Here is a 112,190-nt window from a genome sequence, read left to right as displayed (position 1 = left end):
TGGTTAGTAAATCGACTCTAAGGACCCACTAACCCCGAGTTCTGCCCCGTTCCGGCTTCGATCTGGGATTATGCTCAGTGTGCTCAGGCTCCGCAGACAGGGCTGCTCTCTGACCCTCAGCCGGCAAAAGGTCCGGGTGAAACCAGCAGTGCCACGTGCGGCATTTGGTGAGCGGGAGTGCGTCCATCAGCAGCTCCCACAACCAGATGTTAACTGAAGAGAGTCGTGACTCAGGTGCCCACAGTGAGCGGCAGTCTGACCTCAGCCCCCCGCTTGGCTCTCCCTGGCCAGAGGTTCCCGTGCCCATCACCCAGGCCCCAAGTGGGTCTGGGATCCTTCGGCTGCGCTGGACCTGAGCAGTTGGGGTGGCGCTGCAAACTGCTAACTCTTCTCCCCAACCCCAAACTCGGACAAACCACGCCTGCTCACTTGAGACTCGTGTCCCCAGTCTTACAGAGACAGGAGGGCCTATGAGATCATTCCGGCACCAGCATCCCCCTACACACACTGAGGAAGCTACTGACAATTCTCAGCTGCCATAGCAGCTCCTCCTCCAAGCACATGTCCCCACCCGAGCAGAGGTGGTGCTCCTAGAAAGGACACAGTGCAGGGGACACCACATCCCTGTGCTGGGCCTGGGAAAACCGCAGAGACTCATGCCTATATGGGGAAGCGGAAGGAGGCAAAGACAGAAAGAATCTCCTTGGTTTGAAACCGGAAGAAACCTCTCAGCTGTGTCCACATTTTCCTTTTCCACCTTGCCCTGTTGTGCCCATGCCCAGAACCAGCCTCCACCTCGGGTAGCCCTCAGGCCTCCACAAGGTCACCGAGAAGCCCCTCTGGTCTTCCCCTTGCCCCCAGCACCCTCTGCTTGTGGTGGGGGCAGAGTTACCGTGATTGGTGGGGGGAGATAATCCCACCTGCTGGCCCAGGCTTTTCAGGAGTGGGGCTGGCCAGAGCAGTGCCCATATGGCAAATGCCTCCTTGAGAGGACGAGCCTCTGGGCACTCGGGGTGTAGCCACGGGACCAGCCTCCTTCCACCCTGCTGCATCCGCAGCAACAGATGGTCTTGTCCCAGCCTTATGAGCAGCATTCCTTCCAGAAACCCTGGGAAGGTAAATTTTCAAGAGTTGAAAATGCACATCCTATTGAAATTACTTCCACAATGACCAACAAAACATACATCTATAATGCAAAAATCCCCCAAACAAAACAGTCAAGGACCAGTGTAGAACCGAGTGGAGATCACGCGAACGTGCACACACCGATCATGGCTCTTAACAAGCTACAGGCAGTGTGCAGGCCGGAGAGCACAAAGCACCTGCAGAGGTGAGGGGGCCACAGGGGCTCAGGTGGGCTGGAGCCCCGCTAGGCTGTGAAGGTCAATACGCACTTGTTACCCACGTGGGGTACTCCAGGACACTCCCTGAAAAGTCAGATCTTCCCATCGACGAACTTGTGTCATGGGGCTAAAATGTTTTGCTTGTTCTCCGTCATCATACTTTGTAAGTGACAGATGTGTGAGGACTTTTAGAGAAACTCCCCAGCATTGAGACTGATTTCAAAGTTGGAAGAATGTGCTGGGTCCTTCTGTCAGCATTGGTAGCTGCCTGTGGCCCCACCAGGGAGGTAGCCAGGGGTGAGGCCTGACCACCCGGGGGGCTACCCAGAGTTTCCTTTCTGCTTCCCCAGGACGGAAAGGAGCCAGGAGGACCCCCAATGCGTGACATTTCCATGGTCTGGAAGCAGGAGTAAGGACTGGGGTCACAGACCTGGCCCTTCCTCACCCGGGGCCCAGCCCTGCTGGAGGGCCATGTGGGGTCAGACCAGAGAACTCTCTGTAAAGGTGAAGGCCTGGGTGGGCCTGTGTGGACAAAACACAGTTTGCATTCCTGCGCAGAAGGGCCTAGCCCTCTGGCCCAGGAGACCGTGCCAAGACGAAGTCCCCAAGACCCAGGCGGGGTAGGGGGGCGCAGGCTTTCCAGGGCCCACTGGCCTGAGCAGGCAGTTGGCCATGGCTCTGCCTATTAGCTGAGCAAATAGGGAGTTTCTCAGGAGGATGGGGTGATGCCCCAGCCCTGGAGAGGGGCGAGGACGGGGCATATGAAGCCCTCAGAGCCAGGTTCTGGGAAGCCTGTCTGGTCCCAGGAGCATCCACTGAGACCTACTCCACCATGAAGCTCACGGCCACCTTCCTGGTGCTCTGCATGACCCTGCTCAGCCACTCCAGTGAGTTCTCTTGGGCCTTGGCTCCCGGCCCCTCGCCTTGGGGCCCTGGTAGTGGCTCTGCTCCTCCCCCAGCCCCCATTCCAGCCAGTCCTGACCCTGCTGCCTCCACATCTTGGGCATCAGGCTCCTTGTGCTGTCCCTCCAGTCGCCCAGGGGGACTAGGGCACTCCTCTGCTTACTGCTTCCTAGAGCTCCCTGTCCCTCTAGGCAGAAGTCCTGCTCCTTCCTGGGGCCTTCCAGGCCCTCTGGGGTCCATCTGGGGTCCCCCTGAGCCCTCGGCCTCCTCTCACATCCCAGCCTGGGTTTCTCTTCTTCATCCACCAACACCAGGCTCTCTAGCCTCGGGCTAGCACAAGCGCTGGCCCTGGTCTGGGAACATCCATCTGCTCTCTGCCTCATCCTTCAAGGCACAGCCCAGGTGTCACCTCCTCCGGGAAGCCTGCCCCAGCCCTACTCAGAGCTCACCTCTCCTCCCTCCACCCTCAGGCCGCCTGTGTCCCTCTATCTAGCTGGCTCCTTGCTGGGCCATGGCTCACTGCTTACGTGGCCACCTCTCCCAACCAGCTGGGCCTCCCAGAGCCAGGCCTTCCCTAACTCAGCACAGGGCAGCAGTCAGTGAGGGAGGGAGTGCTGGGCACCTCCAGGAGGAGACGGGCCCTCAGCAGGTCTCCTGGGAGCCCCCAGGGCCACGTGGGCAATTCCTCTCTTCCTGTGTTTGCAGCTGCTGCTCTCTTCGTGGACTCAACAGCCAGGCCTGCAGCCCCAGCTGTGGCTGCCCTTGCCCCTGCCTCGGAGGAAGGGGCTGGGGCTGTGGCCAACCCCTTTCTCAACGTGTTCAACCCCCTAAAGTCCATTCTGGCCAGCCTGGGAATCCCCGTAGAGCAGCTCGTGGAGGGCTCCAGGAAGTGTGTTACCGAGCTGGGCCCAGAGGCTGTGGAGGCCGTGAAGGCTCTGCTGGTAATGTGGGCACCCTCCCTTCGCGGACGGCCCTCCACAGCCAGCCTCTTGCAGAGGGGACATACTCAAGCTTGGCTTCTCCTTTTCAGGGGGCCCTGACCCTCTTTGGCTGCACTGAGGTTGGAGTACCCCTGCCTGGGGACAAGATGCTGGAGCCCTGGCCCCCTGACCATCCCTGCCCTTCCCCTATTCTCTCAATAAAAACAGACAAGAGCAGCTTTCGGGTTGATGTCTTCCTGCCTTGACGCCAATCCCTGTTCCTCCCCCTGCTGTGAGCATAGTGCTGACGAAGACGGGCCTCAGCTGAGATGGTCCCTACACCTCAGGGAGGCCATGCACCCCAGATTGTGTGTGTGTGTGAGAGAGAGAGAGAGAATACTGACATTTGCTAGGTGGCATAGAGCCAGCAATTAAAGGTGATGAGATGGGGCAAGTACACTTGTAATTGTTTATGAACCTTGGGAATTGTCTAATTTTTAAAAATTGGTGAGAACTCTCCAAACAAGCAAAGCCATTTGTTGCTCATACATATTTGAAAGTTTTTGTTTTCTACCCCCAACTCAGATCTCTTCCCTGGAGTGGGCAGGATTGAGGGCCACAGGAGACCTATGCCATGTTTGCTATCCCGCTGGTTTCACTGAAATGCCCTAGAGGCTGTGATTCCTTCTCTTCTGTACCCGCCACTTCTGGACAGATCCCTGGTGTCAGCAGGTGGTGCCCAGAGCCTAGATACTGACGTCCATCCCAGGGGAAACTCCCCAGTCGACCCCTCTGTTATCAATAAGTTACAACCCAATGGAAAGGGCTCTCCCTGCCTTGCCTATTAACATACCGTGGACAAAGGGAATCCATTTTCATCTATTTTGTATTAAAACATGGGTCTGGCCTTTTTTTGTTCCTATTTTGACAAGAATATTCAGGGATTTAAGTTTTTTTTGGCCATTTTGACAAGTTCACAGTCAAACTAGAACAGGAAGGAGGCCACCTGGATCCAGATTAAATTTAAATCTCTTATCATCACACTGTCCCCAAGATTCTCAAGGGTTCTGAATCTTTGTGTAAAGCTCTGGTCTGAACAAAAATGAACCAGTAATGAGATGAGTCATTACGCATCTCTGGTGAAGAAGGCCATGCGTACACGACCTGACCTGACCCGACCCGACCCCCGGCCAATCGCTCCCAACATTACATGTCCAGGCTCTTGGCAGCTTCTCTGGTTACAGTTCCTGAGTCAATGCACTGATGGAAATGTCCCAGGGAATCGCTGGGAGAACACTGTGTGCTATAAGAGCTTGTGGGAACTGCCGGTGGGCTTGGGGGCTACACCCTATCCTGAGGTGGCCCTACTACCTTCCACCTGTGGAGTCTCCCCAGGAAAACACTGGAGGGGAGGGAGACCACAAGTGTCATTTGCAGCCCCCAGGCTGACTGCCATGGCTGCTTCCTTCCTCCTGTAGATTCCTGAGAAAACAGACCAACCACAATCCATAAGAGGGCATATGGGGGACAGAAAGCTAGATTTCTTTAAATGTATCTTAACAATTTGACTTCGTAACCATGTAAATATTTTACGTAATTTTAAAAGACCAAATAAATCTTTTTAAAAGTAATTTCTAGGGGCTGGCCCGGTGGCGCAAGCGGTTAGGTGCGTGCGCTCCGCTGCGGCGGCCCGGGGTTCGCTGGTTCGGATCCCGGGCGCGCACCCAAGTACTGCTTGGTAAGCCATGCTGTGGCGGCGTCCCATGTAAAGTGGAGGAAGATGGGCACCGATGTTAGCCCAGGGCCGTCTTCCTCAGCAAAAAAAAAAGAGGAGGATTGGCGGATGTTAGCTCAGGGCTGATCTCCTCACAAAAAAAAAAAAAAAAAAAAAAAAGTAATTTCTAAAAATTGAAATAAAAAAAAAATAGCTAACTTTGTTTCCAGTGGTGGTATAGTCACCAGGGAGTAACTATTCCAAGTAAAATGAAAATATAGTAATTTAACTCTACGTCCTGGGGGCGGGGTGGGTACACCCCAAGGACAAGAACTGTAAAGACAATCAAACTTTTCCTGTTGGTGGCATTGCTATACTGAGGCCATTCTCTGCATATTTTGTGATAAGTCAAATGAGTAATTATGTCAGTGTTATTGAAACCTGAGATTTCTGGCAAAGTTGAAAGGAGATGCTGATATAAGATCATTCAAGTCAGATAAAAACCTTACAGCTCGGATTCAAACTGCAAGTATAGTTGCCTGATGTATTTTTATTTTTAGGGGAAAAAATCTCTTATCTCTGTTCCCTGAAAGGACCTAGAAACCGACAAACCCGGGAGCAACGAGAATCATCACATCCAGATTGCGGTCTCTCGATACCATTCCCACAAAAGGAACCAGGAATCTTTGGAGAAATGGCCCATTCCAGGTCTGGAGCAGGAAATGTAAAAGATGAACCTGGAACATCTTTTCATACCAGAATGGAAGGAGGCTACCAAAGACTATCAGGATTGTGCCAAAAATACACAGGGGCCAGTTTGAATAAAGATCCCATTGGCCAAAGATGGGGCAATTTGAACATCACAAATGGTCATGAGTGGAATGGATGAAACTCATCAAATATATTTTAATCTGCATGTTTTGATACAGGGACAAAAACAGTCTATGGTAACCTTTGGAGGACGCAAGGAATTCAGTTCATTATTTTGAAAACTGATAAATATTTATTAAAAGAATGCTTATCACTTTGAAATATATACTGAAATATTTACAGATGAAATGTTATGATGTCTGGATGAAATGTCTGGACTTTGCTTCGAAATAACCCAGGGTGCACATAACACATGTGCTAGCTGAAACAAGACTGGCCATGGAATGGTATTTGAAGCTTGGTGTTGGGTGAACCAGGTTCATTCGATTGTTCTCTGCACCCCAGGATATGTTGCAAACAATTCAAAATACAAAGTTAAAAAAAATAAAAAGATTAAAAGACAACTGAGAGAATATATACACCACACATAACTGATAAAGGGTAAGTATCCTGAATATGTAAAGAATGATGAATCATTCGGAAAAGGACAAAATCCTCAATACGCATAAAATCATAAGAGGAACCTGAAATAGCAAAAAAAAAAAAAAAAGCCTTTTATTAATAAGGGAAATGTAAATTGAAACCACAATGAAATATCATTACACCTCCCAAACTGACAAAAATTCAAAGTCGGACAAAAAAAAGACTTGGCAAAGTTGTGGAACAATGAAAAAAATCTCAAAAACTGCTGGTGGGAGAGTGCACAGGAACAAACACTTTGGACAGAGTTAAGCATGTCTAGTAAAATCAACCATGTGCGTGCCCTACCACCTAGCAATTCCAGCCCTCAAGTCTATACTCCAGAGAAGCTCTCGCAGCCTGGCTCCTACCAGAATGTTCAGAGCAGAATGGTTTGTAAGGATGGGGGAAGAAGGAAGAAAACGAGAAACAACTCAAAGATACTTGCAGAGAAAAAAATACATATTTTGGAACATTCATACACTGAAATATCACACTATAGTGAAAATAAATTAACTGCAGTTATTACAACTGCATTCATTAACATGAATGTATCACAAAAACATATCGACCAAAGAATTCAAGTCTCAGAAGAAATCACACAAAATTATTTCATTTATGTATGTTTTTTTGAGATAATTCATATACTACAAAATTCACCTTTAAAGTAAATTCAGAGGTTTTAAGAATTTTTGATGTTGTGCAACCATCACCACTATCTAATTTCAGAACATTTTTATCACCCCAAAAAGAAACCCCATACCCATTAAAAGTCACTCTTTTTTGGAGAATCTCTCTTCAAATTCTTTACCCATTTTTTAATTGGGTTATTTATCTTTTCATTGATGAGTTGTACGAGTTCTTTATATATTCTGGAGACTAGACTCATCAGATATATGATTTGCAAATATTTTCTCCCATTCTATGGGTTGTCATTTTACTTTTTCACACTTTGCAGCACAGAAGTTTTTAATTTTGATGAAGTCCAATTAATCTACTCTTTTCTTCGGTTGCTTATGCTTTAAGGTGTCTTGTATCAGAAACTATTGCCCAATCTAAGGTCATGAAGGTTTATACCTGTTTTTTCCTGAGGGTTTTTATAGTCTTAGCTCTTACATTTAGATTTTTATTCATTTTGAGTTAGTTTTTGTAGATGATGGTAGGTACAGGTCTGTCTTCATTCTTTTGCTTGTGGATATTCAGTTGTCCAGCACCATTTGTTGCAGGAAATATCCCTTCCCCTATTGAGATGTCTTGGCACCTTTGTTACAAATCAATTGACCATAACTGCAAGGGTTATTTCTGAGCTCTCAATTCAGTTCCATTGATCTCTGTGCTATCCCTATGTCCACATACCACGCTGTCTTGATAATCATAGCTTTCTAATAGGTTTTCGAAATCAGGAAGTTTGAGTCCTCCAACTTTGTTCTTCAAGATTGTTTGCCTAGTGGGGGTCCCTTGGATTTCCATATGAACTTTAAGGCCAGCTTGTCAATTTCTGCAAGCAGCAAAACCCGCTGGGGTTCCGATAGGGATTGTATTGGATCTGTAGAGCAATTTGGGGACAATTGCCATCTTAACAGTATCGTTTCAATCCATGAACATGAAACGTCTTTCCATTTATTTAGGTATTCTTTCAATGTTTTATAATTTTCAGTGTACAAGCCTGGCATTTCTCTCACTAAATTTATTGCTAAGTATTTTATTCTATTTAATGTTATTGTAAATGAAATTTTCTTAATTTTGCTTTTGGTTTCTTCATTACTAATTAATAGAAATACAATTGATCTTGTATCCTGTAACCTTGCTGAAGTTTATCAGTTCTAATAAGTTTTTTGGTGTGTGGATTGCTTAGGATTTTCTATGTACATGTTCATGTCATCCGCAAATATAGTCTTAGTTCTTCCTCTCCAATCTGCATACCTTTTATTTCATTTCCTTGCCTAATTTCCCTGGCTAGAACTTCCAGTGCGATGTTGAATAGAAGTGGCAAGAGTGGACATCTTGTCTTTTTTCTGATCTTAAAGGAAAAACCTTTGGTCTTTCACCAGTAAGTACATTAGCTGTGGGTTCTTTGTAAATGCCCTTTACCAGGTTGACAAAGTTCTCTTCCATTCCTAGTTTGGTGTTTTTGTTGTTTTTGTTATTTTTAAATGAAGGGTTGTAGAATTTTGTCGAATGCCTTTTCTTTGTCTAATGAAATGATGCTGTGGTTTTGTCCTTTATACTACTGCTACAGTGTATTACATCAAGTGGGGATATTAAGCCAACCTTGCCTCCTGGGATAAATCCTACCTGGTCAAGGTGTATAGTCCTTTTTTCCATATTGCTGGATTGTTTTGCTAGCATTTTCTTGAGGATTTTTGCATCTCTGTTCACAGGTAATAATAGTGTGTAGTTTTCTTTCCTGCGATATCTTTGTCTGGTTTTAACATCAGGGTAATATTGGCCTCAGAGAATGAGTTATCAAGTGTTGCCTCTTCTAATTTTTGGGAGAGTTTGTGAAGTATTGATATTTATTCTTCTTAAGTATTTGGTAGAATTCACCAGCAAAGCCATCTGGACCTGGGCTTTTCCTTCCATATAGTTTTTCATTTCTAATGCAATCTCTTTACTTGCTATAAATTTATTCAGATTTTCTATTTCTTCTTGGGTCAGTTTTGGTAGTTCATGTCTTTCTAGGAATTTCTATTTCATCTATGTAATATATTTTTTTAAATTTTTATTTATTTTTCCCCCAAAGCCCCAGGAGATAGTTGTATGTCATAGCTGCACATCCTTCTAGTTGCCGTATGTGGGACACGGCCTCAGCATGGCCGGAGAAGCAGTACATCGGTGCGCGCTCAAGATCCGAACCCAGGCCACCAGTAGCAGAGCTCGCGCACTTAACCGCTAAGCCACGGGGCTGGCCCCATCTATGTAATCTAATTCATTAGCATACAATTTATCCATACTAGTCCTTTTTATTTTGTAAGGTTGGTAGTAATGCCCCCCTTTCATTCCTGATTTTAGTAATGAGTGTTCTTTTTTTCTGTTCTGTATAGTTAAAGGCTCATCAATTCTGCTGATCCTTCCAAATAATCAACTTTTGGTTGTGTTGATTTCTCTAGTTTTTCTATTCTCTATTTCATTATTTTCTGCTCTAATCCTTATTATTTCCCTTTTTCTGCTTGCTTTGGATTTACCTTGCTCCTTATTTTTCAAGTGTCTTAAAGTGGAAGGTTAGGTTATGGATTTGAGATCTTTTTAAATGTAGGTATTTATAGCTATAAATTTCCTTTTAGCACTGCTTTCACTATATCCCACAAATTTTGGTATGTTGTGTCTTCACTTATTTCAAAGTACTTTCTAATTTCTCTTTTGATTTTTTAACCCAATGGTTATTTAGGTGTATACAGTATAACTTCCATATATTTCCAAATTCTCTTTCTAGTTTCATTTCATTATGATTGGACAATGTACTTTATACAATTTCAACTCTCTTCAACTTGAGGCTTGTTTTATGGCATAACTTATGGTCTATTGGAGAATGTTCCATGTGCACTTCAGAAGAATGTGTATTCTTATGTTGTTAGGTGGAGTGTTCTATACATGTCTGTTAGGTTTAGTTGGTTATATTATTGTTCAAGTCTATTTCCTTGTTGATCTTCTGCGTAGTTGTTCTAGCCACTGAGTGGGGTACTGAAGTATTCTACTATTGTTGAATTGTCTATTTCTCCCTTCCATTCTGTCAGTTTTTGCTTCATGTAGTTTGGAGTTGCTTATAATTGTTTAGTATTGCTTGTCCTTATAAAATATCCCTCTTTATTTCTAGTAACATTGTTTGTTTCCAAGTCTAGTTTGTCTCTTAGCATAGCCACTCAGACTTTCTTAGTTTCTGTTTACATGACACCTTCCTCCATCCTTTCTTTCAACCTATTTGTATCTTTGATCTAAAGTGTGTCTCCTTTAGACAACATATAGTTGGATTGTGTTTATTTTTATCCAGTCTAATCTCTGTCTTTTGATTGGGTTGCTTAATCCACTCACATTTATTATTATTATTGGATTTATGTCTGCCATTTTACTTTTTTTAAATGTCATGTCTTTTTTGTTCTTCTATTCCTCCTTTACTACTTTATTTTTACATTAATAATTTCTAGTGTAACATTTTAATTTAATGATTTTTGCACTCAGTTTCAAAAGTATAATTGAAAAAGTAGATTCAAATACCCAAATTATTCCAAATATACTTAAGTTTTCCCATAACTGAATCAAATCCTCAAAAATCATTAAAAACTTTTTGGATCTACATCAACAAAATTGATTTTTTTCTTTCACCTTTCATCTAAAAAGATGAATCTATTTAACTTGGTAGTAAAAGCTTGTTAATTTCCAAGTTAAGAACTTTTCTATCCAAGTACCAATTCTTGTGTCAACTCTAAATTAACATCAAATTCGGAGGTATCTGCATAATTTGAAAAGCAACTATAAACTTATCAACACCAACAGTGTTCTTCAAAATTTTCTTGTAGTTTTTGCAGCCAATTTACAAAACGCTGATGACTGTTAAAAACTCATAAACGTTAGAAAATGTGCAAAAATCAGTATTCATGATTTATATTATGAAGTTTCAACATAAATTTTTGTACTTGTCTATGAAGGTCATAAATAACCTTTTCCTTTCCTTGGAGCTTCAAATTTGGTTCATCCATATGCAGTGTGCTATCAGGGAGAAAATGTATATCACACTGACACGTTTTGCTTTTTGATTACTGAATATTTGGTAAGCATTCCTTTTGCTGCAAGATAATCTTAAATTGGAATTAACAGAACAGTAAACCATTGTTAAAACTCCTTCAGGGGGCCCGCCTGGTGGCACAGTGGTTAAGTTTGCACATTCCACTTCCTTGGCCTGGGGTTCACTGCTCAGATCCTGGGTGCAGACCTACTCACTGCTCATAAAGCCATGCTGTGGTGGCGTCCCACACAGAAAAACTAGAAGGACCTACAACTAGGATATACAACTATGTACTGGGGCTTTGGGAAGAAAAAAAGAAAAAAAAAAGAAGAGGAAGATTGGCAACAGATGTTAGCTCAAGCCAATCTTCCTAAAGAAAAAAAAAAAAAAACTCCTTCATAATTCAACCAATGAGCACTAGTAAAGAAGGCAAGATCATTAAATTGTCTTCTATTTTTATTCCTCTGAGCAGTTTCCACAAACTGGTGATGTTTCATTGATTTGAACCAAATATACTGAACAATTATAACAACTGTGACACTTTTCAAAGAGTCTGTTTCAGAAAACTGAGTGCAACTATTTTCAATAAGCATCATAAGGTGAAACAAAACAATAAGGGAAATCTAGGCTCATTTAATAATTCCAAGAAATCCAGATTTTTGACCTAACATTGCTGGTAGTGACAGACACTACCTTTTCCATATCTAGGAGAGGTTCTTTGGCAGATGTAAAAGACGCAAAAATATCTATGCCACAAATATTTTTTTTAGGCTGAGAATTCACATTTCTTTATAAATTTGTTAGACCTTTAAGATGAAGCACACAAAGTATTAACTGGGCAATGTCTTTTATATCACATAACTCATTTAAAGCTAACAAGTACTTTCAATTGTTCAAATTTTAAATCAGCTGATCCTTAGTGTTAGAAAGGTCTTGTATAGATAACTGATTTTTTAGCTTAACTAAAGATATTTCATTTTCTAAAACATTTTTAGTTTTTTCCTCATAATTTTCTAACAAAATTTCCATAGTACAAATAAATTTTTTTTTTTTTTACCACATCTCCATTAGTTTTTTTTTCTGTGCAAGACTACAAGCCCTTATGGCTGGCCAAACATGTTCATATCCTATTATCAATTGTTAAAAAACTTTGTTGAACATTTAATTCTGATTTCAGGTGATTAATTTCATCTATTTTTTTTTTAAACAATTTATGACCAGTTTTTATTATTTTTTTTGTGAGGAGACCAGCCCTGAGCTAACATCCATGCCAATCCTCCTCTTTTTGCTGAGGAAGACTGGCCCTGGGTTAACACCCATGCCCATCTTCCTCCACTTTATATGGGACGCCGCCACAGCATGGCTTGCCAAGCAGTGCGTCGGTGCACGCCCGGGATCTGAACCCAGGCCCCCAGCATTGGAGCGCCCACACTTAACCGCTTGCGCCACCGGCCAGCCCCACATCTATTCTTTTTTGATTGTTGAGAGGAAACATTAAGTTCAATTATTATTTGAAGAAAATGTATCAATACTGTTCACTTTAGTACTTTCAATTTTATTTTTTACACAACAGGTTTTTTCTTTTGCTCTGGTGCAGCAAACTGCAACTGTCATTCATCATGAAATTCATGATATACCTTCCAGCCTTTTCTGTTCCAGTTGTGCAACTAGCTCAGTTCTGTACCAGTAGAACTGATTTAAAATTTAATCATTTGCCCATACTTATTTTTTAAACTAGAAAAATTATATTAAAATGAACGTCTCATTTAATTACTGATTATGATTTACATAGGTACAGTAACTCATGCTGTTTGCACAAAATATTCAACTAACACACTATGTTACTTTGGTTAGTAAAACATTGCTGGAATGAAATCAATTCTTTGACATCAACTGATGATGTGTTTATGTGTAATATAAACAAACAATACACTGGTTCCATATCTTATACAACACAATAGATAAAGGGAAATGTCCTATCAAAATAATAAAGTTTCATTTAACAGAAAAACATTCGACAGTTCTGGTCACACTAGCCATACATATTTCAAGTGCTCAAAAGCCACACATGGCTAAGGCTACCACATTGAACAACATAAGCCTAATTCTTTGCATGAGGGGAATTTAACTGGGTTTAGAATTCTGGATTCCTTTGTTTTGTTGCTCTACTGAAGTTATCTTCTAATGCCTAATCTTACCTAGAGACCTCTAGCAGGCAGTCTTTTTACATATAAGGCATTTTCAAGAACATAAAAAAGCCTAAAGCAAAGAGGCTAAAAGAATCAAATTAGCATCACATGCTATCTTTTATTTTCTGGAATTACTTAACTATTTAGTAAGGGCACACCTGATCTCTTTTGCAGACTAAAATCTGAATAAAATATAATGGGAAATGAAGTAAAATGCAGCTTGAGAAACAAAATTCTTTGACTAACTGATTTTGTCAGGTCAGTAAAGGAAAAACCAAGGCCTTGGTGGTGAAGACATAAGAGATGTTGAGTTGAGGTTTGCCTAATGAAACAATGAGTGACTGAGCAAAACTCACTTACCTGTCTTTTCACAAGTCAGGCAGGAATCAAGATTCTTACTGATTCTATCTCTTAAACATTTCCAATTCCCCTTTCTCTCTACTCTTACTGCCCTGCAAGCCATCCTCAGCTTATCATCTGTCAACTGGATCATGCCAGAAGCCAGCTAAGTAGTCTTTTGTGTGTGTGCGTGAGGAAGATCAGCCTTGAGCTAACACCTGCCAATCCTCCTGTTTTTGCTGAGGAAGACTGGTCCTGGGTTAACATCCATGCCCATCTTTCTCCACTTTATATGGGACGCCGCTACAGCAAGGCTTGACAAGCAGTGCGCCGGTGTGTGCTGAACCCCGGGCCGCTGCCGCAGAGCGTGCGCACTTAACTGCTACGCCACTGGGCCAGCCCCCAGCTAACTACTCTTACACTTGTAATTCATCCTCCATAGTGCTGCTAGAGCGCCCTTTCTAAAACACAAATCTGGTAACACTACTCCCATTTAAAGCCCTGTATGGCGCTTTACTACCACCTACAGGGTGAAGTTCAAACCTTAACATATGGTTCAAGGCTCAAAACGCACTGCCCATAGCATCCCAGCCACTCCTACTGCACTGCCCACTGAAAGACCCACATCATGGTGGAAATCCATCCCATCCATACTTCCCCAACTAACGCTCAATATGTTGAGTACCCACCCTCACAACTACTTCACTGCCCTGAGAATCAGCCACCTGCATCAGTATGAATATTAAAAGGAAAGCAAGTCTTGCATTTTGCAGATTTCTTCTACCTGGCTTTGGTCATACCATCATTCCTTTTCAAAGTTTTCATGGACCAGGTTTTCAAGAATTACATAAAGTTCAGAAACAAGTAGTATTAGCAAGACTGCTACGAAGGGGAGATAGTGAAATCACTAGGGCTGTAGGGTTGGTGGTCACAAGCCATTGACTAATGAAGCAGTCGTGTTGAGTCAGCATTTCCGGACCCCACACCTCAGACTCACTCCGTTGCTAGTAAGGCTGAAAAGTATCTGGCAGTAAAAGCTCAAGACCTCGTCCCAACACTGGTCTAGTAAGCAGAGTTACTCGTGACAGGCCCAAAATAATTTAATAGCTTTTGAGTAGATTAGAGTGATTTGAAGTTTGCAATTCAAAGAAAATGAGAAAATTGACATCTCCTTATTCACTTGATTTAAAATGTTAACGTTGTTAAAGAAACTGTAGAAACTGGTCTTCAAGCCGCTTTGTAATCTTGCAGTTTTCCCAATTCCTAGCTATAGACTAGATGGCTGGATTCATTTGGGGAACAATCTACTTAGAACATTTTGTGTTTTATTACTTGGAGGAAATTAACTTATAGAAATATTTCTCAAATTCTTATAAAATTCTAGTAAAAACTATCTTCTATAAGATTCTTCTAATATATAACCTGTATATTAAAATTGTCTTTATAGTATCTGTGAATACTTATTTTAAAATCAATTTAAATTTGAATATCTAAATAATACTCCAAAAACTGAATTCTCAGTATATATAACATTGTTACCTAAAACTTAAAAACTTTATTCCAAATATATTTCAGTTCATCTCTCCTTAGTTACTTGTTCCTCTAAAGAACATTAACTAGAATTTATAAAGTAACATGAGCATACTTCATTAACTTTTTTACTTGTTTTTTGACAATTATGAGGAACAAGACTTCTGTTAAAGAGAGATGTAAAATTATATATTAAGGATTAGGTAGAAAAACGCCTACTTTAAAAACTGGACATCTTAGCAAACATTCATTTCATTTGTCTTCTGATTTTAAATGATTTTTTTCAAGCATCTACATAAAAATTTACATTTATTTGTTATAGAAGTAGTTTCTAAAAAGAGAATAGACAATGTTCTTAAGAGTTGGGAAGTCATATTTTTAAAGTATACATATACAACAAAATATGTATGTAACAAGTCAAACATTTAATGAATTGGTATAATCCCACCAACACGATGTTTGCTATTGTATTTAAAAGCATTTATTTAAAATACGTCAACCTCCTTCCAAAAGATTGGAAGACAGACGAGCTCAATTCTTATATTACGAGGTATATGGTAACAACAATAAAAATCCTAAATGCAAAAGGACCATCAGATGCTTAAATATAAAATTGGACTTAGGCAAAGATATGAGTGTTATACAGAATAACACAGCCAATAAGGAAATTCTTAAGTTCACACCATCTCTCCAATATCATGGCCCCATTCATCTCTTCCCTTTCAGAGGGTTAGTTATAACCCTGTCCCAGATGACTCACAATTTTAACTACGTGGTCTGATTAACATTTATTTTTCTCAAACCTCAGTACTACAGCTATACAAATTACACTGTTAAAATATTTGAAACAGATATTGAATTTATTGGTTGGCTATGAGTAGGAAAATACATCGGTAAAGAAAAGAGACCCTGTATATAAATATAATACTAGCTAGTTACAATTTGACCAAGAAGGTTCCACTGAAAATAACAGTAAAAGCCCTTGTTACCACCAGTCCATGGGTACATAGTCAGTCTCCCATACCCTTATCAAAGAGCTGCCCAGGCAAATGCGACATTCTTTGAGCTTAGTGCAGATAATGTGCTGGGTTTTGATACACGAATGGTAAACAAAAGTTAGTCCAGTGCATTACACAATATAACGTACTGTGAATAAGACTAGATATTCTATTTTAGACACGACTTCATCACACCGGTTATTAAAATTTATGTAACCAAAAGGAAGAGCAAAGTGAACATCTTAACATACTGTTTACAAGTAGGGGAGAAACACTTGCTAAAAGTGTTCTTGGAATCATCTGTAGCATTTCTACTGGATATTCTGACTGGTTCATTAAAGGAACAAACTGCTGTAATTGTTTTGCCTGGGTTGGCTTTTGTCCTGATATGACATGACTCCAAAATCTTAAAAGTCACTATGGAAACGAATCCCATGAGTTTAAATAGTAAAAAACGCAATACTAAAACTGGAATTTATTATTGAAAACCTGAACCTTAGAAGAGCTTTGAAATTTTAATTTCAATATTTAGAAGTGCATTCCACCCAATTTAATAATGTCCTTAGGTTTCAAAGTGCTAACTCAAGTTTTCCTGGCTGTAACCAAATCAAATAAAAATAAAAACAAGTTTCTTGGAGATGTTCCTTGTCTATCTTCTAGGGCTATTAAAGTTGCAATCAACATTTTATTTCTAGAACTTTAGTTTAAATTATGCCATAAATTAATTTTGATGAGCATTATTTAAATTCTCAAAGTATAAATAATTACCACTAATATGGTAAATGGTACTTCAAGAGATTTACAACAAGGATTGAGTGCCTCCAAATTTCTAATCATTAAAAGAGAAAACATACCCCAAATCTTCTGTAAAACATCCATAAGATGGATTTGTCCAGCAAGAACACTGAAATTACATTATGGCAACACCACATTAAATATATTTGTTACAGAATTTTTGAAAAAAATCTATGCTGTGAAAACATACTAGATTTTATTGCATTTTAGGGAGTATGGATTATTGGAAATTATTCAGGACACACAGAAAACAGTTAAAACACAAAATCTTGCTTAACAAAAGTATCATAGTCATTTTGGGGTGACCATTTATTCCCTACAGGCCCAGAATATTTCTTTCTCTTTTGAAGGTTACAGTTGTAAATCTACACTCTTGGTTCAATTTATCACTATCTCAATAAGGTAGAGAAGCTGCTCAAACTGACCCACAAAACACAGTATGCCTAGAAGAGGCAAGAACAAATATTTTCAAGACATAACAGGCCATTATATCTCATTATGTTGCCCCCAAATTCAAATATATTGTAGACAACATCAATACAGATGAAAACATTTTGTGTAAAGCTCAAACCTTTAGCATCTAACAAGCGCACTCTAGTTCCAGCATCTATGAAAAGAATACACCCTCCATTCATAAACATACAATGAGTAAGTGCTTCTCCCCTCCCCTTCCATAAAGCTCTCAGACCTGTTCTGACATAATGCAGATCACAGGAAAAGCGGCTTCCTTCATCTCCTCAGTCCAACCAGCTCCAGCTCACCCTCGCTAGAAATTGTCATGATGCACATTACCAACACAGTGTTTAGGAAAAATGAGTAAACGCACCTTTTATTCACACTTTACAAAAAAAAAAAAACCCCAAAACCCCATAAAAAGTTATGCATTGGTTCTACATCAGTAATACCAGCTTTCCAATGTACTGATTATCAATGGATGTGTTTGGTGTCAGCACAACTTAAACAAAAGCAAAAAATAAAAAAAAACCCATCACAACAAAATCTTAAAAAAACCTCAAAGGAAAAACCAGGTCCCAGACAAAGATTCAAGATCAAAACCTGGAGAATTTTTTCTGAAAGAAAAGAAAAAAAAAATCATTTATTTAAACAGTATGTAATTTTATTTTCTCTTAAAAACAGATTAAGCACATTTACGTGCTAAACATTTTTCATAAAATTTTAAGTCATTATCCAAAATGACTCATTCTCTGTATAAAAATTGTTAACATTCAACAATTTTTGTTTAATGCTCACATGGTATCCTTTTGCTCCCCTGCCTGCAGTTGAAACAAAAGCAGTTAGACCAAGTCCCCTCTGAAGTCATTTGATTTTTGAGAGAAGAATAAATGAATGAGAACAGAATATACATGAGTTAACTTTGCAAAGTTAAAGCTGGCTTTAATCTCTAATCTACTAATGGCACTATGGGCAAAATACAGGGTGCAATATAACTTTATCTTGGTTGACATATTAAAAGGACTCAGTCACTTTAAAAATGATCTGAAGAATTGTCTTGGGGACCTGTTTTGAAAATACATCTCATTTATACTGCTTCATAAAAGGAAAATTACTTTCATTTTTAAACAAAAGGAATGATTTTTAAAAACATGGACATTAAGGAATACATGGAAAACAACAAGAATTCACATGATAGTAGTATTCTGGGTGACGAACAGCACTGTGCAATGACACCAAGAAGCAGTGCTTGGGTCTGGTGAGCAAAGACCCAGGGACCACCCTCTGAACATGTTCCAAAATGTGATATTCAATGCTTCACAATGGAAAAAAAGTCACAATTCATTCAAAAGCATTTTCATAAAATTCTCACAAATGTAAAACAGTATTTAAAAATATAAAAGAGGATGCACAGATTTTCTCTGCATGCACAGGCAGTGCTTGGTGAGAACAAATTTAGGCAGGCACAGTGGAGATAGGACAAGAAGTGTCTCAAAAAGGAGTTAAGAAGCTGTACCTAAGCAGCTGTAATTTTTCAACTTAAAAAAGTTAAAGATTTTAAAAATATCAGAATGTACATATATCAACCACTACATTCAGTCCATAAATGCCTACAGATCATTCACTGCTCACCTTATCTCTCCTGGTAGATAGTTTTCATAACAACCCAGGAATTCATAGATAAGTTGTCTCTGGTCCAAGAAAAAACAGATTTAGAGAGCAATGTTCTCAACTTAAAAATAAAGTAGTACAAAAGGGCTAACAAAACCCTAACAGTGCAAATCATCAGCAGAGAAAGTCTGTTGCAACTTCTTTTACAAGCTGGCCTTTATAACACACGAAACAGGTAAAAAAACCTTAGCCTTAGTTTATAATACAGTCATTTGCAAATCTGATTTTTTTTAGTACAAAATTTCATAAATCAGGTCTTCTGTGGATTATATACAATCATAAAGGCTAAATTCAAATTATTTATTTTATAAACAAGTCTGAAAAAGGAGGGAGTAAAGTATGGAAGAACGGTCTCTGGATGTTATTACTGGCCTCAAAAAAGTAGTGCTATGGATTTCTGTGCAAAGAGAATATGCTGTTCAAACATTTTCCTATGTCAAGGCATGAAAATATTATATTGAATAGAAGAAACGGGAAAATTACTTGTAACAAATTAAAGATAGGTGCAAAGACACCAATCCCTGTCTAACAGTATATAAAGCATACTGGGCTCAGAATTTGTCTGTTGCTAGCACCTGGCTTTCATACTATATCCTTATCAAATAATCAGATTGAAAACTCAAATCATCATTAAGGAAAAAAAAAAACCCTAGTGGCCATACCTCACTCTCCTATATTCAGATTTTTTATGACTTTACAAATAAAATTGAGGTCGTCCTCTGAAGACACTTGACTACCTCCTGCCAGGAAGGTGAATGCCATTAACTTGGGGCAGGAAAGGCAGTAAGAGCTCCAGTTGTGCAAAAAGTGAGAAGTGATCAGAGGGGATGAGTGGGTGTGGGCAGCCGCTGATATTATTCTCAACTAGCCAATGGTGGTCCAGAGGTCCCAGGATGCCTAAAGTGTTCAGCTGAGGTTTAGAATAGAAGATGTAGTCAATTATACCCTGAAAAACAGAAAGGAAAAAAAAAGACAAGGCCCCACATAAGATGACGCTGAAATGCTGAGAGCTTTCAAGACCCTTACAGTCATGTCTGGTAAACAAAGAAACTTATTAGCGTGAGGAAGAGGCAGTACTACATAAACCAAATGTCAAATCTAGCAGAATGAAGAAAGTTAAGCAATGCTAACCATTCATTCTTCCTCCTAGCTGGATCTTCTCAGAATCTTTAAAGAGACCTAAAATATTCCTCATGAAATGGCCCCTGCTTCTCTCTCCTAATCTAATTTGTACCACTTTCCCCCTTGCTCACTACCCCGTTGCCATACTAGCCCTTTTTTTTGGGGGGGGGGGGGGTGCAATGAAGTAGGGTACATTCCTCGCAGGTGCCAAGCTCTTTCCTGCCCCAGGGCCTGTCCCCTCTGCCTGGAACACTTTCTTCTACCTGTCATTTGGTTAATACCTTCTCAACCTTCAAGTTCACTTTCCAAAGACCTTCCTGAATCCTGTCCTCACCCATGTAATATCTCCTACCACCTCCAATTCTCTTCCTTTGCTCATGTGCAGCTCAAGGTTTAACTACATACTCATCTGGGTAGGCAAGACCCGTTTCTCCCACCAGACCCTGAGCTCCATGAGGGGCTCTGCCCTGCATGTCCTCAGCAGCACACAGGCACAGCCTTTGGCACACAGCTAAGGATCTCTTGATTTGCCCCTCTCCTCCCTGTAACTTCAGCCTCTCTAAATGCTCTAGGCCAAAAGTATTTAAGCACATTCAAGTGTCATCTTCCATCTCCGTATCAGCAATAGGAACAAGAGAAAAAAAAACCCCTGATCTCTCCCACCTTTTGGTTATCACTCTCACCTCTCCTTCAATCAATCTGCTTGAAATAAGAATCTACAAGTTGGTTTTTACTACCTCATTGCTCAGTTATTCTTCAACTCACTGCACTCTAGTCTCTCTGCCCAGCTCTCCAGTGAAACATCTCTCACCATCATGTTTCTGAAACTTAACACTCATTCCTCTTCCCTAGAAAGGCCTTCTTTCCTTGGCAGTTAAGCTCCTACACTGTCCTGGCTTTTCTTCTCTCTCTGGTTCTTCTTCTGTCGTTTACAAGTTAGTTTTGCCCAGAGTCTACTCCAGCCTTTTCAACTCTACACACTCACCTGTTCCCAGGGTTAAATCATTACCTACAGTACTATGGATCCTCCAAAGTCAAATAAAAAACTGTCATAGCTTTCAGTAGTTTCTCAAAGGAGTGTAAATAGCTCTCGTCTCCAAAATTAAGAACCAATTAACACCAGTATTTACACTCTAATAGACAAGCTAACTTGAAGGATCATTTTTCCAGCAGGTCAGAAATGGAAAACCCAGGACTTAAAGAGAACAGAAATGCAAAAGGTGGCTAAAAAGGACAGTTGAACACAAGCCCTAAATAACCACTATATTAAAAAGGAGGAGAATCACTAAGGAAAGGCTCCAGCTTGCAGGCCATTAATTGTATAAGAAGGCATGTAAACATATTTTAGAAATCTGAAAATGGCTAATAATGAACTACATTTTGACACTCAAGGAGTACAGTTTCAGTTAAACTATAATATGAGAGATGGAACACCTCACCCCAACTGACACCAAATTAATAGCAGGGTACCGCATATCCAGCTGTTAGTAACGAGCCTATAAGAAACACAATTGCCCCAAAAAAGGTGCCAGTTAACTCAGGGTTTACTATCATTACTTCATCTGACTTCTTACCCTAGAAATGAATCTAACAGGTATCTATAAAGTAGGGATAGGACACTAATCCCAAGGAATTCTACATAAGAGTAAGAAAAGAATATTGCTGTCAACTAATTTAAGATGGTTTAAAATTCCATTCTGAACACATATTCACATTTTAAAGACATGGCGAGGTTACAAGATTCTCTAAAAAATGGAAGTTGTAAAAGTTTATGTCTCCGAGCTCACCTTGAAGTCAAATGTGTAGTTTGTGTAAGGCATCAAGCCACTCTCGTAGGCACTCTTTAACTTGAAACCATGAGTGATCCTGCCATTGGTTGTCCCGTTTTTCCCATTACAGCTGAAGTTTGTGAGACTTTCATTATATCTCAGTTCCTTAAAGTCTTTATGGTTTGTTTCTACTCCACCAGTGCTCAAATATTCTACAACACCTATAATAAAAATAAATGTACTTTTCTCATTGTCAAGTATAATATACAGTGTACAAAACATAACTAAAAAAGAAAATTCAATAGCAAATAGTTTTAAACCAAAAATATTCTCACTTTCTAAAATGTTTCACTGGTTTTTTTACATTTGCCAAAACTTGTCTAAATCCGTTTTTACATGGTTTTAATCATAGTATACTGAAAATTTTACTCTTTGCTTTATTGTATCACATGAACTTATGTCTCCTCAATTATCTTTTTTTAACAGTTGCATAATACAACTAGGCCAGGTGTATAGTACTTGTTAAACTAGTTCCTTAATTTTATAAAATTCACATTGTTTCTACTTTTTAAAAACAACACCATCATCAACATCTTAGTACGGAGGTCTCTGCTTATGTTAAATTATTTACTTGGTATAAAATCCCAAGATTAGGATTCATTGTGCCATTATATATATATTGCCAACCATGGAAGAGAATGTCACTAGTTAGTTACAGAGCAACTTCACTATCCCTGGACACTATTTTCCCAATTTCCTAAGCGTAAGATGGGCTCTGCAAACATTTATTTTAATTTGCATTTAATTAGTTAGCAAGGTTGGACATTTTCCCAGGTGTTTGCTATTAAAATACTATATTTTTCAACACTGAAATGGGTCTTAAGATTTTATTTTTTGACAAGTCTTTCTTTGCCCCTCAGATACTTTGTAGCTAAACAGAGGGTACAAAGCATGTAGAGAAACTGCCCGAGAATAATCCTCAACTGCTTCAGTAGCAGAAACCCCTAGACAGTTTTGATGAGATGGATTAAACAATTATGGATCACAGATACCTTCACCTTCCCTGAAAATGAATTTTAACATAGTTTCTATCTTTTTAATGGCTCTCATTATCGTGATGGCGGTGATGTGCTACTGAATTTAACCACTCCAAATGTGTGTGTGTTCATGCATGTATGCAAGTCCAAGGAAAAGTATTCTTGTCTATGTGAGAGAGTATAAACAAGGCGCTGAAATACAAAAAAGAAGAAATACTTAGTTTGATATTATAAGGCTATTGTTTATTCACTGTACTATCTATGGAAAAGTATTCAAGAATAAGGCTTTCTCTATTCTACTTTGTGATAAAAATCAAGATCCCTGTTCTTTTTTTGTTAAAATCACTTGCCTGATCTGTGTAAATAAAGACTCTCAATTTCCACCTGAGGTCTATTTTTCTAATCATGCCCACCAAAATTTGCGATCCTATAACATGAGGTCAAATTTAAACTGGATTGAATTACTACATGCTGGAATCCCAAAGAAGCTGTCTTAATAATCTTTTCAGAGTCTGGATTATACATAATCTGAGAGTAATGAAATATAATTATATGTTCTTTAACAAGTTATTTCAAGTTATCACCTATGTGTTTATTGAGAATGATTAACGTCCTTCCTCCCGAGGTTTCCATAATAGCCTTTCATTTTCAAAACGGTCCCGTTAGTCCACACAAAAAAGTCTTTAAACCTGATTCACAGATGCCACTACAAACTGAATTTTTGTTCTGACTAACCTGGAATTATCAGAAACAACACATTACAAAAATATTTTAAGTCAAAAAGCATCCTATATAAAAGAACATTCTTTTCTTACCAGAGTCTGGCAAAGAATTAAGATCTGCACACAACACCAGTGGAATAGTTCCAAATTCTCCCAATACACCGGACTGGAGGCTTCGTGAGGCTTTATCAATAATATTCTTCACTTCTGAGAGGAACATCATTGTTTGAACCAACTTCACATCAGAGTATTCAGGGTCCCAATGCATATGAGCATTAGCCACGAGAATAAGTTGTTTTTCTGGTCCAAGATGTGGCTTTCCAGCTATATTAGATAAAAAGAAAACAAACAAACAGACAAAACCCGCCCATCAGCCCATATACTCTTACAGGTCTGAAAGCAAGTAATATCTCAGAGTCTCAGAAATAAAGAAGGGCCCTGAGATTTACCTAACAATCTCCCCCCTGATGACTGAATCTACCCTGCAACAAACTTGAGAACCAGACCCCTAAACTTCTGAGTGAGTACTTCCAGCATCCACTCCTGGAATAAAGACAGCCCATTCTATTTGGGGCAGCTTGATGTTCAAATAATTCTGTCTCCTTGAAACTTCTGGTCTTAGTTCAGATGTCCTAAATTGAGTCTCACAAAATTACATCTACACTCTTTTCCTTAGATATATTTAAGAGAGTCACTAAGTTCCATATTTCATTTTTTTTCCTTCAGGTTAAATAATCCCAGTTCCAACTGTTCCTCAAGTGACAGAAGTTTCAGTTCTCAGCATGATGGTCTCTCTAAACATACTTTTAATTTGAAATAAGTGGTCCACTTCTGCAAAACTCAAGACCTTTAAAATAATGATTACAAGTAGGTCAGGAAGAGAAGTTAGCTTACAGAATATCCTTGCTGCCAAGAAATTATAGAAGTATATGGAGTTCTTCTCTCTAAGCAATTATTTTAACTATTATTTACTTCAACATTTCTTTTATGTGAAAAACCCCTGGGAGCAAAAAAACTTCTTTTCTTTAGCTTTATGCCTTTCAAGGTTTGAAACGCTTTCTGCGCAATGCTTTCTCATCTCAAGCTTTGTGGTAGAGAAAAAGGGATGTGACATTTTAGAAAAGACTTAAGTTCTCACTGAGTTTCTTCAGGTGTTAGACAAGACTATTAATACATAACAAATTTTCTGTTTTCTGTTAAATTTTGGGGGTCACTTTTACAGGAAGTGAAAAGGTCACTCACATGACATTTCAATCAATTCCCTTCGAAGTTCTAGCAGTACTGCAACTCCAATGTTATCTTTTGTCATGACTCTGTTCAGCATAGCTTCAGACCCTTCTGAATTTGCCATCGCTAGCTGATTAAATTCAACAGTGTGTTTCTGAACCAAAGTAAATCTAAAACAAAAACAAAAACACACACACAGAGAATTGGGAATATCAAGATATTAGCTTTGTGGGAAATGCAGTTTTCCCAAACTTCCTTAACAGATATGATGGCATGTAAATCACATTATGGAAAATCCTCCACACTTAACACAAAGCTTCCCATACTCACTTAAAGTTGTTCTCAGTCTTTTACTGATACAAATAACACCATGAAATACTTTTACAACTTAAGATTATGCAGTCATCTTCTATTTAGGTTTCATGTTGGAATATTCCATCTTGTAATTTTTAAATAATTCTTTTCCAAAGGGTTTAAGAATCCCTCTACCATCCTAGAAGGAATGTTAATTACAAGGTGTTTCAATCAACGATTGGAGTTAAACCCTAGTAAACACCTGAAGAAACAGCAGCACTTTCAACGTGTCTCCAAAGCAAGATTATTCCTGATGATTCAAAACAAAACAAAACCCTCTAAGTCAATAGTATTGTTTTTTTGAGTAATAATACAAGGTCTCAATCTCTTATTTGGTAATAATTTCCATACCCTTGGGCCCCACCCTGCAAATATAGAGAAAATTTTCTTTTTTTAAAATAAGATGACTTACTTTTCTGTCTTGAAGAATATTGCACAGCCATCAACATGTTTTCTCTCTTGTTCTGACATTGTCCTAGCTCTAGATTTAGGACTAAAGAATCCATTATAGCCACGTTCTTTCAGTTCTACCAGAAAAAAACTGTAATACTGTTCTGTTTCAACCTCCTGAAAAATTGTAAACAGCAAAGTTATTTCATAAGACAAAAATCAGTCCTTTGCATTACTTGTATATGTACAGTTTGAGAGCTTAAAATAATTTCAAATGACTCATCTAGAGAATAAAGAATGTAACACCTTTCCAATGTAATTTATCTGAAACCAACTGGAACACTTACTTGTCATTTTACAGGTACCAGGTGACAAGGTCAATTCTTTGTTGTTTAGGAGTAAAGAATGACAAGACACACACACCTCTATGCATGTATATTTCCTTATATTTTAGAACTGATATGGAAAAAGAATCAGAGAGACAGAAGGAACTTCACAGATCATAATTTTAGGCCAAGGAGAGACAGGGACTTGCTCAAGGTCATATAAGTTACTACGTGAACTGGACTAAGAACCCAAAGTTACCATGTACCAGGTTCAGTGCTCTTTCCACTATGCCCTAATTATTCTATTATCACTGGTGGTAAAGCAAAATTATACCTTGACAATGCCACCCAATTCAAAAATAGTGTGCAGGGGCATTAGGGAGGGAAAGATGAATATTTAGGTGTCATAGCAAATGCTTAAAACCCAGCTTAACCCATTTGCTTAATTTAGCAGCACAGTGCTGCAAAATAAAGCAGGCAGTGAATGCTCTCAGGATTCACTAAAAACAGTCAATATTTTAAATGTTAAAAAGCCAAATATTTTAAAGCTGAGACTTCAAATGTGTCAGTGTAACGCACTCCCAGGTCACTCCTTGCTTTATCGATGTTGGGGGCATTTGTGCAATTTAAACAAATACTCTTCTGATGACTTACCTGAAGACTTATGATATCAGCATTGCAGCTCAAGATTTCTTGAATAATGGCCTTTTTCCTGTACTCCCAATTTAGTGCCCATGATGGACAATAGCCGTATAACTGCCGGGTGGCATATTTATCACAAAGAACATTATAGCACATGACAGAAAACAAGGCTGTAGGAAAGACAACTTTACTTATTCACACATGTGGCAGAAAAAAAAACATAATTAATATCAATAGTTTCCACTTAAATGTTGAGTCTGACTTCATTCATTCAATATATATTCATTAAAAAGCTACTATAGGCCAGACATAGTAGATATAAATAAAGTCAAATAATGAAGGAAAGACAGATTCGTGAGCAAATTATAACACAAAGTGTTATCTGCTACAGAGGTATGCACAGAAGGTTTGGAAGCTAAAAGACTATGATCTTGAGCCCTTCAGCCTCCAAGACCAAGGCTCATCACCCCTATGCTCCCTCCACCATTTCGCCACAACGTACGATGTGGAAACTTGACAGGTAGTTTTCTTAATAGGCATGTCTAGTTTTCTTCTATAGAGCAACTATTATTAATTCACGTGAAAGGAAAGGAAGGAGTATTAGACCAAATTCTGTTACACACACCACAGAAGTTCCCAAACTATTTTCATAAAACTTAGTTAAAAAGAGATCAGAGGTAATTAGTTCAATTTCTTTCTCAAGTAAGTGTTTTGGCTGTCTTACAATTTTGTAGAAATCAAATACACCTGGAACATACGAAGGTTTGGAAACTTCTAATATAGAGATTTTGGTGTACTTATTATAACTGAATTTGACCAATACCTTATAGCAGGTTTCTCAACAGTGGCACTATTGACAGTGTGGGTAGGTAAATTCCTTGTTGCGGGGGGCTGTGCTGTGCATGGTAGGATGCTTAGCAGCATCTCTGATCTCTAGCCACAAGATGCCAGTAGTACTTCCCCCAGTTGTGACAATCAAAAAATATCTCCAGACATTGCCGAATGTTCCCTGGGGGATAAAATTGCCTCTGGTTGAGAAGCACTGCTTTATAGAATATTTTCTATAGCATGCTATAGAAGCCAGGTGGGCAAGAATTAAGTCTTTATTATTATCTCCCAAACCAAATCAACCTTAAGCATTCTACTGTAACACTGCCCATAATCTAAAGTATGCCCCAATACTGTTAGCTTTGTAAAGACCAAGTAAAAATCAGAGTTAAAAAATAAGGCTACCAACCAGTTGGCCTTGTTCTGTCTGGTTCTCGTAACATAATCCAAGATCTTGGAGGTGGTTGTTCTGTTGAAACTAGTTAAATATAAAACACAAAATTAAGCAATATTCTTACATGTCTTTCTAAAAAAATGGTTGAAACAAATGAGCACTTACTTCTTTTTGCAGTACCTGCCAAATTATCAAGCAAATAGTTCAGTAGCCTTCTTGTTCCATCTGGTTCCAGATAGAGGTTCAATATATCCTGGGTAAGTGGATTTCCTGGAAATATTTTTAAAATAGACAAAATAAAACTAAGATAAACACTAAAACATTTCAAAATTGGAAAATATACCAAAATTATCAGATCATCTGTAAAAACGTGAAGTTATTAGTAATATACCAAACTAGAAAAAATATTATTTCTTCAGTTTTTGATGCGAAGAGTAAAAATGACTTATACCATGTTCTATAGAGGTATCCAAAATATCATTAGTAATGGACTCGTGTCATTCTGGAAGATATCTAATACTGCTCTGTATTTGACCCTGCCTCATCAACACTTTCATAACATAATGATCAAAAGCAGGTGAAATTGGACTGGGGAGAGTGCGAAGAAAGATGAGATAAGGGAAAACTGACAGCCAATATAATGAAACAGAGAATCAAAACGTTAAGAATGCAACTAAGCTAACAAGAAAACGTCCTAATGACAAACGTACTCTAGCACTTAGATTTTTAAAAATTCTACCGAATAAAGTAACAAAATGGGGCAGATCTGGTTTAAGATCAAGTGACTAAGGAAAGGGAAACCTCAAGGCCCTGAGCCATCTGTAAATTCAGTAACTGTGTCATAAGTGCCCAAAATGGAAGCAAATCAATGATTTACATGTATTTATAAGAATCTCAAGTCCTCTCAGCAGGATTTCTTATGTACATATGAGAAATAACAGTACAGTGCACTGTTTCGAATGGCAAAGTTCCTGTCCTTGCCACACAAGTGGCGTACATTGTTCTGGATGCCACACCACCACTTTAAGAAAAACGAAGAAATTCTATAGACTGAACAAGGCAGCTAAAATGATGAAACAGCTTGACCATCCCAATTAAACAAGAAAAAGAAAAGACATGGAATATAAGAATGATCACAGCCCAGAGAAAGAAGTGTTTTTTTCCTATTCTTTTGTGAAAAACTAGACTCAAATGGCAGAATGAGGACCAAGGGATAGGATCTAATTGGAAAGCCAGCTCAGAATAGAAGAGGCTGGTAAACATTAGAACTATTTAGGACGAAATGCCCTGCCCTGTGAGGTAGTAGTGTATACTTCATAAAAGCTAGATTGTGTGGATGCGAAGAATATCTAAGTTAGTTGACCCTTAAGATCTCTTTAATTTTAAGATCTAGGATTCTAAGAATTAGAAAGGTAAAAATGTGCTCCTAATGTGCAAAGCATGTCTCTGCAGGAAGGGAAGTTACAACAGTATCATTCCCTCACACGTGTATAGTTTTTTATAGCTACCAAAGCCCTGACATTTTCATTTAGTCACAATCCTACAAGACAGGTACAGTCATAACCTGAAAGTTACCAGGACCCTTTGTTAAGGACATCTTGAGAAAATGAAACCAAGTAAAAACTTCTCAGTACCATGTAAGCAGCCCATTCTAACTAGACCTACACTAAGGCTGTCTTTTTACTACTTTCTAGTGCAAAAAATATTTAGAGGCTAGCGCTGACTACTTATAACTACATGATCCTCCCTTCTAAGATCTTTCTTTATAAATTAAAAACCATCCCAAAACACAAACATCTAATTATCACTCTCTAATAAATGCAGCTAAGGCCAAATGGTATATTTCCCTCAATGTCTGCTTGCTTTTTGGAATTCCTTTAAACTTAAAATTAATCTGCTCTTCATTGCCTGGGAAAATAATATACGTAAGGTAAAGTTAACAAGAAGAACAACAATACAATTCTGGAATTAAAACATGATATTGAGTCCTCAGAAGTAAGAAACAAAAGTGAATGAGAGAAATCGCTACTGGAAAGATGAAGTAGACATACTTTTCTCTATCCCTCCTGCTAAGTACAACTAAAATTCCTGTAAATTATGTGCAAACAAACATAACACTCTGGAATGTGGTGAGAAGGCAAAATGGCACCTGAGGAACAAGACAGTGGTCAATTTCTCAGGTTTACTTTTTTTTTTTGGTTTCTGTTTGTATTTTTTGGTGAGGAAGACTGTCCCTGAGCTAACACGTGTGCCCATCTTCCTCTATTTTGTATGTGGGTCACTGCCACAGCATGGCTTGATGACTAGTGTAGGTCTGTGCCTGGGATCCAAACCCACAAACCCTGGACAACTGAAGGGAGTGCGTGAACTTAACTATGGCACCAGGCTGGCGCCTCTTGGGTTTACTTTTTGCCTCACATACCCCAGACATGGAGCTGAAGAAGCCAGCAACATGGAAACACCAACGGGTACAGAAAGGAAAATTGTCCCTATTTGTAAATGACATAATTTTCTATATACAAAATTCCAAATAAACCTACAAAAACACCAAAAAGCAATTCCTAGAACTAGAAGTGAGTTCAACAAAGTAGAAGGATACAGGATAAAAATACAAAAATCCATTGTATTTCTATATACTACAAATGAAAACATGGACAGCAAAATTTAAAATACAGTATCATTTACAATCACCCCCCCCCCCAAAAAATAAAGAACAACCAAACATTCAAAGAAGATCTAATACCTATCCTTCTCAAACTCTTTCAAAAAATTGAAGAGGAGGGGAAGCTTCCTAACTCATTCTACGAAGCCAACATTACCCTAATACCAAAACCAGACGAGGACAACACAAAAAAAGAAAATTACAGACCAATATCACTGATGAACATCGATGCAAAAATCCTCAACAAAATACTAGCAAATCGCATACAACAATACATTAAAAAGATCATACACCATGATCAAGTGGGATTTATTCCAGGGATGCAGGGATGGTTCAACATCTGCAAATCAATCAACGTGATACACCACATTAACAAAATGAAGAATAAAAATCACATGATCATCTCAATCGATGCAGAGAAAGCATTTGACAAGATACAGCATCCATTTATGATAAAGACTCTAAATAAAATGGGTATAAAAGGAAAGTACCTCAACATAATAAAGGCCATATATGACAAACCCACAGCTAATATCATCCTCAATGGTGAAAAACTGAAAGCTATCCCTCTAAGAACAGGAACCAGACAAGGATGCCCACTTTTGCCACTCCCATTTAACATAGTATTGGAAGTCCTAGCAAGAGCAATCAGGCAAGAAGAAATAAAAGGGATCCAAATTGGAAAGGAAGAAGTGAAACTGTCACTATTTGCAGATGACATGATTTTATATACAGAAAACCCTGAAGAATCCACCAAAAAACTTTCAGAAGTAATAAATGAATATGGTAAAGCAGAATCCATAAAAGGAAAAATTGATAAACTGGACTTCATCAAAATCAAAAATTTTTTGCTACATAACAGACCCTGTGTGATATTCTGATTTATAATAAGAAATATCTATTTGGTCTTCACCCACTGTTCCTGGCATGGAGCTCCTAAAACCCTTTGAATTTCCTAAGTGAGGAGAATGATAAAGGGGTCTCTTGTTATGTTAATACGGTGACTTTTGGACCCCACTCATGGATTGGGGCTGGCTGCCAGGAGAACCAGTCATGTGACTAGAAGTGTGGAACTTTCAGTCCAACACCCATGAGGGGAGAGAGGCTGGATGGTGAATCAATCACCAATGGCCAATGATTTAATCAACTGTGCCTACGTAATGAGAATTCCATCAAAACTCAAAAGGACAGGGTTCAGAGAGCCTCTGGGTTGAACATACGGAGATCTGGTGAGAGTGAGAGTGAGAGTGGAGAGGCCTGGAGGGGGCATGGAAGCTAGGCATCCTTTTCCCATTCCTTGCCCTATGCATCTCTTCCATCTGGCTGTTCCTGAGTTAAGGGGTCGTGGGAACCTCCAATCTGTAGCCAGTGGGTCAAAAGCAAAGGTGACAACCTGGGCTTCTGATTGGCATCTGAAGTTGGGGGCAGGGAGCAGTCTTGTAGAACTGAGCCCTTTACCTGTGGAACCTGATGCTATCTCAGGGTAGGTAGTGTCAGAATTGAGTTGGATTGTAGGACATCCAGCTGGTGTCCTAGAATTGCTTGTTGTGGGGGGAACCCCTCCACACACACACACATGTTCAGATTAAATGTTAGAATCCTTTCACTCTGTTAAGTGGATGAAAAGACAAGCTACATATTGGAAGAAAACATTTGCAAATCACATATTTGACAAAGGCCTAGATCTAGAATATATAAAGAACCCCCAAAACTCAACAGTAAAAAAGCAAAGAATCCAATTAGACAGAACACGGGCAGAGATATTTCACAGATGATGATATACAGATGACAAGCAAATGCAAAGATGTTCAATATCCTCAGTCATCAGGGAAATGCAAATTAAAACCACAATGAGATTTCACTACACATCTATCAGAAAGGCTAAAATAAAAATAGTGACAACACCAAATGCTGGTGAAGACGCAGAGAAACTACATCACTCATTTACTACTGGTGCAAATGTAAAATAGTACAGCCACTCTGGAAAATAGTTTGGTAGTTTTTTAAAAAACTAAACATGAAACTAACATATGACCCAGCAATTGCACTCCTGGAAATTTATCCTAGAGAAATGAAGACTCACATTCACACCATAACCTGTACACAGAATGTTCACAGCAGCTTCATCCATAATAGCCAAATATTGGAAACCACCCAGATGTCCTTCAACAGGTGAATGGTTAAACAAACCAGGATACATCCATACCATGGAACACTACTTATCAATATAAAGGAACAAAAACACAAACAACATGGGTGAATCTCCAAGGAATTAACCTGAGTGAAAAAAATCAATCTCAAAAGGTTACATACGGCATGACTCTATTTATATAATATTGTTGAAATAACAAAATTACAGAAATGGAGAACAGATCAGTGGTTGTCAGAAGTTAAGGAGTGAGCTGGGGCAAGAAGAAAATGGGTGTGGCTACAAAAGGGCAACATAGGGGACCCCTGGCGATGAAACTGTTCTGTATCTTGACTGTACCAACGTCAAGATCCTGGTTGTGACACCGTACTAGTTCTGAAAAGTACATTGTGGAAAACTGGGTCAAGGGCACAGGAATTGTTCTGCATTATTTCTTACAGGTTCATGTGAATCTCGAAGTATCTCAAAATAAAAAATGAAAAAGGTGAATGTGCATCTCACCTGTCACTGTAGAACAATTTTAAAGAACATGGAAGAATGTGAAAAAAAAGTGAAGCATGCTAGCCCTGCAAAATCAGCTTTAAAGAAAATGATATGAAGGAATTCATGAGGCAGAAATACTTAGGCTCTCTATGAATGGATGATGAAGCAAACAGAGATGATTTCTGAACCAAGTGATACATTTTCTCTCTTCCAAATAATTAACAGGTGCCATGAGAAATCGATAGAAATTTTCAGAGAGCAAGGATGATGTAACTGCTTTAAGAAGTAGCTGGTACAACATTAAAGTGTAAGTTGCAAAGCTCACGGAAATAACAGGATTTGTCCAAAAAAGGTGAAATCAGTGAAAAGACCACTGTTAACAAACAGCTGTGTAACAATGTCCGACAGGGTATCTGAGATAAACAAACATCTCTCTGAAACTATACTGACAAGGAAGAAACATAAAAGCGTAGATGTCAAACAGTAAAGGATCTTTCTGAAATGGAAGAGTAAAGGATAATCGAAAATGAAAGTGCCATAAAAACTGCCCTACCCCTCCCAAGTGTTTATGTTCAGAGGCTTTTATGCACATTAAATCAGTGTGAAACTGTGACCGATGAGACTAACTTCAAATAAAGTTTGGGACTCATTAGAGAAATGAAAACAGACTAAGGTTTGTAAAATATATACTGTAAGATTACAAAACCTTGAACCAGAAGGACAAAACAGCCAGCCTCTGGGATGAGGAAGGGACTAGAAAAGGAACAAAGAGGGTCTTAACATTCTGTAATGTTCTATTTCTTTTGCATTAAAAAACCGACACAAAAGTGACAAAATATTGTTAATTCTGATGGTCAGTATATGAATACACTTTGCTACATTTTATATTTTTCTGTTTTTCAAATTCAAAAACAGTAAAAAGCGTCCGCAGCATGCATTTCCCTGACCTCTATTTTAAGAAGCATCAGCAAATCCAGCCCACACAGAAAAAACTTTCCAAAGAACCCTTTATAAAGCTGATGTTTGCTGAACATGGTTTTACATACTCTTGTAAACGCCTTATATTTTTCCATTAAACTTGTTTTTGTGAACAATACCGTTACTTTTATGATATGAAATGGATTTATAGGAGTCAAACCTCATTTTATACCTGTAATTTTAAGAAATAAGAGTGCAATTCTTAAAGACTTCGTTTCGTGACTTTTTTTAGGAATCAGTTATAGAGTAAGCTGGATACATCTACAAGACTGGTGAAGAATCACTTAATGTGATAAAAAAATTTATAAGTATTGACGTAATATTAAAATGTGACTTTAATCTTGCTAGTTTAAAAAACATATTTCCAGGGCTGGCCCGGTGGCGCAAGCGGTTAAGTGCGCCTGGTCTGCTGCAGAGGCCCGGGGTTCACCGGTTCGGATCCTGGGCGTGCACCAACACACCGCTTGTCAAGCCATGCTGTGGTGGCGTCCCATATAAAGTAGAGGAAGATGGGCATGGATGTTAGCCCAGGGCCAATCTTCCTCAGCAAAAAAAGAGGATTGGCAGATGTTAGTTCAGGGCCAATCTTCCTCATAAAAAAAAAACACATATTTCCCGATAGTTCTTACTGGATTAATTATGCCCCCAAATTCTAACATATTAATGAAGTCCTCATAAGTCAAGTTTTTAAAAAAAGCTCAAATACTGATCTTTATTAGCAGGTCCAAAGGGATCAAAATTTTCTACTCATTGTTTCCTGCACTTTGAGAGAGTCTCCATTTTCTGAGATTTGAACATAGGAAAAAAAGCTGTTTACAGCATGATGAAATAAATAAAGTCTGACCTCAGATATGTATCACCAGAACATAGAGATGACTGAAAACAAAGGCTAGAAAAGCAAGGCTGGGCTAGGAGCAAAAAAGAAAACAAAGACAAGTAGACAGTCTACAGGTGGACAAGAGTAAAAACTATGGGATGTGGCTAAGAAACTGATGAAGTTCTGGGAAGAGTGAGCCTGCAAATCCCCTGGCAAAAGGACTCTCTCCTATGGCCTCTTAAGACTCCAAGACATACATACAAACCATAAGAAGCACAAATATGAGAAGTCATACCTTTCAGGCCTAAAGTCTGCAACTGAAACAGTTTTCCCAGCTCAAAGGGTAGAACTCGTAACAGGTTGTTATTTAAATGGAGTTCCCTGTTGATGTAAAAATTCCAGGAAGTCAGAAGACATATTAACCTTTAACTAACAGCTAAAATCAACAATATAATTTCTGGGAATATAAGCTCCTAAGAATGACAAAATTTTATATTATGTTCCAATGTCTAGTACTTCTCAATGTCTAGTGCTTCTCAAACCATATGTGGTAAGAAACAAAACACAACAAAAAAAACCCAAATTGCCACAGACCAATACATTTGTAAAATACAGAAAAAAAATGAATTCTAGAAAAATGAAATGAGAAAAAAAAAAAGACCAACAAAACATAAGCCCTAATTTTTTAAGAGTATTAGATTAAACAGTTACAAAATCACTCTCACATGCTGTGCATCTCACTGTGCAGGCTGGTGACAGAGTTTGCAAACTGACATAGTCCACAGACCACCCTCAGAGCAGCACTGGTCTAGCACACGTGCAGGCTACTACACGTTTAAGAAAGTGGAATGATAAAACAACCTAACGTGTGGATTGTTAAAACAGAATTAAAATAATCAGGTAGTACCAATACAAAATAGCTTATGATAGCTACACAATTGTTTATGATTAATACTTCTCCTAATTTACTAAAGTTTCACTTTAGAAATAATGGCAGCTATATTAACTACTAATGATTATTTTAATTATTTGTTTTGTACAGATAACCATAATATAAATATCAAAGGAATCTTCAGTAGGAAAAAAACCCGAAGACCCAACATTAAGATACTGGCAATTTCCTACAATAAGTTTTATATATCAATTTTTACATGTGAATGACAACTATTTTTATAATCCTTGGTTCTTGGAATTTAAATGAACCTTGGTTACTACTGAATAAATCAGAGGTTGGTGAGGCCGTAAACCGAACAAGAAAAACTAGTTCTCAACAATTCGTTCCTGTTTATTTCCACATATATCACATGGGAAAAGAGGTTCTTTAAGTAAATTTGGTTTAGGGGATTAAAAATGGTCATAGCATATACTCAATAATTAAACCTAAAAAAATGTCATAAGGCTGAACTGGCAGCAAGAGAGGTAAAGAAACTCTCACAAGGTCCTTATTCCTTTACACTATGCAGCAAATGGTAGAAGGCAGCAGAAAAGCCAGTGGAATCACAGAAAAAAGGCAGATAATATGAAATGGGGCAAGATCTTCCATTGGGATTAACATAACGGCTGGAAATTGGCTTTATTTTCAACTTGGGTGGAACTCATCTACCCTATAAAACAGAGGTAAATAAAAGAAATAGCAATTATCATTTATTAAATACCGTATGTGCCAGGCAGGTTGCTAGTAGTTTTTTACTCATTATCTCAAATATCTCTATCTCAGCCTTGGCCAGCTAAGTATTACAGCAACTTTACAGATGAGGAAACACTCAGTGAGGTTAAGAAGCTTGCCCAAAACCACACAACTTGTAAATGGCAAAGTCAGGATTCCAATCTGAACTCTGTCTGACTCTACAACTTATCCACCTCCTATACTCCACAATATAGTCCTCCAAATTCAATAACTAATTCTAGCTTCTTTCAAGTCCAAGCTTTATTACTATCATGCATACAAGCCCTGGGATGGCCAAAAAGGTTGCATTAATTGGCAATGGCTTCCTGGACTCTGTGTTTGGGGTGGTATGGTGCCCCAGAATTTACTGGGGAAAGGCACCACAACTGTCACAACTATCTGTCATCGGTGAATGTAGCTGTGGGATAATACAAGTGTCCTCTATTTGTTTACCCCCTCTTTGTCCAAAAATCTTGGTTCAAGAATAAAATATATTACACGAAACAGTAATAAAACAAATTTTAGGCAATGGATCTATTTGATTTATTATTTGACATTCAATTTTTCCAGAAAAATTGACACAAAAGATATAGTTATGTTTACTTTTGTTCAAATACCATTAAATCAATGGTGTTGTTTCTTAATAAAATGAAGGCTCATTTTGTTTTATTGGGTATATAGTTATGTACTAAGTTGAATCTGCATACCTGAGTGATACCATGTTTCCGAGTTCCGCCGGTAAACTCCGGATTTTGTTAGAGGACAGGTCCAGATACACCAGATTGTGAAGTTTGGCAATGTCTGAAGGAATGCGGGACAGGGAATTGTCACTCAGATGCAAAGCTGTCAAGTGAGTTAGTGACCACAAAGATGAGCTTAAGCTTCTTACTTTTCCTGTAAGAAAAAACAAAGGGCAAGGATTATATAGTGTTTGCTACAATTTGGTCCCTGGATCAAATTATTACTCATTCCAACCTCTAAATGTTATTTATCATACAAAAAATTGTAAGGAAGGGGTTAACAGGAGACCTTACCTATTCTAGAATAATTCACTGCTACTATTAAGTTATAAAATCTCCACTTAGCAGACTTAAAAAAATCCATATAAGGCAATCTATCAATATTTAGATTGCATCGTTGTTTAAGAGCACAGTAGTTAAGACTTTACCATTTAAACTGGCCTCAGCTATGACATGAAAGAAAAAGTATGAATAACTTATAGTAATGATGAATCCAATATTTCAACACGATTGATTTGGATTTACACACACACACACACACACAAAAAAAACCAAGAAAATATCTAATCCAGTATCTCAGATGCTGTTTATATCTATACTCCAGAAAACAAGAATTTTGCCTAAAAACAAAAGGTAAACAAGATATTCTAAGCTTAGCAAACTTTCAAGACCAGAGTACCCAAGTGATAATTGCATCAAGAATTGTGTAACTAAACAAAAGCTGTACTGTATAATTACAAGTAAAAATACTTGCCCAGAAACATTTCAGATATTAAGTCATAACTACATAATCAAACAGTAGTAGACACAGGATTCTGTGACTGAGAACAGAATAATTTCTTTCAATGCAATGTTAAATCCGTACTTTGGCACTTCTTTTTGTTTTGTTTTGTTTTGTTTTGTTTTTTGTGATGAATATGGGCCCTGAGCTAACATCTGTGCCCATCTTCTTCTATTTTGTATGTGGGATGCCACCACAGCATGGCTTGACGAGCGGTGCCTTGGTCCACACCCGGGATTCAAACCTGCGAACCCCAGGCCACCGAAGTTGAGCAGGGGAACTTAACCACTATGCTACTGGCCCAGTCCTTGGCACTTCTTGATAAGATGCCAATCATTTCTATAACCCATCCAAGAACTTTCCCCATAATCTCTTTAATGGTCCAGGATCTAGTCTGAGAGAGAATGAGATAAACAGATGTAATGAAAATATACCAGTCTCTGAGAACTGACTTTGTATTGGCTGAAAAAGCAATCTTGAGACCTCTACCTCTAATCAAGATGCAGTGATGGGGACCAAATTTACTATCCCAGCTGAACAACTACAAAACAAGACAATATACATGAATCAACAAATTTCAGAGATCAGACACCAACCAGTGCTCACTCTCGTGAGTGATCCCTGAAAGATGGGACACAAACAAGGCAGGCCCTACAACTGTCTCAGCTTACTTCCTGGACAGCAGCATGGCGGGGTGTGCTGCTGCCAGGGGAAGCACAGTGATCCCCCCAGTTCAGGAAACAGAGCAAAGGTGCAGGTAAGCCAAGATGACTAAAATTTACAAAGGCAGAGTACCACAGAGGAGAGAGATGAAAAGACAGAGAGGTCTGGCAGATCTGAAGAAGGGTCCCCTCAAGTTTTCAACTGAGAATTGATCAGCATATGCATGCGAGAAATTGCCTGAGCCAGAGGAAAAAAGCACCCAAAAGGAGTAGAAGCAACAATCCCCAGATTCACACAGAACCAAGGCTAGCTGGTGTTCCCAGCTGCCAGAGGGAAAAATCTTGTAACTCACAGAGCACTGGCCTTAGTAGTGATGCAAAATCTGACCTGGACTAAAGGCTGCTCTGGTCTCACCTAAGAAAGTTTAAGAGCAAGCCTCGAAAGAATCAAACTGTTTCCAAGAAACTTAACTGTATCTCAAAACAAAGCTCAATACTAGTTATAGGAATGCAAAACATGTATTGCCGAACAAGGTAAAATTCACAATATCTGGCACGTGATAAAATATTAACCAGGCATGCAAAGAAACAAGAAAATAACATCCATAATGAAGAGAAAAATCAATCAAAACCAGTCCAGAAGAGATTATCATAAAATTTGTAGACATTAAAAGTTATCTATAACTGTATCCCATATGGTCAGAAACTAAAAGATTAAACATGTTAAGTAGAGATACAAGATAGCATAGATACCCAAACTGAACTTCTGAAGTTGAACACCATGTTTAAAATGAAGCTATAGTAATCTTCCAACTACCCAAAATGAACAGAGAGAAAACATACTGAAAAAAAAATTACATCAGTGAACTCTTGGACAACTTTAAAAAGCCTAATATATATGTAATTGGAGTTCCCAAAATAGGGATGGGTTGGGGACAGAAAAAAATACCTTAAGAAATAAAGGCAAGAGACAACTGGATATCCACATGCAAAAGATGAAGTTGGACCCTTACCTCACACCATATACAAAAATTAACGCAAAAACTCTTGGAAGAAAAGATAGGCATAAATCTTCATGACCTAGGATTAGGCAATGGTTTCTTATATATGACACTAATAGCACAAGCAATGAAAGAAATATTAGATAAACTGTACTTCATCAAAATTAAAACCTTTAGTGTCTCAAAGGACACCATCAATAAAGTGAAAAGACAGAAACTATTAGCAAATCATAAATCAGATGAGACATTTGTAGCCAGAATATATAAAGAACTCTTAAAACTCAGTAAGAAAAAGACAAATAATCCAATTTAAAAATGAGCAAAGATTTTCTCCAAAGAAGATATCCAAATGGCCAACAAGCACATGAAAAGATGCTCAATATCACCAGCCATCAGGCAAATGCAAATCAAAACCACAATCACATACTACTTCGTACCCACTAGGATGACTATAACCAAAAAGATAGATAAGAAAAGTATTGGCAAGGAGTGAAGAAACTAGAACCCTCATATGCTGCTGGTGGAAATGTAAAGTGATGCAGCCACTTCAGATAATAGTATGACAATTCCTCGAAAAGGCTAAAGAGTTACCACATGAGCCAGCAATTCACTCCTAGATACATAATGCTATTGTATACTTCACAAACTACAGTATGGTGTAAACATAACTTATATATGCACTAGGAAACCAAAAAATTCGTGTGACTCTCTTTATTGCAACATTCGCTTTATTGTGATGGTCTGGTCTTTATTGCAATATTCACTTTGTTGTGGTGGTCTGGAACCAAACCCACAATATCTGAGGTATGGCTGTATATACCCAAAAGAAATGAAAACACGTCTACACAAAAACTTATACACGAATGTTCCTAGCAGAATTATTCTTAATGGTCAAGAAGTGGAAACGATCCAAATGTCCAACAACTGATTAATGGGTAAATAAAATGTGGTACGTTCATACACTAGAAGATCATATGAAGTACTGATACATGCTACAACATAGATGAACCTTAAAAACATTCTGGTAAATGAAAGAAGCTGGTGACCACATATTATATGATTCCATTTATAAGAAATGTCCAGAATAGTCAAAAATCCACTGAGACAGAAAGAAGAGTAATTGTTAACAAGGGCAAGCTGATTAAGAGAAAATGGGGAATGACTGCTAATGTGTAGAAGGTTTCTTTTGGGGACAATGAAAATGTTCTCAAATTGATTGTGGCAATAGGTGCAAACTCTATGAATACACAAAAACCACTGAATGTGCAATTTAAGTGGGTGAATTGTGTGAATTATATCTCAAGCTGTTACTAAAAAAAAAAAAAAAAGAGGCAGAAAATTTTCCACATTTGATGAAAACTATAAACCCACAGACACAAAACACTCAGTGAACCCCAAGCACACGAAAACTTCATGAAGAACAAAAAAGAAAACTACAAGAAGGCACATCTTAATCAAATGGTTTAAAACATGTGATGAAGAGAAAATCTTAAAAGTGGTCAGAGGAAAGATACTACATTTCACACAGAGAAACAGATAAAATGTCTGCAGACTTAGCTGTAAACAATGCGAGAGAGAAGACAGTGGTGCAAAATCTTTAACGCACTGAAAGAAAGTACTGTCAACCTAGCAACTCAGCAAAAATATCTTTCAAAAATGAACGCAAGTTACAAGATGAAAAGAGCTATGGAGATGGATGGTAGTGATGGCTGTGCAACATTATGAATACATTTGATAAAAACCTTTCCACAGGGGCCGGCCCAGTGGTGTAAGCGGTTAAGTGCATGCACTCCACTTCGGTGGCCCAGGGTTTGCAGGTTTGGATCCTGGGCGCGCACCGATGCACCGCTTGTCAAGCCATGCTGTGGCGGTGTCCCATATAAAGTGGAGGAAGATGGGCACGGATGTTGTTAGCTCAGGGCCAATCTTCCTCAGTAGAAGGAAAAAAAAGAGGAGGATTGGCATCAGATGTTAGCTCAGGGCTGGTCTTCCTCACCAAAAAAAAAAAAAAAAAAAAAAAAAAACCTTCCTACAAAGAAAATTCTAGAACCAGATGGGTTCACTGGTGAATACTACCAAACATTTAAGGAAGAACTAATATCAATTCTATACAAATTCATCCAGAAAACTGAAGACAAGAAGATACTTTCCCAACCCATTCTACAAAGCCAACGTCACCCCAATACCAAAACAAGACAAAACTGGTACAAGAAAACTACAAATCAACATCCCTCATGAACATAAACACAAAATTTAAACAAATCAAATCCAACAATATCTTAAAAGGATAATGACTAAGTAAGATTTATGCCAGGAAAGTCAAGGCTTGTTGAATATTCAAAATAAAAAAATCATTCAAAAAATTTTTTCTGAGAAAAGAACATCTATAGATGCAGAAAAAAAGCATTTGACAAAAATCAACATCCATTCCTGATTTAAAACAAACAAAGAAAAAAAAAACCTTTCAGTAAGCTAAGAATAGGAGAGAACTTCCTCAGTCTTGATAAAGGGCATCTACAAAAAGCTTAGTGGTAAAGGAACAAATGCTTTCTTCCTAACATCAGAAACAAAGCAAGAATGTCCACTCTCACCACTCCCATTCAACATTATACTGGAGGTTCTAACTAGTGCAATAAGATAAGAAAAAATAAAAACTGGAAAGGTAAAAATAAAGCTATCTTTATTTGCAAATGGCACAATTATCTATGGTAAAAATCCTATGGAATCCACAAAAATGCTACTAAGTGAGTTTAGCAAGGTTACAGGATAAAAGATCAATATACAAAAGTATCTGTTTTATTTCTATATACTAGCAATGAACAATCAGAAATTAAAATTTGAAAATGATAACATTTACAAGAGTATCAAAATTATGAAATATTCAGGGGCAAATGTGACAAAAAAATGTGCAAGACCTCTGTACTAAAAACTACAAAACAACGCTGAAAGAAATTAAAGAAGTCCTGAAGAGATACATAGTGTTCACAGATCAGAAGATTCAATATTAAGATGTTAGATCTCCCCAAATTGGTTTACAGTCAATACAATCCCAGTCAAAACGCCACCAAGTTTGAGGGGCCAGCCTGGTGGTGTATCGGTTAGGTGCACGCGCTCCGCTTTGGTGGCCCAGGGTTCGTAGGTTCAGATCCTGGGCGCACAGTGACGCACCACTTATCAAGCCATGCTGTGGCAGCATCACATTTAAAGTAGAGGAAGATGGGCACGGATGTTAGCCCAGGGCCAATCTTCCTCAGCAAAAAAAGAGGAGGACTGGCATCGGTTGTTAGCCTAGGGCTAATCTTCCTCACCAAAAAAAAAAAAAATTCTAGCAAGTTTGAAACCAGCAAGCTGGTTCTAAAATTCATATGACAATTAAAGGACTCAGAAAAGTCAAAACAACTTTGAAGAACAACAAAGCTGGAAGACTAACGCTACCTGATCTCAGGACTTATTTATCATATAAAGAACTCTCAAAACTCAACAATAAGGGGCCAGCCCAGGGTTCGCAGGTTCGGATCCCGGGCATGACCCCACATACAAAATAGAGGAAGATGGGCAAGGGTATTACCCCAGGGCTAATCTTCCTTGGCAAAAAGAGGAGGATTGGCAACAGACGTTAGCTCAGGGCTAATCTTCCTCACCTAAAAAAAAACCAAACAGGGCCGGCCCCGTGACTTAGCGGTTAAGTGCACGCGCTCCGCTGCTGGCAGCCCGGGTTTGGATCCCGGGCGTGCACCGTTTCTCCGGCCATGCTGGGGCCGCGTCCCACATACAGCAACTGGAAGGATGTGCAGCTATGACATACAACTATCTACTGGGGCTTTGGGGGGAAAAAATAAATAAATAAAATCTTAAAAAAAAAAAAAAACCAAACAAATAAAAAACAAAAAACTCGCTAACAAGAAAACAACCCAATTTTCAAAACAGGTAAAAGATCTAAACAGATACTTCACCAAAGATACACAGATGGCAAATAATCATATGAAAAGACGCTCAACATTGGCAGTTATTAAGAAAATTTAAATTAAAACCATCATGAGATACCACTGCACACCCAGAAGAATGGCTCAAATTAAAAAGACTTGCCCTGCCAAGTGTTGGTGAGGGTATGGATCAAACACATCTAGTAGGCATGTAAAATGAGACAACCTCTTTGCAAAACAGTTTGTCAGTTTTTTAACAAGTTAAACATACACCTACTATATGACCAATTCCATTTTTAGGTGTTTGCCCAAGAGAAGTAAAAGCTATGTCCACACAAAGACTTGTACATAAATGCTCATGGCAACTTTATTTGTAATAGCCAAATACTGGAAACCATTCAAATATGTTCATCAACAAATGAATGGATAAACAAATGCTGGCATATCCAAATAATGGAATGACAGTAATAAAAAGAATGAACTATTGAAAACCAACGACATGGATCAATTTCAAAACAAATAAAGATAGAAAAGAAAAAAAAAAGTATGTACTGTATGATTTCATTTATATAAAAATTCTACAAAAGGTAAACTAATCTATGGTTATAGAAAGCAGCAGAAGAATGGTTGCCTAGGAATGGAGGAGGGGATGAAGAAATGAGGGAGGCAGGGAAGGGAATTAAGGGAACGCGGGGCATGTTCATTCTTGAATGTGGTGATGGTTTCAAAGATGTACACACAGGTCAAAATATATCACATTATTTATAAATTTGCCGATTATTACATGTCAATTAAACATCAATAAAGCTGTCTAATAAAATCTATCTTGATCTAAGAAGGTGTTTTTCCTTACTGTGTAATAATCAGAGTAGAATCTGCAGCACAGACTATTTGTAAAACAAATTTCATTTACTTAATTTTCACTTCACAAAACTGAAACACACAGCTAATATTCAATATGAATAAAGCACCTAAACTATAACAAACTATTCACTGAGTGCCTACCACATTTTGCATGTGTTTCACCCCTCTACACTCAAGATACTACTTAAGAAGAAAAGGTAAAAGGGCTTGAAAAATGCATTTTTATACTTCAACTTAATAGGAAGGATACAAAATTCTCACACAAGAAGGTAGCCAGAAAGGAAACCAGAAAGTCTGTGAAGGGAAGAAAAAAAATCAAGTATAAGGAGCTATGTATAAATAAATCAAACATACAGGGGTTGGCAGGAGAATGGAAGGGAGGATTCAGATCTCTACCACACACCAAAAAGAAAAATTCTGGAATAAATTTCTAAACACCAAAACCAGAAGAGTAACGGAAGAGAGTATTTCTAAGCATACTCAAATACTAGAATCCAAAAATGAAAATACTGTCAGGCTTGAAAATTCATTAAAATTTAAAACCGCTACATGGTGGAGATGCCAACATGCATGGCAACCAAAGAGATAAGATCCATTAATTCAGTCAACTATCAGTGACAAGTACGCTGGTGTGGGGACAGAATGGTAAATAAGACCAAGTTCCTATCCTCAGGATTTTTTTATGTGAGCTCTGCAATGAAAAAGCAAAACAATCAACAACAGGAAAATGAACAACAGATAATCACTCAAGGACAAAAAGGGTCATAAAAAATGTTCATTTCAGTAATGAAAGAAATGCAAATTTAAACAAAATATTTCATTTCTACCTACACAAATAGCAAAATAAGAAGACTATTATCCAGGATTGACAAGGCTAAGGGAGAAAGAGACACACTCATTCATTATGGGAAAGATACAACTATATTTTGAAACCAACTCTGTAACAGCTACTAAAATTTTAAATTTGAATATCTTTTGTCCTATCACAATTCCACAATTAGTGATTTATCCTACGAAAATACTGTTCAAGTATGCCAAGATATATATTGTTGGTAGCAGAGAAAAATTAGAAATAACATAAATGATCATTAATAGGACATACTTAAATTACAGTTCATTCATACAATGATATTCTGTCACCATTAAAGAGAATGCAGTAGAGTTATATACACTGATATGGAAAGATGTTCACAATGAAGGAAATAGAAAAAAAGCAAATTTCAAAATATTACAGTACTCCGTTTTTACAAAAAAATAAAAATTAGTTTAAAAGATCAACAGTTACAGAAGTGAAAGAATGTAACAAACTGTGGAGAAAGATAAATCTCTACTGGTGGAACTATGCAATCCAAGAAATTAAGGTTCCTAATTTTCTGGGAGAGGTCAATGAACAAAAAGGAGTCACCTTTTGAGATTCTGATGTCTACTTCTCCATAAAATTGTACATACTCATAAGCACCATCAAAATTTGCATTCAATTTTAAGCAGTTTAGTGACTTGAGAAAGGCCGGAATTATCCTGGCCTAGGTTAGGAGCCCTGTTTGATAAGCAATTTCATTCTAAAGCACCCAGAATCCTTTATTGCTCAACACCAGGAGCCAGAAGGAATCTAATAGTGTTCCCTGAAATGACAGGGGTGATTAGCAAACACTGAAGGGACTTGGTGTCATTAGCATATCTACAAAGAAATCAAAAGAGCTACCTCCGAATTTGCAGATTTCGGGAAAACAAGGAACAAATCTTGACTGAATCTCTAAAATTCTGACATTTTAGAGGAAACAAATTACAGTTCATCTTCATTGTTCCCGGATTCCGTATTTGCAAATTCGCCTACACTCTCAAATTTATTTGTAACCCCAAAATCAATTCTCGCAGCACTTTCACAGTCATTCACAAACATGCACAGAGTAGCAAAAAACTGTAGTTGTCCAAAGCAGTTCCCACTTCCCAAGGCGACACTGTCCTCTTATTCCACCTCTCCATGTAAACACGTCTTTTTCACTATGTAGTACAACATTATTTTTTTGCATTTTTGTGTTTTTTGTGGGTGATTTTTATGCTTAAATGGCCCCCAAGAATAGTGCTAAATGCAAGGCTGTGATGTGCCTTATAGAGAAAATCTGTACATTAGACAAGCTTCCTTCAGACATGAGTTAAGAGGAAGAAAAGAGGCCAGATTAAATTACATAAAGGGCACTAAAGAGAACATTTAGCAGATTAAATACAACAATAATGCTTAATTTAAAAATAGTAAGGTTGATGGGTAAGGAAACATACTCAGCACACCAAAGCATGTGAGCTAACAAATGGAAGTTTCAGTCCATAAAGGAAAGCACAACTGCTAAGGTGCACACCAGTGAACTTTCCTGGGTAGTAATTCACGTCCCAACAGCAAAGGAAGGATGCAGCGTCTTCAAATTAAACAGATCTAATTTAAGTAAAGAAGATTAGACCTGAAGGTAAAAAGCCTAGAACCTGAGACTGGAAAGACTAAGACAAGTATTCGTAAAAATGCAAAAGGAGAGAGAAAGGCGAAAATAAAACGACCACTTCAGTGTGATGTAGAAGAAAAGAATGATGCACTCAAGTCAGGGGACTTACGTTTTAGCCTGTGCTCTACCATTTAATAACTGTTTCACCTTAGGAAAAGGAAATGTTAACTGCAAAGCTGAGACACTAAAGTTTAAACTAGTTACACCTCTTTACATGTTTCTAAAAAAAAAGTTACACATTTTTTAAATGAACATGCTTATTACACAATTTAGCACTGTTTACAAATACCAAAATTCTATCACTCAGTATAATTTCATAACATCACATTCATGTTAATATAAAAAATAAATAGGAATCAAAATGGATTGAACTATATATGCTTTAACAGAAGACAAAAATGATGGAACTACAGACCTTCGAACTCTTTCTTTTTTTGCTGTAACAGATTTTCTAAAACCCCTCTAAGCTAAAAAAAAATTCTAAAAAACATTAAAGGTTAGAGTCTTTATAGTTTTAACTATGTTAAACTTTTAAGCATGTTCACTTTTAAAACTGTGTCAAACTTTTAAGCATGTTGATTCCCTACAATGAAAGAGATCATTTTATACTTGCTCCCATCCACTCATTACATTACTTTTTCACTATCAAAAGTTTATATTATCTCCAAGGAAGATAAACAAATGGCCAATAAACAATGCAAAGATGCTCAATTTCATGAACCGTCAGGGAAATGTAAAGCAAAACCACAATGAAATGCTTCTTCACACCAAGATGGCTACATCAAAACGACAGATAATAACAAGTGTTGGCAAGGAGTGGAGAAATTCGAACCTCATAAACAGCTAGTTAGAATGTAAAATGATGCAGCACTTTGGTGAATAGTCTGGCAGTTACTCAAAAGGTTAAGCATTTACCATACGACCCAGTAATTCCACTCCTAAGCAGATACCTGAAAGAAATGAAAACGTCCCCATAAAAACTTGTACACAAATGTTTATAGCAGCATTATTCTTTAGAGCCAAAAAGTAGGAACAATCTGCGATACTGTGATTTATAACAAGAAATATATATTTGGTCTTCATCTCTGTTTCCAGCACAGAGCTCCTAAAACCCTTGGAATTTCCTAAGTAATTAGAGCAGTAAAGACGTCTTTCCTTATTCATAAGATGCCCCTTTCCACCACACCAGAGTTTACACATGAGCTGACTTTTGGGGTTGGGGGCTGGTTGCCAGAAAAACCAATCAGGCCTGCAGGGTTGGAACTTCCAATTCCCCCATCCCCTGACCTCCAGGGAGAGGAGAGGGGCTGGAGGTTGAATCAATCGCCACAATATCATCAATCACACCTGATGAAGCCTCCTCAAGAATCTCTGAACTACAGGGTTCTGAGAGCTTCCAAGCTGATGAACAGGTGGAGATGTGGGGAGGGTGAGGGGTCTGGAAAGAACATGGCAGCTTCTCACCTCTTCCCACACCATGCCCTATGCATTTCTTCCATTTGGCTAGTCCTGAATTTTTATAATAAACTGGTAATCTAGTAAGTAAACTGTTTTCCTGAGTTCTGTGACTGGATCTAGCAAATTAATCAATTAACCTCCAATTTATAGCCCATCAGTCAGAAGCACAGATAATAACCTGGACTTGTGACCATCGTCTGAAGTTGGGGGAGCAGTTTTGTGAGATCTGACACTATCTCCAGGTAGACACTGTCGGAATTGAGTTAAATCACAGGACACCCAGCTGGTGTCACAGAATTGCTTAATGTGTAGAAAACCCACATGTGTGGTGTCAGAAGTGAAGTACAGTTGTAGTAGAGTATTGAGAGTAGAAGAGACACACAGGAGTGTGTTTTTCCACAGCACAATCCAAAAGTCAATCAACCAGTGAATGAATAAACAAAATGTGATACCCATGGGGCCGGCCCGGTGGCGTAGCGGTTAAGTGCACATGCTCCACTGCTGGCAGCCAGGTTCGGATCCCAAGCGCGCACAGACCCACCACCTGTCAGGCCATGCTGTGGCAGCGTCCCACACAAAGTGGAGGAAGATCAGCCAGATGTTAGCCCAGGGCCAGTCTTCCTCAGCAAGAGAGGAGGACTGGCAAATGTTAGCCTAGGGCTGATCTTCCTCACACACAAAAAAAGTGATTACCCATACAATGAAATATTATTCAGCCATTAAAAGGAATGAAGCACTGACACATGCTACAACATGGATGAACCTTAAAAACATTATGCTAAGTAAAAGAAGGCAGTCACAAAGACCACATATTATATGATTCCATGTATATGAAATGTTCAGAACAGGCAAATCTATAGATGCAGAAAGTAAATTACTGGTTACCTAGTGCTAGGGGGTTGGGAGGAAATGGGGAGCTACTGCTAATGAGTACAGGGTTTCTTTCAGGGTGATACAAATGTTTTAAAAGCGATTGTGGTAATTTGTGAATACAATTAAACTCACTGAATTGTACACTTTAATGGGTGAATTATATAGTATGTTAATTATATCTCAAAGCTTATATAAAAAGTTTATAGCATAAGAGAATAAAATTAACATACAGAAAATAATTTGCATATATACAATAATCAGAGGAAAGAATACAAGATACGATTCTATTTATAATAAAAACCAGAGAGGTAAAACACCTAGGAATAAATCTAATAGGAAGTATATTAGACTTAAGGACACAAAAAGGAACAAATGGAAAGACATGTCATAAATCATCCTACTTTATAAAATAACATGACCATGACAAAAATGTCAGGACTAGTTAAGTTGATTCTGAATTTCATTAGTTAAAAAATATATATACCCTTTGACCTAGAGATATATTAGCAGAGACATAAACAATCTACAAGGTTATTCAGTACAGCACTGTCACTGACTGACCATCAATACACTACCACTTAAATAAATTACACGTGATAGAAATATTATGGAGCTTAAAAAGTATAGGAGACCTATCTATATACTTATTTAGAAATCTCTCCAAAATACAACGTTACATGAAAAAAAAGCATGGTGCAGAAATAAGTATATAATGTACCATCTTTTGAATTAAAAATAAAGTGTGGGATAAGAATCTATATTTGTATTTGTATATGCATAGAGGCACTCCAGAGGGATGCAAAAGAAAATAATAACCCTGTGTGTAAATGTATACATCACGTGTGCATGCTGGGAGGTGTAATGGGGGGATGAAAGAGAGACTTCCACTGTGTACTTTTTTATATTCTCCTGTGTCCCTTCTTCCTGAGATGTCCTTAACTCCCCTCCCCCTTGGCTAATATCATTAACTCAGTAGTCAGCTATTCTAGGATGCTCTCCCTGATCCCACTAGGCTGGTTAAGATAGTCTTAAAGAAAAGATAACAGTTCAAGCTTTCTGCCCTGTATTTATCATGGTTTTATAATTACCTTCTTGTGGGAGTCTCCTCCTACAGCCTGCAAGATTCCTGAAATCTTATGTCCCATTACCTACCACATCAGAAGTTTCAGAATAAATGAATGAATGAGTGACATGTAGGTGATTTCCAATGAGTAAGTGACGGCCTTAGAACTATCAGTCAGTACCTGCTGCCTCCATTTGGGTTTCCCTCCTCTCTGTTTACCTGTCCCCACTCTGATAAAGCAGACGCCAGGGTTATCCAGAGGATGGGCAGCTACAAAAACTGATAACATGATGAAAACTACTTGATTCTGGCGTTACACTTATCATGAGTATCAAAAAGAGCTAAATATAAAATTCTCTTAAAAAAATCAGAGGACTCTGATGCAGAACTTGTGACATGGTCTATCATATCACTCTCAATGGAAAAACAGTAAATCTCTATAGAGCTTACTTTCACACTGAACTCAAGACATCAAAATGTTGGAAAATGTCACAAAGTAGAAAAGGGTAATGTGCGGCCTATAGCCAGGGCACCTGGTTCAAAGATCATTTAACGACTACCAAGGAGTCCAGACACAAGCCCCTATTTCCCGGAAGGTCCCTGAGTGTGCCTCTGGTTAGAATATTTCTCCCTACCCTACACTGCCACCTCAAGGGCCTGGAACAAGTAGTTGTTCTGGGCTACAGACGTACTTCAAAAGCAGGCAACCACAGTGCTGCCCCCACACAATGGAAAAACAACAAGAGAAACCAGAGTTGTTTGGTATCTGCAGATTCTTTAGGCAGAATTTTAAAATTTGTAAACACCTGGACTTTAGCTTCCTGTAACAACAGAGTAATTTGTTACTGACCAATCATCCCACTGGGGGAAAGAAAAACTGGATAAAAATGGGGGGGGGACACCCCACAAAAATGAGTTTGAAAGCACCGGAGAACTACAAAGGCAGCAAAGACATGAGAGACAAAGAACTGGGAAAGAAGGGAAGCAAAGAGAGGTAGTAAGCAGGGCATGTCCCACCACATTCCCTCTGGGAGAATGTGTGGAATCAGAGGCAGCAGAGGCAGCAGAGGCAGGCAGATGAGGTGAAAGCTGGGCTGAGAGGCTGAGGGGCTGAGGGGCTGAGCACAACTTCCAGCCCTCTTACACAGCTGGGAAGACAAAACGGGAATTCACGAACCACCAAGGAAGAAAACTCTGTTAAACCACCAGGATTCCAGTTGGGATCTACAAACAGAATAGGGGCGATCCTGTAGTAAGCCAGCCTCACAACCACTGAACACCAGGCTCAAATGAGACGAATCCCTGATTAGATTAAGCTCGCCCTCTCTCACAATTGCCTGGCAAACACAAAAGCAAATTCACTCCTAAGGAAGAGAACACCATTCAGATGATCAAATTACTCTATCATTTCATATATAATTTCCAGTATTTAATAAAAATTATCAGACCAAATGATTGAAATCCAGAACAGGAAGAGAAACAACAGAACAGAACCCCCTAGGAGATTCAGATATTGGAGTTATCAGACACAAACTTTTAAAAAACTATGACAGACTTATACTTTCAGGAAGATAGAGTAACATGGACTGGATTTACCGTCCGACCTAAAACCACTAAAAAAACCAGATAAATATATGAAAAAATTGAGTTTCAGACATTGGACACCAGAGAGCACAAAGACAGTGATCATTAATAAATGAGAAACAAACAAGGTGAACCCTTAAGACTGTTCCAGCTTACCGCCTGGACAGTGTCCAGAGAGTCGTGCAGGGAGACAGAACCCAGGTGGAGTCTGGCAATCTACGTAAGCTGAAGAGATGAAGCTGGGAGTCCAGAGATGCCAAGGTGGCTAGAGTTCACAGGGCAGAGTGCCAGGAGAGAGCTACACAAATAGAAAGCTCTGGAGATTTGAAGAGGACTCCCCCACACCCCCCACACCGCCCCTTATGTCTTCAGCTGAGTACAATTAGCAAATGCATATATGGAACAACCGCAGGCTGGGGGTAGGGGAATGAAGACAAACTCACAAGAGTGGAGGGAATACTCCTTGGGATTACACAGGGCCAGGAATAGCTTGTGTTCTACTCATCACACCACAGCAGAAAATCTCGTAACTCACAGAACTCAGAAAAGTATGACTTAAAAGCAAGCCTTGAGAGAATCAAACTGTCTCCAAATAATTTAACTGTATCCCAGAACAAAGCTCAAGAGTAGTTATAGAAATACAAAAATATCCAGCACCCAAAAACATAAAATTCACAACGTAATGCATTCAATAAAAATTAACAAGCATGCAAAAAGATAGAGAGAGAGAGAGAAAAGTGGGGGGTGGGGAGTGGGGAGGAATCAAAACCAACCTAGAAATGAAAAACATAGAATTAGCAAATAAGGACATTAAACATTATTATAACTGTATTACATATGCTCAAAAAGGTAGAGGCAAAATGTTAAGTAAAGGCATGGAAGATATAAAGAACACTCATATTTAACTTCTAGTTATGAAAAATATACTATTACTAGATGAGATTAACAGCAAATTAGATAATGCAAAGAAAAATTAGTTAAATTGAAGACAAAGCAATAAAAACTGTCCAAAAGGAAAAAAAGAAAATAAAGACAGGAAAACTTAAAGCATCAGTGAGCTATGGGACAACTTCAAGGTAGAAGTAAAAAGGGCAGTGGGGGTGGGGGCATAAAAATTATTTGAATAGTGGCCTAAACTTTTTCATATTTTTTGAAAACCATAAACCCACAGATCCAAGAAGCTCAACAAAACCTAAGTACCAGCAAAAAAATGAAAAAAAAAAACTACACCAAGGCACATCAGAACCACATTTCTTAAAACCAGTGGTAAAGAAAAAATCTTAAAGCAGCCAGAGAAAAAGGACACATATAAAAGAAACGAGGCTAAGAATGACAGCAGATCAGAAACAATGTAAGCAAGAAGACAATATAGCAGGATCTTTAACAAACTGAAAGATAAATACTGTCAACCTAGAATTCTATGTCCAGAAAAAGTATCTTGCAAAAATAAGGCAAAATACTTTTTCAGACATAAAATTTGAATTAAAAAATCACCAGTAGACCTCCATTACAAGCAATATTAAAAGAAGTCCTTCACTCAGAAGGAAAATGATAAAAAAAAAAAAAACCCTGCCTATACACATATGAAGAACACTGGAAATAAGTACACGGGTAAATCAAAAAACAGCTTTTCCTAATACTTGACTGTTTAAAGGAAAAATAACAATACATTGTGAGATTTATAACATATGTAGAAGTAAAATATATGAGAGCAATAGCACAAAGGCCAGGAGAGGAGAAAGAGAAGCATACTGTTGCTAAGATTCTTATACTATACGTGAAGTGGTATATGTCTTGATATACTTCGTATTATAAACCCTAAAGCAACCATTATTAAACAAGAGTTACAGCTAATTAGTCAACAAAGGAGATAAAATGCAATTTTACAAAAAATACCCAGTTAATCCGAAAGGAAAAAAAAAGAGAGAGAAAAAGGCAACAAAAAAACCCAGGAGAAATAGAAAATAAGTCTCACTACAGCAGATTTAACCCAACCAAATCAATAACAGCATTAAATGTAAATATGTCTAACAGAACCGAAACTAGAGAAACCAACTAGTATCCACTGGAAAGCACCAATTTGAGAACACCAGCGCAACCAGGAGGAATTTAGTGCAATTCAATAATAAAGTGTCCACACTTTTTGTGTGCAAAAGTGTCCACAGTAAGTTTGAAAGCAGTCTGGGCCCTAGGAACTCTCCAAACTGACCAGCCAAGGCCCTCGACGGAGGAAAAAAGGCCCCAAAATGGAATTAAAATTGAGTAGGACAGGAATAAAAGAGATAAAGGGAGAAAAAGGTCCAAGTAAAAACGAGAGAAGGGAATAGAACCAGAAAGTCTCAGAAACCAAGTTCCCACAGCCATGAACACTGCAAAAAACAGAAGAGGTAGCTCTGAAGTTAGAAAAACTATTCTGAATCACACCTTCTGAAAGCTCAGAAAAACCAAATCTAAATAAAAATGAACAGACAAGTTATAAGGTGAAATCTCATGAAAGTTATTATACATTTTTCAGTTATTTAAGAACCAGAATAACTCCCTACAAAATCATACCACAAACATTCCCCAAAACTATCACCTACAATTTCAAAATGAGCTAAAAGGTATTAAGAAAATGGTAAAAGAATATAAATATGATTTACAAAAACTCAGCAAAAGAAAACTAAACTACAAAGAACTTAATGAATAACCACAAAAGAGAAATGCTTTTAGAAAAGTAGGAGGAAATTTTTAAAATTACAAATAATTGAGTGTTACAGATCTTTTAGAATTTGTCTAGCAGGTTTTCCGGTTCTCACCAGAAGATCCCCCCCACAGGACAAAAAAAAAAAAAAAAAACCACAAATAACTGAAGCAATAAAAAAGATTCCAAATCAACTGCTTTCTTACATACCAGCAAAGAACAATCAGAATTTGATATTAAAAATACAATGCCATTAGCATCTCTAAAAATGAAATAACTTAGGTATAAATCTAACAAAACATATCATGATCTATATGAGGAAAACTGTAAAACTCTGATGAAAGACATAAAAAGAACTAAATAAATGGAGAGAGATTCCATGTTCACGGATAGGGAGATTCAATACTGTCAAGATGTCAGTTCTTCCCAACTCAATCTATAGATTCAACATAATCTCAACTAAAAGCCCAGCAAGTTATTTTGTGGATACTGACAAACTAATTCTAAAGTTTATAGAAAGAGGCAAAAGACACAGACAGCCAACACAAAATTGAAAGGGAAGAACAAAGATGCAGGACTGACACTACCTCACTTCAAGACTTCCTATAAAGCTACAGCAATCAAGACAGTTGTGGTATTGGCAAAAGAATAGTCAAACAGATCAATGGAATGGAATAGAGAGCCCAGAAATTGACCACACAAATACAGTCAACTGATCTTTGTCAAAGGAGCAAAGGCAATATAATGAGAAAAGTCTTTTCAACAAATGTTGCTGGAATAACTGGATATCCATAAGCAAAAAAAAAAAAAAGAATCTAGATACCTTACACTCTTCATAAAAATGAACTCAAAATGGATTGTAAAACACAAAACCACCAAACTGCTAGAAGATAACAGGAGAAAATCTACATGACTTGAGTTTGCAATGACTTTTGAGATACAACACCAAAAGCACAATCCATGAAAGAAATAATACACTGAACTTCATTAAAATTACTAACTTCTGCTCTGTGAAAGACACTGTCAAAAGAATGAGAAGCCATAGACTGGGAGAAAACATTTGCAAAGATACATCTGATAAAGGACTGTTATCTAAAATATACAAAGAACTCTTAAAATTCAATAATTAGAAAACAAGCATCCCAATTTAAACATGGGCAAGACCTGAACAGACAGCTCACCAAAGATATGCAGATAGTATATAAGCCTATGAAAAGATGCTCTTAATCATATCATTGGGGAAATGAAAATTAAAATAAAAATGAGACTCCACTTCACACACCTATTAGAATGGCCAAAATCCAGAACACTGACAACATTAAATGCTGGAGAGGATGTGGAGCAATAGAAGTCTCATTCATTGCTAGTGGAAATGCAAAATGATACAGCCATTTCTGAAGATAGTTTGGCAGTTTCTTACAAAACTAAACATATTCCTACCACATGATCCAGCAACTGCACTCCTTGGCATGTACCCAAAGAGCTGAAAACTTACGTCCACACAAAAACCTGCACATGGACGTTTACAGTAGCTTTATTCATAATTGCCAAAACTTGAAAACCACCAAGGTGTCCTTCGTAGGGTGAATGGATAAATAAACTGAGGTACATCCAGACAATGGGATATTACTTAGCACTAAAAAGAAATGAACTAACAAGCCATGAAAAGACATGGAGGAACTTAAATGCATATTACTAAGTGAAAGAAGCCAATCTGAAAAGGCTCCACAATGTATGATTCCAACTATGTGGCACTTTGGAAAAGGCAAAACTATGAAGACAGTAAAAAGATCAGCGGTTGCCCGGGGTGAAGGGGTGAGTGAAGGAGGAATGAACTGGCAGAGCACAGAGGATTTTTAGGGCAGTGAAAATACTGTGTATGATACTATAACGGTGGATACGTGTCATTATACATTTGTTTAAACCCATAGAATGTACAACAACAAGAGTGACCCCTAATGTAAACTATGGACTTTGGGTGATAATGACATGTCAACGTAGGTTCACTGATGGTAGCAAATGCACCACTCTGATGGGGGATGTTGATAGGGGAGGGGTCACGCATTGTACTTGCTGTCAAATTTGCTATGAACCTAAAACTGCTCTAAAAAAATAGTCTATTAAAAAAAAAAAAGGAAGAAAACAGATCAGTGGTTTCCAGGGCCACTGGAAGCAAAGGGAGAGTTTGCCTACAAAGGAGCATGGGGAGGTTTTTGGGGCTATGAAGCTGTTCCAGATTGTAAAAGTGGTGGTGGTTACACAACTGTATTTGTAAAAGAAATGCACAACAATAAGAGTTTTACTGAATTTTATTTTATTTTTATTTTACTGTAAATTATACCTTTTCTTTTTTTGGTGAGGAAGATCAGCCCTAAGCTAACATCTGATGCCAATCCTCCTCCTTTTTGGTGAGGAAGATCGGCCCTGGGCTAACATCCGTGCCCATCTTCCTCCACTTTATATGGGATGCCGCCACAGCATGGCTTGCCAAGTGGTGCGTAGGTGCACGCCAGGGATCTGAACCCGCAAACCCCAGGCCGCTGCAGCAGAGTGCGCGCACTTAGCCGCTGCGCCACCGGGCGGGCGCCACATATACCTTAATTTTTAAAAAAAGTTTTTAAATGATTTGAGACAAATACACAAATTCAGAGAAGAAATATTAAAAATTATAATCCAAGGAAACCTTCCTAAAATTAAAAGAAATTCAAACTACACACTGAAAGAACATACTATACTTGAGAATATCAAGGTAGAACAACCAACACCAAGATTTGTTCTAGTAAAATTACTGATTTTAAGGAAAAAACAAACACATCTAGGCAAAAAAAGCAAATAATTAATACAGGAAAGAAAATTAGATGGTCATCAAGCCTATAGCAAAACTGCAGTAACATATTTAAGATACTTAAGGAAAGAATGTGAGCCAAGGATTTTACATTCAGTCAAACTGACTTTCAAATATAAAGGGCACAAACTGTTATCAACATGCAAGAAACTCAGAGAATATCGCTCCCATAAACCCTTTCTAAGGAAACATCTCGAGAGCAAGCTTTCAGAAAACCAAAATGATTAGAGAGACAAATGAACCGGTGAGGGAGGCAGTGAATATACAGTTACTTGCAAAACAATCTAAATAGGCATTTATACAGGTCAAATGGGAAAGCTGATAGTATGTAATGGCTACATACTCTGACAATATAGATGGAGTACAACCATTTAATGGGAGGGGATGGGAATAAGATGCAAAGTTTTACCTGCCCTCAGGACTCATATTGGTGGTGTTATTCTGAGACTGTTACACGTGCAATACGGGATAAAGCAAGTAATTATGGGATATTCAAACTCTATCATCCCATGTCCCTGAGAACTAGGACTCTCAGTATTAAAGGAGATACAGATGTAATTATAGAAAAGCTTAACTAAATTCCCTGCTATTCTGATTTTGAATCGAAAGTATCAGTATATCTTCCTAAGATATTTTAACTTTAAATATACAAATATATTTTATATCGCTAAAGATATTTTATCATATACAAACATGTACATATTATTTATCATATATCACATCTTTTCGTTATAAATGCATATGACCACATACATATTATGTCATATTTCCTAGCTCTGTTGAGTGGAAAGACCTAGAAACAATGACCAATCCAGTAGCAACGAGCATCACCAGCATCAGATACCATGGTCTTGAAACAGCATTTCCAACTAAAAAAGCAGATTTCTTGGGGGGAAAAACAAATGACATATTCCAAGTTTGAGGCAAGAAATATACGAGATGAACCGAAAAAACCTTCTCATATCAGATAACAATCAAACTACCAAAGACACTAGGGTTGTGTCAAAGAACACAGAAATCATTTAAATAAGCTCTCCCATTAGCCAAGAACAGGACAATTTAAGCATCAAAATAAGAGTAATAATTACAACTCATGACATATGTTTAAAACCCAAATGTTCAAATATTCTAGTTAATAACGATACTTTAAAAAACCTACTTAGTCACCCTCAAAGGATGATAGTTTATATTGAAAACTAGTAGATAAAAGAAAACAAGGGGCTGGCCCAATGGCGTAGTGGTTAAGTTCGTGCACTCTGCTTCGGTGGTCCAGGGTTCGCACGTTTGAATCCTGGGAGCAGACCAACGTGCCGCTCATCAAGTCATGCTGTGGTGGCGTCCCACATACAAAATAGAGGAAGATGGACACAGATGTTAGCTCAGAGCCAATCTTCCTCACCAAAAAAAAAAAAAAGAAAGAAAGAAAGAAAGAAAGAAAACAAGCATTCTTTTCTGCCTTTCCTATATAAATTGTACATTGGGTAATTATATAAATTGTACATTGGGTAATTAATTAGTAAATGAGGGAAAGCATCTCTTCATAGATGGAGCTTACTTAAAGAAAAAGAATGACAGAATTAGAATATCACTATTTGGGGCCAGCCCCATGGCTTAGCGGTTGAGCGCGTGCACTCCGCTACTGGTAGCCCGGGTTCGGATCCCGGGCGTGCACTGACGCACCACTTCTCCAGCCATGCTGAGGCCGCATCCCACATACAGCAACTAGAAGGATGTGCTCTATGACATACAACTATCTACTGGGGATTTGGGGGGAAAAAAAAAGGATTGGCAATAGATGTTAGCTCAGAGCCGGTCTTCCTCAGCAAAAAAAAAAAAAAAAAAAACAAAGAATATCACTATTTTGCAACCCTCAAATAATGAATGGCTCTAGGCACTCAACCATCAGTAGAAAAGAACGCCTTCAGACCTTATGTGCCTCCTGAAGAAAAAGCATAATACCACCTACACAACACCAGCTTCAGTCCTGCCAAGGGGCTTAAATCTGAGTCTGATGAAGCCTCTGCATCCAACTGCCCATTTGCAGGAAATGCTGAGGATGAGAAATGTGTTGAACTGCATGAGTATCAGTCAGCAAAATACAGACTGTAGAGAAACAACAGGTAAAACCAGCCAGCTTCAACAGATAAACTGTAAGGAAAAGAAAAGGACAGGAGAGAAACCTGCAAATTAAGACAGACCAAGTAAAAAAAGGCGGAGGGACTAAACTCTCACGTTTAGGTACACATACTCTGGTGTTAAAACTATAAGGAAAACAAAGGAAACGATCACTATAAAAGTCAGGATAATGGTTAGCTTTGAGAGCAGGGAGCGTGTTGTGACTGGCTGTGGCATATGGAAGGGGTTCTGGGGTAAGTGAAAAAGTTCTAATTCTTGACCTGGGTAGTGGTTACAAGGCTTCTGGCCCTATAATAATTCATTAATATACTTGTCTGTGTGGTTTTCTTCATCTGTGTTTCATTTTACAATAATAAAAGGCTTTCTTTAAAAAGTAAATGATTAATAGTCGTTTGGCTTATCTAGTTATCTCCAAATGGCACAAGGAACTCACCACCCATCCCCCTGGAACCAGAGAAGCATATAAGATAACTGCAGGTCCAGGAGTCAATGACCTCAGATCCCTACAACTTCGTATCACACAATCTTAAGGAACTGATGCTAAAGCATAGGTGTAAAACATGAAATAACTGTCTTCGCATGAATTGAATTCAGCCTTGACAATTTCTACACATAGGAGCTTATGTATTAAGGACTAAGACAATAAAGTGACCTTCCTGACAGTGGCTTTGTTAATTACAAGGTCCTGTTCCACAAACCTATTCAACCAATAGTTTATCCTCCATGACACTTGGTAAAGAATGCAACTGTAAAGGAATCTCCCCTCTTCCTTCCTATCTGGTATGCACATTTCATCCCAAAGTTCAGAGTAAGCAGAGAGCAGTGACTTAAAACTGTCAAAGAGTTGTCAACACTAGGGAGAGGGAGGAGAGAGTGGAGGAGACTCCCCTTAACTAAGCTCAGAGATATAATCTCACTGACCTAAGTGAGTACTTTCTAGCTTATCCTGGTGTTATAAGAAGGAGAAATTTCTCTACAAGAAAAGGACTTGTAATAGAAAAACTGCTAATATAGGTTGAAAAAAAGAGAAAAATACAGTTAAATACCAATACTGCAGAAACTAAACGGGGAAAGTGCGAGTGACAACTGCCTGCGCTTTGAAGGTAACTGGTATTAGAGAGCATGTCTCTCTTTGGGCTCCCCTGACACAGAAAATCAAACCTGACAAGAGAGGGGAAACAAGAGAGAAATTTCACTCTGCACCACACCTACTTTATGAAAATGAACTCAGCTTAATTAAGGCCAGCACTCTAAAAATCGGAAGAGGGAAAACATGAGAGACCCACGTGGCTACCAACTTCTACCACGGCTGCAGAGGAGGGTGTTTAGGTTTACTCAATAGGTTAACCAGAAATTTTGAGCTGACAAGGGAAGAGTACTATTACCATTACTTCCTTTTTACTTCCTGTACAGCACTCTTCTACCTAGACTTGGCAGTTATATTTTCTCTAAGAGTTATTTATACTGGTACACTCCCTTCTTCTCACTCCCTAATACGCCAGCCCTGGTGGTCTAGTGGTTAAGATTCAGCACTCTCACTGCTGCAGCCCAGGTTCATTTCCCAGTCATGGAACCACACCACCCATCTGTCAGTTGTCATACTGCAGTGGCTGCATGTTGCTGTGATGCTGAAAGCTATACCACCAGTATTTCAAATACCAGCAGGGTCATCCATGGTGGACAGATTTCAGTGTAGCTTCCAGACCACGACAGACTAGGAAGAAACACCTGGTCACCCGCTTTTGGAAAAGAAAAAAAAAATTGGCCATGAAAACCCTATGAATAGCAGGGGAGCATTGTCTGATATAGCGCCGGAAGGTGAGAGGATGGTACAAAAAGACCGGGCGTGGTTCTGCTCTGCTGCACACGGGGGTCACTAGGAATCAGAATCAACTCCATGGCACTAAAAAAACAAACATGCCATGGGATCCAAATGACAAGGACTGTGTGTTTTTTTCATCTATATATCTTCCATATGCCTAGTACAGTTCCTGGAAAAATGTTTCACACATAGCATATGCTCAGTATGTTTCCTGCATTATATTAAAAAAAAAAAAATCAAGGGCAGTCATATGAAAGAAGAGAAAACTGCTCTGTATTATTTCAGAAGGCAAAAATCAAGACAAACTGGAAGGAAAGTATGGGGATGCAGATGAGGCCAATATGAACAGAAAACTTCTTCAGCACTGGTTGCCTTAAGAAGCAATAACGTCCCTTCACCACCTTTGAAGTATTAAAGAGGCTGCATGCCCACTAACAAGGAGGCTGGGGATATCCTCTGTGGATCGGGGGGCTCGTATACTTCTTTAAACATGCCTAGACTGCATTAAAGGTAGAAGGGAACTTTGAGATCTGCTTCAAACTCTTTCAAGATTTTGTGTTTCTGAATAAGGGTGTCCCCAGAGACTCAGACTAAAAACCAGATGCAGAAAACAAGGAGAAACAAATCCATCCCAGAACCTATACTAGAACAGGCATTTCCCATCCCACTGGAAATCTAATTTGATAATGCAAAAGCTCAGTCATACTTCATCAGAGAATTAAGTATCAAAACAAACGTTTGTGCGTCACGTACTTCACATGTATTATTTTTATTTCATCCTTGGTATTACTATCCCCGGTTTATTAAGCAATGAATGGGTTTTGAACTTTTGACTCAAACCATCTTCTTTCCACTCAACCTTCCTGCTTCTAAGATGAATTAGCATTGGTAAAACACAATTGGTAAAACATAACATTGCTTCTTCTGTGTATTGGCATTAGAAAACTTAATTTTCTAACATATCTTAACTTCCATACAATACATTTATGCTTGCACATCTTACCACTTATTTCAAGCTCTGCCCAATGTGATTTCTTTCCATTTGCTGCTTCCTCAGAGGACATAATTGTGTACATCCTCCGAGGGTCAGGGGGCTCGTATTTTTCTTTGGGCATGCCTGTTGAATTAAGAAACGAAACTAATCAGTATTCTGAAGGATCAAATAACTAAAAATAATAACATCTTTTTAAACAGTAGATACCCATATTATGATCTCTAAATACCGTTTCCCACCAGAAAGAACTAGGAGCTCCCTGGAGAAAAGGAGGATTTCAGGTCTGGGATCGGAAGGATACAAACAAGCCTTGCATGCTAACAAAGATGCTGCAGTGGTGAAGGACACAGGAGCCAACCTGGAGAGGCTCCCAACTGGCCACAGATCAGACAATCTGAACATCAAAATAATGACTACGAGTCATTATAAACTGTATGAATTCAAAACTTTAATTAAAAAAAAAACCTGTCACCTGAAAATTGGAAAATAAAGGGAAAGAGTCAAGCATTTATCCTGCATTTCTGGCAAAAACTAGATGAGGGAATGTTCTTAATAGAATTTCAGCTAATAAATGCAAAAAAAGTTATATAATTACAAAATTACTATTTCACAACCCCTAACGAAAAAATGGATCTAGGCAATGATCATCAATGGTTAATAAAAGCATTAGATGAAAAAAATCCATAGGAAAATTTTTAAACGGATAGATCAGGCTGTAAGACCTCAACCCAATGATCAATCTCATCATTAAGACAACTAGATCTATGTGCCAAAACTGTGTATGTCCTCGCCCCCTCATCTAAAAAGATTAAAATAAAAAACTGAACCTGAATCAAATCAAGCCTCTCTAGATCTGGTATCAGTTTACACAAAATAAGAGATAGAACATCTTAAAAATAACACGACACAACAACGTGAGTATACTTAACACTACTGAACTGTACACTTAAAAATGGTTAAGATAGTAAATTTTATAATGTATATTTTACCACGATTAAAAATTTTAATTTTAAAATACCATCACAAGAATACAGCCAGGCAGATGCAGAATATGGGAAGTTCAAAATGGGAAAAGACCCAATTTCTTCAACAAATCAATGACATGAAAACGGAGTAAGAGGAAATTGGTATAGATTAAATGACTTTGGAGGCTCAGCAATCAAATGCAATGTACAGACCTTGTTTGGGTCCAATTTGAACAAATCAAGCGTAAAAAAACATTTTTGAGAATCTGACAAATTTGAAGAACTAAATATAAGTCTATATTAATGGACTACTATTCATTTCACTTGTGGTTATTTTTTTAACTCCTACGTGTTACAGACACACTCTGAAAAATTTACGTAAAATGAAATCTCACCCCCTTGCATATTCCCCCAAACTCCTTGCCCTGGTCTCACTTCACCATATACGTCTGGATGAAGCACAACCTGCTTTAACCAACTCTGCACCTCCTCTGGACACCTACACAGCTAAACATAGCTGGAGGAAAACCTACCATCTTAAAGTGAGCCAGTCGGCAATCACTCACCTCAACTGGACTCTTCATGCTGCCCAGAAATTATACTGTAAATTCTCCTAGCCCCTTCTCCTACATGACTTCTCTCTTCAAACTTCTAACACCTACTCCTCCATCTTCCCTCTCTTACTTTTATTTTCTCATCAAAACAGAAAACAACCAGAAGAGGCCCTTCTGTGAACTCCCACCTACACCCACCTATACTCTTTTACCAGGGACAAACAGCCTGCCCTCTTAGCACTTAATCCCAGCCTATCACCTTGCCTATTCAAGGACATTAGTCGGCAATTCTCTCCTACGTCAAATTTCCCCTCCATAGTAGATCTTTACCTTCAGTATACACATACATGGTACTATTTCTTCTGTTAAAAAAAAAGTCTTGACCCAATTTCCCACTCCAGTTACCACACTTTTTTCTCTCATTCTCTTTATAAGCAAAAATCCTCAAAAGTTGTATATCATCTCCCAGTTAAACTCATTTCAAATCAGTAAGTGCTTTTAACATTCTACCAAAAACTGTCCAGAAAAAAACCAGTGACCTCACATTGTTACATCCAATCGTCATTTCTCGGACCTCCTTTTATTTGTCCTATGATCAGTATTTGACGGAGATGATCACTCCCTCCTAGAAACACTTATTTCACTTGGCTTCCAGGATATCTTTTCTCTTGGTTGTCCCCTTACCATTCTGGACTTAGTTTTTTGCTAATTCTTCCTGTAGAGTTGGAATTAACTCCATTTTACTAACAGAAACCTGAAGCCCAAAAACGTTTAAGCAATTTAACCAGCATTACAAGGCTAAGACGTAGCAGAGTCAGGCTTTGAATGTATCTGATTAAAAGTTAAACTTACTTTCTAAGTGAAATCAGCCAATCACAAAAAGACAAATACTGTATGATTACATGTATATGAGGTACTAAGAGTAGTCAAATTCATAGAGACAGAAAGTAGAATGGTGGTTGCCAGGGGCTGGGGGAGGGGGAATGAGGAGTTATTGTTAAATGGGTGCAGTTTCAGTTTTACAAGAAGCAAAGCGTCATGGAGATAGATGGTGGTGATGGTTGCACAACATTATGAATGTATTTAATACCACTGAACCACTAAAAATGGTTAAGATGGTAAATTTTATGTTATGCATATTTTCTCACAATAAGAAAAAAGGGAGGGGCCGGCCCGGTGGCGCAAGCGGTTAAGTGCGCTCTCAGGTGCAGCAGCCCGGGATTCGCCGGTTCAGATCCTGGGCGTGCACCGACGCACTGCTTGGCAAGCCACGCTGTGGCGGTGTCCCATATAAAGTGGAGAAAGATGGGCACGAATGTTAGCCCAGGGCCAGTCTTCCTCGGCAAAAAATGAGGAGAATTAGCAGATGTTAGCACACGGTTGATTTCCTCACCAAAAAAAAAGAAACAAAAAAGGGAAAAAAGTCAAAGCTACTTTGATTATGCTATACTGCCTCCCCACCAAGGGGAAGTAGGACTATTTTTCAAACATAGAAATGGGCTTTGATCATGTAGGCGAAACACAAGGAGTTAAATAATCCTAAAAAGCTGCTTGAAAAAAGTAAGAATAAAAATGGTGAGACTAATCATCTTCATAAGAAATAGCACACCTATGTTTTTTTGTTAAATATTTCTGATAAAACAAACTGTTATCTTATACGTTAACTTCTTCAGAACAGAATCACAATGATTGGAGTTTTTAGACTGACAGAAAATACCTAACACAGCTATACAGTCAAGAACTGTTCCCATTCTGTCTAGAAGACATTCTGGCAACAAAGAAAGTGCTTTTTCTGAATGATAGGAATATACCAGCAATAACCTAGAAAATATAAAATGCTGTGTAAGGATACCAGAGCTTGATGACAACATCCCTTAAGATCACCCAAACGACATTATTCTGACCAGATTCTACTTACAAAACAACCATCTGATCTTCATTGGCTTTTCCAAATAGAATTTAATAATGATAAGAAATTGCTCTGTCCAGCTGAGTTTAGTATTTTGGTCCTATTAATCATGTGACTTCTTAGTGAAAGTTCAGAAGTCTGATTTACCAATCTTTTGTGAGCTTAATTAACGTCCAGAGTTTGATCATATTTCAGAGAACTGATAAAACTGTTACTGGACTAAGAAATCTGAAAACTAGGCCCCAGACCTGGGGTCATTCCATCAAAGAGTCATGATTTCTGCCTAGGCAGCCAGCCACTCTCTTTCTTGGTTTTTCATAATGTGAGATGGGTTGTCTTAAAATTTAAGAGACAACCCATTACTCTACGCCTGAAAGCAGTGAGGAAATCCTCTCTATTTCCCAAATCCCTGAGAATAAGGACTAGAAAGTAGGGAGAAGAAAGACTACGATAGAATAGAAGGAATGGTAGCACACTGGACAGTCACGCTCTTTGAAGGAGCAAAAGGAGCACATCTGCCTACTGAGCACTCCCACTGTTTTTCTGGGAGTCCGACAAAACACAGCACTGACGACCAGGTAAAGAAAGGATATAAGAATACACGCAATTTAGGAGTTTTCCCAAGGCTCTGAAATCAACAAGCTGATCTTGCTCTCTAAAAAGCATAGTATGTCACTGCAGATTATTACCTAAAAAGAACAAAAAGTTTCCAAAATAGACTTGAAAACTGTCAAGAAGAATTACGAAAGACTTTTAAAGCATAGCTAGGCCAGAGTTAGCCAGTATATAACATCGGACTGGTCAATCTCCTACTCCTCCAATGTCAGACACCACCACTAATCCTGACAGAATAAACCCATCCTCATTCTAGATCTCAGAGAAACAGTTTTTCATAATCTTAGAATAAGTATTTACCTTAAAGAAACACAGGACATTATTTACCAGCATAGAAATATATGCTTTCATAATTGAACATTTTATGAAATGGCTTAAACACACAGAACTATGACCATCCTGGGGAAAGTCAGTGTTGCAAAGCAAAATTACAGACCATAACACAACAAATAAAAGACTATCCATCCTGGAGCATTTAAACTAACGGTGGCCTAACTGCATACCATAAACTTCAAAGAAGGGAGAAAAACTTCAAGAATCCAAATCGTCTCTACCCCACAATTTCAGAAATGCTGTGTGTGTGTGTGTGTGTGTGTGTGTGTGTGTGCGCGCGCGCGCGCGCAAGCTACAGTGAGGGTGCTGGGATAGGAATCATAGGGAGGGGTTAGAAGGGATTTATCAGAATTTAAAGTAAAGAGAAAAGAAATAAGAACAACTAAAGAAGCAGACTGGAATGAAGATATCCACAAAGGCCCAATGTAAAAACTTACTTCCCCCCACCCATAGCCCCAAATAGATTAATAGTTTTCTAGTTATAGCCCTTAAATTAAACCTATTTTAGCCATCCTCTGGCTAAAAGTGAGTGGAAAGAAATAGCTGCTGGAGACAGAGACATAAGGAAAGGGGAGAGGAGCCTCTGGTCTATTTTTCTGTCAGGAATCAAACTTATGCTCAATCAACATGAAGGACAACTGAATACCTGAATGCTCCCCATGGGAAAAGGATATGTAATTACAAAAATCAGCGCTGAGATCCACCAATCATAACTGCCCATAGCCAACAGGTGTGCCACAACCTGCCTCTCCCCGACGCCATCTATACTTAACCTTCAAAATGAATCTCTGATGGGAAACCAACACAGGTGCCACCCACACCGTATCTGAACAAAAAGCAAGTCAACATGGAGTGTCCAGTGTCAAATACAAGTTTAACACACACGCAGCATAATAACTACACAAATCAACACTACAAAAAAGAAATACTACAGAAATAGAAAAAGAATTCCACAAAAAGTGATTCTCGTGCTTAAACAAGTTAAAGAGAACATGAAACTCATAAACAAAAACTACAAATAAAGAAGTCAAGTATGGGACAAGACAAATTGAGATAAAAAGGTAGGATCCAGACCTAATGGGGACAAAATAAGTACCTGAATATTAGAATTTCTAAAACAAGGTTAAGGCAAAAAAGGCAAGTGACAGAAGAATACATAAACAGAATTCCTACTAACACAAAAGGCAAAAATAGGCAAAATTAAATTTCTTTTGGAAAAACAAAAGAAAAGCAAAGAAATGACTAACATAACATCGAAGGTAGTAATTACCTGCCCTGTAACTCAGCAAATCTACCCTTCGGCATTTACCCAAGAGAAATAAAATATGTCCACAAAAAGACATTTATATAAATGTTCATAACAGCTGTATTCATAATTGCTAAAAACTGAAAACAACCCAAATGTCCATCAACAGTGAAAGGATAATCAAATTATGATACATCCATACAACTGAATACTACACAGCAATAAAAAAAAGAATGAACTATAGATGAATCTCGAACACTATACTAAATGAAAAAAACCCAAAAGAGATTCCATTTACGTGAATTTGTAGTGACAACAGTGGTTGCCCTTACGGGGAGTGATGAAAATATTTGATATCTTAAATGAGGTGTGGTTTATATTGATATATATATTTATCAAATCTCAAACCGTACAGTTAAGGTCTATACTTTCCCATTTTATGTAAATTTTACCTCAACTAAAAAATATTGTATCCTCAAACACTTGGTCAAGTGTGAAGACAAACAAAAGGGCATTTTCAGGCAAGCAATGACTAAGAAAATACACAACCCAGGTACTTTTTCTAAATAATTACTCACTATAGCATTGTTTATGACAAAAATGCAAATAACCTAAATGACCATTAATAAGAATATGTGGTTAAATAAGTTACCGTACAGCCATACTACGGAAAATCATGCAGCTGTGAAAAGAATGATGTTAAGTAAACTATTGGTATTATACTGAATTACTTACTTTATATTGTAGGATTAAGCAAATAAGTACTTATGTTAATAATATTAGGAACCAAGATTTTTAGGGTAACAAAATATTTACAAATCAAGGAAATTAAATGAAAACACCAATACTAAAATTGACTTCAGAATATTAATATAAACTCATGATTTTTAATTTGTTTCTAAGTATCCACTGAAGTGTTCTAAGAGCAATGTTACCTCTGGAATAATGGCACTCTTAATCCTCGATTTTGATCTCTCATACCAAGAAAGCAAAGTTTTTGTTAAACAATCAATTAAAAGTCTGGGGCAGGAAATGTATAAAATGAGCCTGGGACATCCTTTAGTGCCAAAAAGCTAAGTCTAACAGGGTCATCGTGTCATGTCAACGTGATACAGGAGCCAGCTAGAAGGGGACCTCACTGGCCAAAGTTGCAACAATCTGAGTAAAAAGAATCATAATTATAACGGAATAAAATACACTGAATAAAAATTTATGGATTACATGATAATTATCTGTGCTGCAGAAAACAGAGCTGGCAGTGACGTAAAAGATGGATCCGTAGCAGAGGAAACTAGACTACTGCAGTACTCAAGGCAAGAAGAAAGCAAGGAGGGGGTGAAGTGGGAGGGGGAGGGAGGGGGGAGGGGAGGAGGAGGAAGGGAAAGGCCATAGGCACAAATCAGCCACCATCTGAGGCAGCTATTAAACTAAGAAAATTGGTAACTGAAGAGAAAGATGTAAGCGTTTATCCTTTCAACAAATACTGCATTTCAGAGTAATCAAACAGCCCCAGTTGAAGGAAAGTACTACTTTACAAAAGAATGACAGCTAATAAATGAAGAATGAAAGAATTAAAAAAACAAAAGCAACATCATTTTGTAATTCCCAACAGACCTTTTTTAGGCAACGATTATAAACTGGGTTAAAACCAGGAGATGAATCATCAGCACTGGCATAATGCTAAGGTACCACCACCACCCAGATTGTCTTCTGTTCATAAGGTAGAAAATGTTCACGGGAGGAATCAACCGTTACCCTCTTCATCAGTCTTCACAACACTAATGGGGGGAGAGCCAGATACTGGGTCTCTGTCTTTTTTTGTGTGTGAGGAAGATCAGCCCTGAGCTAACATATGATGCCAATCCTTCTCTTTTTGATGAGGAAGATTGGCCCTGGGCTAACATCCGGGCCCACCTTCCTCTACTTTATATGGGATGCCACCACAGCATGGCTTGACAAGCGGCGCACCAGTCCAGGCCCAGGATCCAAACCTGCGAACCCCCAGGACCACCGAAGAAGAACGCATGAACTTTACTAGGCCACGGGGCTGGCCCCCAGATACTGGGTCTCTTGATGTGACAGAATATGAAGTACACATCAACAACGTTTACCTTGATTAAGAACTAGAGGAATTGGCTAGATGACACCAAAGAAGCAATCAGACAAAATGAGAATGTAGGACTTCCTGGAGGATAACTGGTCTGCTGCCTTCAACAAGCTGGTGTCAGAACTACTCTAGATTTGAAGAGAATTAAGGGATATAATCAGATGCAATGAATGGTCCCTATACAGTATCCACAAAACAGCTATAAAGGACATTTTGTGGACAGTTAGAGAAATATTTAATACCTAGTTCATATTTACAATATTAACGCATAATTCTGTGATGTTATTTCAGCCATATACAAAAATGTGTTTCTTGTTAAAAGGCACTCAAGTTAAATAATTTATTTTAATTCTATTGGCCAGATTTTTTTCAAAGGAAAGGAGACTGAGTTACAGCCAATCTTAACTAATAAGATAAAACACTAAATTTAACATCTCTCTTTTCCTTTACATGCGTTTCACATTTTCTCCTCCATTCTGTGTGCGTCACCTCTTTCCCAAACATAAAGGAGAAAAAAAACGAGAGGGGCAAAGGAAAGGAAGGGAGGGAAGCAGGAAGAAATAACTCACGTGCACAAAGAGACTTTATTTATTTGACTGATCAGGCTCCTCTCAGAGCTACAAGTTAGGGCTTATTTGAAAAGGTAGTGACACTAACCTTGGTGCCAATTTACTTCTTCCAATCCAATTTTTCACAAGGTCTTATCCAATTTTTCACTAAATCTGACTGATCCTTACCTGTTCAAGATTTCTAAACCTATCTTCTCCAGTTTTACCGCTACTGAAGGTAATTTAGACCCTCCTCATTTCTCAGCTTCAACTATTCAACAACCTCCTCTATGTCTATCTTCCTGACAGATGCCTGCTCCTGTCACTCTCCTGCTCAAAAACCTAAGACGGCCCTTTCTGCCTACCTACCTAAAGTTCAAACTTCAAAGTCCTTTACAATCTGGACTTAGCCAAGTATTTTCTCACTCATTTTCTACCACTTCCACACATGCCACCCTAAATTAATCAGAGCAAACCTACTGCTAAGACATAGACTTTCAATACATGCTAATCCCTTCACCAAAGACAACCTTCATCCTAAACTACTCACCCTTCAGGGCAGCTTGGGTCACATGAGAGCCTCTGTAAGCCTTTCCCAACAAAGGCACACACTCACTACTCCCCCATCTTCACAGAGACATTTACACAGCACATAAATCCAAAAGCAATTCAATACATCAGAACCACGCTTCCTTAAGGGAGCATTCTTTACAGAGGCATTCACTCTGCCAGGTGCTAAAAACAAAGAATAAACAAGAAATGCATGATCCTGGATCTTAATCTACCGGGGAAGCAAAACAAAAATTTCACCATGTAACCACACTACAACCTTTTCTTATTTTTACAGACATCACTAACTTAGGGCTTTATTTCCCGTTTCTTCAACTATTATAATGGCCTCTTATAATTGGTATTTATGCCTTTAAGATTACTACTAACCTACATACCACTCTCAAATTTTTCTTCCTAAAGTTGAGTTCTCAATTACATTGCAAAATTCAGGAAAAAGAGCCATCCTTTGTAAAGCAGACTTCTGACTAAAAAACTGGAAGGTTTATCTGGAATGACTTCTGGTCCTATACCAGCTTTAAAACTATGATTCTATGGCATCCTCTCTCCCCTCACCACCCCCACCCCACCTTCTACCACTTAGAAAACAAATTCAAACTTCTTAGTATGTATGAATTTTTGAATTCTTAAAAATTCAAAATATTCTACCTTTCCAGACTTTTGTCCAATACTTTTCACTCCTATCTTTTGATGCAACGGGCAAACTGCCATCCTTCAAATATGCTCCACATTTCCCTATCTCCACGCCATTATACCACTTTCACACTGAAATTCTATCCATAATTCAAAGCTAAGCCCAAGCTGTCCCCTATCCACACCCCCACCCAGGCCTCCACAGTGGATCATAAACTGCTCACAAGCTGCTTTCCCACAGCACTAGGACCACAAATCCCTTCCATAAGGTAAGAGTAGACAAAATAATAATAGTTTGTTGGATGTCCTTCTTCAAAGACCAATCTTAAATCCATAGCTTTCAATAGACCAAAATACAATATAACTCATGTTTCCAATAATCCTACCCCAAATTTATTACAGCCCATTATTTTCATACCTTACAGTGAGAGGACACACTGACAGCTCAATAAAAAAAGTCTACAAATTGCAAAATAGATTAAGAGAAATTAGTTCTGAGCCAAGCTTTTGATGGAAAGGGAAGTAGGAAAATGGTGATATTTTAAAATGGAAAAGGAAATATCTAAAGAAAGGAAATCAAATTATAAACATGAATCAAAAATAACTCTATTTCCCATTATTACAAAAACACCAAGCCACTACTCTAAAGCCACAAAAGAAAAAAAAATTACTCCCTCTTTTGAATACAATCCAAATGACAGCTCATTCACAAGTACATTAAAAAATTTTCAGTGACAACAAATACTAATTTAACCTGTATTCCATTTCTATCAAGACATGACATGTAAGACATTTGAAATGTCATGTAAACACAATTTGATACTTTTTTAAGAAATAGAAATATTCTGAAATTTTAAATTTATGATATTAATTATGGCTGAGATGGCAGGCCTACCACACTCTAAATTATTTGCCTCCTGTTTTTGCCAAGTGTATTAGTTGAATTCTACAAATTAAACACATTACTTGAATTCTACAAATGAAAAATATAATGTGACTCTAGTGTAAATAAAACCAGTTGGCTCCCTTGGACTACAGCTCCTAAGTCGTTTTTATAGCCTCAATTCAGTTAAGATACTTCTACATCTCACTTTAAAGCCAAATCATCCTGACTCTCAATGTCATCACATTTGTTTTCTTCTCTTTCTATCCAAGTTCCCATCACAACTGGCCAGTTAAAAATTTACACAGCTGATAAACCTCCTTCAGGAGCTGTCCTTAGTGGCAAAATGTCTATCACTAGTGCCCCTGTGGCAAAACAAGCAAGCATAAAAACCTCTGCAAGAGATGACTACTCTTTTCTAAAAAGCAAAACTTAAATCCCAACTGTGGATTTGCTGATTTCAAGGCTACTATTAAAAATAGCGAAGGATATTATGGCAGGTGTCTTACAACTCATGATAATCTCTCAAAGGAGTCTAAGTTGCATAGGAGGGATAGAATAAAAAGCTAGTGAAAGAAACAAGGACGGTATCATAAAGATCTTACTAAAAAGTGAAACTGGCATCTGGGTCTTCAAACCTGCCCTTCCTCCTATGACCTTCACCCAGTTTTCCAAGCCAGAAATGAGTACTATCCTTGACTCTTTCTCATCTAATCACAGCCTTCACATCCAGTCTCTAATGCTAGCCCATTTTACCTCCTAAATCATTCTCTCATCCACTCTGCCTTGTTCCCTAGGCTCTTATCTGAGCTATGAGCTACTCCAACAGTCTCAGATCCATGTTCTTTTTTCTACTCTCCCCCATTCCAACCCATCCTAGATGCTGTTCAAAGTGAGCTCCTAAAAACACAAGTACTTACTTACCTCCTGGTCCTAAAACCACATCTCCTTCACCTTTGTACCCTTGGAATCTGACACTGCACCTGACATAAAAGAGGCTCAAATATGTGTTGAATTAACTAAACAAAGGAAACCCAGGTTCATTTACAAAACAAATAAGGTCTTTTTATAACCTGGCCCCCATGTGCCTCTCCAGTTTCACTGTCTGGGTCTCCCCAACTTCCACTCGCCTCTTACAAACCTCCATGCCGTAGCATATGCTATTGCTCCTGCCTGAAATGTCCTATCTCCCCCCACCCCCACACCTTAGGGACCCTAATTATCCTTCAAATACCAGCTCAGATATCCAACTTCAAAAAGGTCCTTCTTCCCTATCCCTCCCAAACACAGGGCTTTATTATTTCCTGCTTTGAGCTATTCTGAACCCTGGAGATTATCTCTGTGGTTGTATTCTTTAACCCCACCTTAATTTTTTTTTCACGTGTCTCACTCACCTACTCTAATATAGTCTCCCTGCACTTATACTGTAAATATTTTTATATCTTCAGAGCCTGGCAAATAGTAAGTACCTGATGAATACTTATTCATCAATTCAAGGGGGGAAGCTGTGATAGCAAACAAAAGTGAACATTCTATAACAGACAAGTGTGCTAACAGAAGCAGTGCCCATCTTAACAGGAATAAGAAAAACTAGTATCTAGGCTTCTAATCTCGAAGGCAAAATCTAGAGAAACTAGAGAGAAAGGACCTTCGTGACCAAAGACTGAGAATATTGGTTCTAGGACAGCCTGGGCTAAGGAGGAAGGGGCAAGCTACGGCAAAGGAAGAGCAAACGGATGGGGGTAACGGCAAAACCGTCGAGAGCCTATCTGCCGCGCTCCGCACTAGGCATGGAACAGCGAACATTTCTTGAGCACTCACCACTTGGCAGGCCTGTCAGGCCCTTCACATGCATTATCTCATTTAATCCTCAGGGCTCCTGTAGGTAAATACTATTATTCTCCCTACATAAAGAAAGGAAGGTCCAGAGAACGAGTAACTTGCCTGAGGTCACAGAGATACTGGAGGCACAATTGCGATTTTAACCCAAGTTTGATCCAGAAGTCTGCACTTTTAACCACTATGCAATAATTTACCTATATTATCTCAATTTAATTCTCATGGCAACCACGAGGTAGATACTATCCTCGTTTTATTTTAAATGAAGAAACTGACACCCAGGGTTTAAATAACTCGCCCAAGGTCACACACACTCAGTAAGTAGCAGAGCTGGAATGTAAACCTAAGACAATCTAGCTGCAAAGCTGTAGTCTTTCTGTTACATCACTGCCTCACACAACTCTCTAGAATTGTCACTGATAAAACCAAGATCTCATGTTAATTCTCCAAATATTACATTGCTGAGGCCATGAGCCCTCTAGTTTCCTCCTCAGATGTATCATCTTTCCAGGTTACGCTCCACCTGTACTCTCCACTCCCAAACTCTGCCCAATACTAAGACAGCAGATCTCAATTGCTATCATCTCAGGACTCTTACACACTCTTAAAAATTAACAAGTACCTCAAAGAGCTTTCATTTATGTTAGTTATATCTACCAATATTTACCATACTAGAAATTAGAACTAAGAAATTTTAAGATATTTATTAACTCATTAAATATAATAAAACTATCACATGTTAACAAGAAACATTTTTACGAAAAGTAACTATTTTCAAAAACAAAGTAAAATTTCATGAGAAGAGTAACACTGTCTTACATTTTTGCAAATCTTTTTAATATCTGACATACTAGAAGACAGCAGATTTGCAGACCAATGCGATCAGATATCACATATCCTTTTGTTAGCCTCTGGAAAACTCTATTGCACACTCGTAAGAGAATAAGAATGAAAAAGGCAAATAATATCTTAGTAATATTTCTAAGAATTTAAGGTTTCTGTAGCCACCTCCCTCTCACCCCAAAAATCTCACACAATTTCCTTAAATCCTTTTCAAAGTAGTACAAAAATAAATTTCAGTCCAAACTGGTTCCACTAAAATTTCCCATCAATAAGACCTCTGCAAAAGTAGAGATTTTTAAATTATGGTAAAATATTCTTCCAAAACATAGAGCTAAACAACAGGTATAGTAGTGAATACCAAAGTCTAAAAGGAAAAGATTGGCATACCCATCTGCAACCAGTGTCCAGCCCATAACAGCTTACTAGACTGCTGTTAAAATGCAATTCTAGGGCAGGCCCCGTGGCATAGCGGGCAAGTGCGTGCACTCCGCTGCTGGCGGCCGGGGTTCAAATCCCGGCGGACACCGATGCACTGCTTGTCAGGCCATGCTGTGGCGGCGTCCCATATAAACTGGAGGAAGACAGGCACAGATGTTAGCCCAGGGCCAGTCTTCCTCAGCAAAAAGAGGAGGATTGGCATGGATGTTAGCTCAGGGCTGATCTTCCTCACGAAAAAAAAAATGCAATTCTAACCGTGTGCTTGTGACGAAAAACACAAGCAACTATAAAATACAGTCAGAGAGAAGCACAGGGTGTACTGCAACTACCACGGGAAACTACCAGTTTTGAAGGTCAAAAATGGTCAAATACTAGCAATTTCATTCAACCCAATATATTAACTCAAGATACAACTACATAAAGGTACACCAAGTATAGGTCATCCACAAATTTCAACTCAAAATAAATACAAATATTTGTTAGCTTAGAAATTTTAATTTCTATATTTTAAGTCAAATATAAAGCACAGAGCAAAAGAATATATCAAGACAAACAAGATTTGCAATCTAATCAGCAAAAGTTGCATGCCCACACATATGCAGGGTATTAAGTCAAAACCATGATTTGTGTGGTAAAACCTCACCAAGATCAAAAAGGTTAAGGAGAAGGAGGCAATCAACCCTAAATCTGTTCTCTTAGCATGAGACAAGCAACAACCCATCCAGTTTACAGCTTCAGCACCAAACGATGGCTGCCAACAGAAATCTTTTCATTTCTTTCTTATCTTTTGGCAGATTTTCCATAATCTATTTGCTACCTCCTCTCTTATAATGAATCATAATATTCTAGCTACCACTATCTAATGGTGATTTTGGCCTTTTGAGGCATTCAACATTTATTCTAGCTAATTCACGTACAGAATCATTTGAGAGGTTCTAATAAACTTACAAGCAGTTTTGACACACTAGTCCTAAGACGGAGAAAATTATTCATGAAATGCTGACCTTACAAATCATTAAGAAGCTTTTAACAACACCAGAATATTGCTCTAAAGCCACCGAGTGATATTTCAGAAGATCTGGAAAGAAATCTAAAGCAACTATGTTCAAATGGAGTTCTAGTATGCACTGCTTTTTGACAGCAGATGTGTAAGTGACTGCCTTTTCCTAATAACAGTGAAATGCTTTAAAGCTGGATTTTTTACCAGCATGAATAGTATTCTTACATGGACTCTTGTGAGGTTTTTGATCCATAACCAAAAAGAGAATCACAAATATTAAGAAAGATTCTGCCAGTTAGCTCTATATTATATCAAAATGATCAGCCACTAATGTGAGTGGTTATAAATTTAGGGCAGCAATTGGGTTTCCCTATACTACCAAATCTGTATCAAAGGTCCATTCCAAGCCACAGCCCCATGAGACTGTGTTAGGAGGGAAGGGCCAGAGTACAGCATCATTAAGAACACAAACTAGAGTCAAACAGACCTATATCAAGCTCTAGCTCCGCAAGGGTGTGTTTGCATTCATCTGTAAGGCTAAAGTTCCTCATTTATAAAAGATATCCACCTCACAATTTTGGTGTGAGGATTAAATGAGATAACACATGTAAAGCACAGCGCCTATCACATCATTAGCTTTCAACAAAGTTACTTTTTTCTTTCTGTAACTACAAATCCCTAAGTCTGAACTTCTGTAGTTTCCCTAAAATTAGAAACCAAATGACAATTCTCTACAGGTCCCAAATAAACTATAGTTTTCATTTTCAGCACTTGTAGATGAAAACATATGAAGAGAGCTATTGGTCTAAAACATGGCAGTTTGCTTCATCAGGTATTGCTTTATGATGCTGCGGTGTTTATATACAACTATAGACAATCTTATGGAAGAAGAAATTTTGCCCCCCAAAAAGCTGAGTGCAAATATTTTTCTTTTTTAAGTGGAACGCCAGGCTATGGCAAGGAAAGGGTTTTTTTTTTTTTTTAATTTTAATTTTTATTTATTTTATTTTTTCCCCCCAAAGCCCCAGTAGATAGTTGTATGTCATAGCTGTACATCCTTCTAGTTGCTGTATGTGGGACGTGGCCTCAGCATGGCCGGACAAGTGGTGCGTCGGTGCGCGCCCGGGATCCGAACCCCGGGCCGCCAGCAGCAGAGTGCACGCACTTAACCGCTAAGCCACAGGGCCAGCCCCGAGGGCAAATATTTTGACTTGATTTTAATAAATCTTCATCTCTGTGTAGTCTTTAATTAGCAGGGACTCCTAATATCTTTTTTCTTTTTTCATCTATTTCCCCACACCTCCCCCACTCAAAATCTGCCTAGTAAAAAAAATCTACATGCAACAACTCAATGTATCTGAAGAATCACCAGTAATATACTCTTTTTGGACACAAAGATCACTGCCTAATTTCTGTTTTGTTAGATCTCTACGTTTACTCTGTGAGGTATCCATTTGTAACAAACAACTTTGAAAGAAGATGACTATGGCTAATGATTCCCTCTTTGCTACTACTCTACATTTAAAAGAGCATCAAAGATTTAACTGAACTTTGGGCTATTAAGCACAGTGCAAGTATGACCCCAGCATAGGGAATACGAAAAGCAAATGTCAGTCTTCTAGTAACTGAAGAGTGAAAGTTCTAATATTATAATTTTACATCAGATATCTCCATCTCCAATGAGAATTTCCTTTACTGTTTTTGAAATCACATAAAATTCCACATAAAAAAAATTTTACATGACCAAATAACAAGTCAATCATTTCAGCCAATATATCAGAAAAGCTTAAAATATACGTATAATATATATATTAGAAATTTATTTCCTAAGTTGTAGACTTAAAGGAAACAGAATGCTGGCAACTAACACAGGTGCCTACCTTCTGCCTCCTCTTTAAACTATTACCCTCTTTCCCTCTCTTCCACTTTAAACCATTCCAAACAGCAGTTTATAACTTTTTTCATCTTAACCTCCCATTTGTTCCCAGCCAAATCTATAATCTGACTTCTACTTCCCTGGCCTGAGAAAAATCTGCTCTGCTTATATTCACCCAACTGCCAAACCCTACTAATCCCTTCTCAGAGCTCATCCTACCCTAAAGCTGGGCACTATGTGTCACCATTGAGAACTCCCTCTTGCTCAGCACTCTCACCTCTCCTGGCATCTGTAATTTTGCTCTCTCCTATTCTTCTCTTTAACCACTTTACTGCAATCCTGTCTGAAAAGAAACACTGGTTGTTCCTAACGCTTCCCTCAGTCCTCTCCTCTTCCGGTCCTGTACTAACCCGTGGTCCATGAGCAAGTTCCACACTTGTATGTGTGCATACTTTCATTCTCTTCAGCAGGGTCCATAATTCTCAACTGATTCTCAAATGAGGACCCTACCTGCCCAAAAAAGGTGAAAAGCATCTGTTCACCCTTCCTGAGTGATCTCGTAACTTCCAATGCCAACTATGCAATGATCAAATCTATAAAATCCCCAACCACCCTCTGGTACAGATACCTATTAGACATACCCACCCAGACACCCAACGAGCATGCCAAACTTAGATTCACAATCTAACTGTTCCACTTTCCTCGCCCAAATCTGCTCTTTTTCCTCTATTTCATACCAACTGTTAAATCATACCAACAGTTCCTCAAGCTAAAGAACTTCTGAATTGCACTCAACTCCTTCCTGTTTTTACAGCTCATTGCTGGCCTGTCCCTAATTCCGGTATCTTTCAAATCTATCCTATGCTTTTCTAGCTCCTAGGCTGATGCCCTTGACCTCTCACAAGGACTCAAATGAACTCTCTGACCCCAGTTTCTTGACTCTTTTCATCTAGCCTCCACCTTTTTACTATGTCTCTCCTGAAAAAGTTATGTCACACACAATTTCCCCACCCCATCCATTGAAACTCTCAATGGATTCCCCATTATATACAGATAAAAGTCCCAACACTTGAAGAAAAAGCCTAAGACTATTAACGAGCTGTTTCTGGCCACTCCTCCCATCCCTCACATCACTGCATCCTGTTTCACAGCCTAAGCTGTATGTAACTTGACTTTGCACATGCTGTTCCTTCTCCCTGAAACGTCCTATTCAGCCTGACAAAACCCTATTCACCCTTCAAAACTCAGCTCAAAGACCTCAGAGATGACACCCTCAAGGTTCCCAAGCACAATTAGTTGCTCCTTTCTTAGCATGCTCTTAAATGCTTTGTATATTCCTAATTACCACATAACCCGATGAGTTCTTTATTGGTTCATCTGTCTTTTTCTCTACACCACTATAAACCACTTGGGACAAAAGCCCATAAGCCCCAGAAGGGTAGCAAGTCTATACACGGTGCCTGACACGTGGGTGTTCAACAAGTATTTCTGGAACTGAGTTTTAGTACTATTTTAAAATGCTGTATTCAAGTACAATCAGTTCTGCTATATCGCTTATTCTGAAAATGTGAATTTGTTTCAACGTGATTGACCTATCAGGGAATCTGAGCATAACGCAAAATTCCCATTTGCTTACGTGCAATTTTGTCTGTGAAAAACACTAAAGGTAGAATATTGTACCCAGGTGAACTGAGCTGTGTAGAAATACACAAAACACACACACCTCAAACACCCACCAGGTGTGTGTGTGTCTGTTATGAGCCACATCCATCCACAGCTGGTGTTATTATAACATTGCACTTGATTTCAGGTAACCCTCCTTCCACCACTTCACGGTGACTCACAGGCAGCAACCCTTCCATTGCCCATTTCCACAAGCAAACCAGGTCTTTTTCAAGGTAAAGTGCCACATTTACTGTAGTACTTATATATTCCTTAACCCTTTAACATGTGTAAAACCGTGCTACCGTCTTTATCAGGTTCCCTTTTTAAAAATAAATCTCTAAAAAAGTTTTTAAATGTTGTGTCCCAATCTCATTTTTTCCCATAAGGCCTATAGTTTTTACCGCTCAATTTTGCATAGCGTGATTTTTAGGAACCTATACATCACTTTAAGCAGAACTGACTATATAAATTAACAACTGCATGAGGAATTCTTAGGCTTTAAGAGAGTTTCAGTATTCCAATCCCAATAATTTATTGGAGAGAAAACTCGGCCCTCCCCCCAAATTTCACAAAATGTTTACAGCCCATACCCCAGCAGACCATCAGGAGAGCCATAACCTTTCAGCTTGCTGGCCCTCACTTCTGGTGAGCAGAGGGTTGATTTTTTCCAGCTTAAGCTCTACAGTCTGCCTAAGCCTAACTCAGAAGACAAGTTGTCAATGCCTGAACTTGCGCGTGTACCATTTTGCGGGTTTCACTGTTTTGACTGCTTTTAACTTCTTCCAAAACACCCAGACATTTTTATTTTAAATTACCCCGTATTATAGAGCAATTAGGCAGAGCCCTCAAGTCCACTATAAAAGGGACCACAGACACAAGAGACACTATACCCAAGTTAAAAATAGATGCAGTCATCTATAACTCCATACTATCTCAAATGTGACTTTTTTATATTGTAGGGCCTCCACTCAAGCCTCCAAACTGATGCCAAATTGATCTTAAATCACCTTGATCTCCTACTAAAAATATTTTGGCTCCCTTCTTCGCTATAGGGCAAAGATATAAACTTCACTTTTAGCTTAGCAAGCATGGTCCTTCAAAATCGAGGCCAGACACACCTTTGCAGGCTCATCTCCAGTCACTCTCCCTGGAGTTCCAGTAACACCTCACCATTGGCATTACCCCAACACGTGGCTCCTCAGTGCACCCAGTTCCTTCTGTTTGAAATGACCCCCTCTCCCCAGTCTGACAAACACCTATTCTGTGTGATTTTCTGTAAACAGCTCTCACACCTTCCACAAATTTAATCATTCTCCTGTTCTCCCACAGCACTCAGTACACCTACAAAGCCTATGGACTACAAGAAGGCAGAAACTGAGTATTACTCATTTTTGAATTCTCAGGGTCCAACACTGTGTCCAGCATACACTATTCCTTGACACATAAGTTATCAAGAAAAGCTAAATAGATGACGGAGAGGTAGAGCCCATAAAAGGGTAAGGCTAAGGCAGCCTAAAAGAGAGCCCACCTTGGATGCCGATTACCTTCTCCTCTTTACTTGTTCAAATACCAAGACATGGTGCATTCCATTGTACTCTAATGCACACCAGTTATGCATACAGTTAAGTTTATAGTTTTATGTATTCAGCATTTCTTAATTTCACACATATAGTGTTTTATTAATCACACTGTCATAAAATGGCTACCTTCCTAAAGTAAGTAGCAGGTAAGGTTAAAGAAAAATGTCCATCAGTAAAAGATCTGTAGAAGGTAAGGATTTGAAAATTAAAATTGGAACTTTTTTCCTAAATAATAACATTAAGTTCCAATCACAACAAAAGTGTAAATAGCACTGCATATCCACAAATTCAAGTCTTTTCTCTGCTAAAATATATGTTCTTAGCTCAACCTATTTGGACTTTTCCAACTTGATAAACATTTTAAAAGCAGAGCTCCCCAACCAGTGTACCTTGTATATAGGAAAGTTACAAGTGTGCTGAAGATATTGGTCCCCTCCCACCTCACGGCCCAAAGGCTACCGCCGTGAGCAGCCTTGACCATTTATTCCAGTATGCCTTACACACAGTATTCCGTTCTGTTGCACTATGATATAAACAAGGTTTATGCTTTAAAGAACATAAGAAAGCTAATATGGTTATAGAGGGATGCCTAAGCATTAACCAAAATGTATATTTTATAAACTACAAGTACAGGAGGCAAATTCCTACAATACCTTTATTTGTAGTCAGGAAAAGGTTTTATAACCAACTTCATATCTGTTCCAAAGAAAACAGTCTGAAATTTCCCAAAAGTGTAGTTTTACTTTGCCACCAAGATTTAAGAAACCTGAAAAAACCTACAAATCGAATAGGCACTCAGAAGGAGCTTCTTGGACCGGCCCCATGGCTTAGCGGTTAAGTGCGCGCGCTCTGCTACTGGCAGCCCAGGTTCAGATCCTGGGTGCGGACCCACGCACCGCTTCTCCGGCCATGCTGAGGCCGCGTCCCACAGACAGCAACTAGAAGAATGTGCCACTATGACATACAACTATCTGCTGGGGCTTTGGGGAAAAAAAGGAGGAGGACTGGCAATAGATGTTAGCTCAGAGCCTGTCTTCCTCAGCAAAAAGAGGAGAATTAGCATGGATGTTAGCTCAGGGCTGATCTTCCTCAAAAAAAAAAAAGGAGCTTCTTCATCTACATTACCACTGACCAAGACACTTTTGAAGCTATGCAAGAATCGACTTTCAGAGTGCATCTTCTGTCTCACAAGAAAATTTATGTCTTTTGTCACATTCTCATTTTTGATGATTTAAGTAGCTTGTTCACCTACTAAGAACCGACCAGGCTCAACTACCTCAAATAACTCCTATCCATTAAACACCCTCTGCCCTCCCAAAAGAACTAATCTCCAGCAATTACATCACACTCTCAAGAGCGCCCACATTCACAAAAAACCTGGTCCTTTCCCTCTTAACCATAGTATCTTGGGGAGTCGTTCTAACCTTTCTAGGTCTCAGTTTCCTCCTCAGTAGCTATTCAAATAATTCTTTTAGAGCAAAGGGACTGGACTAGGTCACTGATCTAAAAATATTAAGCAATTTTTATTCCAAAAGTCACCACATTCTAAAGACTGTGATAACAGCTGATAGCAATTACAAGAAAAAGTCTTCAAAACCTTTTGATTAATGGCCATATCAGCTCCAACAGCCTACAAAACTGTTTTGGAATGGTAAATTCCAGTGTACTCTTAAAAACACAACGTGCTATTACACGCCATTTTATTTTTCACTTGCTCACATTCACTCTCTTATTCTCCAAAACTACTAAATTCCCAGACACAAGGAAGCAAAGAAGCCTCAGGACGAGCACTAATGGGACAATCCACCTGGAAAATAGGTAAGTATGGGAACTCAAACCCAAGCAGACTATTTAAACAACGTCAGCTTAACAAATCCAAGAAGGACAAGCAAGATGACCATTCACAATGTTGTCAGCTGCAGGAACAAAGGTCACAGGTGTTAGTTACCAAGCTCCTTCGGGAAGGCGAAGGAGGAACAGTCAAAGAAAAAAAAAAAAGTTTCCAAAGAAAATAACGACTGGTGTTTAGAAAGAAAAAGGAGAGATGTGATTTGGTTATTGGAGAAAACTGCTTCACGCAGGAGCGTCTCCGAGTCCTCGGCGATACCATAAATCTCTCCATCCCGGGCTAAGCGCTTCCTTAACCATGTCGCTCCCATCCCCCTAAACCTGCGCGAAACTGCATTTTAAATACTCTGACGGGAGGGGGGTAAACAGTCGGTTTCCCGCTTTGCGGTAACCGCGAAGTTCCACACCCCACAGCGCGCAATCCCACAGCCACTCCTCCCAAGTGGCCACCCATTCCGGCCACGAGTGCCGGACACCGGCTCGCCTCCTCGGGCGACCAGAGCCGGTCGGAGGGCCAGGGCACCCCACCGTCAGTCACGACCCTGCCCCCGGACTCGGCAGGATCGCCGCCCGGCGCCCACCCAGCCCAGGCGGCCGGGCCCTCCCGCGCTCCGGCCCCGGGCACGGCGGCGCGACCCGCGGGGCCGGCTCGCTCACCTCTGCGGGTGCGCCGCCCTCCTCCGCCGGGGCCGCCGCCTCCTCCCGGTGAGTGCAGCGCGCTCTGCCCTGTGGAACCACCATACCAGTCCCGCCGCCGCCGCAGCGCGCCGCCCCGCCGCTCAGCCGCCGCTCTTTGTTCCCCGGCCGAGCGCCACCGCGTCAGCCACCCCCCTCAGCCGCCCCGACGGGCGGCCACTACGCCCGCCCGGCCCCCGGCCTCGCCCTCCCCCTCTGCGCTGCGCCGGCCGCCGCCTTCGCCCCCACGCCGCCGACGCCGCCGCCACCGACGCCGCCGCCTCCTCCTCCGCGCCCCCCTCGCTTTCATTGAAAGCAAACAAGCATCATGGCGGCGGCCGCCGTCCCCAGCCAGCAAGCGCCCCGACCGCCGCCGCCGCTCCAACATCCCGGCCGCCCATTGGTCGCTGCTGCCGGGCGCGACCACTCGGCGTCCGGGGCGGCCGTCGCCTCTCCCCCCCTCGCTGGAGCATGGGCCGGCCCGGCGCGCTCCGGGCGCTCCTCGCCGCTTCCCGCCTTTCTCGCTACTCCGGCCCGGCTGCTGCTCTTTTCTCGTCTGAGCGCTTCTCCGTGTTTCGTCCAGCTCTTTCTTTTCTGTCTCGAGAAGTTAACTTTTGTCTCCTCTCTTCCCTCTTTTTCCTGATCTTCTTCCCCTTCGTTTCGCCTGTCACGTGGAAACACGGACAAGCTCTCAGACTTTTGACCTCAGCCAGTATCTTCGTCTGCCTAAAGAAGACACGTTCGGTCGTGAACCGTCGCGCGATCCTTCCTGCCTTAGATATGGAGAACACATTAATAAATGGTCCGCTTCGGTCCATTAATGGTCATTCAGTCCAGTAAATTAGGGGACAGTTCTGGTGGTAGATCCTAGCCAGAGTAAACTGTCCGCTGCTGCGTTCAAAAATCAAGATGTTCTATTCAGGTGGTGCTGGAGGGTGAGCAGAGAAAGCGCTGCGCTGATGATGATGCTTGCCTCAGGGAACATTAGTCGACTGGCGGTCACGGCCTTGTGCTGGGGCCAGGGCAGAGAGAGGAATTAGGCCCCACCCTCCCTGAGTAAGCTCAAGAGAAACACCCAACCCGGTTGTTAAAATCCATTAGGGATGCAAGCGGACCGGCACTTCGTGAGGGAAAAGGAAGAGCCGCCCGTCCACCTACACAGCAAACTAGGATGATGGCTAGTGGCAACTTCCTGGAAAATCAACCCTGAAGAAATGAATGTGATATGAGTTCCAGGAACTAACAATAGCAACAAAGTGAGACACCCCCTCACAGAAGGCTGCCTTGGGCTAGAGGATATGGGAAATGGGTGGCTGCTGCTGGGGCAGAGGAGAGCTGGAAGGGCAAGGAAAAGACTGAGGGACAAAAGCTGTTTGATTTCCCTGCTTGCCCTTCCCCAGCATGGCCTTGGAATGGTCATCGCCTGCCATGTGCCAAGAAATCAACAGTGACAGCCCAGTCCTCTGGTGCCAGAGGGTGCTGGACAAGCGCAGGCATCCTGAGAGCCCAGCGGGGGTAAAGGGTTGATAGGAGAAGTGCAGACTGACCTGCTGCCTGTGGGCATCGCTCCACAGCCTCCAGCCCCAAGTTACAGAGTACTGGGGCTGTGCAGCCCCCGTGCTCTACATGCAGCAGCGGGGCCTCTGCCCCTCATGTGAGTGCTGTCACCTGGCAACCTGTGCTCCAGCCTGGAGAGAGAGGTGCCTTTTTGTAATTCATCTGCCCAGAGGGAGCTATTTTTTCTGATTGGCAGTGTGTACGGAGGAGGGGAAGTCCAGCTGCATAACAAAAAACTTAGTGGCAGAAAACAACAAGTTTATTATATCTGGTGCCCAACTAGACAGTTCTACTGGTCTCACTTGGGGTCTCTCATGCCTCTACTGAGATAGTGGCTGGGGGTTGGATGTCTAGCACCTCTGTGCCCCCAACGAGGCCTCTCTCTATGCAGTATCTCATCCTCCTGCTTTCTTTGTGGTCTGTCTCTCCAGCGGATTATCCCGGCTGTCTTACACGGCAACCCAGGGCTCCAAGAGGGAGAAGTTGGAACCTGCCATGCCTCCTGAAGAATATCACTTCCTCTGTAGTGTATTGGTCAACAGCCCAGTCCAGATTCAAGAGGAGAGGACATAAGCAACACAGGAGCTGCATGCACATACCAGGGGGGAGGACTTATTTGGAGCCATCTTGGTGGGTACCAATGGTGGCCCTGCCTGTGCACGTCCTGTTCTTTCTGAATAACTGGAGAGAACCCCACCAAATGCCTTTCACCTTTCCAGATCCAGATCAAAGTGCCCCTCATGTTAGGCACGACCTCCCATTGCAAGTTATAAAACCCCAACTCAAATAAGCTTTATGCAGAAAGAGGTCATTTATGTATTCAGGCATTGCATAACTGAAAAGTTCAGCCATCCTAAGGTGTCTTCAAGAGTAGATCTCACTTCCCCACCCTCCACCCTGCTCTCCTCCCAGCTGGCTTCTTCACACAGGCTGGGTGACCAGTAAAGAAAGACGGCCACTAGCATCTGCAGGCTTAGATTCTACCAGCTTCTCCACTTGGATAGAGAGTGCTTCTTTCCTAATAGTTCCAGCAGAAAACCCAGGGCAGGCTCTCACTGGCCTGGCCCGAGCCCAGTCTACCCCTGCAGCAAGGCATGAGGTCAGCCCCACATGAACCAGGTATGTTAAGAGTAAGGAAGGGATGGTTCCTCAGGGAGAGTTGGGGGTGGCCAGGAGAAGAGGAGCAGATTCTCCCTCACCCCTTCTCTGGGAAAGCTGCCCTGGCAGAGTTGGTCACTGTCTCCTCAGGCTCTCCAGCCCCTTTCCCTCCATCACAGCATTTAGCAGATAATGCCATTATTATCTCTCCTGCCAGGCTGAGCTGCTCAAATCTGACTCATATTGTTGCCTCCACACAAGCAACTGGGGGTTGCTTTTGAGTCTTTTTGCCCACAGGCTTTCCTAGTTCCTTCCCCTGTTATGAGAACTTTGCCCCTCAGGCCCAGGGGTGGGCTTGTGACCCAAGCAGGACTGATCTGGGATTGATAGGTGGATGTAGGAAGAGAGTTCTTGCTCCACTGGGGTGCTAAGCTAGGACAGTATGAATTGGTGGCAGCTAGTGTATCTTCCCCGCCACGTGGAGAGATGAGAGAGTGATGAAGAGAGACCATCTTGCTGACACTGAGCCTCTTTCCTGGGTACCAAAGTCCCAATTTTGGTAGTTTTTCCTTTTAGCCTGTGGCCTATCCCAGGTACACAAGCCAATAAATTCATTTTTTGCTTAAGTTAAAGTTGTGCTTCTGTAACTTGCATTCAAAATAGTTCTAATTTGATGCATAGTAAATGTATTGGATAATGGATAGGTGGATGAACAACCAAGAGATGGCCATGATTGTTAATGTTGCTGTGGTGTCTATTTCTGGGACATGGCTGGAGCATTGGAATTCAAACTCAGGGTTGATATAGGATGTGGACCATAACTCTATGGGTCCAGCAGCTGGAGTTGCCAGGGTCCCCAGAGATGAGCGGGGTTGATCAGACTCACTACAGTAACTAAAAGGCACAGGAGACTACCAAATGAAGCAGGTTCCAAGATTTATTTGCAAGACAAACCCAACCACTGTGTGACCAGAATGCTTCTGGTGGAAGATCCACTCATCCTCTCCCAGTAGGAAAGCACATGGGAAGCTGAGTCACGCTAGAGGTTGCTTGGTGAGCCTGCAATATGGACCCTGCAGAGCCACTCATCTCTGGTAGTCTGATGCCTCTTCTCGAGGTGGAGACTTTCTGGCCAGGGACCAGAACTAATGACCAAGATCCCTTTTCCCTACCTAGTACCAAGGACATAGACACACTTTGGTCATCTGTCTCCCCTTCTCTGGGCTTGAGGCCTCCAGGCCACAGTTTTCTTCAGATAGGGCCCAGTATAATAGATGAAGTTTCAGATCCCAGTTATATCTTCCCACAGCGTCCTTTGTCTCTGGGTCCACTGTATTAGCCTGCAATTGTTTGAAAAACCAACTCAAACAGCTTTAAGAAAAGAAAGGAATTAGATGGCCAAAATAGCTTTAAAAGGCCAGGAAGAGTGTATCAGCTTCAAGTGTGGCTTGATCTGGGGGCTAATGCTGCTCAGCTCTGCTTACCTCCATGTTGACTTTATCACCAGGGACCATATGGAAGCAGAATGGATGCCAGCTCCTACAGGATTCAAGCCCAGAGGAAAGAGACCTTCCCTCAACAGCCAAACATCCTGGGCCTGACTCTCATTTCCATCCCTGAACCGAACCCCATGTTCAGGGCAATGTCCTACCCTGGCCAGGAAGAATTCACATGCCCTTTCCTGGAGCTGGATTGTTGTCAGCCTCACTCAAAGCACATATGGAAAGAGTTGGGGGGGTCTCAGAGAAAAACTGGGGATGCTGTTGCTGGAAGAAACAAGAACAGACGCAGAAAGGCAGAGAGAGGTAAAAGCCCAAGGTCGGCTCTCTGCCAAGCCTCCACCTGCACACACAGACCCCCAGCCAGCTGTGTCTCCCACCCCTTTGAGGTCCTGGTTTCACTCCTAGCGCATGCAGTCAGGAGAAGGGGCCTCGATGCCTGAGAATGTGGGAGATAGCAGGGGCTCTCCCACTTCAGAGCTTAGACACTCTCACTGAAGACTCGCCTTAGAGAAGTAATGGGAAGGAGGAAAGGCAGCAAATCCATTTATGTTTTAAGTATATGTTATTTTTTCTAAGATTAAACCACATTTTTCATTATAAAAATAATGTGTGGTCATGGTTTTAAAACTAAACAGCAGAAAGGCAGGAAGAAGAATGTGGATGTCTCATCCCTGTCCCCACCCCAGCCACACTCTGCAGAGATTTGAATTGGCTAGGATACTTTGGCCTTACATAACAACACACGACAAACAAACCAAAACACCCAGTTGCTTACTGGATAAGGATACTTACCGACTCCTGGGGCTGAAAGTCCAAATGTGGGCCAGCCAATAGGGCTGTTTGATGTAAGGCCTGTGGGCACTGATACTACCCTGGGCAAAAAACATTCTATTACCTTGCTGCTTATTATGGGATATGGGGTGTTGGAGTGCTGGCAGGAGACTGAACTAGGAGGGGAATCTGAATGATGTTTCTTAAGGAGATTGGCCTAAAGAAAGTTTAGGGAAAGTCGACTGTTGTTTGAGGCAGGTAACATGAGGCCTGTTAAGTTTCCCAAAACTGACATTGTCCAGTGACCTTCCAGGCTCCCAGGAAACCACAGTGGGTAAAGCTGGGGAATGGTGTTTGTCTTGAGGACACTCACGTGGGCACTGCACCTGGACTGATGGCCCCGTGGGTGGCTCCTCTGCTTCCTTGGGCAGCGGGTCAGTCCAGAACCCTCCACGGGGTCTCCACCGGGAACCTCAGTGGAGCTGAAGACGAAATCTGAAGAGATGCAGAGGATGTGAGTCCTCTCAGAGATGGTTGGCGCCTTGGGACTTCAACAGGAGGTGCAAAGGTGACAAGTCCCAGGTTTCTTCATGTATAACTTGATTCGTGGGTCACTCTCTGAATTTATTAGGATTCCTTCAGTTTCTAGAATAGAAACACGACTTGAAGTGAATGGGAATTTATTGGCTCAGGCTAGTGCTAGCTGCTCTAATAAATAGATACAAAATTCCTTGCTGGTGTAACAACCCATTCAGGAGGTGACTTTCTTCCATGTAGTGATTCAGGGACCTGGGCCCCTTCCTCTTATGGCTCTGTTGTCCCCTAGGGCAGGGGTTCTTATTTGGGGGAGGGACATGTACCCCCAAGGGATCTGTGGATAGAATTTAGGGAGGGGCACTGTGAACCCAGATGGGAAATATTTTGCATTTCCTGCTATTTTGCATCTAGGTAACAAATCCCAGTAGAGTGAGAAGGACCTGTGACTATAACCATTGGAAACCCCAGCCTGATATTTTCATATCCTATCACAGTTGCTCAGGAGATCTTTTCCCCCTAATTAATTTTTTCTGTTTTTATTGAGGTGAAATTCACATAACTTAAAATAACCCATTTTAAAATGTACAGTTCAGTGGTATTTAGTATATTCACAGTGTTGTGCAACCACTACCTCTCTTTAGTTCAAAAACGTTTTCACCATCCTAAAAGAAAATGTTGGGAATATCTAGAAGTATCATTTTTACTCATTTACTACTTTGAAAATGGGGTAGATATTAGACCCACTAGTAGATCTTGTTATTTTATATACTATTCAAATGCATAAATATTATATCATAATATTTAAAGTATTTTGGTAACTGTGTTTGACTACAACTGCTTTCCTTTGTAATCCTATGTATTTTTTTTTATGCCTTTAAAAAACATTATTCTGTGCAGGAGTCTGTAGACTTTACCAGACTGCCAAGAGGGCTCATGGCATAAAAAATGTCAAGAACCCCTGCCCTAGGCTTTGGAGCCCTCTTTATCTACCGGTAAAGAGGGAAGAGATGGAGAGAAAGCACACATGCTTCTTCATTAGCTCAGCTTGAAATCACCCATTGCACTTCTTCTCATACTCCATTGGCAAGAAGTAGTCACATGTCCCCACCAAATGCAAAGAAGACTTGGGAAAGATTTCCACAAGCTTGGAAATAACTTCCTTAATTCTGTCTGAGTAGCTGCTTCTCAGCAACAAACCTATACAACGGAAGGAACAGCATGAATTTTGTTGAACAGATAAACGTCTATGCCCCCTGGCTACCAAATATCCAAACATCCGGCTCCCTGGCTACCAAATATCTACACACACTTCTTCCAACAAATGGCACCTACTCTTCCTGTCCCCAAGGAAAGCCCAATCCATTGCTGCCCCCTTCCCCTTAGCCCTTCTTCTGTCCTGCTGCCTGGAACGTGGAGCTGCTGTCTTGGACCATGAGAATGAGGCCTATGATGTCAGAATAAGAATGGGAGCTGGAAGAAGGCTGGTTTCTGAGCATTTCATGAAGCAGAGACACATACCAGCTCTAGGTGAATTCCTCCGGAATCAAGGTATGTATTGACAGGCGATGAGATCGACGCCCTGCCATGCAGAAACCAAAAGCTTGCTGGCAGAAAGTAGATTGAGGGTGTTGCCTTCCAAACTAAGCTGATTATTTAAAAAATGGTCTCAGATTAATTAGGTTGTGAAATTTGGTAATGAGCAGACCACAAAGGCAAATAAGTAAATAATCCAAGTCTTAAAATTTAAAAACTATGTCCAGGCAAGATCTTTGGCTATGGAACTTATAGGATGAGAATAGACTGGAAGCCTAGGAGGTTTTAGAGGGAAATGTATTGCCAAAGAAACCACCAATATGGCCTACAAATCCATAATTATTTAACCCCCAGAGCAACACCCGATCTCCCAAACATGCACCCGCAGGAAGCAGGTACTCTAATTCCCACGTCTAATGTGACCGTGAAAGAAAATATACCGTCCAGAAGACAGGGACAAAGCTTTAGAGGCCAGCAGACAAATGACTGCCAGGGGCCTGGCCAATAACCTACTCTACCTCCAGAGAAAGGGAGACTGCAGTGTTCCTAGAAGACCAGATGAGCAAGAACCAGTGACTGTTGTGTATCTGCTATCCTCCCGCTTTCTGAATTAGATGGTTTGTTTGTTTGCTGTAACTGTCCTATTCCTACTGCTCATTATGTATTCTGTGTGCTGGAGGCAGCCATCTTTTAGTTTCCTTGGTTATTGGACCACAAGAAGCCATAATGGGACCTGCAGGCTACTCAGAGCTGCGTGGCCTCTAGGTGGCCCCGTTGAGAAAGCATGGGAGTGCTGTGTGTGTGTGTGTGTGTGTGTGTGTGTGTGTGTGGGAAGAAGGCTGCCTGTGGACACATAAGAGGCCAGAGGGGTCAGTTGTACCAGGACTGCAGGATAACTCTTCTTTCAGAATAAAGAGAAAATTTCCCAGCCTCCTGTTACTTGCCAGCATTCTTAGAGCTGGGTAGGAATACATATCTAGAAACCCTCTGCTTTACTCTCATCAGACAACAAACTCTTGGAGTTGGGGAGGGGCAGACACCAGACTGAGCAGAGTGAGGGAGGGGATTTGGGGTCTAATTTATTCTCAGAGAGCTTTCTCCCATCCTTCTTGTTTTCAGCCTGTCCTACATTTCCAAAAAAAAGTGTAACTTTCAGTTGCAGATATAGCCTATGCCAATTTCTGAGACTTTTGAAGTTTTGTTTTGTTTGTTTTTCTTCTTAGGAGTCCCCTTCCATTTAAAAAAAGAACAAACTTCATTTTTAAATAAATTCACATGAAATTGCAAAGAAATGTACAGGGAGGCCCCATGCACCTTTCACCTAGCATCCCCCAATATCAGCATCCTGCGTGACTACAGTACGATATTAAAACCAGAAAACTGACATCAGGGACGAACCATCAGACTTATTCAGATTTTACCAGTTACACTTGCACTATACTTATACTTGCACAAGTTATACTTGTGTGTATGTGTGTGTGTACCTCTATGCAAGTTTGTCACACATGTAGCTTCATGGAACCACCAGCACCACAACATATTTACCTGTACCATCACCTCGAGTCTCCCTGATGCTCTCCTTTACAGCCACATCCACTCCTCCCCTCCCCATCCCTAGCCCCAGTTAACCACTAATCTCACCTCTATAATTATGTTCTTTCACAAATGCTATATAAATGGAATTATGCAGTATGTATCCTTTTGAGATTGGCTCAGCATAATTTCCTTGAGGTTCATGTGAGTCGTTGCATGTATCAATAGTTTTGTCCTTTTTATTGCTGAGTAGTATTCCATGGTATGGACGTACCACAGTTTATTTAACCATTCATTAGTTGAAAGACATTAGGGTCATTTTTAGTTTGAGGCTATTATGAATAAAGTTGCTAGAATATTCATGGACAAGTTTCTGCATGAAAATAAGTTTTCATTTTTCTATGATAAAGGCCCAACAGTGTGATTGCTGGTTCTTATGGTTACTCCATTTTTAGTTTTAAAAGGAACTGCCAAATTATTTTCCAGAGTGGCTGTATGTTTTAATCATATTGCCTTGGGTGAGGTATGGTGAGGCAAGACACAGGTCAAGGGAGAAAAACTGGAAAGAATTTTACCGTTTTGTTACTCAAAGTTCAATGGGGAGAACACAGCCCTCCACACAGGGCCACACAGGGAAGCACCAGGTCAGTCAGAGGTGGAGGGAGGGAGGGAGGGGGAAACTGTGGGCAAGCGCCTTTGTTGTAGTTTCCACAGGAAGGGATGGGTGAGGCAGGCAAACAGGTGTATGATTGGCTAATTTGAATAATTTCCATGGGTTCTGGGGTATAGGGCTGTCCTTGGTCATCTGGCGCCTGGCCTTGGGGTGACTAGGGCAGGTGTATAGTGGCCACGAGTGTGAGAGCCCAACGGAGGAGGTAGTTGGGCGTGTGGGCTTAATTGCTGCTCAAGAAGGGGTACTGACCAGTCCCTCCCTTTGAGGCCTAACCAGGGCCTCAAAACTGGTCGACAGCATTTTAAAAAATTGTATTATACTGTATTATTATTATTATTTGAGGAAGATTGGCCCTGTGCTAACATCTGTTGCCAATCTTCCTCTTTTTCTTTTTTCTCCCCAAAGCCCCAGTACATAGTTGTGTATCGGTTGTAGAGGTGTAGCTCTTCTATACGGGACGCTGCCTCAGCATGGCTTGATGAGCGGTGAGTAAGTCTGTGCCCAGGATCCGAACTGGCAAACCCCAGGCCGCAGAAGCGGAACGTGCGAACTTAACTGCTATGCCACCGGCCAGCCCCTATACTATATTATTTTACATTCCCACCAGCAATGTATGACTGATCCAGTTTCTCCAGCATTTGTGTTATTACTGTTTTTTATTTTGGTCATTCTGATAGGTATGATGACTCATTGTGGTTTTAAATGGCATTTTTCTAATAGCTAATGATGTTGAACATCTTTTCATGTGCATAATTGCCATCTGTATATCCTCTTCAGTGATAGGTCTTTTCATGTCTTTTGCCCATTTTCTGATTGGATTGTTTGTCTTTTTAATGTTGTATTTTTTTTGTAGGGGAAGATTTGTCCTAAGCTAATATCTGTTGCCAATCTTCCTCCTTTTTTTTTCTTCCTTTTCCCCCCGCAAAGCCCCAGTACACAGTTGTGTGTGGTTGTAAGTTCTTCTATGTGAGCCGCCACCACAGCATGGCTACTGACAGATGAGTGGTGTGGTTCCATGCCCAGGAACCCAACCAGGGCCGCCAGAGTGGAGTACGTGGAACTTGAACTTCTAGGCTATTAGGGCTGGCTCTAATGTTGGATTTTTGAGAGTACTTTATATATTCTAGATACCAGTCCTTTGTCAGATGTGTGATTGGCAAATATTGTCTCCCAGTCTCTGATTTGTCATTTCATACTCTTAACAGGGTCTATTGTTGAGCAAAAGTTTTTAAATTTGATGAGGTCCAATTAATCAATTTTTCCTTTTGTGGATAGTGCTTCTGGTGTCAAATTTAAGAACACTTTGCCTAGTCCTAGGTCTGAAATATTTTCCCCTATTTTTTTCTAGAAGTTTTACAGCTTTACATTTTACATTCAAGTCTATGATCCATTTTGAGTTCAAATTTTCGTAAAATGGAAGGATTAGTTCAAAGTTTTTTCTTTTTGCTATGGATACCTAAATGCTCTAGCACCATTTACTGAAAGGGCTTTCCCTCCTTCATTGAATTGCTTTTGTTCCATTGTCAAAAATTAATTAAGCGTATTTGTGTAGGTCTATTTCTTCATTCTCCGTTCCATTGATCCATGTGACTGTCCCTCTGCTGCCAGTACACCGCTTTGATTACTGTAGCTAGTAGTAAAGCCTTCACATCTGCAAGAGTGATTACTGCCACTTTATTTTTCTTCTTAAAAATTGTTTTGCCTGTTGTAGGGCCTTTCCTTTTTCATCTAAATTTTTTAGTAAGCTCTTCTATAGCCATAAAATAAACTTTGGCTGAGATTTTTATAGGAGTTGTGATAAGCCTGTAGATCAATTTGGGGAGAATTGACATCTTTACTATGTTGAGTCTTTCAATTCTTGAACATGGTATGTCTCTCCAATTATTTAGGTCTTCACTGATTCTTTCATCAGCATTTTATAAATTTCATCATAGAGATCTTGTGCATGATTTGTTAGATTTATACCTAAGTATTTCATTCCTTTGGAGCAATTTTGTTTTGGTGAGGGAGATTGGTCATTTGCTAACATCCACACCCATCTTCCTCTATTTTATACATGGGACGCCACCATAGCATAGCTTGATGTGTGGTGTGTAGGTCTGCACCCAGGATCTGAACCTGTGAACCCTGGGCTGCCAAAGTGGAGCACGCGAACTTAACCACTACGCCACCGGGCCGGCCCCTCCTTTGGAGCAATTTTAAATAGTATTTTTGATTTTGATTTCCACTTTTGCGTTGTCAGTATGTAAAAGTACAATTGATTTTTGCATGGCAATTTTGTATCCCGCCACCTTACTGAACTCACATTAGTTCTAACTGATTGTTTTGTATACTCCTTGGAATTTCCTGTGTAGACAATTATGTTGTCTGCAAGTAGAGACAGTTTTATTTCTTGCTTTCCAACCTGTATGCCTTTTTTTTTTTTGCTTTTTCTTGCTTTGTCACAGTGGGTAGAATTTCCAGTGCTGTGTTGAAAAAGAGTAGTGACAGCAAATATCCTCACCTCGTTTTCTATCTTAGAGGTAAAGCATTCAGTCATCACCATTAGGTGTGATGTTAGCTATAGTCTTTGTGGATGCTCTTTATGAGGTTAAGTCCCCCTTTATTCCAGGTTTATTGAGAATTTTTATCATGAATGGTTTGGTTTTTAAATTTAGGAAAATGCTTTTCCTGTATAAATTGATATAATCATATGACTTTCTTGATTTTCAAATATTGAAACCTTGCATACCTAGAATAAACCCCACTTAGTCATGGTTTATTATTCTTTTTATACATTCTTGGATTTGATTTGTTAAAATTTTCTTAAGGATTTTTGCATCTAAGTTCATGAGGGATATTGGTCTGTAGTTTTCTTTTTTGTGTTATCTTTGTCTGGTTTTCATATCAGAGCAATACTGGCTCATAAAATGAGTTGTGAAGTGTCCCTTCTCTCCTATTTTCTGAAATAGACTGTGTAAAATTGGTGTCAATTTGAATGTTTTGTAAAATACTCCAGTGAAACTATCTTGGCTTGTAGATACTATGTTTTCAATCTTTTTACTTTGAACCTACCTATGTCGTTGTGTTTGAAGTAAATTTCTTATAGACAATATATAGTTGGGTTATTATTTTTTAATCTATTCTTCTAAATCTCTGTCTTTTGTTTTTTTGTTTTTTGTTTTTTTTGTGAAGAAGACCAGCCCTGAGCTAACATCCAATGCCAATCTTCCTCTTTTTTTTTTTTTTTTTTTGAGGAAGATTGTCCCTGGGCTAACATCCGTGCCCGTCTTCCTCTACTTTATATGGGACGCGACCACAGCATGGCTTAACAAGCAGTGCGTCGGTGCACGCCTAGGATCTGAAACTGCGAACCTCGGGCCGCGGCAGCAGAGCGCACGCACTTAACTGCTGCGCCACGGGCCGGCCCCCAAATCTCTGTCTTTTAATTGGTGTTCTTAGACTATTTATATTTAAGGCAATTATTGATATACTGGTGCTAAGTCTGCCACTTTATTATTCGTTTTCTGCTTGTTCCCTCTTTCTTGTTCCTCTGTCTCTTTTTTCTTGCCTTTCTGTAAGTTACTTTAACGTTTTTTAGAGTTCCATTCTGATTTATTGATAAAGTTTTTGAGTGTATCACTATATTTCTTAGTGGTTTGCTCCAGATATTATCATATATACAAATAACTTAATCATAGCCTACTCGTGTGTACATTTTACCAATTTGAGTAAAGTGTAGAAAACTTATCTCCATTTAGGTTCCTTTACCCTCACCACTTTTAAAGTATAATTTCCTTAAGTATTTGCTCTATATATATTGAGTACCACATCAGACTGTGGTTATATAAAAGTTATAATTTTTGCCTCGACCATAGTATATGATTAAGGAAACTCATGTGGTGAAGGGTAATCTATTGTGTTTGCTTCTGTTTGCCCCTTCCATGGTTCTTTTCTCTCTGAGGGCCTCAGTCTCCTCTGTTATAATTTTCTTTCTTTCTGGAGAGCTCTCTTTGCCATTCTTTAAGGGTAAGTCTGCTAGCAACAAATTCTCTTAGTTGTCCTTCATCTGAGAATGTCCTTATTTCTCCTTCATTTCTGAAGGACAGTTTCACCAGATTTAGGCTTCCGAGTTGACGGTTTTTCTTTCAGCACTTGAAAAATGTTGTGCCACTTCTTCCTGGCCTCCATGCTTTCAGATGAGAAATCCACTGTCATTCAAATTGCTGTTCCTTTGTAAGAAGTGCATTGTTTCTCTTTAGCTGTTTTTAAGATTTTTTTCTTTGTTTTTTGTTTTTGGATGTTAATTATGATGTATCCTGGTGTGGATTTCTTTGGATTTCTCATCTCTGGATTTCTCTGATTCTTGAATCTGTAGGTTTATGTCTTCTGGCAAGTTTGCAAAATTTTCAGCCATCATTTCTTTGAATACCTTTTCAGTTCCCGACTCTTTCTCCTCTCCTTCTAGGACTCCAATGATACAGATCCTCTATTCTAGACCACAGGTCCTTGAGTCTCTGTTCATTATTTTTTTAGTCTATTTTTTCTCTGATGTTCAGATTGAGTAAATTCTATCAATCTGCCTTCAAGTTGACCAATTCTATCTTCTGTCATTTCTACTCTATTGCTGAGTCTATCCAGTGAGTTTTAAAATTTTGGTTATTGTACTTTTCAGTTCTATAATTTTTATTTGATTCTTTTTTTATAATATTTTTTCTTTGCAAGACATTTTATTTTTTCATTTTTTTCAAGAGAATTTCTTTTTTTTTTTTTAAAGATATCATTTATTTATTTTTTCCCACCAAAGCCCCAGTAGATAGTTATATGTCATAGCTGCACAACCTTCTAGTTGCTGTATGTGGGACGCGGCCTCAGCATGGCGGGAGAAGCATTGCGTCGGTGCGCGCCTGGGATCCGAGCCTGGGCCGCCAGCAGCGGAGCGCGCACACTTAACCGCTAAGCCACGGGGCCGGCCCTCAAGAGAATTTCTAATTGATGAAACATTTATGTGCTGGCTGATTTAAAATCCTTGCCAGATCACTCCAACATTGGAGTCATCTCGGTGTTGATCTCAGTTGACTGTCTTCTCTCATTGGGATTGTGGTTTTGCTGGTTCTTGGTACAACAAATGATTTTCTATAGTACCCTTCCACTTTGGTTATTATGTGAGGGGACTCTTAATCTCATTTAAATCTTCTATGTCAGCAGCCAGGCACCCAGTTTAGCATGTAGGTTCTGTTGACTTGTGTGGACATTAGTGTGATGACAGTTATATTCCTGAGCCCTTGCTGTGCTATTCCAGCCAGCTCTGTCCTTCTGGTGCTGCTGGGCTCCTGCTCAGTGCCGGCTGCCCTTCTGGGGGTCAGGGAGGCACTTCCCTGGCTTACCTGCTGTTTGTGGGTGACCTGTTTGCAGGGAGTGGGGGAGTGCAGGGAGAAGAAGCCACTGGGTGGAGGACAGGGAGACATAGCTGCTTTGTTGGTGGTGCCACTGCAGGGCCCACCAGTCCCTGGTTGTAGAGCAGGGTCTGGGGTCTAGGACACCCCAAGGCTTTGCTGCTGCTGCTGTGAGCAGATGGTGCCCTCACCAGTGCCCTGGTTGTGGAGTGGGAGCTGGGGTGGCCAGGGACTTTGGTGCTCTGCTGCTGATGGTAGATTGTATGGCCTGGGTTATGGTGCAGGAGCTAGATTTTGAGGTTTTCATTCAGTTTCTCAACTTGACCCACTCTTGCCTTAGTTTCTGTTATCTGGAATCTAAGTCAGTTGCAACTCAAATATCTGACTTCCAGCTTCCAAATTTTTATTGCTGTTTTCCCTTCTCTGTTTTGTTTTTGTGGGCTTATTTACCTCTCTTTATCCCTTTATTGTAGTTTATGTGTTTCATGGGAGTGAAATCAGATGAGTGTAGTCAGTACTCTATCTTAAATGGGATTCTTTCCTACAATTTTTAATCTCCTATATATCTATGGTCATATCTTTTTCCTCATTCCTAATATTGCTTATTTCTGTTTCTAGCATTTTTTTTCCCTTAAAGACATACTTGTCAGAGTTTTATCTATTTTATTGGCATAAAAAATAGTTATTTATTGGGACTACTTTTGTTTCTTATTTCATTGATTTCTTTTTTATTAATTTCCTCTTACTACTCTCTTGGTATTTGTTTTTATTTGTTTTCTTTCTAGGAGTGAATGCTTAGCTCATTTGTTTTTAATTTTCTTTATTTTATAAAATTTCATAATATTATGATTTTTTCCTGAGTTTTCTTTGGCTATATTCAATGGCTTTTAATGTATAACATTATCATGGATATTACTTTATAAATTAATATGTCACTTTATGTTTATTCCTTGAAAAATAGTTACATATGACATTTTAAAAATTCTGGTTGGCTTTGGAATTCTGTTAGGTGTGGGAGGGCAGGGGGGGCCAGGAAGAAGCTCTCTTTTTGTAGTTAATTTCTTTGTAATATTACTTCCTGATAAGAAAACACCCTGTACAGTTTCTACATTTTAGAATTTATTGAGGTGGTCTTTACAGCTGAGTATAACAATTTTCGTAAATGTTCCATGAGTATTTGAAGGCAGTGATAGTTTCCATGAGAGATTCGTATTCATAGAAGATAAGAAAAAGAATTTTCATTGCAGCTCTAAAAAAATAGCTAGTATTTACTGAGTGCTTATTTTGTGCCATGCACTATTGCAGGGTTTCTCAACTGTGGCACTACTGTCATTTTTGGCTGGGTAATTCTTTGTGTGGGGGGGCTGTCTTGTGCATTGCAGGATGTTTAGCAGCATCCCTGGCCTCTGCCTATCAGATGCCAGAAACACCTGTGGCCCGATCCCCAAGTGTGACATCCAAAATCTCTCCAGACATTGCCAAATGTCCCCTGGCTACAAGATCGCCTTTGATTGAGACCACCATTTATTAATTCATTTAATCTTCATCACAGACCTATGTGGTAGGTTCTACTGTTACCCCCATTTTACAGATAAGTATCTGTAAACCAAGTAAGTGTCTGTATACAGAAGCCCAGAGAAGTTTAAAGTGAGTTTCCAAAGTCACAGGGCTATTAAGCATTATCTGTAGTTGCAAAAAACAAAACAAAGCAAAACAGAATCAACCTCAATGTGATTCGATAAATTGTGGAACATGTATACAAAGGAATTTTTTAAAAATTAGCTACTTGATTTGTTTATGGTGAATAAATCTCAAAAACAACACTGAGAGAAAAAAGCAAGCTGCAAACATTTTTTAGGTGAGGGTAAAATATGCTACATCGTCTGTAACCTCTCTGAGGATTCTAGTGTGAATTTTCCTTTGTGATTCCTTTCTCATTCCCAGAATTGTCCCTGGTTCAGGTCTTTTAGGAAGCTGGCTTTCCTCAGGTGTCAGGTGGCTCCGTTCTTCCATTCACACGTTAGGGGAAGAGACGACCAGGATGTTGGGGGCCGGGCTTGCTGGCTGTCAGCTGTCACTACAGGGCTGACTTTGTCCCTGGAGACCAGGACTGCAGAAGGCAGGCGCACCTGGCCTTAGCCAGCCCAGCACTGTCGGCCCCACCGGGCAGCTGGGAGGACACCAGAACTCCCAGGGACCTGGGTGGCCATGAGGACCCCAGGAGGTGCTGCTGCAGCCTGACTCAACCCCTCCCCATTCCTCTGTGGAAATCTTTAACTGTTGACACCCCCTTTTCTTTTTTTTAATTGAGATATTATTGACATGTAACATGATATTAGTTTCAGATGAACAACATAATGATTCGATATTTGTATATATTGTGAAATGATCACCACAGTAGGTCTAGTTAACATCCATTACCATACGTAGTTACAAAATTTTTTTTCTTGTGATGAAAACTTTTAAGATCTACTCTCTTTGCAACTTTCAAATATACCATACAGTATTATTAACTATAGTCACTGTGCTGTACGTTACATCCCCGTGACTTATTTATCTTATCACTGGAAGTCTGTACCTTTTGATCCCCTTCACTCACCTCACACACCCCACACCCCCATCTCTGGCAACCGCCAATCTGTTCTCTGTATCTATGAGTTTGGGTTTTTTGGGGTTTTTTTTAGATTCCACATATAAGTGAGATCATACAGTATTTGTCTCTCTCTGACTTATTTCACTTAGCATAATGCCTTCAAGGTCTATCCATGTTGTCACAGATGGCAGGATTTTCTTCTTTTTTATGGCTTAATAATATTCCATCATGTATATATACCACATCTTCTTCACTCATTCATCCGTCAATGGGCACCCACTTTTCTTTGTGTTCTGGGCTCATAGGGCCTTTATTCCTTTACTCTCCTGTTAACAGGGTCCTGGGAAAACACCCAGCCAATGCACAGTGCTAGGTCATTTGCCACTCAAATTGTCTCTTTCCAGCTTCCAAAATTGTGTTACTGCTGTTCCCTCTTCTGTTTTCCCTATGCTTGTAGGTTTGTCTTTAAATATACATATATAACTGGTATGTATATATATCAGTTTAAATATATATATACACACACACTTGTTGTTAAAATACTGAAATGTTTCTCCTCTGTTGGTAAATAGATGCTGCCCTGAGCCCCCAAGTGTCCCCCATAGCCCTTGCCCCTTCTCTGAGACCCACCCCAGGGCCACCTGTCCCCCACAATCCAGCAACTGATGGGGTAAGGCTGGGTTAGCAAGGAGGGGTCTCTAGAGCACACTGCAGCTCTGGGCCAGCCTCTGCCCTGGGTGGCCACAGTCTTCCTGTCTTTGACTGTCTTGACCGTCACTCTTGTTTGGGAGGATGAGGAGCCACAAGCATGTGGGTGATCCTGAAGGCCTCATCTCTAGTTTAGAAAGCCTCCTTGGGTGACTTTGACTACCAGCCACATTTACAAGCCCTTGGCACGGATGGCAGGGCTGGACTCCTCCACTTCCCAGATGTGTGGTATTGGAGCCATCGCCTGCACTCTGGGTCTCATTTTCCCCATCAGTGAAAGGGGGATGAGGATCTCTTGTGCAAAGGGTTGTTGGGAAAATTAGCAGATACTGTGTGTAGCGACCGTATCCCGTGTCCAAGGGGATGCCCTGGTAACCGCCCCTCAGGAATGTGTGTAAGTCCCCCAGAGGCCGCCAGGTGGGGCCATCGGCATCAGTGACGAAGAGCGGCAGCACTCACACTGAGGTGGGCCTCTGCATCTCCTGAGACATTTTTGTTTGTTGTTCTTCCTTTTAAAACCATAGATGCCCCAGGGAGACAGAATCAGAATCTCTGGCGTTGGGGCTAGGGCATCTGTGTTTTAACGGATGATTTTGGTCCACACTGTGAAAATCTGAGACCCACTGATTTCGAGCCCTGGGTAAGGGGGTCCAGGCCTCCTGGCTCTTGGGAGTGGGACCTCACCCTTGCCTCTCCCTTGCTTTTGCCCAGGACCTTTAGACCTGCTGTCGGACGAGCCCTGGGTTGATGGGATGACCTCATTAGAGTCCATTCCTGGCTGTGACCTTGGCAGTCCCTCCAGGACGCTGCTCTGTGCATGGCCCTCAGGCACACATACAGCGTCTGTGGTGAGGAGAGTCTTGGACCCTCTGGCCTGCCCTTGACCATAGAGTGGAGGCCTGCCCACCCCCCCACTGACCATCCCCTGACCCCCCACTGGTGACCGTGGCCTTGGTGACTGGATAAGTAATACTCTCATGGAACATTTGAGTTTTCCTGGCAATACCCCTCAGTAACATTAACCAAAGGAAGATGGGTCAGGAGGTGGCTGCCACAGTGCAGGCTAAAGACCATGGGTCCTGAACGCAGGTGTGATAGGAGGAGGGGAGTGGGGACAGATTCAGAAAGTATTCAGGATGTGGAAGGGGAGGTGAGGGAGGCCCAAGGACCTAGAAAAGCCTCACTCTTCCAGCTGTGCCCCAAGGACCAGCAGCAGCACAGTACCTGGGGGCTTGTCAGAAATGCGGACTCTCAGGCCTCCCAGACCTGCCGAAGCACAACCTGCATTTTAGCAAGACCTCCAGGAGACTTATGTGTACCTTACAGTCTGAAAAGCCCTAGTCTAGAGTGCCAACTATGTTTCTGAGCAGGACAGGCAGCGGGCAGAGGGCGGGAGAGAGAAGATGTGAGTTCCTTTTGGGCCTATGGGATTTGGGGGGAGGACAGCCAGGTGCAGTGTCTGGGAGGAGCTGGGCATGTTCCTGAAGCTCAGGGGAGGGCCAGATCTGGCGGGAGGTGCAGATGTGGGAGCTGGGAGCACCCCTGGAGTCCAGATGCGGGGGAAATCCCTCTGGGTATCAGTGAAGTTGTCCACGTGGCCTAGCTGACATGTGGTGGGGTGGACCTGAACTCAGCTCTTCTGACTCTGTGGTGAGAGCCAGGACTTGCCTGTGGTTCAGACAAACGTCCTTGGTGCCACAGGGATTCTCAGGTTTGCGTCTTCTGCCCACAGCCCCTCCTTAGAGTTGCCAGATTCTTGTGACAACTTGTCCACCTGCCATGTCCCCCCATTCCTTGGCTGACATCTCACACTGCATCCCTTCCAGAACCCCTGGCCTCCTCCCCACCGCCCTGAGTCTGCTGCAGTCGGGGGCTCCCCTTAGGGGTGCGGCTGCACCTGCGCCGGCCCCTTTCTCCCATTTCTCGCAAGTCTCTACAGCAGGCTTCTTCCCTGCCTCCCCACCTCAGAGGCCTTGCCCCTCATCTCCATCCTCAGCACGCTGAGCCTTCCCTGCATCTGATATCCAAGTTGCCACCGTGTGTCTGCTCCTTCCCCTGGTTGCCGTCTGGCCCCCCACTCAACGCCGGGAGGACAGTGAGTGCCCTTTTCTCCACTAGCACCCAGCACAGACTCGTGTTTCTGCCCATGCTGAGTGCCTGGCCCACGTGTTCCAGGATCCAGAGAAATTCAGGAAGCACTTCTGGAGGACTTTGCTAAGAAGCTGGAAGGAGGGGCAGAAGCTCAAGGTGTGGGCAGCTGTGGTTTGTAAGTAGACTATTTCAGGGAGATCAACTATGAGATGAGACTGAAGTATGCTCACGGCGGGGGAAGAGACTGACCTGACTAAAGAGGGTGCCGTGGGAATGACTGAATGAGTGGAGGGGCTCGGGATGTGAACACAGAGGATGACGAGCTCGTGCCCAGGAAGCCCCAGAGGCCTCTGGGTGGGATCTGGGCAGAACTCCTGGGCGGTCCTGCTCTGGCAGCCCTGCCTGCCAATGGAACCTTGCCCTCTGGGTCAGTCCATAGCCTGCTCCTGCCCCTGCCAGCCTGTGTTCCACGCCCATCTGAGCTCGCCACGGCTTCTCTATCCTGACTCCTGCCGGCCTTCCTAAGTCCCAGACCTCCCATTCTCCAGGTCAGTAGTTACACGCACCCCAAGGTTTGCCCTTTCCCCACACGGCCCATCCAGCCCCTCCTCCGCCCAGTCCAGACTCAGCAGTCAGCTACCCTGGGCCCCTCCCGGCCTGCTCCCACCTGCCTGGCTTTCAGGTGCCTTATCCAGTCTGAGCCCCAGTTTTCCTGTCTGTGAACTGGGGTGAGGACATCGCCTCTCTGACAGGGAGTGTGAAATACTTCCCCCACCTGCCCCGCTTCAGATCTTCTGGGCCAGTGGGAAGGGGACCTGCTGGGGCTGACTGGGACCAGGAAACAGGCCCCGCTGGCCCTGAAATTTGACCAGAGACATGCCTTTCCTCTTGCACAACAGCTGGACGGGTGGTCCACTTCGCCACCTCTCCCGTTCGCTCCTTCCATTCTTATCTTGAGTGCAGGGCAGGGCCTTGGCCTGGGGCCCCATGGTACCTCTTGTTCCTCCCGTTACTCCTCCCAGCCCACCTCCAATCTCTGCCAAAGACAGAGTGTGCCAGCTGCCTGTGGGCACCTGCCCAGGAAAGCCCTGGGAAATTCCAAGGTCATCACTGGCCCCTCCCTAAGCCACCATGCCCTGCCTCCCCAACACCATCATGGCCTTGCCCACAAGCACCCTCTGCTGCTCCCCATCTTTTCGTGAAATATCTGTTCTTTCTCGTATCCAGAATCCACGCTCTCTTAGTAGCTTTCCTTTAGGACTCTCCCCTGCCCCACTCTCAGTAGATGGGATTCCAGCAAGATCACTTTTCCTAGCACCCCCACTTTGGGCACAAGGCTGTGGCCCAAAGGCTAACTCAGAGAATTCCATTCCCTGTCAAAGTTATTGCTTCTGAGGCAGGCAGGAGGAGAGGACACCATTTGGGGACTTTTGCAGGGACTAATTCCTGTGGGTTTGTTGAGCCAGGCGCATGGGAGTCTGAAGGGCTGGGGCCTACCTGAGAGTGAAGCCAGCACAGAGCTGGGAGAGGGCCGGTGGTGGGCGGGGTGATGCACAGGCCTGGGGGTGGGCCAGCCCCTGACCAGCGATGCCAACAACCTATCTATGGGGTTTCAGCTAACTCAAGCAACACACGTCCTTTGTCTTGGACCCAGTCTGCACTGGGTTTCCACGTCTGCCCAGAGGAGCCCAGTGAGGTTCTGAGCCCAGGGGACTGAGGCCAGAGCTTGGAGGTCCCGACAGGAGCATGGAACGCAGCTGTGGGAAGCCACAGTGGGCAGAAAGGTGGCCTCAGAAGTTTGTGTGCGGGGTGTGGGGAAGCGGTAGGGAGGCCAGGGGCCTGAGCCAAGAAGTGAAGGAGGTTGCTGATGGCCTCAGCGCCCTAAGGAGGGTGCTGGGGAGGTCCAAGGAGTCTTCCCAGAGTCAAGCACTAGGGTCTCCACCTCCTGCTGATGCCCAGATCTGCAGCTGGTGGTGGGTAGGAGAGGGGGTTACAGGAGGGGGATGTGGTGGGGAATGAGACTCAGAATATGGCCCCAATGCTTTCCTGAGTAAGCCAGCTCTCTCAGGGTCTGCAGGACTGCTCATTCAGCAAACACTCAGGCTCATCCCATCCCCAGGAGAGAGTGGGTGTGGAAGCCGGATCAGACCTGACCTTGCCCTTCAGGGCCAGAATAGAAAGAGGAGGCAGGCCTGGTCCTCGTGTCCAGTACTCCTGTACTCCCAGGCCTGTGCAGGGCCAACAATCCCACGATGAGCACCAATTTCTACCCCTCTCCTGCAGAAAGGACAGTCTCTGCCTCAAGGAGGCCCAGTCTAGGGACAGATTTGGAGGCCCTGAAATGTGAAATGGCCAGATGGGCCTGGAGTGGGAGGAGCCAGCAGAGGCACCCTGGGCTCAGGAGCTGGGAGTCATGGCCCATCCATGGTCAGGAGAGGATGCTGTTGCCCCCACCCCCATTCCCCAGCTTGCTTGGGGCTTTTCAGTAATCCCTCAGGCCTGGCCAGGCTGCAGAGGGAGGCCTTACCCATCTGGCCCAGAGACCTGAGGAACTGGGCTGCAGATAGCCCCAGGAACCAACTCCACCAACAGGACGTCTGCTCTGGGAGGCCCCCAGCTTGTCCGATAACTGAAAACCACATGCTGAGGGGGAAGGGAGGTTTTTGAGGCTGCTGATGTTGGGTTCAACCCCCAGATGACTCCTTCCCAGGCCTCTGCTGCTCCCCTCCGCCAGCCGGCAGAGCAGCCAGGACACCAGGTCACAGCTTCCTGGAAGAGATGCCCCATGGCTGATGTAACAAATTATCACAAACTTGGTGACTTAACACAGATTTATTCTCTTACAGTTCCAGAGGCCAGTAGTCTGAAATCAGTTTCACTGGGCTAAAGTCACGGTGCCAGCAGGGCTGGTGCCCTCTGACAGCTCTAGGGGAGAATACGTTCCTTGCCTCTCCCAGCTTCTGGAGGCTACCAGCATCCCTTGGTTCATGGCTGCATCACTCCAATCTCTGTCTCTGTGGTCACAGCACCTTCTCCTCTTCTGTGGTCTAATCTCCCTTTGCCTCTGTCTTATAAGGACACTTGTGATTGCATTTAGGAGCCAAGAAAATTTTTCTATCCTGAAATCCTTAATTTAACCACATCTGCCAAGGATCTTTTAATATAAGGCAATGCTTATAAGTTCCAAGGATTAGGACCTGAATATCTTTGGGGACCATTACTCAGCCTACCATCCTCCCCTCCACGTGGAGACCCCTGGCCCTCAAGCTGGAGCATCCCTCAGCACAGTGGACATTAAAGATTGGACTCCTAGGGGAGGCAGCTCCCGAGGACCCACTCCCCCTCCAGTGGAGGTGACCAAGGCCTCTACACCACACACTGCCTGAGGGGCCCCTCAGTGTGGTGAGCCACAGGCAGTCCCAGGCTAAGGGGCTTCCTAGTGAGTGGCCAGGACACATTGGCTCCACTTGACACACAGCCTTGAAGAATATGACCCTCACTTTCCCAGCCCCATGGGGTGGTTGTTAGGGATGCAGACTCCCAGGCCCAGGAATCTGGGTCTTCCACAAGCTCCCAGGTGACTCAGGTGCTAATGAGGCCTGGGGACTGTTGGGGCATAGTTCATCTCTACTGATGAGCTTAGGGTCCCCCTGAGAATCACTGCCTTGGGGGCTGCTTGTGTTCAGGAAAATTTCTTCCTCACCTCTAAGGATCAGGGACATGGGGGCCCTGTGAGCCCTGAGGGACAGGTGAGTGAGTCTAACAGATCCTCCCCTGCACCAGGTGAGCAGCAGTGTCCACACTTCAACAGGCAAGCCTGGAAACAGAAGCATCCCCAAGCTCAGAGCCCTCAGAGCTCATCCAGGACAAGCCCACCCAGGTGGGAAGGCCTCCACCACACCCCCAGAAACGGGATCTGACCACCGTCAAGGTGGCTATTCCCAGTCCCCCTGCTGCTCGAAAGTGGTCTCCTGTAAAGACAACACATTGGGCGCCGACCCGGTGGTGCAAGCTGTTAAGTGCGCGCTCCACTGCGGCGGCCCGGGGTTCGCCGGTTCGGATCCCAGGTGTGCACCGATGCACCACTTGGCATCCCATATAAAGTAGAGGAAGATGGGCATGGATGTTAGCCCACGGCCAATCTTCCTCAGCACAAAAAAGAGGAGGATCGGCAGATGTTACCTCAGGGCCGATCTTCCTCACAAAAAAGAAAAAAACAACACATTGGCCACGTTACAGCCTTGGGACCACTCCAAAGGAGACTCAACTGTCCCTTCAGGTTGGTTGCTTAGCGAGTGGCTGATGTTGCTTCTGGCCCCACAAATATCGATGAAGGGCCCCCACCCCCGTGCCAGGCACTGTTGTGGGCACTCGGGACACCTCTGTGAACAAAAGAGACAAATCTCTGGCCCCATGGAGCTAGCCTTCCCAGGGATGGGTCTGTTTAGGACTGAGCCCTTCGGTTTCCTCATCGGAGCAGCAGGGAGGAAAGCCCACCTCTCTGTGAGGACCAAGGAGGGCAGAGACCAGGAGCGATGCCATCCATCTACTTTTGGTTCCACCTGACCTCCTGCCCCAGTTGGCGTCTGCTCCCTAGGCAATCAGGGGCCCATCTGCCTCTTCTCAGGATTCTCCCTCTTGGTCACTCTGAGTCCTAAGAGGGTGCCCTCCTCCCCACCATGACCTCATCCTCAGTTGGGTCACAAGACAGCTTCCCACCTATAAGAGAGGAACGTCTCAGATGGGACAGGTCTCCAGAAGTCCATGTGTCTTCATTATCGACTCTTGCAGGCAACCAGCTAGGTGGCCATCCATTGCCTCCATGGGCACAGCCACCACCCTTCCCTTAATTCTTCCTCTCTCCCCCAGTGTCCCCACTAGCTCTGTCCTAGGGAGGCAGAGAAAGTGGAAGGGGCCTTCTCAATGGGGCTTGGGGCTTGAAGCCCAAGGGGCCTTTTCCAGCTCAAGGGTGTGCCTTTCCTGGACCCCAGCCAGGGGAGACACACTCAGAGCACGAACAATACCCCAGCACCATATCTGTGTTGTTCTCCCTTCTTTCGAGGATATGCTCCTCTATTCACTGCTTCTGCCGCACAATCTGCATGTTTCCTGACCACCCACCACGCACCAGGCACTGTCCTAGGCACAAGGGGCACAGCAATGAACAACGCGGACAGAGGCTCTGCCCTGTGGAGCTTGTAGTCTAGTGCCAGGGAGACAGGACAAGAACAAGCACACGAGGACAGGTGTGGGAGCCGGTGTGGAACATGCCACGGAGAAACAACAGGCCAGGTCGGTGGACAGTGAGCACCAGTTGCGCCAGACGAGGCCAGGAAAGATCTCATTGAGAAAGGGACGTTTGAGCAGAGACCTAGGGAGAGCAAGAGAGGGAGCCATTCTTTCTGGGGAAGAGCCTTCTGGGCAGAAGGAAGGCCAAGTGCAAGGCCTGGAAGTGGGGCTGAGCTTAGCTATCCTTATGAGCCACCACCCACCAGCCACAGAATTAGGCCCTTGACACCCGCTGGTTCAATCACAGTAGCTGGGTCTCAGGCGTCTGCAGTGTGTGTGTGTGGTGGGGTCCTCCTGAGCCAGAGGAACAGGAGCCCTTTCCACCTGGAGCAGAGAGAAGCATCTTTCCCTCTGGTCCTGGAGCCAAGGCTGCCATGTCTCCACCCGGAGGAGAAGCTGATCTGAGAGTTGAAGCCAACACACCCTGGGACAGAGCTGCAGAGGAAGGGAGGAGGGAGGGCATGCTGGCGTTCCTGCCGTCCGTTCCAGCTGTCCTTAAGGCTGCCTCCCCGTGCCCTTCCAAATTTGAGTTGGCTTTTGTGTTGTTTATGTTTTTTATTTTCTGTTTATTGTGATATTTTGACATCTTTTAAAAAACCTTTCTGGCTGGGAAGACTGTCCCTCCCAGGCTTGGCAATTCTTAGAGATGGCAAAGGGCCCTACCTAGAGCAGGCCTTTGCTTTGCAAACTAACCATTCCAGAGCCAGACGTCTCTACCTGGTGCATACACCCCAGGAGACAATGTTCCTCTGCCTTCATCATCCCAGGGCTGGTGCCAGGAAACTAGGGCCTGTCCCTACAGCTTAGAGCCAAACTAGCCAGTCCTAAGCTATTCACCCCGCCCTGCCTCACCTTTCCCGAGGAAACCCCAATAAGGGCTCTGACCTGATCTTTCTCCTGCTCCTGTTTTCTGCCCTCTGACCACCCTGGTGTCTTTCCCACGTGGCCTTGCGTGGCATGCTGTGCCTCCCGTCTCTAGGACCTGTGAGTATAATCAACTTTGTTCTCCTGAGCCTCTCCTGAGTCTCCTCTTGTGGCCGCACCTGACTGACCATCTCGTAAAAACCCACAAAACAGTGTTCTCTCACTTCCCAGCAGAAGCCCTTCCCTGCCTTCCCCATGTGTAAAACTCCTTACTCTTTAAGATCCAGCTTGAATGTCACCTCCAAGAAGCCCGCCCCAGTAGCCTCTGAGTGGGCTCCTTCTCTCCTCTGGGGTCCTGCAGCCCACATTTACGTAGTCAGACTTCAGGCCTTTGGGGCAGAGATGCTCAATGCCTGGTGTCACCTGGAGTCCGGCTCAACAAGCAGGAAGTGCTGTGGGAGTCCAAGGCAGGGCAGATCGCTCCTGGCACGGAGCTGACATGGGCCTTCAGAGAATATGGCAAATGTGCCAAAAACTGTAAAAAGGGTACACCATTGCCCCAGTGCTTCCATTTCTGCAAATCTACCCTTTGGAAGTAATCCTTAAAACTAAAACTAAAAAAAAAAACTTTTCTGCCTAGAAATGCTCATCACAGTATTATCTGTTTTAAATTTATTATTGGTCATCAAAGTTACACATGCACACAATGAAAAGACATAAGAAATTGTGCAAGAATTGTAGCAAGAACAGTAGCCCCTCCACTTCCTAACAACTTTTCTAGTTGATTCTTTAAGCATTAACTTTCATATCTCTAAATAGCATGATTATATTGCTGCTTCTTGATTGTTTCATTTTAAGCTTCATTTATTGTGTTTCCGCAATGCAAGATGAAAATTTAGCTCTCTTCCCTTCCCTCTCTGAACCCAACCTGCATATTCACTTTTAATCCCTCATCTTGCCAGTATGTGCAGTTTTATTGTCATTTTGGTTAGATTGCTATTCTGGAGTTATTTCATTATGTCTATGTAAATGCTATCCACAGCCGAACCATGTGGTACCGTAATTACTTTTCCTTTTCTAGAACAGCTTTTTGTGTGCATTGGAGGTAATGACTATCATCTATTTCTCTGTGTACTTATCACTAATTTTACCCCCCGACTTTCCTCCGGTTAGGTAAATCTCCTTTTGATTGTGTGAAAATACATCAGCTATCTTTACAGCTTGAAGTTCTTGAGGAACTCTCTCCCAGAGCCTCCTGGTCCACTCCCGTGTGGACGGGTGGCCCTGTGCCTGGTCCATGGCTTTCATCCAGGGGCCTCCCTTCACCATCATCCTGGGGCTCTCCTTTGCTTCACTCCTGGGCTGGAGCCTCTCTTTCTTGGGTCCTGTGTCGTCCTCCTTCCTGATTTTCTTCCTTGTAGTATAAGCACATTCTGTAACAGCTGCTAGAAATCAGAAGCATGGGAGGTAATTATTTTGAGACCTCATGTCTGAAAATGTCTGATCTACTCTTGTACATGACTGGTATAAGCCTATTTTATAAGAAGG

The 112,190-nt window shown here is 40.9% G+C and overlaps 1 protein-coding gene, 1 long non-coding RNA gene and 1 other non-coding gene across 6 annotated transcripts; 2 read left to right on the top strand and 1 right to left on the bottom strand.

Annotated features, from left to right (window-relative positions):
- Positions 1-15,826: 15,826 nt before the first annotated feature.
- CNOT6 (CCR4-NOT transcription complex subunit 6) lies at positions 15,827-84,656 on the bottom strand. Of its 4 annotated transcripts, none has more exons than XR_009221193.1 (13): positions 84,501-84,654; positions 62,401-62,514; positions 37,178-37,364; positions 35,100-35,185; positions 27,881-27,985; positions 27,731-27,799; positions 26,506-26,663; positions 25,548-25,702; positions 24,797-24,951; positions 23,648-23,878; positions 21,814-22,016; positions 18,866-19,850; positions 15,827-17,850 (listed from the first exon to the last, which is right to left on the bottom strand). XR_009221193.1 is itself a non-coding variant. In XM_058548247.1 (12 exons), the coding sequence occupies exons 2-12, from the start codon at positions 62,510-62,512 to the stop codon at positions 17,830-17,832; spliced, it is 1,482 nt and encodes a 493-aa protein (XP_058404230.1). In that variant the 5' UTR covers positions 62,513-62,514; positions 84,501-84,655; the 3' UTR covers positions 15,827-17,829. The 4 variants fall into 4 exon arrangements, 2 of the variants coding, with proteins under 2 accessions (XP_058404230.1, XP_058404220.1); XR_009221194.1 differs by having other exon boundaries at positions 19,567-19,850; XM_058548247.1 differs by lacking the exon at positions 18,866-19,850 and having other exon boundaries at positions 84,501-84,655.
- Positions 54,660-54,721, top strand: LOC131410556 (U7 small nuclear RNA). Its single transcript, XR_009221287.1, has one exon. It is a non-coding gene; the product is annotated as a U7 small nuclear RNA (small nuclear RNA).
- Positions 84,657-85,712: 1,056 nt separating the features above from the next.
- LOC131409598 (uncharacterized) lies at positions 85,713-89,264 on the top strand. Its single transcript, XR_009220968.1, has 3 exons — positions 85,713-85,774; positions 86,507-86,705; positions 88,681-89,264. It is a non-coding gene; the product is annotated as an uncharacterized LOC131409598 (long non-coding RNA).
- Positions 89,265-112,190: the final 22,926 nt, after the last annotated feature.

This window comes from Diceros bicornis, chromosome 1, assembly GCF_020826845.1.
Source record: "Diceros bicornis minor isolate mBicDic1 chromosome 1, mDicBic1.mat.cur, whole genome shotgun sequence".
Lineage (NCBI taxonomy): Eukaryota > Metazoa > Chordata > Mammalia > Perissodactyla > Rhinocerotidae > Diceros > Diceros bicornis.
The sequence above is the reverse complement of the archived record's forward strand: the minus strand, read 5'-3'. Positions and strand labels throughout refer to the sequence as shown.

Coding starts and splice junctions, on each gene's coding strand:
- CNOT6 (XM_058548237.1), bottom strand. CDS start 62,512: ATGCCCAAAGAAAAATACGAGCCCCCTGACCCTCGGAGGATGTACACA. Junction 23,879..24,796: donor GGAATTGATTGAAATGTCAT/GTGAGTGACCTT, acceptor TATCTAATATAG/CTGGAAAGCCACATCTTGGA. Junction 22,017..23,647: donor TAATTCTTTGCCAGACTCTG/GTAAGAAAAGAA, acceptor TTTTTATTATAG/GTGTTGTAGAATATTTGAGC.